This window comes from Oncorhynchus mykiss, unplaced genomic scaffold, assembly GCF_013265735.2.
Source record: "Oncorhynchus mykiss isolate Arlee unplaced genomic scaffold, USDA_OmykA_1.1 un_scaffold_258, whole genome shotgun sequence".
Taxonomy (NCBI): Eukaryota; Metazoa; Chordata; class Actinopteri; order Salmoniformes; family Salmonidae; genus Oncorhynchus; species Oncorhynchus mykiss.
The window spans coordinates 156,267-298,241 of record NW_023493714.1 but is presented as its reverse complement, the minus strand read 5'-3'; the positions used below and the strand labels follow the sequence as shown (position 1 = coordinate 298,241).

General features: G+C 46.5%; 3 protein-coding genes and 1 long non-coding RNA gene across 9 annotated transcripts; 2 read left to right on the top strand and 2 right to left on the bottom strand.

Annotated features, from left to right (window-relative positions):
- The first annotated feature begins 41,258 nt into the window (after positions 1–41,258).
- On the top strand, positions 41,259–79,401 carry LOC118936639. Its single transcript, XM_036973482.1, has 8 exons — positions 41,259–41,659; positions 42,880–43,020; positions 44,842–44,945; positions 48,533–48,681; positions 67,325–67,553; positions 67,849–67,946; positions 68,292–68,414; positions 79,145–79,401. The coding sequence occupies exons 2-8, from the start codon at positions 42,893–42,895 to the stop codon at positions 79,310–79,312; spliced, it is 999 nt and encodes a 332-aa protein (XP_036829377.1). The 5' UTR covers positions 41,259–41,659; positions 42,880–42,892; the 3' UTR covers positions 79,313–79,401.
- A 185-nt stretch (positions 79,402–79,586) lies between these two features.
- On the top strand, positions 79,587–81,513 carry LOC118948733 (extensin-like). Of its 3 annotated transcripts, none has more exons than XR_005042207.1 (4): positions 79,587–79,899; positions 80,005–80,354; positions 80,622–81,111; positions 81,276–81,513. XR_005042207.1 is itself a non-coding variant. In XM_036973484.1 (4 exons), exons 1-3 carry the CDS (start codon positions 79,727–79,729, stop codon positions 81,002–81,004), a joined length of 906 nt encoding a protein of 301 aa, XP_036829379.1. In that variant the 5' UTR covers positions 79,587–79,726; the 3' UTR covers positions 81,005–81,041; positions 81,241–81,513. The 3 variants fall into 3 exon arrangements, 1 of the variants encoding a protein (XP_036829379.1); XR_005042206.1 differs by having other exon boundaries at positions 81,241–81,513; XM_036973484.1 differs by having other exon boundaries at positions 80,622–81,041; positions 81,241–81,513.
- A 50,926-nt stretch (positions 81,514–132,439) lies between these two features.
- LOC118948735 lies at positions 132,440–134,073 on the bottom strand. Of its 3 annotated transcripts, none has more exons than XR_005042209.1 (3): positions 133,107–133,545; positions 132,617–133,060; positions 132,440–132,470 (listed from the first exon to the last, which is right to left on the bottom strand). It is a non-coding gene; the product is annotated as an uncharacterized LOC118948735 (long non-coding RNA). The 3 variants fall into 3 exon arrangements; XR_005042210.1 differs by lacking the exon at positions 132,440–132,470 and adding an exon at positions 133,682–134,073 and having other exon boundaries at positions 132,868–133,060; positions 133,107–133,490; XR_005042211.1 differs by lacking the exon at positions 132,440–132,470 and adding an exon at positions 133,682–134,072 and having other exon boundaries at positions 132,868–133,060; positions 133,107–133,445.
- Positions 134,074–135,342: 1,269 nt separating this feature from the next.
- LOC118948734 (mitotic checkpoint protein BUB3) lies at positions 135,343–141,557 on the bottom strand. 2 transcript variants are annotated; one of them, XR_005042208.1, is made up of 8 exons: positions 141,351–141,557; positions 140,517–140,711; positions 139,976–140,045; positions 139,729–139,880; positions 139,334–139,492; positions 137,208–137,385; positions 135,470–136,401; positions 135,364–135,429 (listed from the first exon to the last, which is right to left on the bottom strand). XR_005042208.1 is itself a non-coding variant. In XM_036973485.1 (7 exons), the coding sequence occupies exons 2-7, from the start codon at positions 140,709–140,711 to the stop codon at positions 136,181–136,183; spliced, it is 975 nt and encodes a 324-aa protein (XP_036829380.1). In that variant the 5' UTR covers positions 141,351–141,557; the 3' UTR covers positions 135,343–136,180. The 2 variants fall into 2 exon arrangements, 1 of the variants encoding a protein (XP_036829380.1); XM_036973485.1 differs by having other exon boundaries at positions 135,343–136,401.
- Between the last annotated feature and the right edge of the window lie 418 nt (positions 141,558–141,975).

Below are 141,975 nucleotides of genomic sequence, written 5' to 3'. Positions count from 1 at the left end.
GTAGACCATCAGACAGTTAACCCACTGTACCCTGTTCCCTGGTAGGCCTTCAGGTAGTTAACCCACTGTTCCCTGGTTGGCTGTCAGGCAGTTAACCCACTGTTCCCTGGTAGGCCGTCAGACAGTTAACCCACTGTTCCCTGGTAGGCCGTCAGGTAGTTAACCCACTGTACCCTGTTCCCTGGTAGGCCGTCAGACAGTTAACCCACTGTTCCCTGGTAGGCCGTCAGACAGTTAACCCCCTGTTCCCTGGTAGGCCGTCAGACAGTTAACCCCCTGTTCCCTGTTCCCTGGTAGGCCGTCAGACAGTTAACCCACTGTTCCCTGGTAGACCATCAGACAGTTAACCCACTGTTCCCTGGTAGACCATCAGACAGTTAACCCACTGTACCCTGTTCCCTGGTAGGCCTTCAGGTAGTTAACCCACTGTTCCCTGGTTGGCTGTCAGGCAGTTAACCCACTGTTCCCTGGTAGGCCGTCAGACAGTTAACCCACTGTTCCCTGGTAGGCCGTCAGGTAGTTAACCCACTGTACCCTGTTCCCTGGTAGGCCGTCAGACAGTTAACCCACTGTTCCCTGGTAGGCCGTCAGACAGTTAACCCCCTGTTCCCTGGTAGGCCGTCAGACAGTTAACCCCCTGTTCCCTGTTCCCTGGTAGGCCGTCAGACAGTTAACCCACTGTTCCCTGGTAGGCCGTCAGACAGTTAACCCCCTGTTCCCTGATAGGCCGTCAGACAGTTAACCCACTGTTCCCTGGTAGGCCGTCAGACAGTTAACCCACTGTTCCCTGGTAGGCCGTCAGACAGTTAACCCACTGTTCCCTGGTTGGCCGTCAGGCAGTTATCCCACTGTTCCCTGGTTGGCCGTCAGACAGTTAACCCACTGTACCCTGTTCCCTGGTAGGCCATCAGACAGCTAACCCACTGTTCCCTGGTTGGCCGTCAGACAGTTAACCCACTGTTCCCTGTTAGGCCGTCAGGTAGTTAAACACTGTTCCCTGTTCCCTGGTTGGCCGTCAGACAGTTAATTCACTGTTCCCTGTTCCCTGGTTGGCCGTCAGACAGTTAACCCACTGTTCCCTGGTAGCCCTTCTGGTAGTTAACCCACTGTTCCCTGGTAGGCCTTCAGGTAGTTAACCCCTGTTCCCTGGTAGGCCGTCAGACAGTTAACCCACTGTTCCCTGGTTGGCCGTCAGGTAGTTAACCCACTGTTCCCTGGTAGGCCGTCAGGTAGTTAACCCACTGTTCCCTGGTTGGCCGTCAGACAGTTAACCCACTGTTCCCTGGTAGGCCGTCAGACAGTTAACCCACTGTTCCCTGGTTGGTCGTCAGGCAGTTAACCCACTTTTCCCTGGTAGGCCGTCAGACAGTTAACCCACTTTTCCCTGGTAGACCATCAGACAGTTAACCCACTGTTCCCTGGTAGGCCGTCAGACAGTTAACCCCCTGTTCCTTGATAGGCCGTCAGACAGTTAACCCACTGTTCCCTGTTCCCTGGTTGGCCGTCAGACAGTTTATTCAATGTTCCCTGTTCCCTGGTTGGCCGTCAGACAGTTAACCCACTGTTCCCTGGTAGCCCTTCTGGTAGTTAACCCACTGTTCCCTGGTAGGCCTTCAGGTAGTTAACCCCTGTTCCCTGGTAGGCCGTCAGACAGTTAACCCACTGTTCCCTGGTTGGCCGTCAGATAGTTAACCCACTGTTCCCTGGTAGGCCGTCAGGTAGTTAACCCACTGTTCCCTGGTTGGCCGTCAGACAGTTAACCCACTGTTCCCTGGTAGGCCGTCAGACAGTTAACCCACTGTTCCCTGGTTGGTCGTCAGGCAGTTAACCCACTTTTCCCTGGTAGGCCGTCAGACAGTTAACCCACTGTTCCCTGGTAGACCATCAGACAGTTAACCCACTGTTCCCTGGTAGGCCGTCAGACAGTTAACCCCCTGTTCCTTGATAGGCCGTCAGACAGTTAACCCACTGTTCCCTGTTCCCTGGTTGGCCGTCAGACAGTTAACCCACTGTACCCTGTTCCCTGTTAGACCATCAGACAGTTAACCCACTGTTCCCTGGTAGTCCTTCAGGCAGTTAACCCACTGTTCCCTGGTAGGCCTTCAGACAGTTAACCCACTGTTCCCTGGTAGGCCGTCAGACAGTTAACCCACTGTTCCCTGGTAGGCCATCAGACAGTTAACCCACTGTTCCCTGGTAGGCCGTCAGACAGTTAACCCACTGTTCCCTGGTAGGCCGTCAGACAGTTAACTCACTGTTCACTGTTCCCTGGTAGACCCTCAGACAGTTAACCCACTGTTCTCTGTTCCCTGGTTGGCCGTCAGGCAGTTCACCCACTGTTCCCTGGTTGGCCGTCAGACAGTTAACCCACTGTTCCCTGGTAGGCCGTCAGACAGTTAACCCACTGTTCCCTGGTAGACCATCAGACAGTTAACCCACTGTTCCCTGTTCCCTGGTTGGCCGTCAGACAGTTAACCCCCTGTTCCCTGGTTGGCCGTCAGACAGTTAACCTACTGTTCCCTGTTCCCTGGTTGGCCGTCAGGCAGTTAACCCACTGTTCCCTGTTCCCTGGTTGGCCGTCAGGCAGCTAACCCACTGTTCCCTGGTAGGCCTTCAGACAGTTAACCCACTGTTCCCTGGTAGGCCATCAGACAGTTAACCCACTGTTCCCTGGTAGGCCATCAGACAGTTAACCCCCAGTTCCCTGGTTGGCCGTCAGACAGTTAACCCACTGTTCCCTGGTTGGCCGTCAGGCAGTTAACCCCCTGTTCCCTGGTAGGCCATCAGACAGTTAACCCACTGTTCCCTGTTCCCTGGTTGGCCGTCAGGCAGTTAACCCACTGTTCTCTGTTCCCTGGTTGGCCGTCAGCTAGTTAACCCACTGTTCCCTGGTTGGCCGTCAGAGAGTTAACCCCCTGTTCCCTGGTTGGCCGTCAAACAGTTAACCCACTGTTCCCTGTTCCCTGGTAGGCCATCAGACATTTAACCCACTGTTCCCTGTTCCCTGGTAGACCATCAGACAGTTAACCCACTGTTCCCTGGTTGGCCTTCAGACAGTTAACCCACTGTTCCCTGGTAGGCCATCAGACAGTTAACCCCCAGTTCCCTGGTTGGCCGTCAGACAGTTAACCCACTGTTCCCTGGTTGGCCGTCAGACAGTTAACCCACTGATCCCTTGTAGGCCATCAGACAGTTAACCCCCTGTTCCCTGGTTGGTCGTCAGGCAGTTAACCCACTGGTCCCTAGTTGGCCGTCAGGCAGTTAACCCACTGTTCCCTGGTTGGCCATCAGACAGTTAACCCACTGTTCCCTGGTAGACCATCAGAAAGTTAACCCACTGTTCCCTGGTAGACCATAAGACAGTTAACCCACTGTTCCCTGGTAGACCGTCAGGTAGTTAACCCACTGTACCCTGTTCCCTGGTAGACCATCAGACAGTTAACCCGCTGTTCCCTGTTCCCTGGTTGGCCGTCAGACAGTTAACCCCCTGTTCCCTGGTTGGCCTTCAGACAGTTAACCCACTGTTCCCTGGTAGACAGTCAGACAGTTAACCCCCTGTTCCCTGGTAGGCCGTCAGACAGTTAACTCACTGTTCACTGTTCCCTGGTTGGCCGTCAGACAGTTAACCCCCTGTTCCCTGGTTGGCCGTCAGACAGTTAACCCACTGTTCCCTGGTAGACCATCAGACAGTTAACCCACTGTTCCCTGGTAGACCATCAGACAGTTAACCCACTGTACCCTGTTCCCTGGTAGGCCTTCAGGTAGTTAACCCACTGTTCCCTGGTTGGCTGTCAGGCAGTTAACCCACTGTTCCCTGGTAGGCCGTCAGACAGTTAACCCACTGTTCCCTGTTAGACCATCAGAAAGTTAACCCACTGTTCCCTGGTAGACCATAAGACAGTTAACCCACTGTTCCCTGGTAGACCGTCAGGTAGTTAACCCACTGTACCCTGTTCCCTGGTAGACCATCAGACAGTTAACCCGCTGTTCCCTGTTCCCTGGTTGGCCGTCAGACAGTTAACCCCCTGTTCCCTGGTTGGCCTTCAGACAATTAACCCACTGTTCCCTGGTAGACAGTCAGACAGTTAACCCCCAGTTCCCTGGTTGGCCGTCAGACAGTTAACCCACTGTTCCCTGGTTGGCCGTCAGACAGTTAACCCACTGATCCCTGGTAGGCCATCAGACAGTTAACCCCCTGTTCCCTGGTTGGCCGTCAGGCAGTTAACCCACTGGTCCCTAGTTGGCCGTCAGGCAGTTAACCCACTGTTCCCTGGTTGGCCATCAGACAGTTAACCCACTGTTCAATCCGAACAATCCGAAATTCCTTTTTGATACTGTCGCAAAGCTAACTAAAAAGCAGCATTCCCCAAGAGAGGATGACTTTCACTTTAGCAGTGATAAATTCATGAACTTCTTTGAGGAAAAGATTATGATTATTAGAAAGCAAATTACGGACTCTTCCTTAAATCTGCGTATTCCTTCAAAGCTCAGTTGTCCTGAGTCTGCACAACTCTGCCAGGACCTAGGATCAAGAGAGACACTCAAGTGTTTTAGTACTATATCTCTTGACACAATGATGAAAATAATCATGGCCTCTAAACCTTCAAGCTGCATACTGGACCCTATTCCAACTAAACTACTGAAAGAGCTGCTTCCTGTGCTTGGCCCTACTATGTTGAACATAATAAACGGCTCTCTATCCACCGGATGTGTACCAAACTCATTAAAAGTGGCAGTAATAAAGCCTCTCTTGAAAAAGCCAAACCTTGACCCAGAAAATATAAAAAACTATCGGCCTATATCGAATCTTCCATTCCTCTCAAAAATTTTAGAAAAGGCTGTTGCGCAACAACTCACTGCCTTCCTGAAGACAAACAATGTATACGAAATGCTTCAGTCTGGTTTTAGACCCCATCATAGCACTGAGACGGCACTTGTGAAGGTGGTAAATGACATTTTAATGGCATCGGACCGAGGCTCTGCATCTGTCCTCGTGCTCCTAGACCTTAGTGCTGCTTTTGATACCATCGATCACCACATTCTTTTGGAGAGATTGGAAACCCAAATTGGTCTACACGGACAAGTTCTGGCCTGGTTTAGATCTTATCTGTCGGAAAGATATCAGTTTGTCTCTGTGAATGGTCTGTCCTCTGACAAATCAACTGTAAATTTCGGTGTTCCTCAAGGTTCCGTTTTAGGACCACTATTGTTTTCACTATATATTTTACCTCTTGGGGATGTTATTCGAAAACATAATGTTAACTTTCACTGCTATGCAGATGACACACAGCTGTACATTTCAATTAAACATGGTGAAGCCCCAAAATTGCCCTTGCTAGAAGAATGTGTTTCAGACATAAGGAAGTGGATGGCTGCAAACTTTCTACTTTTAAACTCGGACAAAACAGAGATGCTTGTTCTAGGTCCCAAGAAACAAAGAGATCTTCTGTTGAATCTGACAATTAATCTTAATGGTTGTACAGTCGTCTCAAATAAAACTGTGAAGGACCTCGGCGTTACTCTGGACCCTGATCTCTCTTTTGAAGAACATATCAAGACCATTTCAAGGACAGCTTTTTTCCATCTACGAAACATTGCAAAAATCAGGAACTTTCTGTCCAAAAATGATGCAGAAAAATTAATCCATGCTTTTGTCACTTCCAGGTTAGACTACTGCAATGCTCTACTTTCCGGCTACCCGGATAAAGCACTAAATAAACTTCAGTTAGTGCTAAATACGGCTGCTAGAATCCTGACTAGAACCAAAAAATTTGATCATATTACTCCAGTGCTAGCCTCTCTACACTGGCTTCCTGTCAAAGCAAGGGCTGATTTCAAGGTTTTACTGCTAACCTACAAAGCATTACATGGGCTTGCTCCTATCTATCTCTCTGATTTGGTCCTGCCGTACATACCTACACGTACGCTACGGTCACAAGACGCAGGCCTCCTAATTGTCCCTAGAATTTTTAAGCAAACAGCTGGAGGCAGGGCTTTCTCCTATAGAGCTCCATTTTTATGGAACGGTCTGCCTACCCATGTCAGAGACGCAAACTCGGTCTCAACCTTTAAGTCTCTACTGAAGACTCATCTCTTCAGTGGGTCATATGATTGAGTGTAGTCTGGCCCAGGAGTGGGAGGGTGAACGGAAAGGCTCTGGAGCAACGAACCACCCTTGCTGTCTCTGCCTGGCCGGTTCCCCTCTTTCCACTGGGATTCTCTGCCTCTAACCCTATTACAGGGGCTGAGTCACTGGCTTTACTGGGGCTCTCTCATGCCGTCCCTGGAGGAGGTGCGTCACCTGAGTGGGTTGAGTCACTGATGTGGTCATCCTGTCTGGGTTGGCGCCCCCCCCCCCCCCCCCCCCCCTTAAGTTGTGCCGTGGCGGAGGTCTTTGTGGGCTATACTCAGCCTTGTCTCAGGATGGTAAGTTGGTGGTTGAAGATATCCCTCTAGTGGTGTGGGGGCTGTGCTTTGGCAAAGTGGGTGGGGTTATATCCTTCCTGTTTGGCCCTGTCCGGGGGTGTCCTCGGAGTGGGCCACAGTGTCTCCTGACCCCTCCTGTCTCAGCCTCCAGTATTTATGCTGCAGTAGTTTATGTGTCGGGGGGCTAGGGTCAGTTTGTTATATCTGGAGTACTTCTCCTGTCCTATTCGGTGTCCTGTGTGAATCTAAGTGTGCGTTCTCTAATTCTCTCCTTCTCTCTTTCTCTCTCTCGGAGGACCTGAGCCCTAGGACCATGCCCCAGGACTACCTGACATGATGACTCCTTGCTGTCCCCAGTCCACCTGGCTGTGCTGCTGCTCCAGTTTCAACTGTTCTGCCTTATTATTATTCGACCATGCTGATCATTTATGAACATTTGAACATCTTGGCCATGTTCTGTTATAATCTCCACCCGGCACAGCCAGAAGAGGACTGGCCATCCCACATATGCTCTCTCTAATTCTCTCTTTCTTTCTCTCTCTCGGAGGACCTGAGCCCTAGGACCATGCCCCAGGAATACCTGACATGATGACTCCTTGCTGTCCCCAGTCCACCTGACTGTGCTGCTGCTCCAGTTTCAACTATTCTGCCTTATTATTATTCGACCATGCTGGTCATTTATGAACATTTGAACATCTTGACCATGTTTTGTTATAATCTCCACCCGGCACAGCCAGAAGAGGACTGGCCACCCCACATAGCCTGGTTCCTCTCTAGGTTTCTTCCTAGGTTTTGGCCTTTCTAGGGAGTTTTTCCTAGCCACCGTGCTTCTTCACCTGCATTGCTTGCTGTTTGGGGTTTTAGGCTGGGTTTCTGTACAGCACTTTGAGATATCAGCTGATGTACGAAGGGCTATATAAAATAAATTTGATTTGATTCCCTGGTAGACCATCAGAAAGTTAACCCACTGTTCCCTGGTAGGCCATCAGACAGTTAACCCACTGTTCCCTGGTAGGCCGTCAGACAGTTAACCCACTGTTCCCTGGTAGGCCGTCAGACAGTTAACTCACTGTTCACTGTTCCCTGGTAGACCGTCAGACAGTTAACCCACTGTTCCCTGTTCCCTGGTTGGCCGTCAGGCAGTTAACCCACTGTTCCCTGGTTGGCCGTCAGACAGTTAACCCACTGTTCCCTGGTAGGCCGTCAGACAGTTAACCCACTGTTCCCTGGTAGACCATCAGACAGTTAACCCACTGTTCCCTGTTCCCTGGTTGGCCGTCAGACAGTTAACCCCCTGTTCCCTGGTTGGCCGTCAGACAGTTAACCTACTGTTCCCTGTTCCCTGGTTGGCCGTCAGGCAGTTAACCCACTGTTCCCTGTTCCCTGGTTGGCCGTCAGACAGTTAACCTACTGTTCCCTGTTCCCTGGTTGGCCGTCAGGCAGCTAACCCACTGTTCCCTGGTAGGCCTTCAGACAGTTAACCCACTGTTCCCTGGTAGGCCATCAGACAGTTAACCCACTGTTCCCTGGTAGGCCATCAGACAGTTAACCCCCAGTTCCCTGGTTGGCCGTCAGGCAGTTAACCCCCTGTTCCCTGGTAGGCCATCAGACAGTTAACCCACTGTTCCCTGTTCCCTGGTAGGCCATCAGACATTTAACCCACTGTTCCCTGTTCCCTGGTAGACCATCAGACAGTTAACCCACTGTTCCCTGGTTGGCCTTCAGACAGTTAACCCACTGTTCCCTGGTAGGCCATCAGACAGTTAACCCCCAGTTCCCTGGTTGGCCGTCAGACAGTTAACCCACTGTTCCCTGGTTGGCCGTCAGACAGTTAACCCACTGATCCCTGGTAGGCCATCAGACAGTTAACCCCCTGTTCCCTGGTTGGCCGTCAGGCAGTTAACCCACTGGTCCCTAGTTGGCCGTTAGGCAGTTAACCCACTGTTCCCTGGTTGGCCATCAGACAGTTAACCCACTGTTCCCTGGTAGACCATCAGAAAGTTAACCCACTGTTCCCTGGTAGACCATAAGACAGTTAACCCACTGTTCCCTGGTAGACCGTCAGGTAGTTAACCCACTGTACCCTGTTCCCTGGTAGACCATCAGACAGTTAACCCGCTGTTCCCTGGTTGGCCGTCAGACAGTTAACCCCCTGTTCCCTGGTTGGCCTTCAGACAGTTAACCCACTGTTCCCTGGTAGACAGTCAGACAGTTAACCCCCTGTTCCCTGGTAGGCCGTCAGACAGTTAACTCACTGTTCACTGTTCCCTGGTTGGCCGTCAGACAGTTAACCCCCTGTTCCCTGGTTGGCCGTCAGACAGTTAACCCACTGTTCCCTGGTAGACCATCAGACAGTTAACCCACTGAACCCTGGTAGACCATCAGACAGTTAACCCACTGTACCCTGTTCCCTGGTAGGCCTTCAGGTAGTTAACCCACTGTTCCCTGGTTGGCTGTCAGGCAGTTAACCCACTGTTCCCTGGTAGGCCGTCAGACAGTTAACCCACTGTTCCCTGTTAGACCATCAGAAAGTTAACCCACTGTTCCCTGGTAGACCATAAGACAGTTAACCCACTGTTCCCTGGTAGACCGTCAGGTAGTTAACCCACTGTACCCTGTTCCCTGGTAGACCATCAGACAGTTAACCTGCTGTTCCCTGTTCCCTGGTTGGCCGTCAGACAGTTAACCCCCTGTTCCCTGGTTGGCCTTCAGACAATTAACCCACTGTTCCCTGGTAGACAGTCAGACAGTTAACCCCCAGTTCCCTGGTTGGCCGTCAGACAGTTAACCCACTGTTCCCTGGTTGGCCGTCAGACAGTTAACCCACTGATCCCTGGTAGGCCATCAGACAGTTAACCCCCTGTTCCCTGGTTGGTCGTCAGGCAGTTAACCCACTGGTCCCTAGTTGGCCGTCAGGCAGTTAACCCACTGTTCCCTGGTTGGCCATCAGACAGTTAACCCACTGTTCCCTGGTAGACCATCAGAAAGTTAACACACTGTTCCCTGGTAGACCATAAGACAGTTAACCCACTGTTCCCTGGTAGACCGTCAGGTAGTTAACCCACTGTACCCTGTTCCCTGGTAGACCATCAGACAGTTAACCCGCTGTTCCCTGTTCCCTGGTTGGCCGTCAGACAGTTAACCCCCTGTTCCCTGGTTGGCCTTCAGACAGTTAACCCACTGTTCCCTGGTAAACAGTCAGACAGTTAACCCCCTGTTCCCTGGTAGGCCGTCAGACAGTTAACTCACTGTTCACTGTTCCCTGGTTGGCCGTCAGACAGTTAACCCACTGTTCCCTGGTAGACCGTCAGGTAGTTAACCCACTGTTCCCTGGTAGGCCGTCAGGTAGTTAACCCACTGTTCCCTGGTTGGCCGTCAGACAGTTAACCCACTGTTCCCTGGTAGGCCGTCAGACAGTTAACCCACTGTTCCCTGGTAGGCCATCAGACAGTTAACCCACTGTTCCCTGGTTGGCCGTCAGACAGTTAACCCACTGTTCCCTGGTAGGCCATCAGACAGTTAACCCACTGTTCCCTGTTCCCTGGTTGGCCGTCAGACAGTTAACCCAGTGTTCCCTGTTCCCTGGTTGGCCGTCAGACAGTTAACCCACTGTTCCCTGGTAGGCCTTCAGGTAGTTAACCCACTGTTCCCTGGTAAGCCGTCAGACAGTTAACCTACTGTTCCCTGGTAGGCCGTCAGACATTTAACCCACTGTTCCTTGGTTGGCCGTCAGACATTTAACCCACTGTTCCCTGGTAGGCCGTGAGGTAGTTAACCCACTGTTCCCTGTTCCCTGGTTGGCCGTCAGGCAGTTAACCCACTGTTCCCTGGTAGGCCTTCTGGTAGTTAACCCACTGTTCCCTGGTAGGCCTTCTGGTAGTTAACCCACTGTTCCCTGGTAGGCCTTCAGGTAGTTAACCCACTGTTCCCTGGTAGGCTGTCAGACAGTTAACCCACTGTTCCCTGGTTGGCCTTCAGGTAGTTAACCCACTGTTCCCTGGTAGGACATCAGACAGTTAACCCACTGTTCCCTGGTAGGCCGTCAGGTAGTTAACCCACTGTTCCCTGGTTGGCCGTCAGACAGTTAACCCACTGTTCCCTGGTTGGCCTTCAGGTAGTTAACCCACTGTTCCCTGGTTGGCTGTCAGGCAGTTAACCCACTGTTCCCTGGTAGGCCGTCAGACAGTTAACCCACTGTTCCCTGGTAGGCCGTCAGGTAGTTAACCCACTGTACCCTGTTCCCTGGTAGGCCGTCAGACAGTTAACCCACTGTTCCCTGGTTGGTCGTCAGACAGTTAACCCACTGTTCCCTGGTAGGCCTTCAGACAGTTAACCCACTGTTCCCTGGTAGGCAATCAGACAGTTAACCCACTGTTCCCTGGTTGGCCGTCAGACAGTTAACCCACTGTTCCCTGGTAGGCCGTCAGACAGTTAACCCACTGTTCCCTGTTCCGTGGTTGGCCGTCAGACAGTTAACCCAGTGTTCCCTGTTCCCTGGTTGGCCGTCAGACAGTTAACCCACTGTTCCGTGGTAGGCCGTCAGGCAGTTAACCAACTGTTCCCTGGTAGGCCGTCAGACAGTTAACCCCCTGTTCCCTGTTCCCTGGTTGGCCATCCCTTTACAGAACTACAATCCCTTTACAGAACTACAATCCCTTTACAGAACTACAACTTAGAATCCCTTTACAGAACTACAGCATAGAATCCCTTTACAGAACTACAATCCCTTTACAGAACTACAGCTTAGAATTCCTTTACAGAACTACAGCTTAGAATCCCTTTACAGAACTACAATTTAGAATCCTTTTACAGAACTACAACTTAGAATCCCTTTACAGAACTACAATTTAGAATCCCTTTACAGAACTACAATCCCTTTACAGAACTACAGCTTAGAATCTCTTTACAGAACTACAATCCCTTTACAGAACTACAATCCCTTTACAGAACTACAGCTTAGAATCCCTTTACAGTACTACAATCCCTTTACAGAACTACAATCCCTTTACAGAACTACAGCATAGAATCCCTTTACAGAACTACAGCTTAGAATCCCTTTACAAAACTACAATCCCTTTACAGATCTACATCTTAGAATCCCTTTACAGAACTACAACTTAGAATCCCTTTACAGAACTACAATCCATTTACAGAACTACAGCTTAGAATCCCTTTACAGACCTACAATCCCTTTACAAAACTACAGCATCGAAACCCTTTACAGAACTACAATCCCTTTACAGAACTACAGCTTAGAATCCCTTTACAGAACTACAGTTTAGAATCCATTTACAGAACTACAGTTTAGAATCCCTTTACAGAACTACAGTTTAGAATCCCTTTACAGACCTACAATCCCTTTACAGAACTACAATCCCTTTACAAAACTACAGCATCGAATCCCTTTACAGAACTACAATCCCTTTACAGAACTACAGCTTAGAATCCCTTTACAGAACTACAGTTTAGAATCCCTTTACAGAACTACAGCTTAGAATCCCTTTACAGAACTACAGCATAGAATCCCTTTACAGAACTACAGCTTAGAATCCCTTTACAGAACTACAGCTTAGAATCCCTTTACAGAACTACAGCATAGAATCCCTTTACAGAACTACAGCTTAGAATCCCTTTACAGAACTACAGTTTAGAATCCCTTTACAGAACTACAGCTTAGAATCCCTTTACAGAACTACAGCTTAGAATCCCTTTACAGAACTACAGTTTAGAATCCCTTTACAGAACTACAATCCCTTTACAGAACTACAGCATAGAATCCCTTTACAGAACTACAGCTTAGAATCCCTTTACAGAACTACAGTTTAGAATCCCTTTACAGAACTACAGCTTAGAATCCCTTTACAGAACTACAGCATAGAATCCCTTTACAGAACTACAGCTTAGAATCCCTTTACAGAACTACAGCTTAGAATCCCTTTACAGAACTACAGCATAGAATCCCTTTACAGAACTACAGCTTAGAATCCCTTTACAGAACTACAGCTTAGAATCCCTTTACAGAACTACAGCTTAGAATCCCTTTACAGAACTACAGCTTAGAATCCCTTTACAGAACTACAGTTTAGAATCCCTTTACAGAACTACAATCCCTTTACAGAACTACAGCATAGAATCCCTTTACAGAACTACAGCTTAGAATCCCTTTACAGAACTACAGTTTAGAATCCCTTTACAGAACTACAGCTTAGAATCCCTTTACAGAACTACAGTTTAGAATCCCTTTACAGAACTACAATTTAATATCCCTTTACAGAACTACAGTTTATAATCCCTTTACAGAACTACAGCTTAGAATCCCTTTACAGAACTACAGCATAGAATCCCTTTACAGAACTACAATTTAGAATCCCTTTACAGACCTACAGCTTAGAATCCCTTTACAGAACTACAATCCCTTTACAGAACTACAGCTTAGAATCCCTTTACAGAACTACAGCTTAGAATCCCTTTACAGAACTACAATTTAGAATCCTTTTACAGAACTACAACTTAGAATCCCTTTACAGAACTACAATTTAGAATCCCTTTACAGAACTACAATCCCTTTACAGAACTACAGCTTAGAATCCATTTACAGAACTACAATCCCTTTACAGAACTACAATCCCTTTACAGAACTACAGCTTAGAATCCCTTTACAGTACTACAATCCCTTTACAGAACTACAATCCCTTTACAGAACTACAGCATAGAATCCCTTTACAGAACTACAGCTTAGAATCCCTTTACAAAACTACAATCCCTTTACAGATCTACATCTTAGAATCCCTTTACAGAACTACAACTTAGAATCCCTTTACAGAACTACAATCCATTTACAGAACTACAGCTTAGAATCCCTTTACAGACCTACAATCCCTTTACAAAACTACAGCATCGAAACCCTTTACAGAACTACAATCCCTTTACAGAACTACAGCTTAGAATCCCTTTACAGAACAACAGTTTAGAATCCCTTTACAGAACTACAGTTTAGAATCCCTTTACAGAACTACAGTTTAGAATCCCTTTACAGACCTACAATCCCTTTACAGAACTACAATCCCTTTACAAAACTACAGCATCGAATCCCTTTACAGAACTACAATCCCTTTACAGAACTACAGCTTAGAATCCCTTTACAGAACTACAGTTTAGAATCCCTTTACAGAACTACAGCTTAGAATCCCTTTACAGAACTACAGCATAGAATCCCTTTACAGAACTACAGCTTAGAATCCCTTTACAGAACTACAGCTTAGAATCCCTTTACAGAACTACAGCATAGAATCCCTTTAAAGAACTACAGCTTAGAATCCCTTTACAGAACTACAGTTTAGAATCCCTTTACAGAACTACAGCTTAGAATCCCTTTACAGAACTACAGCTTAGAATCCCTTTACAGAACTACAGTTTAGAATCCCTTTACAGAACTACAATCCCTTTACAGAACTACAGCATAGAATCCCTTTACAGAACTACAGCTTAGAATCCCTTTACAGAACTACAGCTTAGAATCCCTTTACAGAACTACAGTTTAGAATCCCTTTACAGAACTACAATCCCTTTACAGAACTACAGCATAGAATCCCTTTACAGAACTACAGCTTAGAATCCCTTTACAGAACTACAGTTTAGAATCCCTTTACAGAACTACAGCTTAGAATCCCTTTACAGAACTACAGTTTAGAATCCCTTTACAGAACTACAATTTAATATCCCTTTACAGAACTACAGTTTATAATCCCTTTACAGAACTACAGCTTAGAATCCCTTTACAGAACTACAGCATAGAATCCCTTTACAGAACTACAATTTAGAATCCCTTTACAGACCTACAGCTTAGAATCCCTTTACAGAACTACAATCCCTTTACAGAACTACAGCTTAGAATCCCTTTACAGAACTACAGCTTAGAATCCCTTTACAGAACTACAATTTAGAATCCTTTTACAGAACTACAACTTAGAATCCCTTTACAGAACTACAATTTAGAATCCCTTTACAGAACTACAATCCCTTTACAGAACTACAGCTTAGAATCCCTTTACAGAACTACAATCCCTTTACAGAACTACAATCCCTTTACAGAACTACAGCTTAGAATCCCTTTACAGTACTACAATCCCTTTACAGAACTACAATCCCTTTACAGAACTACAGCATAGAATCCCTTTACAGAACTACAGCTTAGAATCCCTTTACAAAACTACAATCCCTTTACAGATCTACATCTTAGAATCCCTTTACAGAACTACAACTTAGAATCCCTTTACAGAACTACAATCCATTTACAGAACTACAGCTTAGAATCCCTTTACAGACCTACAATCCCTTTACAAAACTACAGCATCGAAACCCTTTACAGAACTACAATCCCTTTACAGAACTACAGCTTAGAATCCCTTTACAGAACAACAGTTTAGAATCCCTTTACAGAACTACAGTTTAGAATCCCTTTACAGAACTACAGTTTAGAATCCCTTTACAGACCTACAATCCCTTTACAGAACTACAATCCCTTTACAAAACTACAGCATCGAATCCCTTTACAGAACTACAATCCCTTTACAGAACTACAGCTTAGAATCCCTTTACAGAACTACAGTTTAGAATCCCTTTACAGAACTACAGCTTAGAATCCCTTTACAGAACTACAGCATAGAATCCCTTTACAGAACTACATCTTAGAATCCCTTTACAGAACTACAGCTTAGAATCCCTTTACAGAACTACAGCATAGAATCCCTTTACAGAACTACAGCTTAGAATCCCTTTACAGAACTACAGCATAGAATCCCTTTACAGAACTACAGCTTAGAATCCCTTTACAGAACTACAGCTTAGAATCCCTTTACAGAACTACAGCTTAGAATCCCTTTACAGAACTACAGCTTAGAATCCCTTTACAGAACTACAGTTTAGAATCCCTTTACAGAACTACAATCCCTTTACAGAACTACAGCATAGAATCCCTTTACAGAACTACAGCTTAGAATCCCTTTACAGAACTACAGTTTAGAATCCCTTTACAGAACTACAGCTTAGAATCCCTTTACAGAACTACAGTTTAGAATCCCTTTACAGAACTACAATTTAATATCCCTTTACAGAACTACAGTTTATAATCCCTTTACAGAACTACAGCTTAGAATCCCTTTACAGAACTACAGCATAGAATCCCTTTACAGAACTACAATTTAGAATCCCTTTACAGACCTACAGCTTAGAATCCCTTTACAGAACTACAATCCCTTTACAGAACTACAGCTTAGAATCCCTTTACAGAACTACAGCTTAGAATCCCTTTACAGAACTACAATTTAGAATCCTTTTACAGAACTACAACTTAGAATCCCTTTACAGAACTACAATTTAGAATCCCTTTACAGAACTACAATCCCTTTACAGAACTACAGCTTAGAATCCCTTTACAGAACTACAATCCCTTTACAGAACTACAATCCCTTTACAGAACTACAGCTTAGAATCCCTTTACAGTACTACAATCCCTTTACAGAACTACAATCCCTTTACAGAACTACAGCATAGAATCCCTTTACAGAACTACAGCTTAGAATCCCTTTACAAAACTACAATCCCTTTACAGATCTACATCTTAGAATCCCTTTACAGAACTACAACTTAGAATCCCTTTACAGAACTACAATCCATTTACAGAACTACAGCTTAGAATCCCTTTACAGACCTACAATCCCTTTACAAAACTACAGCATCGAAACCCTTTACAGAACTACAATCCCTTTACAGAACTACAGCTTAGAATCCCTTTACAGAACAACAGTTTAGAATCCCTTTACAGAACTACAGTTTAGAATCCCTTTACAGAACTACAGTTTAGAATCCCTTTACAGACCTACAATCCCTTTACAGAACTACAATCCCTTTACAAAACTACAGCATCGAATCCCTTTACAGAACTACAATCCCTTTACAGAACTACAGCTTAGAATCCCTTTACAGAACTACAGTTTAGAATCCCTTTACAGAACTACAGCTTAGAATCCCTTTACAGAACTACAGCATAGAATCCCTTTACAGAACTACAGCTTAGAATCCCTTTACAGAACTACAGCTTAGAATCCCTTTACAGAACTACAGCATAGAATCCCTTTAAAGAACTACAGCTTAGAATCCCTTTACAGAACTACAGTTTAGAATCCCTTTACAGAACTACAGCTTAGAATCCCTTTACAGAACTACAGCTTAGAATCCCTTTACAGAACTACAGTTTAGAATCCCTTTACAGAACTACAATCCCTTTACAGAACTACAGCATAGAATCCCTTTACAGAACTACAGCTTAGAATCCCTTTACAGAACTACAGCTTAGAATCCCTTTACAGAACTACAGTTTAGAATCCCTTTACAGAACTACAATCCCTTTACAGAACTACAGCATAGAATCCCTTTACAGAACTACAGCTTAGAATCCCTTTACAGAACTACAGTTTAGAATCCCTTTACAGAACTACAGCTTAGAATCCCTTTACAGAACTACAGTTTAGAATCCCTTTACAGAACTACAATTTAATATCCCTTTACAGAACTACAGTTTATAATCCCTTTACAGAACTACAGCTTAGAATCCCTTTACAGAACTACAGCATAGAATCCCTTTACAGAACTACAATTTAGAATCCCTTTACAGACCTACAGCTTAGAATCCCTTTACAGAACTACAATCCCTTTACAGAACTACAGCTTAGAATCCCTTTACAGAACTACAGCTTAGAATCCCTTTACAGAACTACAATTTAGAATCCTTTTACAGAACTACAACTTAGAATCCCTTTACAGAACTACAATTTAGAATCCCTTTACAGAACTACAATCCCTTTACAGAACTACAGCTTAGAATCCCTTTACAGAACTACAATCCCTTTACAGAACTACAATCCCTTTACAGAACTACAGCTTAGAATCCCTTTACAGTACTACAATCCCTTTACAGAACTACAATCCCTTTACAGAACTACAGCATAGAATCCCTTTACAGAACTACAGCTTAGAATCCCTTTACAAAACTACAATCCCTTTACAGATCTACATCTTAGAATCCCTTTACAGAACTACAACTTAGAATCCCTTTACAGAACTACAATCCATTTACAGAACTACAGCTTAGAATCCCTTTACAGACCTACAATCCCTTTACAAAACTACAGCATCGAAACCCTTTACAGAACTACAATCCCTTTACAGAACTACAGCTTAGAATCCCTTTACAGAACAACAGTTTAGAATCCCTTTACAGAACTACAGTTTAGAATCCCTTTACAGAACTACAGTTTAGAATCCCTTTACAGACCTACAATCCCTTTACAGAACTACAATCCCTTTACAAAACTACAGCATCGAATCCCTTTACAGAACTACAATCCCTTTACAGAACTACAGCTTAGAATCCCTTTACAGAACTACAGTTTAGAATCCCTTTACAGAACTACAGCTTAGAATCCCTTTACAGAACTACAGCATAGAATCCCTTTACAGAACTACATCTTAGAATCCCTTTACAGAACTACAGCTTAGAATCCCTTTACAGAACTACAGCATAGAATCCCTTTAAAGAACTACAGCTTAGAATCCCTTTACAGAACTACAGTTTAGAATCCCTTTACAGAACTACAGCTTAGAATCCCTTTACAGAACTACAGCTTAGAATCCCTTTACAGAACTACAGTTTAGAATCCCTTTACAGAACTACAATCCCTTTACAGAACTACAGCATAGAATCCCTTTACAGAACTACAGCTTAGAATCCCTTTACAGAACTACAGCTTAGAATCCCTTTACAGAACTACAGTTTAGAATCCCTTTACAGAACTACAATCCCTTTACAGAACTACAGCATAGAATCCCTTTACAGAACTACAGCTTAGAATCCCTTTACAGAACTACAGTTTAGAATCCCTTTACAGAACTACATTTTAGAATCCCTTTACAGAACTACAGTTTAGAATCCCTTTACAGAACTACAATTTAATATCCCTTTACAGAACTACAGTTTATAATCCCTTTACAGAACTACAGCTTAGAATCCCTTTACAGAACTACAGCATAGAATCCCTTTACAGAACTACAATTTAGAATCCCTTTACAGACCTACAGCTTAGAATCCCTTTACAGAACTACAATCCCTTTACAGAACTACAGCTTAGAATCCCTTTACAGAACTACAGCTTAGAATCCCTTTACAGAACTACAATTTAGAATCCTTTTACAGAACTACAACTTAGAATCCCTTTACAGAACTACAATTTAGAATCCCTTTACAGAACTACAATCCCTTTACAGAACTACAGCTTAGAATCCCTTTACAGAACTACAATCCCTTTACAGAACTACAATCCCTTTACAGAACTACAGCTTAGAATCCCTTTACAGTACTACAATCCCTTTACAGAACTACAATCCCTTTACAGAACTACAGCATAGAATCCCTTTACAGAACTACAGCTTAGAATCCCTTTACAAAACTACAATCCCTTTACAGATCTACATCTTAGAATCCCTTTACAGAACTACAACTTAGAATCCCTTTACAGAACTACAATCCATTTACAGAACTACAGCTTAGAATCCCTTTACAGACCTACAATCCCTTTACAAAACTACAGCATCGAAACCCTTTACAGAACTACAATCCCTTTACAGAACTACAGCTTAGAATCCCTTTACAGAACTACAGTTTAGAATCCCTTTACAGAACTACAGTTTAGAATCCCTTTACAGAACTACAGTTTAGAATCCCTTTACAGACCTACAATCCCTTTACAGAACTACAATCCCTTTACAAAACTACAGCATCGAATCCCTTTACAGAACTACAATCCCTTTACAGAACTACAGCTTAGAATCCCTTTACAGAACTACAGTTTAGAATCCCTTTACAGAACTACAGCTTAGAATCCCTTTACAGAACTACAGCATAGAATCCCTTTACAGAACTACAGCTTAGAATCCCTTTACAGAACTACAGCTTAGAATCCCTTTACAGAACTACAGCTTAGAATCCCTTTACAGAACTACAGTTTAGAATCCCTTTACAGAACTACAATCCCTTTACAGAACTACAGCATAGAATCCCTTTACAGAACTACAGCTTAGAATCCCTTTACAGAACTACAGCTTAGAATCCCTTTACAGAACTACAGTTTAGAATCCCTTTACAGAACTACAGCTTAGAATCCCTTTACAGAACTACAATCCCTTTACAGAACTACAGCTTAGAATCCCTTTACAGAACTACAATCCCTTTACAGAACTACACTTTACAATCCCTTTACAGAACTACAGCTTAGAATCCCTTTACAGAACTACAATCCCTTTACAGAACTACAGCTTAGAATCCCTTTACAGAACTACAATCCCTTTACAGAACTACACCCTACAATCCCTTTACAGAACTACACTTTACAATCCCTTTACAGAACTACATTGAGGAATATACTTTAAATTCAACTCAGTGAACATGGACTCCCTTTCTCTGTCTCTCACTCTCTCTCGCTCACTTACTTTGTCTCTGTCTGTCTGTCTGTCTGTCTGTCTGTCTGTCTGTCTGTCTGTCTGTCTGTCTGTCTGTCTGTCTGTCTGTCCTCTCATAGTCCTTTTCTCATTGGGCCATTAGCACAGAGAATGACACTGTGTGTTCCTGGTTATCTTCTTGCTCCTACTTGAGACGCAGATGTCTCAAGTAGACACCTGGAAATGCAAATGCGCTACGCTAAATGCTAAATGTACTCGTTAAAACTCAAACGTTCATCAAAATTCACATGCAGGGTATTGAATTAAAGCTACACTCGTTGTGAACCTAGCCAATAAGTCAGATTTTTAAAATGCTTTTCGGCGAAAGCATGAGAAGCTATTATCTGATAGCATGCAACACCCCAAAATGCCTGAATGCGATGTAAACAAAGATTTAGCTTAGCCGGCACTACACAAAACGCAGAAATACAATATAAAACATTCATTACCTTTGACGAGCTTCTTTCTTGGCACTCCTATATGCCCCATAAACATCACTATTGGGTCTTTTTTTCGTTTAAATCGGTCCATATATACCCAAAATAGCTTTCTATGGAACCTGTGTCATTCAGAAAAAAACATTGTTTTTAAACGCTGCGTCATTTTTTTAAATTAAAAAAGTCAACGATAAACTTCCACAAAACACTTCGAAATCCTTTTGTAATCCAACTTTAGGTATTAGTAATCGTTTATAATCTATCAAAATGATTACAGGGCGATGTATATTCAATAGCTCCTCGTCTTCATATCAATGGCTGCCAATGTGCACATTCAAAACATCCTGGTGGAGACCGGAAGAAATTGAATCCAGTTAGTTGGATTTACCAAGAAAAAAGTCCCTGGAAAATGACGACAATGGCGACATCGTGTGGAATCTGTAGGAATTGCATGCAGATCCATAATTAATTTTGTGCCCTTTTAACAACCCATGAAAGTGACTTATGGAAATTATTTTTAGCTTTCAGAGAGCAGTTTTTCTTGCGTTTTTCGATGAAACACACAATCTGTTATAGTCACAGCCGTGATTTAACCAGTTTTAGAAACTTCAGAGTGTTTTCTATCCACACATACTAATCATATGCATATACTATATTCCTGGCATGAGTAGCAGGACGCTGAAAAGTTGCGCGATTTTTAACAGAATGTTCGAAAAAGGAGGGGGTAGAAGTAAGAGGATTTATTACTGTCTCCATCCCAGCTGGCTTTTCACGCTGCCCCTGCGCCTGGGGGAATGAAAAGACCCTTGACTTTGTCTGACCCTTCCTCTGCTGTTCAAGATGAGATGGAACACTGGTTCTAACCTTTAACTATTAGTCTGCCATTATGTGTTGTTTTAACCCCTCCGGCAATTAGCACAGACGAGATCACTTTCTTCTCTCTCTCTTTGCTAGACAGACCATTTCACCTAACGTTTAGCTTGGCCAATGACTGGCCCCTGAATGCAGAAGGCGAAGAGAACCTGAAACCATTTGACATGTAAAGTCCTCATGTAACCACCAGGGGGAGCTCACTCCCTGTGCTAGATTTGTTGTTCTGACTGGGTCGTGGCCTTGTCGTTCACCATACAGGTACAGCATATGGCAGGCTGCGATAGAGAGGTCTACAGACTGCCCAGGATGTAGACTGACAGTCATATCATAGAGAGGTCTACAGACTGCCCAGGATGTAGACTGACAATCATATTATAGAGAGGTCTACAGACTGCCCAGGATGTAGACTGACAGTCATCCTGTAGAGAGGTCTACAGACCGTCCAAGATGTAGACTGACAGTCATATTATAGAGAGGTCTACAGACTGCCCAGGATGTAGACTGACAGTCATATTATAGAGGTCTACAGACACTGTCCAAGATGTAGACTGACAGTCATATTATAGAGAGGTCTACAGACTGCCCAGGATGTAGACTGACAGTCATCCTGTAGAGAGGTCTATAGACACTGTCCAAGATGTAGACTGACAGTCCTACTGTAGAGAGGTCTACAGACACTGTCCAAGATGAAGACTGACAGTCATCCTATAGAGAGGTCTACAGACTGCCCAGGATGTAGACTGACAGTCATATTACAGAGAGGTCTATAGACACTGTCCAAGCTGTAGACTGACAGTCCTACTGTAGAGAGGTCTACATACTGTCCCGGATGTAGACTGGCAGTTATATTATAGAGAGGTCTACATACATAAAATTTGATTTGATTTGATTTGATTTGTTCAGGATGTAGACTGACAGTCATATTATAGAGAGGTCTACAGACTGCCCAGGATGTAGACTGACAGTCCCCCTGTAGAGAGGTCTATAGACACTGTCCCGGATGTAGACTGACAGTCCTACTGTAGAGAGGTCTACATACTGTCCCGGATGTAGACTGACAGTCATATTATAGAGAGGTCTACAGACTGCCCAGGATGTAGACTGACAGTCATATTATAGAGAGGTCTACAGACTGCCCAGGATGTAGACTGACAGTCCTACTGTAGAGAGGTCTACAGAATGCCCAGGATGTAGACTGACAGTCATATTATAGAGAGATCTACAGACTGTCCAATATGTAGACTGACAGTCATATTATAGAGAGGTCTACAGACTTCCCAGGATGTAGACTGATAGTCATCCTGTAGAGAGGTCTACAGACTGCCCAGGATGTAGACTGATAGTCATCATGTAGAGAGGTCTACAGACTGCCCAGGATGTAGACTGATAGTCATCATGTAGAGAGGTCTACAGACTGTCCATGATGTAGACTGACAGTCATACTATAGAGAGGTCTACAGACTGCCCAGGATGTAGACTGACAGTCATATTTTCGGTGTTCCTCAAGGTTCCGTTTTAGGACCACTATTGTTTTCACTATATATTTTACCTCTTGGGGATGTTATTCGAAAACATAATGTTAACTTTCACTGCTATGCGGATGACACACAGCTGTACATTTCAATTAAACATGGTGAAGCCCCAAAATTGCCCTTGCTAGAAGAATGTGTTTCAGACATAAGGAAGTGGATGGCTGCAAACTTTCTACTTTTAAACTCGGACAAAACAGAGATGCTTGTTCTAGGTCCCAAGAAACAAAGAGATCTTCTGTTGAATCTGACAATTAATCTTAATGGTTGTACAGTCGTCTCAAATAAAACTGTGAAGGACCTCGGCGTTACTCTGGACCCTGATCTCTCTTTTGAAGAACATATCAAGACCATTTCAAGGACAGCTTTTTTCCATCTACGTAACATTGCAAAAATCAGGAACTTTCTGTCCAAAAATGATGCAGAAAAATTAATCCATGCTTTTGTCACTTCCAGGTTAGACTACTGCAATGCTCTACTTTCCGGCTACCCGGATAAAGCACTAAATAAACTTCAGTTAGTGCTAAATACGGCTGCTAGAATCCTGACTAGAACCAAAAAATTTGATCATATTACTCCAGTGCTAGCCTCTCTACACTGGCTTCCTGTCAAAGCAAGGGCTGATTTCAAGGTTTTACTGCTAACCTACAAAGCATTACATGGGCTTGCTCCTATCTATCTCTCTGATTTGGTCCTGCCGTACATACCTACACGTACGCTACGGTCACAAGACGCAGGCCTCCTAATTGTCCCTAGAATTTTTAAGCAAACAGCTGGAGGCAGGGCTTTCTCCTATAGAGCTCCATTTTTATGGAACGGTCTGCCTACCCATGTCAGAGACGCAAACTCGGTCTCAACCTTTAAGTCTCTACTGAAGACTCATCTCTTCAGTGGGTCATATGATTGAGTGTAGTCTGGCCCAGGAGTGGGAGGGTGAACGGAAAGGCTCTGGAGCAACGAACCACCCTTGCTGTCTCTGCCTGGCCGGTTCCCCTCTTTCCACTGGGATTCTCTGCCTCTAACCCTATTACAGGGGCTGAGTCACTGGCTTTACTGGGGCTCTCTCATGCCGTCCCTGGAGGAGGTGCGTCACCTGAGTGGGTTGAGTCACTGATGTGGTCATCCTGTCTGGGTTGGCGCCCCCCCCCCCCCTTAAGTTGTGCCGTGGCGGAGGTCTTTGTGGGCTATACTCAGCCTTGTCTCAGGATGGTAAGTTGGTGGTTGAAGATATCCCTCTAGTGGTGTGGGGGCTGTGCTTTGGCAAAGTGGGTGGGGTTATATCCTTCCTGTTTGGCCCTGTCCGGGGGTGTCCTCGGAGTGGGCCACAGTGTCTCCTGACCCCTCCTGTCTCAGCCTCCAGTGTTTATGCTGCAGTAGTTTATGTGTCGGGGGGCTAGGGTCAGTTTGTTATATCTGGAGTACTTCTCCTGTCCTATTCGGTGTCCTGTGTGAATCTAAGTGTGCGTTCTCTAATTCTCTCCTTCTCTCTTTCTCTCTCTCGGAGGACCTGAGCCCTAGGACCATGCCCCAGGACTACCTGACATGATGACTCCTTGCTGTCCCCAGTCCACCTGGCTGTGCTGCTGCTCCAGTTTCAACTGTTCTGCCTTATTATTATTCGACCATGCTGATCATTTATGAACATTTGAACATCTTGGCCATGTTCTGTTATAATCTCCACCCGGCACAGCCAGAAGAGGACTGGCCATCCCACATATGCTCTCTCTAATTCTCTCTTTCTTTCTCTCTCTCGGAGGACCTGAGCCCTAGGACCATGGCCCAGGAATACCTGACATGATGACTCCTTGCTGTCCCCAGTCCACCTGGCTGTGCTGCTGCTCCAGTTTCAACTGTTCTGCCTTATTATTATTCGACCATGCTGATCATTTATGAACATTTGAACATCTTGGCCATGTTCTGTTATAATCTCCACCCGGCACAGCCAGAAGAGGACTGGCCATCCCACATATGCTCTCTCTAATTCTCTCTTTCTTTCTCTCTCTCGGAGGACCTGAGCCCTAGGACCATGGCCCAGGAATACCTGACATGATGACTCCTTGCTGTCCCCAGTCCACCTGACTGTGCTGCTGCTCCAGTTTCAACTATTCTGCCTTATTATTATTCGACCATGCTGGTCATTTATGAACATTTGAACATCTTGACCATGTTTTGTTATAATCTCCACCCGGCACAGCCAGAAGAGGACTGGCCACCCCACATAGCCTGGTTCCTCTCTAGGTTTCTTCCTAGGTTTTGGCCTTTCTAGGGAGTTTTTCCTAGCCACCGTGCTTCTTCACCTGCATTGCTTGCTGTTTGGGGTTTTAGGCTGGGTTTCTGTACAGCACTTTGAGATATCGGCTGATGTACGAAGGGCTATATAAAATAAATTTGATTGATAAAATAAATTTGATTGATATTATAGAGAGGTCTACAGACTTGCCAGGATGTAGACTGACAGTCATATCATAGAGAGGTATGTGTGTACCTCGGCACCAGTTGTTTTCGACACCATGTGACCAACATCATTTAATTTGATGTCTTTTTCAGCTGTAATGAACATCATATTGGGATTAGCCTGTTTGAGGTGCTGTACACTTTAAAGAACAGAAGGTTCAATGGATGTACAGTACTTGGCTTGGTTATTGCACACCGAAATATTCTACATAGAACCCCAACGAACCCTTTTTCTAGCAGTACATTTACAATGGGGTGGTTAGCTAGTTGTTTAGTAAATGGTTGTTTCCTTTTGTCTGGTGGTCATCTGATCTGGCCCGAGGAGGGACTCTCTCTGTCTGTCTGTCTGTCTGTCTCATTCCCTCTCTCTCTTTCTCTCTCTCTCTCTCTCTCTCTCTCTCTCTCTCTACAGGCTGGGTGTCTGTAAAGCTCTTTGGGGTTTTAGGCTGGGTGTCTGTAAAGCTGTTTGGGGTTTAAGGCTGGGTTTCTGTAAAGCTCTTTGGGGTTTTAGGCTGGGTGTCTGTAAAGCACATTGGGGTTTTAGGCTGGGTGTCTGTAAAGCTCTTTGGGGTTTTAGGCTGGGTGTCTGTAAAGCTCTTTGGGGTTTTAGGCTGGGTGTCTGTAAAGCTCTTTGGGGTTTTAGGCTGGGTGTCTGTAAAGCTCTTTGGGGTTTTAGGCTGGGTGTCTGTAAAGCTCTTTGGGGTTTTAGGCTGGGTGTCTGTAAAGCTCTTTGGGTTTTTAGGCTGGGTTTCTGTAAAGCTCTTTGGGGTTTTAGGCTGGGTGTCTGTAAAGCTCTTTGGGGTTTTAGGCTGGGTGTCTGTAAAGCTCTTTGGGGTTTTAGGCTGGGTGTCTGTAAAGCTCTTTGGGGTTTTAGGCTGGGTGTCTGTAAAGCTCTTTGGAGTTTTAGGCTGGGTGTCTGTAAAGCACTTTGGGGTTTTAGGCTGGGTGTCTGTAAAGCTCTTTGGGGTTTTAGGTTGGGTGTCTGTAAAGCTCTTTGGGGTTTTAGGCTGGGTGTCTGTAAAGCTCTTTGGGGTTTTAGGCTGGGTGTCTGTAAAGCTCTTTGGGGTTTTAGGCTGGGTGTCTGTAAAGCTCTTTGGAGTTTTAGGCTGGGTGTCTGTAAAGCTATTTGGGGTTTTAGGCTGGGTTTCTGTAAAGCTCTTTGGGGTTTTAGGCTGGGTGTCTGTAAAGCTCTTTGGGGTTTTAGGCTGGGTGTCTGTAAAGCACATTGGGGTTTTAGGCTGGGTGTCTGTAAAGCTCTTTGGGGTTTTAGGCTGGGTGTCTGTAAAGCACTTTGGGGTTTTAGGCTGGGTGTCTGTAAAGCTCTTTGGGACAACTAGTGATGTAAAAAGGTCTTTATAAATACATTCGATTGATTAATTTGATTGATTGATTGACTGATCTATCCTGCAGGTGGCAGAAGGGAGAACAGAAAACTAAATTAAACACATTTAAAAACACATTTCATTTTTAAACTAACATTGGAAACCATTCTGGATCTATGACAGACAGCGTCCCGTGATAAAAAGTTAACATATTATCATGAGTAATTAATTATTATTATATTAATATATATTTTTAGGCTTCGTGCTTTCTGGATATCAGTGACCCTGCGATGTTACTGATTCCGTGCATCGGATGATGCCTGAGGAGTAGCTCAGGTCTTGACGTGAACGTCAAACGTGGTCTGAATATATTTTTTGTCATTTGTATTCTGACAGACACAGGAAAGATCCACAGTTTCCTCGTCGATGAGAAGAAAACAAACAACAACCAAAGAATTGTGAGCTGTATCTTTGTTTGTGATGGACCCCTATGATGAGATCTCCTTGTGTCTTCTTCACACTCTGAAGAGCTCATCTCATAGTCGGTGCAGCGTATATCATAGTATCATTGGACTAATGCAAGCCCCGGGGGCGTAACCTGTAGAGGACAGCAGAGGCCCTCTGTCCTCTGAACCTCCCTCCCTTTCAGCCCAGATCAAACCCAAGAGGCCCTCTGTCCTCTGACCCTCCCTCCCTCTCAGCCCAGCTCAAACCCAAGAGGCCCTCTGTCCACTGAACCTCCCTCCCTCTCAGCCCAGCTCCTCCCTCCCTCTCAGCCCAGCTCCTCCCTCCCTCTCAGCCCAGCTCCTCCCTCCCTCTCAGCCCAGCTCAAAGACTCCCCTCTTAAAGAGAGTCAATCAGAAATCTTCCATTTAATTACAACACACAGGAAATGAGCTGGTGAATGGCCTAGGTGCTGATAAGGAGGGCTGAGCTCGGGGGGGGGGGGACAGACAGCTCCAGTCAGAAACCCCAGAGTACCCTCTAGAACCCCTATGAGAGAGAGAGAGAGAGAGATAAATAGATTGAGAGGGAGTGAGAGACAGAGAGAGATCAAGGGAGAGAGAGAGAGACAGAGAGAGAGAGAGAGAGATAAATAGATTGAGAGGGAGCAAGAGACAGAGAGAAACTGAGAGAGAGACTGAGAGAAATAGATTGAGAGGGAGCGAGAGACTGAGAGAGACTGAGAGAAATAGATTGAGAGGGAGCAAGAGACAGAGAGAGACAGAGAGAGAGACTGAGAGAAATAGATTGAGAGGGAGCGAGAGACTGAGAGAGAGACAGAGAGAGACTGAGAGAAATAGATTGAGAGGGAGCAAGAGACAGAGAGAGACAGAGAGAGACTGAGAGAAATAGATTGAGAGGGAGCGAGAGACTGAGAGAGAGACAGAGAGACTGAGAGAAATAGATTGAGAGGGAGCAAGAGACAGAGAGAGACAGAGAGAGACTGAGAGAAATAGATTGAGAGGGAGCGAGAGACTGAGAGAGAGACAGAGAGAGACTGAGAGAAATAGATTGAGGGAGCGAGAGACAGAGAGAGATCAAGGGAGAGAGAGACTCCATTGACCCGATCAAGAGAGAGCGAGAGAGAGAGAGAGAGAGAGAGAGAGAGAGAGAGAACCAGCATTACAATATGATTGTACTGTCAACTTTGATTCATAATTAATGTATTTATCAAATTAATCACAGAAAAAAAATATCCCTTTTGCGGCTGAGGGCTTTTGCGAACAGTGGCTAAAATTCCTACATCCGTTGGCTCCCCTTACGGCTAATAACGTTGCCCTCAGTGTAAAGGCCCCGGAGCGGCCCGCTACTCACAGGTCTCATGACAGACAAATTGCTCCTTTGTGTAGAAATGATATGGGGAATTTAGAGCGGGGGGGGGGGGGACTCTGTCATTGCTTAGGGATAACAACAATTCCCCCTTGTCTCCACAAACTGTCAATGTCCCTAATGGCACCACTGATCTAAAGTAGTGCACTACTACCCTATGGGCCCTGGTCTAAAGTAGTGCACTACTACCCTATGGGCCCTGGTCTAAAGTAGTGCACTACTACCCTATGGGCCCTGGTCTAAAGTAGTGCACTCTGGTCTAAAGTAGGGCCTCTTGGTATTGAGTTGGACAAACATGAACAGATCCTGTTTTGTCAAGAGCAGCAGGAGGAGAGGGGCAGGCTGATCCTGTGTTGTCAGGAGGAGCAGCAGAAGGAGGGGGGCAGGCTGATCCTGTGTTGTCAGGAGGAGCAGCAGGAGGGGGGGCAGGCTGATCCTGTGTTGTCAGCAGCAGCAGGAGGAGGGGGGGCAGGCTGATCCTGTGTTGTCAGCAGCAGGAGGAGGAGGAGGAGGGGGGCAGGCTGATCCTGTGTTGTCAGGAGGAGCAGCAGAAGGAGGGGGGCAGGCTGATCCTGTGTTGTCAGGAGGAGCAGCAGAAGGAGGGGGGCAGGCTGATCCTGTGTTGTCAGGAGGAGCAGCAGGAGGGGGGGCAGGCTGATCCTGTGTTGTCAGCAGCAGCAGGAGGAGGGGGGGCAGGCTGATCCTGTGTTGTCAGCAGCAGGAGGAGGAGGAGGGGGGGCAGGCTGATCCTGTGTTGTCAGCAGCAGCAGGAGGAGGGGGGGCAGGCTGATCCTGTGTTGTCAGCAGCAGGAGGAGGAGGAGGGGGGGCAGGCTGATCCTGTGTTGTCAGGAGCAGCAGCAGGAGGAGGGGGGGCAGGCTGATCCTGTGTTGTCAGCAGGCAGCAGGAGGAAGAGGGGGGGCAGGCTGATCCTGTGTTGTCAGCAGCAGGGGGGGGGGGGGCAGGCTGATCCTGTGATGTCAGCAGCAGGAGGAGGAAGTGGGGGGGCAGGCTGATCCTGTGTTGTCAGCAGCAGCAGGAGGAGGGGGGGGAGGCAGGCTGATCCTGTTTTTTCAGCAGCAGCAGGAGGAGGGGGGGCAGGCTGATCCTGTGTTGTCAGCAGCAGGAGGAGGAGGAGGAGGGCCAGGCTGATCCTGTGTTGTCAGCAGCAGCAGTAGGAGGAGGAGGAGGGCCAGGCTGATCCTGTGTTGTCAGCAGCAGCAGCAGCAGGAGGAGGAGGGCCAGGCTGATCCTGTGTTGTCAGCAGCAGCAGCAGCAGGAGGAGGAGGGCCAGGCTGATCCTGTGTTGTCAGCAGCAGCAGCAGCAGGAGGAGGAGGGCCAGGCTGATCCTGTGTTGTCAGCAGCAGCAGGAGGGGGGGGGGGGCAGGCTGATCCTGTGTTGTCAGCAGCAGCAGCAGCAGGAGGAGGAGGGCCAGGCTGATCCTGTGTTGTCAGCAGCAGCAGGAGGGGGGGGGGGGGGCAGGCTGATCCTGTGTTGTCAGCAGCAGCAGCAGCAGGAGGAGGAGGGCCAGGCTGATCCTGTGTTGTCAGCAGCAGCAGTAGGAGGAGGAGGAGGGCCAGGCTGATCCTGTGTTGTCAGCAGCAGCAGGAGGAGGAGGGGGGGCAGGCTGATCCTGTGTTGTCAGCAGCAGGAGGAGGGGGGGGCAGGCTGATCCTGTGTTGTCAGCAGCAGGAGGAGGGGGGGGGCAGGCTGATCCTGTGTTGTCAGCAGCAGGAGGAGGGGGGCAGGCTGATCCTGTGTTGTCAGCAGCAGGAGGGGGGGCAGGCTGATCCTGTGTTGTCAGCAGCAGGAGGAGGGGAGCAGGCTGATCCTGTGTTGTCAGCAGCAGGAGGAGGGGGGCAGGCTGATCCTGTGTTGTCAGCAGCAGGAGGAGGGGAGCAGGCTGATCCTGTGTTGTCAGCAGCAGGAGGAGGGGAGCAGGCTGATCCTGTGTTGTCAGCAGCAGGAGGAGGGGGGCAGGCTGATCCTGTGTTGTCAGCAGCAGGAGGAGGGGGGCAGGCTGATCCTGTGTTGTCAGCAGCAGGAGGAGGGGAGCAGGCTGATCCTGTGTTGTCAGCAACAGGAGGAGGGGGGCAGGCTACTTGTTGATCATTCTCTCAGGCGTTTCTACAAGTCTGTCATTAAAAGTTTTTTTTTTGTCATTGAGGAGTCCTCTTCCTCTTGTCATTCTGAACTATCAGTCTGGCCTCATTGAGGAGTCCTCTTCCTCTTGTCATTCTGAACTATCAGTCTGGCCTCATTGAGGAGTCCTCTTCCTCTTGTCATTCTGAACTATCAGTCTGGCCTCATTGAGGAGTCCTCTTCCTCTTGTCATTCTGAACTATCAGTCTGGCCTCATTGAGGAGTCCTCTTCCTCTTGTCATTCTGAACTATCAGTCTGGCCTCATTGAGGAGTCCTCTTCCTCTTGTCATTCTGAACTATCAGTCTGGCCTCATTGAGGAGTCCTCTTCCTCTTGTCATTCTGAACTATCAGTCTGGCCTCATTGAGGAGTCCTCTTCCTCTTGTCATTCTGAACTATCAGTCTGGCCTCATTGAGGAGTCCTCTTCCTCTTGTCATTCTGAACTATCAGTCTGGCCTCATTGAGGAGTCCTCTTCCTCTTGTCATTCTGAACTATCAGTCTGGCCTCATTGAGGAGTCCTCTTCCTCTTGTCATTCTGAACTATCAGTCTGGCCTCATTGAGGAGTCCTCTTCCTCTTGTCATTCTGAACTATCAGTCTGGCCTCATTGAGGAGTCCTCTTCCTCTTGTCATTCTGAACTATCAGTCTGGCCTCATTGAGGAGTCCTCTTCCTCTTGTCATTCTGAACTATCAGTCTGGCTTGCTTAACAAATGATCCTAAACATCTACATAACATATCGCTCTTTAAACATTTGCTTACCTGGACGTGGAAACCTGGCCAAAACGCAAAAGAGAATGAAGACATGCAATCCCACAGCCACAGGCTTCTGGAGAAGAAAGGGGAGGGGTGACCCTTCCTCCTGCTAGCCCTCTGACAACAGCCCCAGTCATTCATGGCTTCTCCCTGCAGCTGACACCGAGCTGTCCTTCCCTGTTCTTACCTGTTCGTACCTGTCCTTACCTGTCCTTCCCTGTTCTTACCTGTTCTTACCTGTCCTTACCTGTTCGTACCTGTCCTTACCTGTCCTTCCCTGTTCTTACCTGTTCTTACCTGTCCTTACCTGTTCTTACCTGTCCTTACCTGTCCTTACCTGTCCTTCCCTGTTCTTACCTGTTCTTACCTGTCCTTACCTGTCCTTACCTGTCCTTCCCTGTCCTTCCCTGTCCTTATCTGTTCTTACTTGTTCTTACCTGGGACAGAACAGAACCACAGACCTTTCATCTGACCTCATGTCCAACAAGGTTTCTGAGCTACTGAACCGTCCACTGCCATTATAAGAACATGGAGTCTAACATTACTGAGAGACGGTACGTTGCACATGGCACCCTATTCCCTATGTAGTGCACTACTTTATACTACAGCCCTATTCCCTATATAGTGCACTACTTTATACTACAGCCCTATTCCCTATATAGTGCACTACTTTATACTACAGCCCTATTCCCTATATAGTACACTACTCTATACTACTATTCCCTATATAGTACACTACTCTATACTACAGCCCTATTCCCTATATAGTGCACTACTTTATACTATAGCCCTATTCCCAATATAGTGCACTACTTTATACTACAGCCCTATTCCCTATATAGTGCACTACTCTATACTACAGCCCTATTCCCTATATAGTGCACTACTTTATACTACAGCCCTATTCCCAATATAGTGCACTACTTTATGTGAACTATCCTAACCCAGGGTAGTGCACTACTTTATGTGAACTATCCTAACCCAGGGTAGTGCACTACTTTATGTGAACTATCCTAACCCAGGGTAGTGCACTACTTTATGTGAAATATCCTAACCCAGGGTAGTGCACTACTTTATGTGATCTATCCTAACCCAGGGTAGTGCACTACTTTATGTGAACTATCCTAACCCAGGGTAGTGCACTACTTTATGTGATCTATCCTAACCCAGGGTAGTGCACTACTTTATGTGATCTATCCTAACCCAGGGTAGTGCACTACTTTATGTGATCTATCCTAACCCAGGGTAGTGCACTACTTTATGTGAACTATCCTAACCCAGGGTAGTGCACTACTTTATGTGATCTATCCTAACCCAGGGTAGAGCACTACGTGCTGCTTCTAATGGTTGTTCAGGACGAAGAGATTCAGTGTAGAGACCAGCTGGTGGACAGGCTCCTACTGTAACACCTGTGGTATAAACATCAGGGTAGAGACCAGCTGGTGAACAGGCTCCTACTGTAACACCTGTGGTATAAACATCAGGGTAGAGACCAGCTGGTGAACAGGCTCCTACTGTAACACCTGTGGTATAAACATCAGGGTAGAGACCAGCTGGTGAACAGGCTCCTACTGTAACACCTGTGGTATAAACATCAGGGTAGAGACCAGCTGGTGGACAGGCTCCTACTGTAACACCTGTGGTATAAACATCAGGGTAGAGACCAGCTGGTGAACAGGCTCCTACTGTAACACCTGTGGTATAAACATCAGGGTAGAGACCAGCTGGTGAACAGACTCCTACTGTAACACCTGTGGTATAAACATCAGGGTAGAGACCAGCTGGTGAACAGGCTCCTACTGTAACACCTGTGGTATAAACATCAGGGTAGAGACCAGCTGGTGAACAGGCTCCTACTGTAACACCTGTGGTATAAACATCAGGGTAGAGACCAGCTGGTGAACAGGCTCCTACTGTAACACCTGTGGTATAAACATCAGGGTAGAGACCAGCTGGTGAACAGGCTCCTACTGTAACACCTGTGGTATAAACATCAGGGTAGAGACCAGCTGGTGAACAGGCTCCTACTGTAACACCTGTGGTATAAACATCAGGGTAGAGACCAGCTAGTGAACAGGCTCCTACTGTAACACCTGTGGTATAAACATCAGGGTAGAGACCAGCTGGTGAACAGGCTCCTACTGTAACACCTGTGGTATAAACATCAGGGTAGACACCAGCTGGTGAACAGGCTCCTACTGTAACACCTGTGGTATAAACATCAGGGTAGAGACCAGCTGGTGAACAGGCTCCTACTGTAACACCTGTGGTATAAACATCAGGGTAGAGACCAGTTGGTGAACAGGCTCCTACTGTAACACCTGTGGTATAAACATCAGGGTAGAGACCAGCTGGTGAACAGGGTCCTACTGTAACACCTGTGGTATAAACATCAGGGTAGAGACCAGCTGGTTTAGGGGGAGTTTGTGACCCCACCTTGACCTGCTTGTTTAGGGGGAGTTTGTGACCCCACCTTGACCTGCTGGTTTAGAGGGAGTTTGTGACCCCACCTTGACCTGCAGGTTTAGGGGGAGTTTGTGACCCCACCATGACCTGCAGGTTTAGGGTGAGTTTGTGACCCCACCTTGACCTGCAGGTTTAGAGGGAGTTTGTGACCCCACCTTGACCTGCAGGTTTATGTGAAGTCAGTCAGTGGTGAGAGAGGGAGGTGGATAACCAGACATCAGCTACAGCCCAGCAGCCCTCCGTGTTGTATTCTAGATGGTATTGTAGCCTAGGTCATATAAAACACTGAGATGTGGCTGGACCTGAGAGCTGGAACACAGTAGCTGGAACACAGTAGCTGGAACACAGTAGCTGGAATCCATTGACACAAATGATGGGATTCTAATTGTATGGCTGAAAGCCCATCTCAACAGTTTGAAAGCTCACTAGCCTTCTTCTAATCCGTGGCCAGTGTGTTTCCATGTGTGTGCCAACTACACAGGGGTTTTGGTGGCCCAATGTTCTCTTGCCAAAAATAGACCATCGGTCTCTGGAAACGTACGGTTTAATATAGGACAGTAATGAGCATAGTGAAGGGGACTGAGGGATGTTCCCTTTGTGCCTGGGAACGAACCCCACCTGGGTCATTGTAAGGAGTGAAACAGACCATTATCATTTATCAGCCATCAAGCCGGGGTCGTCACAAACTGATCCTGGAGCTGTAATTACATGATAAATGTCTGTATAAAATGTCTGTACAACACTGTCTCCACAGCACCCGGGAGAGAGGGGGAGAGGGAGGGAGGGAGGGATAGAGAGGGGGAGAGGGAGGGGGAGAGGGAGAGGGAGGGGGAGAGAGGGGGGTAGAGGGAGAGGGAGAGAGAGGGGAGAGGGAGAGGGAGAGGGGGGGAGAGGGAGGAGAGGGAGAGTGGGGGAGAGGGAAAGGGAGAAGGAGGCTGAGAGGGAGGGGGAGAGGGAGGGAGGGAGGGAGACAAAACCCCCCGAGGTCCCAGTGTCTCTATAATGTCCCTCCATGACAGAACTGACCGAGGTCCCAGTGTCTCTATAATGTCCCTCCATGACAGAACCCCCTGAGGTCCCAGTGTCTCTATAATGTCCCTCCATGACAGAACCCCCTGAGGTCCCAGTGTCTCTATAATGTCCCTCCATGACAGAATCCCCTGAGGTCCCAGTGTCTCTATAATGTCCCTCCATGACAGAACCCCCTGAGGTCCCAGTGTCTCTATAATGTCCCTCCATGACAGAACCCCCTGAGGTCCCATTGTCTCTATAATGTCTCTATAACTCTATAACATTAACTCCGTTCCAGCCGTTATTATGACTCCATCCTCCCATCAGCAGCCTCCACACACACACACACACACACACACACACACACACTAAGCCGCCCTGCACCAGACCAGGAACAGCTTAGTGTGAGGGCCCTCTCTCTAATTGCGGACCATTGCACATAATGCCTGTGTGGCAGGCCGGAACAGGAGAGGTTCAACATTGTTTTCCAACACTGTGAAACGGCATCGAGGCCTCCTCTCACACGCCCAATGATAATTGAACAATTCAACTTTAGCATGCTAATGAGCACTTCAGCGTTGCATACTGGATAACTAATAACCGTGGCAGGCCTCTCCAATGAAACAGCGTCCACACAGGCTCAACACTGTCCAATGACACAGCGTCCACACAGGCTCAACACTGTCCAATGACACAGCGTCCACACAGGCTCAACACTGTCCAATGAAACAGCGTCCACACAGGCTCAACACTGTCCAATGAAACAGCGTTTCTACTTTTCTAAAGCTTGTCTTAGCAAACTCTGCGTACTGTAATCGTGTGTAAATCAGATGAAAGGATGCTATTCCATTTAGCCTGGAACAGGAGAGGACAAAGCATTTAGTCTGGAACAGGAGAGGACAAAGCATTTAGTCTGGAACAGGAGAGGACAATGCATTTAGTCTGGAACCAGAGAGGACAAAGCATTTAGTCTGGAACAGGAGAGGACAAAGCATTTAGTCTGGAACAGGAGAGGACAAAGCATTTAGTCTGGAACAGGAGAGGACAAAGCATTTAGTCTGGAACAGGAGAGGACAAAGCATTTAGTCTGGAACCAGAGAGGACAAAGCATTTAGTCTGGAACCAGAGAGGACAAAGCATTTAGTCTGGAACCAGAGAGGACAAAGCATTTAGTCTGAAACAGGAGAGGACAAAGCATTTAGTCTGGAACAGGAGAGGACAAAGCATTTAGTCTGGAACAGGAGAGGACAAAGCATTTAGTCTGGAACAGGAGAGGACAACGCATTTAGTCTGGAACAGGAGAGGACAACGCATTTAGTCTGGAACCAGAGAGGACAAAGCATTTAGTCTGGAACAGGAGAGGACAACGCATTTAGTCTGGAACAGGAGAGGACAATGCATTTAGTCTGGAACAGGAGAGGACAATGCATTTAGTCTGGAACCAGAGAGGACAAAGCATTTAGTCTGGAACAGGAGAGGACAACGCATTTAGTCTGGAACCAGAGAGGACAAAGCATTTAGTCTGGAACAGGAGAGGACAAAGCATTTAGTCTGGAACAGGAGAGGACAAAGCATTTAGTCTGGAACAGGAGAGGACGAAGCATTTAGCCACCACTTAATGATGTCATCTGTTGACAGGAAGTGGGATTACTTGCATGACATCTTTTAATTCAGTTAATTGAATAACACCTTCACATTAGGTGTATTGATTAAGGTTAGGTCTAATGGTGTGATTGATTAAGGTTAGGTGTAATGGTATTGATCATCTCTAGGTGTCATGGTATGATTGATTAAGGTTAGGTGTAATGGTATGATTGATTAAGGTTAGGTGTAATGGTATGATTGATTAAGGTTAGGTCTAAGGGTGTGATTGATTAAGGTTAGGTGTAATGGTATTGATCATCTCTAGGTGTAATGGTATGATTGATTAAGGTTAGGTCTAAGGGTGTGATTGATTAAGGTTAGGTGTAATGGTATTGATCATCTCTAGGTGTAATGGTATGATTGATTAAGGTTAGGAATAATGGTATGATTGATTAAGGTTAGGTCTAAGGGTGTGATTGATTAAGGTTAGGTGTAATTGTATTGATCATCTCTAGGTGTAATGGTATGATTGATTATGGTTAGGAATCATGGTATGATTGATTAAGGTTAGGAATAATGGTATTAATGATTAAGGTTAGGTGTAATGGTATGATTGATTCAGGTTAGGTCTGATGGTATTGATCATCTCTAGGTTGCAGTAAAGAGAGGTGATGTTTCAGTGGACCAGGGAACTACAACAGCCTCCACCTACACAGCAGCTTCTTCATATCCTCAAGTCATAACTGATTGTAATGAAGCACGAGGAACCACATTGGAAAGGCATGAAAGATGGTCACACGTGATTCAGAATCCAACTGAAAATGAAAGGCCGAAGCATATTTTTTTGTTAAATGAATGTGGCTCTTCAAAACGCCGAGTCATTTCATTTGCAAGTTGTAATACAAAAGGGGCCTGATAAGCGTGAGCGAGAGATGACGGATATGATCGGATACGTATTATGAGGTGATTGGAGACAATATTAAACGACACAAAGAAAGCTTTTGTTGGAGAATTCCTGTTGCAGTTCAGCCAATATCGCCTCTCTGCTTTAATTACATTTTTTATTTATTTGTTACCTCCCATTGTTGGGCTTTTTTTATTTTATTTTATTGAGGTTGTGCCTGGCTACGTTTAGTTATCAGGCCCATCTCTACTCCAAGTGAAGGTCACCAGAGACCACGACGGGCAGAGTGCCTCAGTTTATTGGCTTTTCATTGAGTCCCTTTTATATGAAGCTGATTTGACTATCTGGCGTTAAGATACGGAGCTCTGTTCGTGGCGTTTGGTGGCGTCGCCATCCGGATATTGTTCACCGCTGTTTTCAGATATTCCAGGGTGTATTTACACTTGTGTTTGAATTAAATATTACTCATCACTTTTGTAATATCCTCTTTTATATGTGTGGTCTCTCTCTCTCTCTGTGTGTATGTGTGTGTGTGTGTGTGTGTGTGTATCAATGTGTGTATCAGTGTGTGTCAGTGTGCAGCTGTAGCTCTTTGTGTATCTTACGTCCCCCCTCGAAAAAGCATTGCCCCCGAAAAAGCATTGCCCCCGAAAAAGCATTGCTCCCAAAAAAGCATTGCCCCCCCCCCTCAAAAAAAGCATTGCCCCCCCAAAAAAGCATTGCCCCCCCCCCCCCCCAAAAAAGCATTGCCCCCCCCCCAAAAAAAAAAACATTGAGTCGTCTTGTATCTGATAGCTTGCGGATCATTTAGTGATCTAGGGTACTTTAAAGAACCCTAGAAATGCCCATAACATTATGTAATAACATGATACATTAAATACCACACAGGGGGGGGGGGGGTTATCCACAGGGGGGGGGGGGGGGGGTTATCCACAGGGGGGGGTGGGGGGTTATCCACAGGGGGGGGGGGGGTATCCACAGGGGGGTGGGGGGGGTTATCCACTTGGAACTGGGCAGCTCATTAAACCACACAATGCTGAGCCATTTGTACAAAAGGCCCTCTTCCCTCACCTTCTCTCTACTTTAGGTGAAATTACCCTCGGCTATCCTTCCTCCTGCTCCACAAGGACCACTTCAGACATTCTGCCTCGCTGACAAAGGCAGAGGCTGAACATCCTAACGTTTATAGAGAAAATACAGGCTTTCTGATCTTCATTTCACTGTTGTGCTTCTATACGACAGTCTTCTGTATGGCAGTCTTCTATATGACAGTCTTCTCTATGACAGTCTTCCATATGACAGTCTTCTCTATGACAGTCTTCTCTGACAGTCTTCTATATGACAGTCTTCTGTGTGACAGTCTTCTCTATGACAGTCTTCTCTATGACAGTCTTCTCTATGACAGTCTTCTGTGTGACAGTCTTCTCTGTGACAGTCTTCTCTATGACAGTCTTCTCTATGACAGTCTTCTCTATGACAGTCTTCTCTATGACAGTCTTCTGTACGACAGTCTTCTCTATGACAGTCTTCTCTATGACAGTCTTCTCTGACAGTCTTCTCTATGACAGTCTTCTCTATGACAGTCTTCTGTACGACAGTCTTCTCTATGACAGTCTTCTCTATGACAGTCTTCTCTATGACAGTCTTCTCTATGACAGTCTTCTGTATGACAGTCTTCTGTATGACAGTCTTCTGTATGACAGTCTTCTGTATGACAGTCTTCTTTGACAGTCTTCTCTGACAGTCTTCTCTATGACAGTCTTCTGTATGACAGTCTTCTGTATGAGAGTCTTCTGTATGACAGTCTTCTCTATGACAGTCTTCTGCATGAGAGTCTTCTGTATGACAGTCTTCTCTATGACAGTCTTCTCTATGACAGTCTTCTGTATGGCAGTCTTCTCTATGACAGTCTTCTGTACGACAGTCTTCTCTATGACAGTCTTCTCTATGACAGTCTTCTCTATGACAGTCTTCTCTATTACAGTCTTCTCTATGACAGTCTTCTCTATTACAGTCTTCTCTATGACAGTCTTCTCTATGACAGTCTTCTCTATGACAGTCTTCTCTATGACAGTCTTCTGTATGACAGTCTTCTCTGACAGTCTTCTCTATGACAGTCTTCTGTATGACAGTCTTCTGTATGAGAGTCTTCTGTATGACAGTCTTCTCTATGACAGTCTTCTGTATGAGAGTCTTCTGTATGACAGTCTTCTCTATGACAGTCTTCTGTACGACAGTCTTCTCTATGACAGTCTTCTCTATGACAGTCTTCTCTATTACAGTCTTCTCTATGACAGTCTTCTCTATGACAGTCTTCTCTATGACAGTCTTCTCTATGACAGTCTTCTCTATGACAGTCTTCTGTATGAGAGTCTTCTGTATGACAGTCTTCTCTATGACAGTCTTCTGTATGAGAGTCTTCTGTATGACATATGTGGCAGGGTAGCCTAGTGGTTAGAGCGTTGGACTAGTAACCGGAAGGTTGCAAGTTCAAACCCCCGAGCTGACAAGGTACAAATCTGTCGTTCTGCACCTGAACAGGCACTGTTCCTAGACCAGTTAACCCACTGTTCCTAGGCCAAGTTCTTAACTGACTTGCCCAGATAAAAAAAATGACACTTACAATTACAGCATTGTCTTTGACTCTGCGTTTCAATGTTAACCTGTCCACTACTTTTCAATAACAAGAAATTCAAAAATAGCAAGCAGTGGGCATGGGACAAGACCTCTCTAACGTCTAACCTCTCCATAATTAGAGAGATCTTGTCCTGTGCCCCCAGGTTAGAGAGGTGGCTCCATAATTAGAGAGGTCTTGTCCTTTGCCCCCAGGTTAGAGAGGTGGCTCCATAATTAGAGAGATCTTGTCCTGTGCCCCCTGTTTAGAGAGGTGGCTCCATAATTAGAGAGATCTTGTCCTGTGCCCCCTGTTTAGAGAGGTGGCTCCATAATTAGAGAGGTCTTGTCCTGTGCCCCCTGGTTAGAGAGGTGGCTCCATAATTAGAGAGATCTTGTCCTGTGCCCCCTGGTTAGAGAGGTGGCTCCATAATTAGAGAGATATTGTCCTGTGCCCCCTGGTTAGAGAGGTGGCTCCATAATTAGAGAGATCTTGTCCTGTGCCCCCTGTTTAGAGAGGTGGCTCCATAATTAGAGAGATCTTGTCCTGTGCCCCCTGTTTAGAGAGGTGGCTCCATAATTAGAGAGGTCTTATCCTGTACCCCCTGGTTAGAGAGGTGGCTCCATAATTAGAGAGATCTTGTCCTGTGCCCCCTGTTTAGAGAGGTGGCTCCATAATTAGAGAGATCTTGTCCTGTGCCCCCTGTTTAGAGAGGTGGCTCCATAATTAGAGAGATCTTGTCCTGTGCCCCCTGTTTAGAGAGGTGGCTCCATAATTAGAGAGATCTTGTCCTGTGCCCCCTGTTTAGAGAGGTGGCTCCATAATTAGAGAGGTCTTATCCTGTACCCCCTGGTTAGAGAGGTGGCTCCATAATTAGAGAGATCTTGTCCTGTGCCCCCTGTTTAGAGAGGTGGCTCCATAATTAGAGAGGTCTTATCCTGTACCCCCTGGTTAGAGAGGTGGCTCCATAATTAGAGAGATCTTGTCCTGTGCCCCCTGGTTAGAGAGGTGGCTCCATAATTAGAGGTCTTGTCCTGTGCCCCCTGGTTAGAGAGGTGGCTCCATAATTAGAGAGGTCTTATCCTGTACCCCCTGGTTAGAGAGGTGGCTCCATAATTAGAGAGGTCTTATCCTGTGCCCCCTGTGCCCCCTAGAGAGGTGGCTCCATAATAAGAGGAGAAGGATGTGGAGGGGGAGACACCATGTTCCTCCTGTAATTTACTTAAGCACACACACACACACACATAATATCATATGACTTGTTTGTGCTCGCCATATGTCTATGTTCTACTGGTACAGACGTAGTGCATCTCCCCACAGTCAATGACCACGGCAATGTGAACTGAATCCACTCTGTGAGAGATTGATTTCCATAGCCTACTGCGCTCTCATAACCCGACGCTCCATACGTTTTATTTTATTTTTTAAATTGAATGACTTGTTAGTTTGTGTTTTCTCCAGTTGAATGTGAAGACGAAAATGTCCCAAATATATGTATTGTTTTGCTCCCAGATAGCGTGTATACTGCGGTGAGGTTTTCCTGGTGGAAACCCGACCTCCACGTGGTTGGTTGTTTACGTCTTCCAGGAACTGGCCGCAGCGGAACAGCGCTGATTGGGAAACATCATTCCCGGATACAATTTCATTACAGCAAGTTTGGACGGCTGGAAAATATATCGGCTGCCTCATCCACAAAGAGGTGCTGGAAGAAAAAAAACACTGACTCCTGTTTTCAACTTTCTCTGGCTTTATTAACGTAAGAGCTCGACGTATGTCTCGGTCTTTTGTTCTAACGCTAGTATTAGTCTCCGTCTTTTGTTCTATTAGTCTCGTCTTTGTTTTCACTTCTAAGCCACGTTCATTTTCGAGTGTTTTTGTCGTGAACAAACACGTTTGTTGACATTGGCAATATAGAAGTTGTAGCTAAATGCAGCGAGAAAAATGTAACGTAAATGATGTGTTGTCCAAATATAGTTTAATTATCTAGGACATGCTGTGCCTGCTCCCCTCCAAGTCGCACAGTCAAAAACGGCTGGGAATAATGTGGAACAGGAATCTATCTATTCAATAACAAGGTTTCCAACATACAACAGAGTTGTTTATCGGCAGAATAAGATACCAGGTAGGGGAGTGGGCTACGTGGAGAGTTGATGCCTATTCGACAGCTAGTTAACTAGGTGAATTGATCATACTACTTTGTATACGTTGTTTTTTCGGCATCCTTGTTATTTACGACATTCTTTGGAAACAGATTCCGGTTGGAACGTAAACACAAATTATACCCAGCCGTCAAAAACACGTTTTTGTTACTTAGCTATATAGTCTTGTTGTTTTAAGATGTTGCTGTCTAAATGAGCTTTTACTTTCCTGTAGTGTGATGCGGTTTGATGTCAACATATAAGCTACACCTCTCCGCTTCTATAGTTACATACACAAACCATTAGCAACACCTTCCTGATATTGAGTCGCTGTTTTGCCCTCAGAACAGACTCGATTCGTCAGGTCATGGACTCTACAAGGTGTTGAAAGCTTTCCACAGGGATGCTGGTCCATGTTGACTCTAATGCTTCCCACAGTTGTGTCAAATTGGCTGGATGTCCTTTGGGTGGTGGACCGTTCTTGATTCACACATGGGAAACTGTTGAGTGTGGAAAAACACTGCAGCGTTGCAGTTCTTGACACACACAAACCGGTGCGATTGGCACCTAATTACTACTATACCCCTTTCAAAGGCACTTAAATCTTTTGTCCTTCCCCATTCACCTTCTGAATGAGACACATACACAATACACGTCTCGAGGCTTATAAATCCTTAATTAACCCGTCTCCTCCCCTTCATTTACACTGATTGAAGTGGATTGAACAGGTGACATCAATTAGGGATCATAGCTTTCACCTGGCCAGTCCTGTGTTCCTAATGTTTGATACACTCAGTGTTGTTCCACTTATTATCACGTTTGGTTCTGGTTGTTTCAGATCCACAAGGAGAATGTTTCAGCTTGGAAGCCAGCTGGCCCAGTTTCACTTCTCCACAGGACCCAGTACTGCTATTGCAGGTGCCACAGGAGACAGTACACAGCCTACCCTAACAGTGCAGGACTTTATCCAACGTGTCAGGTAGGCCTAAAGGATTGATTTAACACGGCAGGGACTTATACAAGTGTGTTCTGTACGTATGGTGAGGTTGTTGGCTTGATGTTCTTGTTTATCCTCGACAGTGATAGCTAGCTAGACTACATTGTGGGGACAGGGGGGGGTCAGGTTGTGTTATGGGGACAGGGGGTCAGGTTGTATGTAGCTAGCTAGAATACATTATGGAGATGGGGGGGGCAGGTTGTACCTAGCTAGCTAGACTACATTATGGGGATGGGGGGTCAGGTTGTATCTAGCTAGCTAGACTACATTATGGGGATGGGGGGTCAGGTTGTATCTAGCTAGCTAGACTACATTATGGGGATGGGGGGTCAGGTTGTATCTAGCTAGCCAGACTACATTATGGGGATGGGGGGTCAGGTTGTATCTAGCTAGCCAGACTACATTATGGGGATGGGGGGTCAGGTTGTATCTAGCTAGCTAGACTACATTATGGGGACGGGGGTCAGGTTGTATCTAGCTAGCTAGACTACATTATGGGGATGGGGGGTCAGGTTGTATCTAGCTAGCTAGACTACATTATGGGGACGGGGGTCAGGTTGTATCTAGCTAGCTAGACTACATTATGGGGATGGGGGGTCAGGTTGTATCTAGCTAGCTAGACTACATTATGGGGATGGGGGGTCAGGTTGTATCTAGCTAGCTAGACTACATTATGGGGATGGGGGGTCAGGTTGTATCTAGCTAGCTAGACTACATTATGGGGACGGGGGTCAGGTTGTATCTAGCTAGCTAGACTACATTATGGGGACGGGGGTCAGGTTGTATCTAGCTAGCTAGACTACATTATGGGGACGGGGGTCAGGTTGTATCTAGCTAGCTAGACTACATTATGGGGATGGGGGGTCAGGTTGTATCTAGCTAGCTAGACTACATTATGGGGATGGGGGGTCAGGTTGTATCTAGCTAGCTAGACTACATTATGGGGATGGGGGGTCAGGTTGTATCTAGCTAGCTAGACTACATTATGGGGATGGGGGGGTCAGGTTGTATCTAGCTAGCTAGACTACATTATGGGGATGGGGGGGTCAGGTTGTATCTAGCTAGCTAGACTACATTATGGGGATGGGGGGTCAGGTTGTATCTAGTTAGCTAGACTACATTATGGGGATGGGGGGTCAGGTTGTATCTAGCTAGCTAGACTACATTATGGGGATGGGGGGTCAGGTTGTATCTAGCTAGCTAGACTACATTATGGGGACGGGGGTCAGGTTGTATCTAGCTAGCTAGACTACATTATGGGGACGGGGGTCAGGTTGTATCTAGCTAGCTAGACTACATTATGGGGATGGGGGGGTCAGGTTGTATCTAGCTAGCTAGACTACATTATGGGGATGGGGGGGTCAGGTTGTATCTAGCTAGCTAGACTACATTATGGGGATGGGGGGGTCAGGTTGTATCTAGCTAGCTAGACTACATTATGGGGACGGGGGTCAGGTTGTATCTAGCTAGCTAGACTACATTATGGGGAAGGGGGGTCAGGTTGTATCTAGCTAGCTAGACTACATTATGGGGATGGGGGGTCAGGTTGTATCTAGCTAGCTAGACTACATTATGGGGACGGGGGGGTCAGGTTGTATATAGCTAGCTAGACTACATTATGGGGACGGGGGGGTCAGGTTGTATCTAGCTAGCTAGACTACATTATGGGGATGGGGGGTCAGGTTGTATCTAGCTAGCTAGACTACATTATAGGGACGGGGGGGTCAGGCTGTATCTAGGTCAGGTTGTACGTAGTAAAAAGCATAAGGACCTTGGATTATAATCCCTCTTTATTGTTTTTAGGAAACTTGGCGGACTGAAAAAAGAGAACATTTTCTGCGATCTACGAGTTCCTACCCAGTTTCAAACCACCAAGGCAGATGACATCGACCTCGTCATCCTCACAGGTGCTCAGTCGAATATTAAAATAACTAGGCCTATGTACTGTCCAGTATTAAACTAACTAGGCCTATGTACTGCCCAGTATTAAACTAACTAGGCCTATGTACTGCCCAGTATTAAACTAACTAGGCCTATGGTCTGTCCAGTATTAAACTGACTAGGCCTATGTACTGTCCAGTATTAAACTGACTAGGCCTATGTACTGTCCAGTATTAAACTAACTAGGCCTATGGTCTGTCCAGTATTAAACTAACTAGGCCTATGTACTGTCCAGTATTAAACTGACTAGGCCTATGGTCTGTCCAGTATTAAACTAACTAGGCCTATGTACTGTCCAGTATTAAACTAACTAGGCCTATGGTCTGTCCAGTATTAAACTAACTAGGCCTATGTACTGTCCAGTATTAAACTAACTAGGCCTATGTACTGTCCAGTATTAAACTGACTAGACCTATGTACTGTCCAGTATTAAACTGACTAGGCCTATGTACTGTGTGGTATTAAACTAACTAGGCCTATGTACTGTCCAGTATTAAACTGACTAGGCCTATGTACTGTCCGGTATTAAACTAACTAGGCCTATGTACTGTCCAGTATTAAACTAACTAGGCCTATGTACTGTCCAGTATTAAACTAACTAGGCCTATGTACTGTCCAGTATTAAACTAACTAGGCCTATGTACTGTCCAGTATTAAACTAACTAGGCCTATGTACTGTCCAGTATTAAACTAACTAGGCCTATGTACTGTCCAGTATTAAACTGACTAGGCCTATGTACTGTCCAGTATTAAACTAACTAGGCCTATGTACTGTCCGGTATTAAACTAACTAGGCCTATGTACTGTCCAGTATTAAACTGACTAGGCCTATGGTCTGTCCAGTATTAAACTAACTAGGCCTATGTACTGTCCAGTATTAAACTAACTAGGCCTATGTACTGTCCAGTATTAAACTAACTAGGCCTATGTACTGTCCAGTATTAAACTAACTAGGCCTATGGTCTGTCCAGCATTAAACTAACTAGGCCTATGTACTGTCCAGTATTAAACTGACTAGGCCTATGTACTGTCCAGTATTAAACTAACTAGGCCTATGTACTGTCCAGTATTAAACTGACTAGGCCTATGTACTGTCCAGTATTAAACTAACTAGACCTATGTACTGTCCAGTATTAAACTAACTAGGCCTATGTACTGTCCAGTATTAAACTAACTAGGCCTATGTACTGTCCAGTATTAAACTGACTAGGCCTATGTACTGTCCAGTATTAAACTGACTAGGCCTATGTACTGTCCAGTATTAAACTGACTAGGCCTATGTACTGTCCAGTATTAAACTGACTAGGCCTATGTACTGTCCAGTATTAAACTGACTAGGCCTATGTACTGTCCAGTATTAAACTGACTAGGCCTATGTACTGTCCAGTATTAAACTGACTAGGCCTATGTACTGTCCGGTATTAAACTAACTAGGCCTATGTACTGTCCGGTATTAAACTGACTAGGCCTATGTACTGTCCGGTATTAAACTGACTAGGCCTATGTACTGTCCAGTATTAAACTGACTAGGCCTATGTACTGTCCAGTATTAAACTGACTAGGCCTATGTACTGTCCAGTATTAAACTAACTAGGCCTATGTACTGTCCAGTATTAAACTAACTAGGCCTATGTACTGTCCAGTATTAAACTGACTAGGCCTATGTACTGTCCAGTATTAAACTGACTAGGCCTATGTACTGTCCAGTATTAAACTAACTAGGCCTATGGTCTGTCCAGTATTAAACTGACTAGGCCTATGTACTGTCCAGTATTAAACTGACTAGGCCTATGTACTGTCCAGTATTAAACTGACTAGGCCTATGTACTGTCCAGTATTAAACTGACTAGACCTATGTACTGTCCAGTATTAAACTAACTAGGCCTATGTACTGTCCAATATTAAACTAACTAGGCCTATGTACTGTCCAGTATTAAACTAACTAGGCCTATGTACTGTCCAATATTAAACTAACTAGGCCTATGTACTGTCCAGTATTAAACTAACTAGGCCTATGTACTGTCCAGTATTAAACTGACTAGGCCTATGTACTGTCCAATATTAAACTAACTAGGCCTATGTACTGTCCAGTATTAAACTAACTAGGCCTATGTACTGTCCAGTATTAAACTAACTAGGCCTATGTACTGTCCAGTATTAAACTAACTAGGCCTATGTACTGTCCAGTATTAAACTAACTAGGCCTATGTACTGTCCAGTATTAAACTAACTAGGCCTATGTACTGTCCAATATTAAACTAACTAGGCCTATGTACTGTCCAGTATTAAACTAACTAGGCCTATGTACTGTCCAGTATTAAACTGACTAGGCCTATGTACTGTCCAATATTAAACTAACTAGGCCTATGTACTGTCCAATATTAAACTAACTAGGCCTGTGTACTGTCCAGTATTAAACTGACTAGGCCTATGTACTGTCCAGTATTAAACTAACTAGGCCTATGTACTGTGTGGTTGACTTGACTCCTAACCAATGTTCCTTCTCTTTTTTTCTGAGCACTGGGCAAATTTCACTTCTGCTGAGCGCAAACTTGAAAATTCTGTGCAGCTTCCAGCTCTCGTTTACTGTGAACACTGAGGCTGTACCCGCTTTAAGTTACAGTTTTACTGTGAACACTGAGGCTGTACCTGCTTTAAGTTACAGTTTTACTGTGAACACTGAGGCTGTACCCGCTTCAAGTTAGTTTTAATAGTGGCCAAGTAGGCTACTGTGGCTATGTGATCATAATGTAGGTCTACCAGAGTGGCCTGCCATCAAAAACAATGGAGAAAAACCTCTAGGTGTTAAATCCAACCCTGTTCCTGGAGAGCTACCGTCCTCTAGGTGTTCACTCCAACCCTGTTCCTGGAGAGCTACCGTCCGCTAGGTGTTCACTCCAACCCTGTTCCTGGAGAGCTACCGTCCTCTAGGTGTTCACTCCAACCCTGTTCCTGGAGAGCTACCGTCCTCTAGGTGTTCACTCCAACCCTGTTCCTGGAGAGCTACCGTCCTCTAGGTGTTCACTCCAACCCTGTTCCTGGAGAGCTACCGTCCTCTAGGTGTTCACTCCAACCCTGTCCCTGGAGAGCTACTGTCCTCTAGGTGTTCACTCCAACCCTGTTCCTGGAGAGCTACTGTCCTCTAGGTGTTCACTCCAACCCTGTTCCTGGAGAGCTACCGTCCTCTAGGTGTTCACTCCAACCCTGTCCCTGGAGAGCTACCGTCCTCTAGGTGTTCACTCCAACCCTGTTCCTGGAGAGCTACTGTCCTCTAGGTGTTCACTCCAACCCTGTTTCTGGAGAGCTACTGTCCTCTAGGTGTTCACTCCAACCCTGTTCCTGGAGAGCTACCGTCCTCTAGGTGTTCACTCCAACCCTGTTCCTGGAGAGCTACTGTCCTCTAGGTGTTCACTCCAACCCTGTTCCTGGAGAGCTACTGTCCTCTAGGTGTTCACTCCAACCCTAGTTCTCAAACCTCTTCTCACAACTCAAACCTCTTCTCACAACTCAAACCTCTTCTCACAACTCAAACCTCTTCTATCTGTCTTCTAAGGTCACGGGGTGTTCTGCATCGACGTGAAGCCCTGGAGAGGAACGGTGTCTTCCCAGCGGCAGCAATGGCACGTCCAGCTCAAAGAACAGCACCACAACTTTACCAACACCTCCATAGAACAGGTGGCTGACCCCCTTGAGGCCGTCATGGTAATAACATCTTTTAGTTAATAAAATAAATCCATATCAAATGTAGCCAAGTCTTTCACGTAGACTAGTGGTCCAAAAGACTACAGTATGACGTCTAGATCAGGGGGTTATCACTTAATGGGGGGGGGGGCCCCAATAACTTGATTGAGATAAAAAATGCCCTATAGTTTTACTATGACTGTGGCAGGGCATGGCCGGACAAGTCTCAGGCCCTGGGAAGGAAGCAATGTTATTTAATGGGGGGCAAAGCAATGTTATTTAATGGGGGGATAGTTATTTAATGGGGGGGAAAAGCAATGTTATTTAATGGGGGGGAAAAGCAATGTTATTTAATGGGGGGGTAAAGCAATGTTATTTAATGGGGGGGACAAAGCAATGTTATTTAATTGGGGGGGAAATGTTATTTAATTGGGGGGGGAAATGTTATTTAATTGGGGGGGAAATGTTATTTAATGGGGGGGCAAAGCAATGTTATTTAATGGGGGGCAAAGCAATGTTATTTAATGGGGGGGGCAAAGCAATGTTATTTAATGGTGGAACAAAGCAATTTCGTTACATCTTTAAAGCTAATATCCTGTAACTCTACACATTTTGCCATGAGACTGAGACTTTTGCAGTTTAAAATCTTAAATTGCAGTGCATTTTATGTAAAAATTAGAATTAATTATAATTTAAGTATTTGCCCCAAGGTTTAAGAACATACATTGTGTATTAATATTATAACATCGTATTACTTATTCCAGAGATCCTTTGAAATTAGTTAAATCTGTTAAATTAGTTGTTTTTTATTTAAAAGGGTATATACTTATTTAAATTTTTTATGTCTGGCCACGGACCCCACTGAGAACCCCTCGCCTAGATGGCATCAGTTCCTGTCAGTTTGGCCTACGTGTAGCCTAGTTGTCAGTCTAGGCTAAGTGTAGCCTAGTTGTCAGTCTAGGCTAAGTGTAGCCTAGTTGTCAGTCTAGGCTAAGTGTAGCCTAGTTGTCAGTCTAGGCTAAGTGTAGCCTAGTTGTCAGTCTAGGCTAAGTGTAGCCTAGTTGTCAGTCTAGGCTAAGTGTAGCCTAGTTGTCAGTCTAGGCTAAGTGTAGCCTAGTTGTCAGTCTAGGCTAAGTGTAGCCTAGTTGTCAGTCTAGGCTAAGTGTAGCCTAGTTGTCAGTCTAGGCTAAGTGTAGCCTAGTTGTCAGTCTAGGCTAAGTGTAGCCTAGTTGTCAGTCTAGGCTAAGTGTAGCCTAGTTGTCAGTCTAGGCTAAGTGTAGCCTAGTTGTCAGTCTAGGCTAAGTGTAGCCTAGTTGTCAGTCTAGGCTAAGTGTAGCCTAGTTGTCAGTCTAGGCTAAGTGTAGCCTAGTTGTCAGTCTAGGCTAAGTGTAGCCTAGTTGTCAGTCTAGGCTAAGTGTAGCCTAGTTGTCAGTCTAGGCTAAGTGTAGCCTAGTTGTCAGTCTAGGCTAAGTGTAGCCTAGTTGTCAGTCTAGGCTAAGTGTAGCCTAGTTGTCAGTTTGGCCTAAGTGTAGCCTAGTTGTCAGTTTGGCCTAAGTGTAGCCTAGTTGTCAGTTTGGCCTAAGTGTAGCCTAGTTGTCAGTTTGGCCTAAGTGTAGCCTAGTTGTCAGTTTGGCCTAAGTGTAGCCTAGTTGTCAGTTTGGCCTAAGTGTAGCCTAGTTGTCAGTTTGGCCTAAGTGTAGCCTAGTTGTCAGTTTGGCCTAAGTGTAGCCTAGTTGTCAGTTTGGCCTAAGTGTAGCCTAGTTGTCAGTTTGGCCTAAGTGTAGCCTAGTTGTCAGTTTGGCCTAAGTGTAGCCTAGTTGTCAGTTTGGCCTAAGTGTAGCCTAGTTGTCAGTTTGGCCTAAGTGTAGCCTAGTTGTCAGTTTGGCCTAAGTGTAGCCTAGTTGTCAGTTTGGCCTAAGTGTAGCCTAGTTGTCAGTTTGGCCTAAGTGTAGCCTAGTTGTCAGTTTGGCCTAAGTGTAGCCTAGTTGTCAGTTTGGCCTAAGTGTAGCCTAGTTGTCAGTTTGGCCTAAGTGTAGCCTAGTTGTCAGTTTGGCCTAAGTGTAGCCTAGTTGTCAGTTTGGCCTAAGTGTAGCCTAGTTGTCAGTTTGGCCTAAGTGTAGCCTAGTTGTCAGTTTGGCCTAAGTGTAGCCTAGTTGTCAGTTTGGCCTAAGTGTAGCCTAGTTGTCAGTTTGGCCTAAGTGTAGCCTAGTTGTCAGTTTGGCCTAAGTGTAGCCTAGTTGTCAGTTTGGCCTAAGTGTAGCCTAGTTGTCAGTTTGGCCTAAGTGTAGCCTAGTTGTCAGTTTGGCCTAAGTGTAGCCTAGTTGTCAGTTTGGCCTAAGTGTAGCCTAGTTGTCAGTTTGGCCTAAGTGTAGCCTAGTTGTCAGTTTGGCCTAAGTGTAGCCTAGTTGTCAGTTTGGCCTAAGTGTAGCCTAGTTGTCAGTTTGGCCTAAGTGTAGCCTAGTTGTCAGTTTGGCCTAAGTGTAGCCTAGTTGTCAGTTTGGCCTAAGTGTAGCCTAGTTGTCAGTTTGGCCTAAGTGTAGCCTAGTTGTCAGTTTGGCCTAAGTGTAGCCTAGTTGTCAGTTTGGCCTAAGTGTAGCCTAGTTGTCAGTTTGGCCTAAGTGTAGCCTAGTTGTCAGTTTGGCCTAAGTGTAGCCTAGTTGTCAGTTTGGCCTAAGTGTAGCCTAGTTGTCAGTTTGGCCTAAGTGTAGCCTAGTTGTCAGTTTGGCCTAAGTGTAGCCTAGTTGTCAGTTTGGCCTAAGTGTAGCCTAGTTGTCAGTTTGGCCTAAGTGTAGCCTAGTTGTCAGTTTGGCCTAAGTGTAGCCTAGTTGTCAGTTTGGCCTAAGTGTAGCCTAGTTGTCAGTTTGGCCTAAGTGTAGCCTAGTTGTCAGTTTGGCCTAAGTGTAGCCTAGTTGTCAGTTTGGCCTAAGTGTAGCCTAGTTGTCAGTTTGGCCTAAGTGTAGCCTAGTTGTCAGTTTGGCCTAAGTGTAGCCTAGTTGTCAGTTTGGCCTAAGTGTAGCCTAGTTGTCAGTTTGGCCTAAGTGTAGCCTAGTTGTCAGTTTGGCCTAAGTGTAGCCTAGTTGTCAGTTTGGCCTAAGTGTAGCCTAGTTGTCAGTTTGGCCTAAGTGTAGCCTAGTTGTCAGTTTGGCCTAAGTGTAGCCTAGTTGTCAGTTTGGCCTAAGTGTAGCCTAGTTGTCAGTTTGGCCTAAGTGTAGCCTAGTTGTCAGTTTGGCCTAAGTGTAGCCTAGTTGTCAGTTTGGCCTAAGTGTAGCCTAGTTGTCAGTTTGGCCTAAGTGTAGCCTAGTTGTCAGTTTGGCCTAAGTGTAGCCTAGTTGTCAGTTTGGCCTAAGTGTAGCCTAGTTGTCAGTTTGGCCTAAGTGTAGCCTAGTTGTCAGTTTGGCCTAAGTGTAGCCTAGTTGTCAGTTTGGCCTAAGTGTAGCCTAGTTGTCAGTTTGGCCTAAGTGTAGCCTAGTTGTCAGTTTGGCCTAAGTGTAGCCTAGTTGTCAGTTTGGCCTAAGTGTAGCCTAGTTGTCAGTTTGGCCTAAGTGTAGCCTAGTTGTCAGTTTGGCCTAAGTGTAGCCTAGTTGTCAGTTTGGCCTAAGTGTAGCCTAGTTGTCAGTTTGGCCTAAGTGTAGCCTAGTTGTCAGTTTGGCCTAAGTGTAGCCTAGTTGTCAGTTTGGCCTAAGTGTAGCCTAGTTGTCAGTTTGGCCTAAGTGTAGCCTAGTTGTCAGTTTGGCCTAAGTGTAGCCTAGTTGTCAGTTTGGCCTAAGTGTAGCCTAGTTGTCAGTTTGGCCTAAGTGTAGCCTAGTTGTCAGTTTGGCCTAAGTGTAGCCTAGTTGTCAGTTTGGCCTAAGTGTAGCCTAGTTGTCAGTTTGGCCTAAGTGTAGCCTAGTTGTCAGTTTGGCCTAAGTGTAGCCTAGTTGTCAGTTTGGCCTAAGTGTAGCCTAGTTGTCAGTTTGGCCTAAGTGTAGCCTAGTTGTCAGTTTGGCCTAAGTGTAGCCTAGTTGTCAGTTTGGCCTAAGTGTAGCCTAGTTGTCAGTTTGGCCTAAGTGTAGCCTAGTTGTCAGTTTGGCCTAAGTGTAGCCTAGTTGTCAGTTTGGCCTAAGTGTAGCCTAGTTGTCAGTTTGGCCTAAGTGTAGCCTAGTTGTCAGTTTGGCCTAAGTGTAGCCTAGTTGTCAGTTTGGCCTAAGTGTAGCCTAGTTGTCAGTTTGGCCTAAGTGTAGCCTAGTTGTCAGTTTGGCCTAAGTGTAGCCTAGTTGTCAGTTTGGCCTAAGTGTAGCCTAGTTGTCAGTTTGGCCTAAGTGTAGCCTAGTTGTCAGTTTGGCCTAAGTGTAGCCTAGTTGTCAGTTTGGCCTAAGTGTAGCCTAGTTGTCAGTTTGGCCTAAGTGTAGCCTAGTTGTCAGTTTGGCCTAAGTGTAGCCTAGTTGTCAGTTTGGCCTAAGTGTAGCCTAGTTGTCAGTTTGGCCTAAGTGTAGCCTAGTTGTCAGTTTGGCCTAAGTGTAGCCTAGTTGTCAGTTTGGCCTAAGTGTAGCCTAGTTGTCAGTTTGGCCTAAGTGTAGCCTAGTTGTCAGTTTGGCCTAAGTGTAGCCTAGTTGTCAGTTTGGCCTAAGTGTAGCCTAGTTGTCAGTTTGGCCTAAGTGTAGCCTAGTTGTCAGTTTGGCCTAAGTGTAGCCTAGTTGTCAGTTTGGCCTAAGTGTAGCCTAGTTGTCAGTTTGGCCTAAGTGTAGCCTAGTTGTCAGTTTGGCCTAAGTGTAGCCTAGTTGTCAGTTTGGCCTAAGTGTAGCCTAGTTGTCAGTTTGGCCTAAGTGTAGCCTAGTTGTCAGTTTGGCCTAAGTGTAGCCTAGTTGTCAGTTTGGCCTAAGTGTAGCCTAGTTGTCAGTTTGGCCTAAGTGTAGCCTAGTTGTCAGTTTGGCCTAAGTGTAGCCTAGTTGTCAGTTTGGCCTAAGTGTAGCCTAGTTGTCAGTTTGGCCTAAGTGTAGCCTAGTTGTCAGTTTGGCCTAAGTGTAGCCTAGTTGTCAGTTTGGCCTAAGTGTAGCCTAGTTGTCAGTTTGGCCTAAGTGTAGCCTAGTTGTCAGTTTGGCCTAAGTGTAGCCTAGTTGTCAGTTTGGCCTAAGTGTAGCCTAGTTGTCAGTTTGGCCTAAGTGTAGCCTAGTTGTCAGTTTGGCCTAAGTGTAGCCTAGTTGTCAGTTTGGCCTAAGTGTAGCCTAGTTGTCAGTTTGGCCTAAGTGTAGCCTAGTTGTCAGTTTGGCCTAAGTGTAGCCTAGTTGTCAGTTTGGCCTAAGTGTAGCCTAGTTGTCAGTTTGGCCTAAGTGTAGCCTAGTTGTCAGTTTGGCCTAAGTGTAGCCTAGTTGTCAGTTTGGCCTAAGTGTAGCCTAGTTGTCAGTTTGGCCTAAGTGTAGCCTAGTTGTCAGTTTGGCCTAAGTGTAGCCTAGTTGTCAGTTTGGCCTAAGTGTAGCCTAGTTGTCAGTTTGGCCTAAGTGTAGCCTAGTTGTCAGTTTGGCCTAAGTGTAGCCTAGTTGTCAGTTTGGCCTAAGTGTAGCCTAGTTGTCAGTTTGGCCTAAGTGTAGCCTAGTTGTCAGTTTGGCCTAAGTGTAGCCTAGTTGTCAGTTTGGCCTAAGTGTAGCCTAGTTGTCAGTTTGGCCTAAGTGTAGCCTAGTTGTCAGTTTGGCCTAAGTGTAGCCTAGTTGTCAGTTTGGCCTAAGTGTAGCCTAGTTGTCAGTTTGGCCTAAGTGTAGCCTAGTTGTCAGTTTGGCCTAAGTGTAGCCTAGTTGTCAGTTTGGCCTAAGTGTAGCCTAGTTGTCAGTTTGGCCTAAGTGTAGCCTAGTTGTCAGTTTGGCCTAAGTGTAGCCTAGTTGTCAGTTTGGCCTAAGTGTAGCCTAGTTGTCAGTTTGGCCTAAGTGTAGCCTAGTTGTCAGTTTGGCCTAAGTGTAGCCTAGTTGTCAGTTTGGCCTAAGTGTAGCCTAGTTGTCAGTTTGGCCTAAGTGTAGCCTAGTTGTCAGTTTGGCCTAAGTGTAGCCTAGTTGTCAGTTTGGCCTAAGTGTAGCCTAGTTGTCAGTTTGGCCTAAGTGTAGCCTAGTTGTCAGTTTGGCCTAAGTGTAGCCTAGTTGTCAGTTTGGCCTAAGTGTAGCCTAGTTGTCAGTTTGGCCTAAGTGTAGCCTAGTTGTCAGTTTGGCCTAAGTGTAGCCTAGTTGTCAGTTTGGCCTAAGTGTAGCCTAGTTGTCAGTTTGGCCTAAGTGTAGCCTAGTTGTCAGTTTGGCCTAAGTGTAGCCTAGTTGTCAGTTTGGCCTAAGTGTAGCCTAGTTGTCAGTTTGGCCTAAGTGTAGCCTAGTTGTCAGTTTGGCCTAAGTGTAGCCTAGTTGTCAGTTTGGCCTAAGTGTAGCCTAGTTGTCAGTTTGGCCTAAGTGTAGCCTAGTTGTCAGTTTGGCCTAAGTGTAGCCTAGTTGTCAGTTTGGCCTAAGTGTAGCCTAGTTGTCAGTTTGGCCTAAGTGTAGCCTAGTTGTCAGTTTGGCCTAAGTGTAGCCTAGTTGTCAGTTTGGCCTAAGTGTAGCCTAGTTGTCAGTTTGGCCTAAGTGTAGCCTAGTTGTCAGTTTGGCCTAAGTGTAGCCTAGTTGTCAGTTTGGCCTAAGTGTAGCCTAGTTGTCAGTTTGGCCTAAGTGTAGCCTAGTTGTCAGTTTGGCCTAAGTGTAGCCTAGTTGTCAGTTTGGCCTAAGTGTAGCCTAGTTGTCAGTTTGGCCTAAGTGTAGCCTAGTTGTCAGTTTGGCCTAAGTGTAGCCTAGTTGTCAGTTTGGCCTAAGTGTAGCCTAGTTGTCAGTTTGGCCTAAGTGTAGCCTAGTTGTCAGTTTGGCCTAAGTGTAGCCTAGTTGTCAGTTTGGCCTAAGTGTAGCCTAGTTGTCAGTTTGGCCTAAGTGTAGCCTAGTTGTCAGTTTGGCCTAAGTGTAGCCTAGTTGTCAGTTTGGCCTAAGTGTAGCCTAGTTGTCAGTTTGGCCTAAGTGTAGCCTAGTTGTCAGTTTGGCCTAAGTGTAGCCTAGTTGTCAGTTTGGCCTAAGTGTAGCCTAGTTGTCAGTTTGGCCTAAGTGTAGCCTAGTTGTCAGTTTGGCCTAAGTGTAGCCTAGTTGTCAGTTTGGCCTAAGTGTAGCCTAGTTGTCAGTTTGGCCTAAGTGTAGCCTAGTTGTCAGTTTGGCCTAAGTGTAGCCTAGTTGTCAGTTTGGCCTAAGTGTAGCCTAGTTGTCAGTTTGGCCTAAGTGTAGCCTAGTTGTCAGTTTGGCCTAAGTGTAGCCTAGTTGTCAGTTTGGCCTAAGTGTAGCCTAGTTGTCAGTTTGGCCTAAGTGTAGCCTAGTTGTCAGTTTGGCCTAAGTGTAGCCTAGTTGTCAGTTTGGCCTAAGTGTAGCCTAGTTGTCAGTTTGGCCTAAGTGTAGCCTAGTTGTCAGTTTGGCCTAAGTGTAGCCTAGTTGTCAGTTTGGCCTAAGTGTAGCCTAGTTGTCAGTTTGGCCTAAGTGTAGCCTAGTTGTCAGTTTGGCCTAAGTGTAGCCTAGTTGTCAGTTTGGCCTAAGTGTAGCCTAGTTGTCAGTTTGGCCTAAGTGTAGCCTAGTTGTCAGTTTGGCCTAAGTGTAGCCTAGTTGTCAGTTTGGCCTAAGTGTAGCCTAGTTGTCAGTTTGGCCTAAGTGTAGCCTAGTTGTCAGTTTGGCCTAAGTGTAGCCTAGTTGTCAGTTTGGCCTAAGTGTAGCCTAGTTGTCAGTTTGGCCTAAGTGTAGCCTAGTTGTCAGTTTGGCCTAAGTGTAGCCTAGTTGTCAGTTTGGCCTAAGTGTAGCCTAGTTGTCAGTTTGGCCTAAGTGTAGCCTAGTTGTCAGTTTGGCCTAAGTGTAGCCTAGTTGTCAGTTTGGCCTAAGTGTAGCCTAGTTGTCAGTTTGGCCTAAGTGTAGCCTAGTTGTCAGTTTGGCCTAAGTGTAGCCTAGTTGTCAGTTTGGCCTAAGTGTAGCCTAGTTGTCAGTTTGGCCTAAGTGTAGCCTAGTTGTCAGTTTGGCCTAAGTGTAGCCTAGTTGTCAGTTTGGCCTAAGTGTAGCCTAGTTGTCAGTTTGGCCTAAGTGTAGCCTAGTTGTCAGTTTGGCCTAAGTGTAGCCTAGTTGTCAGTTTGGCCTAAGTGTAGCCTAGTTGTCAGTTTGGCCTAAGTGTAGCCTAGTTGTCAGTTTGGCCTAAGTGTAGCCTAGTTGTCAGTTTGGCCTAAGTGTAGCCTAGTTGTCAGTTTGGCCTAAGTGTAGCCTAGTTGTCAGTTTGGCCTAAGTGTAGCCTAGTTGTCAGTTTGGCCTAAGTGTAGCCTAGTTGTCAGTTTGGCCTAAGTGTAGCCTAGTTGTCAGTTTGGCCTAAGTGTAGCCTAGTTGTCAGTTTGGCCTAAGTGTAGCCTAGTTGTCAGTTTGGCCTAAGTGTAGCCTAGTTGTCAGTTTGGCCTAAGTGTAGCCTAGTTGTCAGTTTGGCCTAAGTGTAGCCTAGTTGTCAGTTTGGCCTAAGTGTAGCCTAGTTGTCAGTTTGGCCTAAGTGTAGCCTAGTTGTCAGTTTGGCCTAAGTGTAGCCTAGTTGTCAGTTTGGCCTAAGTGTAGCCTAGTTGTCAGTTTGGCCTAAGTGTAGCCTAGTTGTCAGTTTGGCCTAAGTGTAGCCTAGTTGTCAGTTTGGCCTAAGTGTAGCCTAGTTGTCAGTTTGGCCTAAGTGTAGCCTAGTTGTCAGTTTGGCCTAAGTGTAGCCTAGTTGTCAGTTTGGCCTAAGTGTAGCCTAGTTGTCAGTTTGGCCTAAGTGTAGCCTAGTTGTCAGTTTGGCCTAAGTGTAGCCTAGTTGTCAGTTTGGCCTAAGTGTAGCCTAGTTGTCAGTTTGGCCTAAGTGTAGCCTAGTTGTCAGTTTGGCCTAAGTGTAGCCTAGTTGTCAGTTTGGCCTAAGTGTAGCCTAGTTGTCAGTTTGGCCTAAGTGTAGCCTAGTTGTCAGTTTGGCCTAAGTGTAGCCTAGTTGTCAGTTTGGCCTAAGTGTAGCCTAGTTGTCAGTTTGGCCTAAGTGTAGCCTAGTTGTCAGTTTGGCCTAAGTGTAGCCTAGTTGTCAGTTTGGCCTAAGTGTAGCCTAGTTGTCAGTTTGGCCTAAGTGTAGCCTAGTTGTCAGTTTGGCCTAAGTGTAGCCTAGTTGTCAGTTTGGCCTAAGTGTAGCCTAGTTGTCAGTTTGGCCTAAGTGTAGCCTAGTTGTCAGTTTGGCCTAAGTGTAGCCTAGTTGTCAGTTTGGCCTAAGTGTAGCCTAGTTGTCAGTTTGGCCTAAGTGTAGCCTAGTTGTCAGTTTGGCCTAAGTGTAGCCTAGTTGTCAGTTTGGCCTAAGTGTAGCCTAGTTGTCAGTTTGGCCTAAGTGTAGCCTAGTTGTCAGTTTGGCCTAAGTGTAGCCTAGTTGTCAGTTTGGCCTAAGTGTAGCCTAGTTGTCAGTTTGGCCTAAGTGTAGCCTAGTTGTCAGTTTGGCCTAAGTGTAGCCTAGTTGTCAGTTTGGCCTAAGTGTAGCCTAGTTGTCAGTTTGGCCTAAGTGTAGCCTAGTTGTCAGTTTGGCCTAAGTGTAGCCTAGTTGTCAGTTTGGCCTAAGTGTAGCCTAGTTGTCAGTTTGGCCTAAGTGTAGCCTAGTTGTCAGTTTGGCCTAAGTGTAGCCTAGTTGTCAGTTTGGCCTAAGTGTAGCCTAGTTGTCAGTTTGGCCTAAGTGTAGCCTAGTTGTCAGTTTGGCCTAAGTGTAGCCTAGTTGTCAGTTTGGCCTAAGTGTAGCCTAGTTGTCAGTTTGGCCTAAGTGTAGCCTAGTTGTCAGTTTGGCCTAAGTGTAGCCTAGTTGTCAGTTTGGCCTAAGTGTAGCCTAGTTGTCAGTTTGGCCTAAGTGTAGCCTAGTTGTCAGTTTGGCCTAAGTGTAGCCTAGTTGTCAGTTTGGCCTAAGTGTAGCCTAGTTGTCAGTTTGGCCTAAGTGTAGCCTAGTTGTCAGTTTGGCCTAAGTGTAGCCTAGTTGTCAGTTTGGCCTAAGTGTAGCCTAGTTGTCAGTTTGGCCTAAGTGTAGCCTAGTTGTCAGTTTGGCCTAAGTGTAGCCTAGTTGTCAGTTTGGCCTAAGTGTAGCCTAGTTGTCAGTTTGGCCTAAGTGTAGCCTAGTTGTCAGTTTGGCCTAAGTGTAGCCTAGTTGTCAGTTTGGCCTAAGTGTAGCCTAGTTGTCAGTTTGGCCTAAGTGTAGCCTAGTTGTCAGTTTGGCCTAAGTGTAGCCTAGTTGTCAGTTTGGCCTAAGTGTAGCCTAGTTGTCAGTTTGGCCTAAGTGTAGCCTAGTTGTCAGTTTGGCCTAAGTGTAGCCTAGTTGTCAGTTTGGCCTAAGTGTAGCCTAGTTGTCAGTTTGGCCTAAGTGTAGCCTAGTTGTCAGTTTGGCCTAAGTGTAGCCTAGTTGTCAGTTTGGCCTAAGTGTAGCCTAGTTGTCAGTTTGGCCTAAGTGTAGCCTAGTTGTCAGTTTGGCCTAAGTGTAGCCTAGTTGTCAGTTTGGCCTAAGTGTAGCCTAGTTGTCAGTTTGGCCTAAGTGTAGCCTAGTTGTCAGTTTGGCCTAAGTGTAGCCTAGTTGTCAGTTTGGCCTAAGTGTAGCCTAGTTGTCAGTTTGGCCTAAGTGTAGCCTAGTTGTCAGTTTGGCCTAAGTGTAGCCTAGTTGTCAGTTTGGCCTAAGTGTAGCCTAGTTGTCAGTTTGGCCTAAGTGTAGCCTAGTTGTCAGTTTGGCCTAAGTGTAGCCTAGTTGTCAGTTTGGCCTAAGTGTAGCCTAGTTGTCAGTTTGGCCTAAGTGTAGCCTAGTTGTCAGTTTGGCCTAAGTGTAGCCTAGTTGTCAGTTTGGCCTAAGTGTAGCCTAGTTGTCAGTTTGGCCTAAGTGTAGCCTAGTTGTCAGTTTGGCCTAAGTGTAGCCTAGTTGTCAGTTTGGCCTAAGTGTAGCCTAGTTGTCAGTTTGGCCTAAGTGTAGCCTAGTTGTCAGTTTGGCCTAAGTGTAGCCTAGTTGTCAGTTTGGCCTAAGTGTAGCCTAGTTGTCAGTTTGGCCTAAGTGTAGCCTAGTTGTCAGTTTGGCCTAAGTGTAGCCTAGTTGTCAGTTTGGCCTAAGTGTAGCCTAGTTGTCAGTTTGGCCTAAGTGTAGCCTAGTTGTCAGTTTGGCCTAAGTGTAGCCTAGTTGTCAGTTTGGCCTAAGTGTAGCCTAGTTGTCAGTTTGGCCTAAGTGTAGCCTAGTTGTCAGTTTGGCCTAAGTGTAGCCTAGTTGTCAGTTTGGCCTAAGTGTAGCCTAGTTGTCAGTTTGGCCTAAGTGTAGCCTAGTTGTCAGTTTGGCCTAAGTGTAGCCTAGTTGTCAGTTTGGCCTAAGTGTAGCCTAGTTGTCAGTTTGGCCTAAGTGTAGCCTAGTTGTCAGTTTGGCCTAAGTGTAGCCTAGTTGTCAGTTTGGCCTAAGTGTAGCCTAGTTGTCAGTTTGGCCTAAGTGTAGCCTAGTTGTCAGTTTGGCCTAAGTGTAGCCTAGTTGTCAGTTTGGCCTAAGTGTAGCCTAGTTGTCAGTTTGGCCTAAGTGTAGCCTAGTTGTCAGTTTGGCCTAAGTGTAGCCTAGTTGTCAGTTTGGCCTAAGTGTAGCCTAGTTGTCAGTTTGGCCTAAGTGTAGCCTAGTTGTCAGTTTGGCCTAAGTGTAGCCTAGTTGTCAGTTTGGCCTAAGTGTAGCCTAGTTGTCAGTTTGGCCTAAGTGTAGCCTAGTTGTCAGTTTGGCCTAAGTGTAGCCTAGTTGTCAGTTTGGCCTAAGTGTAGCCTAGTTGTCAGTTTGGCCTAAGTGTAGCCTAGTTGTCAGTTTGGCCTAAGTGTAGCCTAGTTGTCAGTTTGGCCTAAGTGTAGCCTAGTTGTCAGTTTGGCCTAAGTGTAGCCTAGTTGTCAGTTTGGCCTAAGTGTAGCCTAGTTGTCAGTTTGGCCTAAGTGTAGCCTAGTTGTCAGTTTGGCCTAAGTGTAGCCTAGTTGTCAGTTTGGCCTAAGTGTAGCCTAGTTGTCAGTTTGGCCTAAGTGTAGCCTAGTTGTCAGTTTGGCCTAAGTGTAGCCTAGTTGTCAGTTTGGCCTAAGTGTAGCCTAGTTGTCAGTTTGGCCTAAGTGTAGCCTAGTTGTCAGTTTGGCCTAAGTGTAGCCTAGTTGTCAGTTTGGCCTAAGTGTAGCCTAGTTGTCAGTTTGGCCTAAGTGTAGCCTAGTTGTCAGTTTGGCCTAAGTGTAGCCTAGTTGTCAGTTTGGCCTAAGTGTAGCCTAGTTGTCAGTTTGGCCTAAGTGTAGCCTAGTTGTCAGTTTGGCCTAAGTGTAGCCTAGTTGTCAGTTTGGCCTAAGTGTAGCCTAGTTGTCAGTTTGGCCTAAGTGTAGCCTAGTTGTCAGTTTGGCCTAAGTGTAGCCTAGTTGTCAGTTTGGCCTAAGTGTAGCCTAGTTGTCAGTTTGGCCTAAGTGTAGCCTAGTTGTCAGTTTGGCCTAAGTGTAGCCTAGTTGTCAGTTTGGCCTAAGTGTAGCCTAGTTGTCAGTTTGGCCTAAGTGTAGCCTAGTTGTCAGTTTGGCCTAAGTGTAGCCTAGTTGTCAGTTTGGCCTAAGTGTAGCCTAGTTGTCAGTTTGGCCTAAGTGTAGCCTAGTTGTCAGTTTGGCCTAAGTGTAGCCTAGTTGTCAGTTTGGCCTAAGTGTAGCCTAGTTGTCAGTTTGGCCTAAGTGTAGCCTAGTTGTCAGTTTGGCCTAAGTGTAGCCTAGTTGTCAGTTTGGCCTAAGTGTAGCCTAGTTGTCAGTTTGGCCTAAGTGTAGCCTAGTTGTCAGTTTGGCCTAAGTGTAGCCTAGTTGTCAGTTTGGCCTAAGTGTAGCCTAGTTGTCAGTTTGGCCTAAGTGTAGCCTAGTTGTCAGTTTGGCCTAAGTGTAGCCTAGTTGTCAGTTTGGCCTAAGTGTAGCCTAGTTGTCAGTTTGGCCTAAGTGTAGCCTAGTTGTCAGTTTGGCCTAAGTGTAGCCTAGTTGTCAGTTTGGCCTAAGTGTAGCCTAGTTGTCAGTTTGGCCTAAGTGTAGCCTAGTTGTCAGTTTGGCCTAAGTGTAGCCTAGTTGTCAGTTTGGCCTAAGTGTAGCCTAGTTGTCAGTTTGGCCTAAGTGTAGCCTAGTTGTCAGTTTGGCCTAAGTGTAGCCTAGTTGTCAGTTTGGCCTAAGTGTAGCCTAGTTGTCAGTTTGGCCTAAGTGTAGCCTAGTTGTCAGTTTGGCCTAAGTGTAGCCTAGTTGTCAGTTTGGCCTAAGTGTAGCCTAGTTGTCAGTTTGGCCTAAGTGTAGCCTAGTTGTCAGTTTGGCCTAAGTGTAGCCTAGTTGTCAGTTTGGCCTAAGTGTAGCCTAGTTGTCAGTTTGGCCTAAGTGTAGCCTAGTTGTCAGTTTGGCCTAAGTGTAGCCTAGTTGTCAGTTTGGCCTAAGTGTAGCCTAGTTGTCAGTTTGGCCTAAGTGTAGCCTAGTTGTCAGTTTGGCCTAAGTGTAGCCTAGTTGTCAGTTTGGCCTAAGTGTAGCCTAGTTGTCAGTTTGGCCTAAGTGTAGCCTAGTTGTCAGTTTGGCCTAAGTGTAGCCTAGTTGTCAGTTTGGCCTAAGTGTAGCCTAGTTGTCAGTTTGGCCTAAGTGTAGCCTAGTTGTCAGTTTGGCCTAAGTGTAGCCTAGTTGTCAGTTTGGCCTAAGTGTAGCCTAGTTGTCAGTTTGGCCTAAGTGTAGCCTAGTTGTCAGTTTGGCCTAAGTGTAGCCTAGTTGTCAGTTTGGCCTAAGTGTAGCCTAGTTGTCAGTTTGGCCTAAGTGTAGCCTAGTTGTCAGTTTGGCCTAAGTGTAGCCTAGTTGTCAGTTTGGCCTAAGTGTAGCCTAGTTGTCAGTTTGGCCTAAGTGTAGCCTAGTTGTCAGTTTGGCCTAAGTGTAGCCTAGTTGTCAGTTTGGCCTAAGTGTAGCCTAGTTGTCAGTTTGGCCTAAGTGTAGCCTAGTTGTCAGTTTGGCCTAAGTGTAGCCTAGTTGTCAGTTTGGCCTAAGTGTAGCCTAGTTGTCAGTTTGGCCTAAGTGTAGCCTAGTTGTCAGTTTGGCCTAAGTGTAGCCTAGTTGTCAGTTTGGCCTAAGTGTAGCCTAGTTGTCAGTTTGGCCTAAGTGTAGCCTAGTTGTCAGTTTGGCCTAAGTGTAGCCTAGTTGTCAGTTTGGCCTAAGTGTAGCCTAGTTGTCAGTTTGGCCTAAGTGTAGCCTAGTTGTCAGTTTGGCCTAAGTGTAGCCTAGTTGTCAGTTTGGCCTAAGTGTAGCCTAGTTGTCAGTTTGGCCTAAGTGTAGCCTAGTTGTCAGTTTGGCCTAAGTGTAGCCTAGTTGTCAGTTTGGCCTAAGTGTAGCCTAGTTGTCAGTTTGGCCTAAGTGTAGCCTAGTTGTCAGTTTGGCCTAAGTGTAGCCTAGTTGTCAGTTTGGCCTAAGTGTAGCCTAGTTGTCAGTTTGGCCTAAGTGTAGCCTAGTTGTCAGTTTGGCCTAAGTGTAGCCTAGTTGTCAGTTTGGCCTAAGTGTAGCCTAGTTGTCAGTTTGGCCTAAGTGTAGCCTAGTTGTCAGTTTGGCCTAAGTGTAGCCTAGTTGTCAGTTTGGCCTAAGTGTAGCCTAGTTGTCAGTTTGGCCTAAGTGTAGCCTAGTTGTCAGTTTGGCCTAAGTGTAGCCTAGTTGTCAGTTTGGCCTAAGTGTAGCCTAGTTGTCAGTTTGGCCTAAGTGTAGCCTAGTTGTCAGTTTGGCCTAAGTGTAGCCTAGTTGTCAGTTTGGCCTAAGTGTAGCCTAGTTGTCAGTTTGGCCTAAGTGTAGCCTAGTTGTCAGTTTGGCCTAAGTGTAGCCTAGTTGTCAGTTTGGCCTAAGTGTAGCCTAGTTGTCAGTTTGGCCTAAGTGTAGCCTAGTTGTCAGTTTGGCCTACGTGTAGCCTAGTTGTTGTAAGCCTTTGCAGTCTGGTACTTCATTCTGCCAGCCAAGCTCCCTCTTATCCAACCTCTGCCCCAACATAGCATCTACAGCAGGGTTGTTCATTTTGCCCCCGCGGCCTGCCTACGGTCTTCACCGAGGTCCGGAGGGCCACTTTTAAAATGGATTATTATTTACTCTATCCATAGCTTCTGGAATTGGCCAAGCTCCCTGACTGTCTCGCTTTTGTTTAGCTTTTGTTAGTTAGCTGGACAGTGAAGACTTTTTTATTTTACCTTCATTTAACCAGGCAAGTCAGTTAAGAACAAATTCTTATTTTCAATGACGGCCTACAGGGGAACAGTGGGTTAACTGCCTGTTCAGGGGCAGAACGACAGATTTGTACCTTGTCAGCTCAGGGGTTTGAACTTGCAACCTTCCGGTTACTAGTCCAACGCTCTAACCACTAGGCTACCCTGCCGCCTCTACACTCTAACCACTAGGCTACCCTGACGCCCCACTATAAATGTAGGTCCGTTATTTCTACAGAGATTCAGTTTTATTTTGTTAATCTCAATGTTGATTGTTTCCCCCCCCCCCCCCCCCCCCCCCCCCCTGATTGAAGAGGTTCGCAGGCCAGATTTGGACCATATGTTTAACATCCCTGAGGCTCTTGCTCTATACAGTGAATGTAAATGAGTGACTCCTGTCCTGCCCTGGTAGACAGGGTGACAGCTGTGTTTGAGGCACCTGTTTTTTCCTCCTCTATAAACATAATTACAGCCGTTAAAAAAAATCAAGAGGCCCTACTTTGTGGAAGGGAATTTACCGAACCCTGCTCCCGCTGTAGTGTTAATCAACTCATCTCCATATCAATGTACTACTCTGACTCAGGCAAGATCCAGGACGAAGCAGACCGTTTTGGATTAGAATCCAGAACTACAGATTGGTTTAGAAGGATATTTTATCATCAAATCCTTCCAATGGTGATTTTTTTTTTTGGGGGGGGGGTAACACAATTTTTCCTAAACTGTGCTTTTCATTTCCATGGTGTGTCAGAAGAACAGAACCCACCAAAAACAAACATTATGAGTTATTATTTGTGGTTGTTAAAATGCTGCTTGGTGGATAATGATATACTATACTTGACAGACCTGCTAATGATTAGGTCTCTGATTATTAGCTAATGATTTATATCTATACACTTAGATTTTACATTCACTTTTTAGTTATTTGGGGGGGGGGGAATAGTTGAGTGTCATCCGCATAGCAACAATAGGAGAGACCATGTGAGGACACGACGGAGCTGTGTGACTTGGTGTAATGAGAGCAGAGGGCCTAGAACCGAGCCCTGGGGGACACCAGTAGTGAGAGTACGTGGTGCAGATACAGATTATCTCCATGTGACCTGGTAAGAGCGGCCAGCCGGGTAGAATGCAACCAAGAGTGTGCAGAGCCTGAGACTCCCAGCCCTGAGAGGGTGGAGAGGAGGATCTGATAGAGCCTGAGACGCCCAGCCCTGAGAGGGTGGAGAGGAGGATCTGATAGAGCCTGAGACGCCCAGCCCTGAGAGGGTGGAGAGGAGGATCTGATAGAGCCTGAGACGCCCAGCCCTGAGAGGGTGGAGAGGAGGATCTGATAGAGCCTGAGACGCCCAGCCCTGAGAGGGTGGAGAGGAGGATCTGATAGAGCCTGAGACGCCCAGCCCTGAGAGGGTGGAGAGGAGGATCTGATAGAGCCTGAGACGCCCAGCCCTGAGAGGGTGGAGAGGAGGATCTGATAGAGTCTGAGACTCCCAGCCCTGAGAGGGTGGAGAGGAGGATCTGATAGAGCCTGAGATGCCCAGCCCTGAGAGGGTGGAGAGGAGGATCTGATAGAGCCTGAGACGCCCAGCCCTGAGAGGGTGGAGAGGAGGATCTGATAGAGCCTGAGACGCCCAGCCCTGAGAGGGTGGAGAGGAGGATCTGATAGAGCCTGAGACGCCCAGCCCTGAGAGGGTGGAGAGGAGGATCTGAAGGTTCACGGTGTTGAAAGCAGAAGATAGATCTAGGAGGATGAGAACAGAAGAGAGTCAGCTTTGGCAGTGTGACGAGCCTCTGACACAGAGAGAGGAGCAGTCTTAGTTGAGTAACCAGTCTTGAAGCCTGACTGGTTAGGGTCCAGAAAATGATTCCTAGAGAGTTGGTCAGAGACGGCACGCTCAAGTATTTTTGGAAAGAAAAAGCGGAGATACAGGTCTGTAGTTTCTGACGTCAGAGCGTTTCAGGACGAGGGGTGCAACTCTGGACATTTTGAGGTTAGAGGGTCAGCCAAGGGACAGGTATGAGTTGCTGGGGGAAGTGAAGGTCTGGGGAGAAGGGGATGGGGTCGGGCAGGCAGGTTGTCGGGGCGGCCAGACCTCACTAGTTGCTGGATGTCATCTGGAGAGAGGGAGGGGAGAAAGAGGTCAAGGCGACGTTCTGGGTGAGTGAGACCAGTGGACTCAATAGGTTGAGTGGATGTGGTCAAACTTCTTGGAGGGGAAGGTTTAAAAATGTTTCCTAGGTTTAGAGGCAGAACCTTGACATTATAGATTGATAAAGTGTACCTATACTAGCATACTGTCTACTCATTGTCGCGTACTATTTAACATGTCCCATTTAGTAAAAATTATGCAGTATACCTCGGCCTCAATGCAAGAGTGGATCCTGAGTGGGTGGGGTGGGGTGGGGGTTGAGTGGGGGTGCATTTTTTTTCTCTCTCCCAAATTCAACAGACGTGCATCACATCAGCCAGCCTGATAATAGCTCATTTCCAATACGATCAATTTGTCTAAACTCTGAATATAAAATGAATCGGGTTATAGGCCTACTCAGGCTGGTGCATACTCAAACGGACCACTATTTAGGACGCTGGGTATTTGGTCTTTGGCTTTAACAGCAGATACAGAGGAAGGTAGAGAGGAGGGAGTGGAAGGATGATAGAACGTGAATTTAACAGCAGATACAGAGGAAGGTAGAGGAGGGAGTGGAAGGATGATAGAACGTGACTTTAACAGCAGATACAGAGGAAGAGAAGGTAGAGAGGGAGTGGAAGGATGATAGAACGTGACTTTAACAGCAGATACAGAGGAAGAGAAGGTAGAGAGGAGGGAGTGGAAGGATGATAGAACGTGACTTTAACAGCGGATACAGAGGAAGGTAGAGAGGAGGGAGTGGAAGGATGATAGAACATGACTTTAACAGCAGATGCAGAGGAAGAGAAGGAAGAGAGGAGGGAGTGGAAGGATGATAGAACGTGACTTTAACAGCGGATAGAGGAAGGTAGAGGGGAGGGAGTGGAAGGATGATAGAATGTGACTTTAACAGCAGATGCAGAGGAAGAGAAGGAAGAGAGGAGGGAGTGGAAGGATGATAGAACGTGACTTTAACAGCGGATACAGAGGAAGGTAGAGAGGAGGGAGTGGAAGGATGATAGAACGTGACTTTAACAGCAGATACAGAGGAAGAGAAGGTAGAGAGGAGGGAGTGGAAGGATGATCGGTCCTCCGGAAGTTTGGTTTTCCTCCATTTTCACTCAGCTGCCCACCGCCCTGTTCTGTAAGCTATACCCCCTCTAGACCAAGACAGGTAACCTGTGATCTCTATATATCCTGTAGACCAAGACAACTAACCTGTGATATCTATATATATCCTTCAGACCAAGACAGGTAACCTGTGATCTCTCTCTATATATATATATATCCTCCAGACCAAGACAGGTAACCTGTGATCTCTATATATATCCTCCAGACCAAGACAACTAACCTGTGGCAGTACCTGAGGAGGAGCGGCCTGTCGGTGCGTCAGGAGCTCTTCCTTCCCAGGCTAGTCTTCCTCGCCCCAGACTGCCAGCTGGATGAAGAGTTGAGGAAGAGGAGGGAGCTGGTCTCCCACAGTCAAATAGATGAGTTCCTCCACTCCTTCAGAGAGGGCTATGTAGCCTGGATATCAGACGCCCTGACTCCTGCCTGGCTGTCTGGTGAGTGGAGGAGGCGTTGTGGGTCACAGATACTTTTTTTTATTTTATTTTTTTTAAACAAAAATGGATGTCTTGGATGAGAAAAGACTTTAAACTGTCATATTTCCCAAAAATATAGTGAAATAAGGGAGCTTTTCAATATTTCTAAGCTAATCTATAGTTACCACTGTTAGCCTAGTCTGCCCTTCATTGCTAGCTGTACTGCTGAAGGTAGACAGAGATGCTCATTTGCATGTGTTTTAAGCGTTTTGTAAATCCTGTGTTTTTTTTTTGTTGTTTCCTCCGTGTCCTGCAGGTCACCTGTCGTACCGTCAGATAGGGGAGCTGAAACAAGTGGTGAGGAAAATGGGGACCTGGGACCTGGTCAGACTACAGGGAGGAGAGCAGCTCAAGGTGGCTTTTACAACTTAATGGATATTAATATCTGCCATTTTGCAGATGCTTTTATCTTAAACCACTTAACAGTCGTGTGTGTGTGTGTGTGTGTACATTATAAATATGGGTGGCCCCGGGAATCGAACCCACAATCCGCGAGGTACCCGCGCCGTGCCCTACCAACGGAGTCCCTCAGGACTCCCATAGCCTTGTATTTGTCTATTTTATTCATAATGATGCTTCTACTTCTTCAAGTGTTGTTCTGAAACCAAAAGACCTCTTTACCTCTTTAAAAAAAAAATGTTTTACTGTGAAGTGTGTGTCATGAATTTAAATTAAAGTTTTTCTGTACTTGGTTTGAAGGGAGACTTCCGGAGCTGTCCTTACATCGCTCTGAACCGCCAGGAGACTGACACCATGGAGTTCTTCAAGATCAAAACGCTGTCTGCTAATTCGCTGTGGGCTCTGCTGGGACACGCCCCTCAGGTTAGTGCACCCCGCCCCGCCGCCGTCGTCGTGACAACCATTGAGCTGTGACTGGTTGATGCTGTTGTGATTCTGCTCACTGACTGAAAGACCCAACACAAGGGCTTAGAAAGAGGAGTGGCTTGCCTCTACAACTCCTTGGCCAGACTAGGATGTGAAATCGGGGACAGAGAAGAGTGAAAAGCGTTAGGGATTGGGGTTTTAGGGTTCCCGAGTGACTCAGCGGTCTAAGGCACTGCATCTCAGCGCTAGAGGCTTCACCACAGACCCTAGTTCGATCCCGGGTTGTATCACAACCGGCCATGATCGGGAATCCCATAGGGCGGCGCACAATTGGCTCAGCGTCGTCCGTGTATTTTCGGCTGCTCCAGTTGGCCTTTTGTCCAAACCTGATAGTCACTCTGACCGAGTGCTTAGGAACCCTTACTGCTGTACTGAGATGGAACAGGAATTCAGTTACACTTCGACTATGGAATTCAGTTACACTTCGACTATGGAATTCAGTTACACTTCAACTATGGAATTCAGTTACATTTCAACTATGGAATTCAGTTACATTTCAACTATGGAATTCAGTTACATTTCAACTATGGAATTCAGTTACACTTCAACTATGGAATTCAGTTACATTTCAACTATGGAATTCAGTTACATTTCAACTATGGAATTCAGTTACATTTCTACTATGGAATTCAGTTACACTTCAACTATGGAATTCAGTTACATTTCAACTATGGAATTCAGTTACACTTCGACTGTGGAATTCAGTTACACTTCGACTGTGGAATTCAGTTACACTTCGACTGTGGAATTCAGTTACATTTCAACTATGGAATTCAGTTACACTTCAACTATGGAATTCAGTTACATTTCAACTATGGAATTTAGTTACGTTTCAACTATGGAATTCAGTTACACTTCGACTGTGGAATTCAGTTACACTTCGACTGTGGAATTCAGTTACACTTCGACTGTGGAATTCAGTTACACTTCGACTGTGGAATTCACACAACATCTTACAGTGGTTACTTCATTATTTTATTTTAAATTATATTTGCTCAGTTGGTAATATTATGTTGAAGATTTCTGCTTCTTGATTCAGATTTCCGACTTATACAATACAAACCAACTTTATCTCAGGTCCTGGAGATTACAGCTGTCCTCGCTGTGGCCGTTACCTCACTGTGGCCGTTACCTCGCTGTGGCCGTTACCTCGCTGTGGCCGTTACCTCGCTGTGGCCGTTACCTCAGGTCCTGGAGATTACAGCTGTCCTGTGGCCGTTACCTCGCTGTGGCCGTTACCTCGCTGTGGCCGTTACCTCGCTGTGGCCGTTACCTCAGGTCCTGGAGAATACAGCTGTCCTGTGGCCGTTATCTCACTGTGGCCGTTACCTCACTGTGGCCGTTATCTCAGGTCCTGGAGATTACAGCTGTCCTCACTGTGGCCGTTACCTCAGGTCCTGGAGATTACAGCTGTCCTGTGGCCGTTATCTCACTGTGGCCGTTACCTCACTGTGGCCGTTATCTCAGGTCCTGGAGATTACAGCTGTCCTCACTGTGGCCGTTACCTCAGGTCCTGGAGATTACAGCTGACCTGTGGCCGTTATCTCACTGTGGCCGTTACCTCAGGTCCTGGAGATTACAGCTGACCTGTGGCCGTTACCTCGCTGTGGCCGTTACCTCAGGTCCTGGAGATTACAGCTGTCCTCACTGTGGCCGTTATCTCACTGTGGCCGTTACCTCAGGTCCTGGAGATTACAGCTGTCCTCACTGTGGCCGTTATCTCACTGTGGCCGTTACCTCAGGTCCTGGAGATTACAGCTGTCCTCACTGTGGCCGTTATCTCACTGTGGCCGTTACCTCAGGTCCTGGAGATTACAGCTGTCCTCACTGTGGCCGTTATCTCAGGTCCTGGAGATTACAGCTGTCCTCACTGTGGCCGTTACCTCAGGTCCTGGAGATTACAGCTGTCCTCACTGTGGCCGTTATCTCAGGTCCTGGAGATTACAGCTGTCCTGTGGCCGTTACCTCAGGTCCTGGAGATTACAGCTGTCCTCACTGTGGCCGTTATCTCACTGTGGCCGTTACCTCAGGTCCTGGAGATTACAGCTGTCCTCACTGTGGCCGTTACCTCAGGTCCTGGAGATTACAGCTGTCCTGTGGCCGTTACCTCAGGTCCTGGAGATTACAGCTGTCCTGTGGCCGTTACCTCAGGTCCTGGAGATTACAGCTGTCCTCACTGTGGCCGTTATCTCACTGTGGCCGTTACCTCAGGTCCTGGAGATTACAGCTGTCCTCACTGTGGCCGTTACCTCAGGTCCTGGAGATTACAGCTGTCCTGTGGCCGTTACCTCAGGTCCTGGAGATTACAGCTGTCCTGTGGCCGTTACCTCAGGTCCTGGAGATTACAGCTGTCCTCACTGTGGCCGTTACCTCAGGTCCTGGAGATTACAGCTGTGCTGTGGCCGTTACCTCAGGTCCTGGAGATTACAGCTGTCCTCACTGTGGCCGTTATCTCACTGTGGCCGTTACCTCAGGTCCTGGAGATTACAGCTGTCCTCACTGTGGCCGTTATCTCACTGTGGCCGTTACCTCAGGTCCTGGAGATTACAGCTGTCCTCACTGTGGCCGTTACCTCAGGTCCTGGAGATTACAGCTGTCCTCACTGTGGCCGTTACCTCAGGTCCTGGAGATTACAGCTGTCCTGTGGCCGTTATCTCACTGTGGCCGTTACCTCACTGTGGCCGTTACCTCAGGTCCTGGAGATTACAGCTGTCCTGTGGCCGTTACCTCACTGTGGCCGTTACCTCAGGTCCTGGAGATTACAGCTGTCCTGTGGCCGTTACCTCACTGTGGCCGTTACCTCAGGTCCTGGAGATTACAGCTGTCCTGTGGCCGTTACCTCACTGTGGCCGTTACCTCAGGTCCTGGAGATTACAGCTGTCCTGTGGCCGTTACCTCACTGTGGCCGTTACCTCAGGTTGTCTTCTGTATTAAGTTTGATAGCAGCCCATTTTTTGTTGCACTTTCCTCATTTGGGAAAGTTTTCTGAAGAATGTGTTTGGTCCAGTAATAAAACACAAAGCATATTTTTTTTTTTTTTTCAACAGATGAACATTGTGGTGGAAATTACCATCGGGGTTTCAGATTTATTTTCTCCATAATTGGAGAAAAGCTCTTCAAAGAAAAGCCAGTGATTTTTAAAAAAATAATTATCTCCAGTGTGTATAGAAACCCCTTGCCGCAGAGTGTGTAGGAGTCCTCTGAGCTTGGGCAATTACACAAAGACAAGTGCTGCAGAGTCCCAGGTGTCTGTTCTTCGCTGTAGCAGTGTAGCACAGCGGCACTGTGCCCACTCACAGAGCACCAGACCGGTGATGAACGCTACCCTTTTTAATGTAACGGTGGCTAATTAAACTCTGTCGTTCTATTATCTCTGTCGTTCTATTATCTCTGCTGAGCGCCGAGCCACGGTGAAGAGTACGGCGGAGAGATCCCATGTGCGTCTCTGTATTGAAGATAACTCAATAGGCCTGGTGGATGTTAGTCATCTGTCTACTGTGTATTCAGTCCATCCACCCCCTCCTCCTTGTAGGACGATGCCATCATTCTCAAGCCCTCTTTTTGTTCATTGGGTGAAACATTAACATGTGGAAATCCATGTTTTAGATTTAACACAATGGTTAGAAGATGAGAATTGACTATTAATACATTTGAATACGTTTTTTAAAATTTGCCCTCAATTATTTTTTTTAACCTTTTTATTCAACTAGGCAAGTCTGTTAAGAACAAATTCTTATTTACAATGACGGCCTACCGGGGAACAGTGGGTTAACTGCCTTGTTCAGGTGCAGAAACCACTAGGCTACCTCCTACCCACTGTCCAGGGGCCACAGGTCTGTATCGTATCCTACCCACTGTCTAGGGTTCACAGGCCTGTATCATATCCTACCCACTGTCCAGGGGACACAGGTCTGTATCATATCATATCCTACCCACTGTCTGGGGGACACAGGTCTGTATCATATCATATCCTACCCACTGTCTGGGGGACACAGGTCTGTATCATATCATATCCTACCCACTGTCTGGGGGACACAGGTCTGTATCATATCATATCCTACCCACTGTCTAGGGGACACAGGTCTGTATCGTATCCTACCCACTGTCTAGGGGACACAGGTCTGTAGCGTATCCTACCCACTGTCTAGGGGCCACAGGTCTGTATCATAGCGTGTCCTACCCACTGTCTAGGGGCCACAGGTCTGTATCATATCCTACCCACTGTCCAGGGGCCACAGGTCTGTATCATATCATATCCTACCCACTGTCTAGGGGTCACAGGCCTGTATCATATCCTACCCACTGTCCAGGGGACACAGGTCTGTATCATATCATATCATATCCTACCCACTGTCTGGGGGACACAGGTCTGTATCATATCCTACCCACTGTCTGGGGGACACAGGTCTGTATCATATCATATCCTACCCACTGTCTAGGGGACACAGGTCTGTATCGTATCCTACCCACTGTCTAGGGGACACAGGTCTGTAGCGTATCCTACCCACTGTCTAGGGGCCACAGGTCTGTATCATAGCGTGTCCTACCCACTGTCTAGGGGCCACAGGTCTGTATCATATCATATCCTACCCACTGTCCAGGGGACACAGGTCTGTATCATATCCTACCCACTGTCTGGGGGACACAGGTCTGTATCATATCATATCCTACCCACTGTCTAGGGGACACAGGTCTGTATCATATCATATCCTACCCACTGTCTAGGGGACACAGGTCTGTAGCGTATCCTACCCACTGTCTAGGGGCCACAGGTCTGTATCATATCCTACCCACTGTCTAGGGGCCACAGGTCTGTATCATATCCTACCCACTGTCCAGGGGCCACAGGTCTGTATCATATCATATCCTACCCACTGTCTAGGGGTCACAGGTCTGTATCATATCCTACCCACTGTCTAGGGGTCACAGGTCTGTATCATATCCTACCCACTGTCCAGGGGCCCCAGGTCTGTATCATATCCTGTCCAGGGGCCCCAGTCACATGCATACTAAAACACTCGGTGTATTGTAACGTTCTGTCATTGCTCTGAGTTGATGATGTCATCCCGGCAGTTGATTCTCCATTGTCTGTCTATGCGATCTAGTAGTCCTAGGTTACTACTGGCTCCCAAAATGCCACCCTATTACCTATGGGTCCTGGTCAGAAGTAGTGCACTGAATAGGGTGTGGTGTGGGACACACGGCGTAGATTCTAATTCAGAACCCTGTTCCCATCTGTTATGTTGAATCCCACATAAACCAGTTAACAGACACTTTGGCCCATTTTTTTTTGGTTTTGTGTGTCTTGTCTTGATAATCAGCCTTTTTATAATGCTCAGCATCAATATGCTCTTTTTAAACCCCATTTTGCTTTAGTTAATGGAGTCACAGAGAGGCGGTCGGTGAATGCTCTGGGGGTTAATGACATTAAGACATGTTTGTAAAGGGCTAAATTAAATCAGTCGTAGATTGTAGCTCCGCCAAGTCATGCCAGACAACCAGACAACCCCATTGAAGAAAGAGAGCGGGAGAGAGAGGGGAAAAAAGGGGGGGAGATTCCTACTCTAACCTCCTCGCAGCAAATGCACTTATGTTGTAGGGACGTAAAGTAAGTGGATCTGGGATGTGAATGAAGCTAAATGGTTATTGGTGCTAGCTGGGTCTCTACTGGCTTCCGGCTGGTCCTGTTATCCCTGTTGCTTCATCGGTTTACACTGCTGCTGCTGCTACTCTATCGTATATCCTGATGCCTAGTCACCTTACATATCCATCCCTACAGTATCCCTGTCTCCTTCCCCCTATACATATCATCACTACAGTATCCCTGTCTCCTTCCCCCTATACACATCATCACTACAGTATCCCTGTCTCCTTCCCCCTATACATATCATCACTACAGTATCCCTGTCACCTTCCTCCTATACACATCATCACTACAGTATCCCTGTCTCCTTCCCCCTATACATATCATCACTACAGTATCCCTGTCTCCTTCCCCCTATACATATCATCACTACAGTATCCCTGTCACCTTCCTCCTATACATATCATCACTACAGTATCCCTGTCACCTTCCCCCTATACATATCTACCTCCATCACTCCCGTATCCCTGTCTCCTTCCCCCTATACATATCTACCTCCATCACTACAGTATCCCTGTCACCTTCCCCCTATACATATCATCACTACAGTATCCCTTTCACCTTCCCCCTATACATATCTACCTCCATCACTCCCGTATCCCTGTCTCCTTCCCCCTATACATATCCATCACTACAGTATCCCTGTCACCTTCCCCCTATACATATCTACCTCCATCACTCCAGTATCCCTGTCTCCTTCACCCTATACAGTGCCTTGCGAAAGTATTCGGCCCCCTTGAACTTTGCAACCTTTTTCCACATTTCAGGCTTCAAACATAAAGATATAAAACTGTATTTTTTTGTGAATAATCAACAAGTGGGACACAATCATGAAGTGGAACGACATTTATTGGATATTTCAAACTTTTTTTAACAAATCAAAAACTGAAAAATTGGGCGTGCAAAATTATTCAGCTAATTATTTCAGCTAAAAGTTAATACTTTGTAGCGCCACCTTTTGCTGCGATCAGACGAAGCATGATTGGGGGAGTTTTGAAGAAGTGTATTAAGTCCAATGAATGCAGGGACTAAAACCTAAAGACATGACAGTTAGATAATAGCTAGCCCTAGATTAGTAACACATCAATATATAGGGGTACCACTAGGAGACATGATAAATGACAGGTAGATAATAGCTAGCCCACTAGGAGACATGATAAATGACAGGTAGATAATAGCTAGCCCACTAGGAGACATGATAAATGACAGGGAGATAATAGCTAGCCCACTAGGAGACATGATAAAAGACAGGTAGATGATAACTAGCCCACTAGGAGACATGATAAATGACAGGTAGATAATAGCTAGCCCACTAGGGGACATGATAAATGACAGGTAGATGATAACTAGCCCACTAGGAGACATGATAAATGACAGGTAGATAATAGCTAGCCCACTAGGGGACATGATAAATGACAGGTAGATAATAGCTAGCCCACTAGGAGACATGATAAATGACAGGTAGATAATAGCTAGCCCACTAGGAGACATGATAAATGACAGGTAGATAATAGCTAGCCCACTAGGAGACATGATAAATGACAGGGAGATAATAGCTAGCCCACTAGGAGACATGATAAAAGACAGGTAGATGATAACTAGCCCACTAGGAGACATGATAAATGACAGGTAGATAATAGCTAGCCCACTAGGGGACATGATAAATGACAGGTAGATGATAACTAGCCCACTAGGAGACATGATAAATGACAGGTAGATAATAGCTAGCCCACTAGGGGACATGATAAATGACAGGTAGATGATAACTAGCCCACTAGGAGACATGATAAATGACAGGTAGATAATAGCTAGCTAGCCCACTAGGAGACATGATAAATGACAGGTAGATAATAGCTAACCCACTAGGAGACATGATGATAGCTAACCCACTAGGAGACATGATAAATGACAGGTAGATAATAGCTAGCCCACTAGGAGACATGATAAATGACAGGTAGATAATAGCTAGCCCACTAGGAGACATGATAAATGACAGGTAGATAATAGCTAGCCCACTGGGAGACATGATAAATGACAGGTAGATAATAGCTAGCCCACTAGGGGACATGATAAATGACCGGTAGATAATAGCTAACCCACTAGGAGACATGATAAATGACAGGTAGATGATAGCTAGCCCACTAGGAGACATGATAAATGACAGGTAGATAATAGCTAGCCCACTAGGAGACATGATAAATGACAGGTAGATAATAGCTAGCCCACTAGGAGACATGATAAATGACAGGTAGATAATAGCTAGCCCACTAGGAGACATGATAAATGACAGGTAGATAATAGCTAGCCCACTAGGAGACATGATAAATGACAGGTAGATGATAGCTAGCCCACTAGGAGACATGATAAATGACAGGTAGATAATAGCTAGCCCACTAGGAGACATGATAAATTACAGGTAGATAATAGCTAGCCCACTAGGAGACATGATAAATGACAGGTAGATAATAGCTAGCCCACTAGGAGACATGATAAATGACAGGTAGATGATAGCTAGCCCACTAGGAGACATGATAAATGACAGGTAGATGATAGCTAGCCCACTAGGAGACATGATAAATGACAGGTAGATAATAGCTAGCCCACTAGGAGACATGATAAATGACAGGTAGATAATAGCTAGCCCACTAGGAGACATGATAAATGACAGGTAGATAATAGCTAGCCCACTAGGAGACATGATAAATGACAGGTAGATGATAGCTAGCCCACTAGGAGACATGATAAATGACAGGTAGATAATAGCTAGCCCACTAGGAGACATGATAAATGACAGGTAGATAATAGCTAGCCCACTAGGAGACATGATAAATGACAGGTAGATGATAGCTAGCCCACTAGGAGACATGATAAATGACAGGTAGATAATAGCTAGCCCACTAGGAGACATGATAAATGACAGGTAGATAATAGCTAGCCCACTAGGATACATGATAAATGACAGGTAGATAATAGCTAGCCCACTAGGAGACATGATAAATGACAGGTAGATAATAGCTAGCCCACTAGGATACATGATAAATGACAGGTAGATAATAGCTAGCCCACTAGGAGACATGATAAATGACGGGTAGATAATAGCTAGCCCACTAGGAGACATGATAAATGACAGGTAGATGATAGCTAGCCCACTAGGAGACATGATAAATGACAGGTAGATAATAGCTAACCCACTAGGAGACATGATAAATGACAGGTAGATAATAGCTAGCCCACTAGGAGACATGATAAATGACAGGTAGATAATAGCTAGCCCACTAGGAGACATGATAAATGGCAGGTAGATAATAGCTAGCCCACTAGGAGACATGATAAATGACATATATTTTTTCAGAACCCTCAGTGGTTCTGTGAGCTTTTGTGGCCTACCACTTTGTGGCTGAGCTGTTGTTGCTCCTAGACGTTTCCACTTCACAATAACAGCGTTGACCGGGGCAGCTTTGGCAGTGCAGGAAAAAATGTGTGTGTATATATGTATAGTTCCCAACTACATATCGGCTGATGGCTACACTGTTCCCCAGCTACATATAGGCTGATGGCTACGCTGTTCCCCCACTACATATCGGCTGATGGCTACACTGTTCCCCAGCTACATATAGGCTGATGGCTACACTGTTCCCCAGCTACATATAGGCTGATGGCTACACTGATCCCCAGCTACATATAGGCTGATGGCTACACTGTTCCCCCAACTACATATAGGCTGATGGCTACACTGTTCCCCCGCTACATATAGGCTGATGGCTACACTGTTACCCAGCTACAAATAGGCTGATGGCTACACTGTTCCCCCGCTACAAATAGGCTGATGGCTACACTGTTCCCCCGCTACAAATAGGCTGATGGCTACACTGTTCCCCCGCTACATATAGGCTGATGGCTACACTGTTCCCTCGCTACATATAGGCTGATGGCTACACTGTTCCCTCGCTACAAATAGGCTGATGGCTACACTGTTCCTCCGCTACATATCGGCTGATGGCTACACTGTTACCCAGCTACAAATAGGCTGATGGCTATACTGTTCCCCCAGCTACATATAGGCTGATGGCTACACTGTTCCCCCGCTACATATCGGCTGATGGCTACACTGTTCCCCCGCTACATATAGGCTGATGGCTACACTGTTCCCCCGCTACATATCGGCTGATGGCTACACTGTTACCCCGCTACATATAGGCTGATGGCTACACTGTTCCCCCGCTACATATAGGCTGATGGCTACACTGTTCCCCCGCTACATATAGGCTGATGGCTACACTGTTCCCCCGCTACATATAGGCTGATAGAGAAATGTAGCTTTCTTCACTGACGAAAGAGGGAGTCCGTCACATTGGCAGCATGGCGTTCTATTATTCAACAGAATTAGGTCGCCTACTTCTGGTTGGAAACCTGTCTCTTTGGAAGCTGTTCTCTCCCTGGCAGCTCCACCTGATCTACTGGGGCCAGAGTGAACGGACTGCTGTGCAACAGGGCTTTGATTCAATCTGATAGCGGGATATAGGCCTTGGGTCGTTTTCTGATTGAGCCGATATATGCAGCGTTTAGCGTGAATGGGATCTCCACCACGAAGGCCTTTTGAAGCCACAGTGTCTGTAATCTACCATCTGAGTCCCGGACCAGTGATTTTTGTTTCATCCTCCTTTTCTCTGCTTCCTGCCCCCCCCCCCCCCCTTCAGACAGGAAGCAACAGCTTGTCAGTATAGCTAGAGGTCAGAGGTGTCTGTAGAGGTATAGACCTGAGGTCACAGTCCCCACTGACCCCTGACAGAGAGGTTACAGACAGTCAGAGCCAGACTGACCACCATAAAAAAACAAACAATACTTTTTTTTTTTTTTTTTTTTTTTTTTAATTTAGAAAAATATTTTAGTTTGAAATTTGATGGGAGCTTTACACGTGGAGGACCACTGTTTTTGTATGTAAATAAAAAAAATGCAACATAAGATTTCTCTCCTAAACGAACGGTGACTACTTATCTCACATCTCCTCTGTCCTCCCCTGTAGGTGACGGTGAAGATGTATAAACGTGGAGCTCCAGGCTGGCTGGGGAAGCCCCTGACGTCCACCAGCACCATCCCCCACAACACACAGGTCATCTTCCGGATCAACGGAGAGGAAACGGACGCCGGGATCCCCGCTAACACCATCCACAGCATCACACTCAGCATATGACTTCTTTTTTTTTTGCCCTTGGTTACGGCCCAAATGTCACCCTATATAGTACACTACTTTTAGTGTCACCCTATATAGTACACTACTTTTAGTGCGCTGGTTTATGGACTAGGGTGCCATTTTGGGATCCATCACAGACAGCGGATCTGTATGAGAAACTAGCCTGTTCTCCACAGTCTGCAGGTTTTAGGTGTGTGTGTGTGCAGTTTTCTAAACTACCAGGTTAGGTATCTGTTGAATCAGACTCTATATTTAAACTAATTTACCAAACTAGATTTTTGGTAAAGGTGAAAGGGGTTGTTGGTAACTGAAGGACCCTGTAGTCAGGCTTCAGGAACCTCCTTCTATACTAGTTATCACACAACAATATATACCTGCTGTTTTTAATTATGTATAAGAGTACCTTTTTATCACATGGATCACTTAGTTGTGGCCCACGGCCTCCTGCAGGCCACCAAACATCCCTTACCACAGCCTCCTGCAGGCCACCAAACATCCCTTACCACAGCCTCCTGCAGGCCACCAAACATCCCTTACCACAGCCTCCTGCAGGCCACCAAACATCCCTTACCCACAGCCTCCTGCAGGCCACCAAACATCCCTCGACCACAGCCTCATGCAGGCCACCAAACATCCCTCAACCACAGCCTCCTGCAGGCCACCAAACATCCCTCAACCACAGCCTCCTGCAGGCCACCAAACATCCCTTACCCACAGCCTCCTGCAGGCCACCAAACATCCCTCAACCACAACCTCCTGCAGGCCACCAAACATCCCTCAACCACAACCTCCTGCAGGCCACCAAACATCCCTCAACCACAACCTCCTGCTGGCCAGCAAACATCCCTTACCAACAGCCTCCTGCAGGCCACCAAACATCCCTCAACCACAGCCTCCTGCTGGCCAGCAAACATCCCTTACCCACAGCCTCCTGATGGCCAGCAAACATCCCTTACCCACAGCCTCCTGCAGGCCACCAAACATCCCTCAACCACAGCCTCCTGCTGGCCAGCAAACATCCCTTACCCACAGCCTCCTGCAGGCCACCAAACATCCCTCAACCACAGCTACACAGCATCCTGCAGGCCACCAAACATCCCTTAACCACAGCTACACAGCATCCTGCAGGCCACCAAACATCCCTTAACCACAGTTACACAGCCTCCTGCAGGCCACCAAACATCCCTCAACCACAGCCTCCTGCAGGCCACCAAACATCCCTCAACCACAGCCTCCTGCAGGCCACCAAACATCCCTTACCACAGCCTCCTGCAGGCCACCAAACATCCCTTACCACAGCCTCCTGCAGGCCACCAAACATCCCTTACCCACAGCCTCCTGCAGGCCACCAAACATCCCTCGACCACAGCCTCATGCAGGCCACCAAACATCCCTCAACCACAGCCTCCTGCAGGCCACCAAACATCCCTCAACCACAGCCTCCTGCAGGCCACCAAACATCCCTTACCCACAGCCTCCTGCAGGCCACCAAACATCCCTCAACCACAACCTCCTGCAGGCCACCAAACATCCCTCAACCACAACCTCCTGCAGGCCACCAAACATCCCTCAACCACAACCTCCTGCTGGCCAGCAAACATCCCTTACCAACAGCCTCCTGCAGGCCACCAAACATCCCTCAACCACAGCCTCCTGCTGGCCAGCAAACATCCCTTACCCACAGCCTCCTGATGGCCAGCAAACATCCCTTACCCACAGCCTCCTGCAGGCCACCAAACATCCCTCAACCACAGCCTCCTGCTGGCCAGCAAACATCCCTTACCCACAGCCTCCTGCAGGCCACCAAACATCCCTCAACCACAGCTACACAGCATCCTGCAGGCCACCAAACATCCCTTAACCACAGCTACACAGCATCCTGCAGGCCACCAAACATCCCTTAACCACAGTTACACAGCCTCCTGCAGGCCACCAAACATCCCTCAACCACAGCCTCCTGCAGGCCACCAAACATCCCTTACCCACAGCCTCCTGCAGGCCACCAAACATCCCTTACCCACAGCCTCCTGCAGGCCACCAAACATCCCTCAACCACAGCCTCCTGCAGGCCACCAAACATCCCTCAACCACCGCCTCCTGCAGGCCACCAAACATCCCTCAACCACAGCATCCTGCAGGCCACCAAACATCCCTTACCCACAGCTACACAGCCTCCTGCAGGCCTCCAAACATCCCTTACCCACAGCATCCTGCAGGCCACCAAATATCCCTCGACCACAGCCTCCTGCAGGCCACCAAACATCCCTCAACCACAGCCTCATGCAGGCCACCAAACATCCCTCAACCACAGCCTCCTGCAGGCCACCAAACATCCCTCAACCACAGCCTCCTGCAGGCCACCAAACATCCCTCAACCACAGCCTCCTGCAGGCCACCAAACATCCCTCAACCACAGCCTCCTGCAGGCCACCAAACATCCCTCAACCACAGCTACACAGCATCCTGCAGGCCACCAAACATCCCTCAACCACAGCTACACAGCATCCTGCAGGCCACCAAACATCCCTCAACCACAGCCTCCTGCAGGCCAACCACAGCCTCCTGCAGGCCAACCACAGCCTCCTGCAGGCCACCAAACATCCCTCAACCACAGCATCCTGCAGGCCACCAAACATCCCTCAACCACAGCCTCCTGCAGGCCAACCACAGCCTCCTGCAGGCCACCAAACATCCCTCAACCACAGCCTCCTGCAGACCACCCACAGCCTCCTGCAGACCACCCACAGCCTCCTGCAGGCCAACCACAGCCTCCTGCAGGCCACCAAACATCCCTCAACCACAGCCTCCTGCAGGCCAACCACAGCCTCCTGCAGGCCAACCACAGCCTCCTGCAGGCCACCAAACATCCCTCAAGCACAGCTCCACTTGTCACCCTGTAGTCAAACCATTGTTATGCTGACAGTCTGTTTCATAATCAGCACTTGGCCTAATGTAAACTCCCCCCGTTCACACACCGACTCGCCTTGTTCCATCCGCGGTGGCCTGTCATACTCAACGACAATATTATGTTAATGGAGTTGGTTCAGAACAATTAGCCTGATTATAAACTTACTCTTGTTTTGAATGATAATTCTAGTGTCTGGCCCCTGCCGCTAACGTAGACGTTAACTAGCCGTTATGTCAGTTGGTTTGATGTGTCACCCACTACATGGTTCAGCTGCGGAGTGTGTACCTGACGTGCTAATTGTTACAGTTTAAAAACCGCTGTCCCTTTAGTGTTAATGAGGGCTGGGGAAGGTACCTGTATTACTGACTGGCCCTTTAGTGTTAATGAGGCCTGGGGAAGGTACCCGTATTACTGACTGGCCCCTTAGTGTTACCTGTATTACTGACTGGCCCTTTAGTGTTGAGGGCTGGGGAAGGTACCTGTATTACTGACTGGCCCCTTAGTGTTAATGAGGGCTGGGGAAGGTACCTGTATTACTGACTGGCCCCTTAGTGTGAATGAGGGCTGGGGAAGGTACCTCTATTACTGACTGGCCCCTTAGTGTTACCTGTATTACTGACTGGCCCTTTAGTGTTGAGGGCTGGGGAAGGTACCTGTATTACTGACTGGCCCCTTAGTGTTAATGAGGGCTGGGGAATGTACCTGTATTACTGACTGGCCCCTTAGTGTTACCTGTATTACTGACTGGCCCCTTAGTGTTATTGAGGGCTGGGGAAGGTACCTGTATTACTGGCGGTTTTTGTTTGATGGCGAGTGGTCAAGTCTGTTTTTCCTGAGTATCTGTAAGTTTTTTTGGGGGGGAGGGGGGGGTGCTAATATGCTCTTCTCTCAAGAGGATCTTCAAGAGCTCACGTGTTCAGACCCAAGCCTAGCGTCGCCTGGGTTAGGGAGGGCTTGGTCGGTAGGGGTGTCCTTGTCTCATCGCGCACCAGCGACTCCTGTGGCGTGCTGGGCGCAGTGTACGCTAACCAAGGTGGCCAGGTGCACGGTGTTTCCTCTGGCGCATTGGTGTGGCTGACTTCCGGGTTGGATGTGCGCTGTGTTAAGAAGCAGTGCGGCTTGGTTGGGTTGTGTATCGGAGGACGCATGACTTTCAACCTTCGTCTCTCCCGAGCCCGTACGGGAGTTGTAGCGATGAGACAAGATAGTAGCTACTACAACAATTGGATACTACGAAATTGGGGAGAAAAAGGGGTAAAAATACAACAAAAAAATAAAAAAAATAAAAGTCCCAAAAGTACAACCCTGGCACCCCAGGCAGGCTTAAGCAAACGCTTGAAGTATTTGAAAGATTTGTAAATAGTATTTGAACCCAGGTCTGGCTCAACCAGGCTTGCCCAGTACCATTTTAATTCCTAGCTTTTAGTGGCACGACCTGTCACTCCCCTGCTTTGCTAACAGCTAGCAATTGTATTTACTGTGTCTGGTGTTGGGCCTAAATAATGTTATTTCTACCAGGATATCAGTGCCTTGAGCTAATTCAGGAGGGAAATCTCTGTGGCATCTCGCTGACTAGCATCTCTCTCTACCTGAAACGGCACCATGCTCAACTCCAGCTCCTCCACTTTCCCAAAGGTCTGTTTTTCTACATGTGCCTGGGGGTTAGGATGTTTGTTGGGTGTGGGAGCACTGAGCAGCACTACCCCCATATATATAATAGCTACTCTCTATTCTCAGAGTGAAACCGTGGTTGCCTTGGGGGAGCCATTTTTCCAAGACATTGTTCATGGTGTGTGTTTTTGTTTTATACCTATTGGGTGTGCATTCAGAATGGATGTGTTTTAATATGTACCTATACCTACGTCTTACTTTCTGAATGTGTCGTTGGACATTGATATATGTTCTCCTACTCGGCCGACTCAATGGCGCGTTCTCAGGAAAATGTATATTTTTGAGACCCTATGCTCCAACTAGATTTACAAAGACAGTAGACCTGCTGTGGTACTCTAAAAGGAGATCTACAGTAGACCTGCTGTGGGACTCTAAAAGGAGATCTACAGTAGATCTGCTGTGGGACTCTAAAAGGAGATCTACAGTAGACCTGCTGTGGGACTCTAAAAGGAGATCTACAGTAGACCTGCTGTGGGACTCTAAAAGGAGATCTACAGTAGATCTGCTGTGGGACTCTAAAAGGAGATCTACAGTAGACCTGCTGTGGGACTCTAAAAGGAGATCTACAGTAGACCTGCTGTGGGACTCTAAAAGGAGATCTACAGTAGACCTGCTGTGGGACTCTAAAAGGAGATCTACAGTAGACCTGCTGTGGGACTCTAAAAGGAGATCTACAGTAGACCTGCTGTGGGACTCTAAAAGGAGATCTACAGTAGACCTGCTGTGGGACTCTAAAAGGAGATCTACAGTAGACCTGCTGTGGGACTCTAAAAGGAGATCTACAGTAGGTTTGAAGATTATACTGAACATTTTTAAAAACAGTCTTGACAATACTACAAGCACCTATACCATTTTGTATTCAAAGGCATAATTAAAACTCTGCATGCTTATTTTACCTTTTATTTTATTTTATTTTTTAGAGAAATCTTTAGTGATTGTATTAAATTATCTATTCAAATGTTTGTACTACTTTGCTGTTTTAAAAATAAAATGGTGTGTGAAAAATCTACTCTTGGTGGTGTATCCTGAAGTCTCTCTCTCGGTACATGCACATCTCTGCACTCATCACAACTCCACTGAACAAACATATAAAATGCCACATGTGAAGTGTTGGTCCTGTGTTTCAGCAACATGTGAAGTGTTGGTCCCATGTTTCAGCAACATGTGAAGTGTTGGTCCCGTGTTTCAGCAACATGTGAAGTGTTGGTCCCGTGTTTCAGCAACATGTGAAGTGTTGGTCCCGTGTTTCAGCAACATGTGAAGTGTTGGTCCTGTGTTTCAGCAACATGTGAAGTGTTGGTCCCGTGTTTCAGCAACATGTGAAGTGTTGGTCCCGTGTTTCAGCAACATGTGAAGTGTTGGTCCCGTGTTTCAGCAACATGTGAAGTGTTGGTCCCATGTTTCAGCAACATGTGAAGTGTTGGTCCCGTGTTTCAGCAACATGAAGTGTTGGTCCCATGTTTCAGCAACATGAAGTGTTGGTCCCATGTTTCAGCAACATGAAGTGTTGGTCCCGTGTTTCAGCAACATGAAGTGTTGGTCCCGTGTTTCAGCAACATGAAGTGTTGGTCCCGTGTTTCAGCAACATGAAGTGTTGGTCCCGTGTTTCAGCAACATGTGAAGTGTTGGTCCCGTGTTTCAGCAACATGTGAAGTGTTGGTCCCGTGTTTCAGCAACATGTGAAGTGTTGGTCCCGTGTTTCAGCAACATGTGAAGTGTTGGTCCCGTGTTTCAGCAACATGTGAAGTGTTGGTCCCGTGTTTCAGCAACATGTGAAGTGTTGGTCCCGTGTTTCAGCAACATGTGAAGTGTTGGTCCCGTGTTTCAGCAACATGTGAAGTGTTGGTCCCGTGTTTCATGCGCTGAAATAAAAAAAGATCGCAGAAATGTTCCAGACGCACAAAAAAAGCTTATTTCTCTCAAATGTTGTGTACAAATTTTGTTTACCATCCCTGTTTGAGAATTTCTCCTTTGCCAAGATAATCCATCCACCTGACAGGTGTGGCGTATCAAGAAGCTGATTAAACAGCAGGATTATTACACAGGTGCACCTTGTGCTGGGGACAAAAGGCCACTCTAAAATGTGCAGTTCTGTCACACAACGCCACAGACCCAAGGTGAGGGAGCTTACAACTGGCATGCTGACTGCAGAAATGTCCAGAGTTGTTGCCAGAGAATTGAATGTTAATTTCTCTACTACAAGCTGCCTCCAATGTCATTTTAGAGAATTTGGCCTCACAACCACAGATCACGTCAGCCCAAGATCTCCACCAGCCCAGGGATCTCCACCAGCCCAGGGATCTCCACCAGCCCAGGGACCTCAACCAGCCCAGGGACCTCAACCAGCCCGGGGACCTCCACCAGCCCGGGGACCTCCACCAGCCCGGGGACCTCCACCAGCCCGGGGACGTCCACCAGCCCGGGGACGTCCACCAGCCCGGGGACGTCCACCAGCCCGGGGACGTCCACCAGCCCGGGGACGTCCACCAGCCCGGGGACCTCCACCAGCCCGGGGACGTCCACCAGCCCGGGGACCTCCACCAGCCCAGGGACGTCCACCAGCCCAGGACGTCCACATCCGGCATCTTCACCTCCGAGATCGTCTGAGACCAGCTACCCGGACAACTGGTGAAACTGTGGGTTCGCAGAACCGAGGAATTTCTGCACAAACTATCAGAAACCATCTCAGGGAAGCTCGTGTGATACTCGTCTTCCCTCACCAGGGTCTTGAACTGACTGCAGTCTGGCGCCGTAACCAACGTTTTTGTGGGTAAATGCTGGAGAAGTGTGCTCTTCATGGATGAATCCCGTTTTCAGCTGGACCGGGCAGATGGCAGTCGTGTGGGCGAGCGGTTTGCTGATGTCAACGTTGTGAACACAGTGCCCTATGGTGGCAGTGGGGTTATGATGTGGGCAGGCATAAGCTACGGACAACGAACACAATTGCATTTTATTGATGGCAATTTGAATGCACAGAGATACTGTGGCGAGATCCTGAGGCCCATCGCTACTTTCCATGACATCTATCGCTACTTTCCATGACATCTATCGCTACTTTCCATGACATCTATCGCTACTTTCCATGACATCATCTATCGCTACTTTCCATGACATCATCTATCGCTACTTTCCATGACATCATCTATCACCACGTTCCATGACATCATCTATCACTATTGAAGCCTGCGTGATGTCTGAACCATGGTGGATCCTAGCCTTCAACAGCCTGCGTGATGTCTGAACCATGGTGGATCCTAGCCTTCAACAGCCTGCGTGATGTCTGAACCATGGTGGATCCTAGCCTTCAACAGCCTGCGTGATGTCTGAACCATGGTGGATCCTAGCCTTCAACAGCCTGCGTGATGTCTGAATCATGGTGGATCCTAGCCTTCAACAGCCTGCATGATGTCTGAATCATGGTGGACCCTAGCCTTCAACAGCCTGCGTGATGTCTGAACCATGGTGGATCCTAGCCTTCAACAACCAGCGTGATGTCTGAACCATGGTGGATCCTAGCCTTCAACAGCCTGCGTGATGTCTGAACCATGGCGGATGGGCAGGGATTAGGATCGGATGAATGGAAGGCTGGCCACAGGTAGACAATGGGGGCTCTGTCGGGCACTAGTAGTGTGGTAGCCCGTTGGGAGGGGACGGTGTGACGTTCCACACACACAGTTGGGAGGGGAAAGGGGATGTGGTGCAGAACTCTAGGTGGAGACCAGAACACGGTGCAACCTACAAGGTAACAAGGTAACCTGATCCAGGCTGGAATTCCATAGGAACGGCAGCAGATCAATGAGGGTTCTGTTTAAAGGGGAAATCACACGGGATATTGAGCTGAGTGCAGTGAACCCAACAAATTATACATGCGTCCTGTTGTGACTGTCTCTTTGTAATGGATGTTTAAATGAGCTGAAGATTTAACCGGATTTACAACTATACCTATCCCTGTTTCATTGTATTTATTTAACCAGGATAGTCGACTCAGTAACTATGTATTTAACCAGGATAGTCGACTCAGTAACTATGTATGTATTTAACCAGGGTAGTCGACTCAGTAACTATGTATGTATTTAACCAGGGTAGTCGACTCAGTAACTATGTATTTAACCAGGATAGTCGACTCAGTAACTATGTATTTAACCAGGATAGTCGACTCGGTAACTATGGATTTAACCAGGATAGTCGACTCGGTAACTATGGATTTAACCAGGATAGTCGACTCGGTAACTATGGATTTAACCAGGATAGTCGACTCGGTAACTATGTATTTAACCAGGATAGTCGACTCGGTAACTATGTATTTAACCAGGATAGTCGACTCGGTAACTATGTATTTAACCAGGATAGTCGACTCGGTAACTATGTATTTAACCAGGATAGTCGACTCAGTGACTATGTATTTAACCAGGATAGTCGACTCAGTGACTATGTATTTAACCAGGATAGTCGACTCAGTGACTATGTATTTAACCAGGATAGTCGACTCAGTGACTGTGTATTTAACCAGGATAGTCGACTCAGTGACTGTGTATTTAACCAGGATAGTCGACTCAGTAACTGTGTATTTAACCAGGATAGTCGACTCAGTAACTGTGTATTTAACCAGGATAGTCGACTCAGTAACTGTGTATTTAACCAGGATAGTCGACTCAGTAACTGTGTATTTAACCAGGATAGTCGACTCAGTAACTATGTATTTAACCAGGATAGTCGACTCATTAACTGTGTATTTAACCAGGATAGTCGACTCAGTAACTATGTATTTAACCAGGATAGTCGACTCAGTAACTGTGTATGTATTTAACCAGGATAGTCGACTCAGTAACTATGTATTTAACCAGGATAGTCGACTCAGTAACTATTGCCACTGCTGTCCAGGGAGTCATGGGAATTTGTGTTCTTTGCTTTACTGAGCTAAAAAGGGAGATTTTAACAATAAAGACTATTTTATTTAATTCCATTTTCCTCCAAGAGTTGCTGAACTTCCCTCTCTGAATTTCCCGCTCTCTACCCATTGATAGACCCAGCCCAGCTATAAGAGGCTAGCTCAGTCACCTGTGACTAATAGCACAACAAGTGGAAAGTTAAAGGTCACAACCTCAACGGTGACACCAGGCCTCTGACCCTGACCAGGCCTCTGACCCTGACCTGTAAGGCTGTGACTATGGAGACCGTTCGCTGGGCTGCACAGCCAGGTGACTGCTTTGACCTGACCGTCTAAGGTGGACACCTGACCGTCTAAGGTGGACAACTGCCCTGAGGAGATCTGGACAGACGGGACAAGGGACAGACCATATAAATATATTGACAATAAAAAGTAATTCTATGGGACAGAGCCTTGTTAGAGCTGCCGTGTGTGAAAGAGAGAGAGCGAGATACAGAGGGAGTGAGAGCAGGCTGGACTGCCAGGCTGACTTACTGAATGGAGCAGGCTGGACTGCCAGGCTGACCTACTGAATGGAGCAGGCTTGACTGCCAGGCTGACCTACTGAATGGAGCAGGCTTGACTGCCAGGCTGACCTACTGAATGGAGCAGGCTGGACTGCCAGGCTGACCTACTGAATGGAGCAGGCTGGACTGCCAGGTTGACCTACTGAATGGAGCAGGCTGGACTGCCAGGCTGACCTACTAAATGTTCTACCAGGCTGGAAACCTATGATGTCTGGAGACCGGAATCCAGGCTGGAAACCTATGATGTCTGGAGACTGGAATCCAGGCTGGAAACCTATGATGTCTGGAGGCTGGAATCCAGGGTGGAAACCTATGAAACCTATTACAGTGTAATGATATATGACTCATGACCGTTACACAGTGTAATGATGTATGACCCCTGACCGTTACGCAGTGTAATGATGTATGACCCCTGACCGTTACGCAGTGTAATGATGTATGACCCCTGACTCATGACTGTTACACAGTGTAATGATGTATGACCCCTGACCCCTGACCGTTACACAGTGTAATGATGTATGACCCCTGACTCATGACCGTTACACAGTGTAATGATGTATGACCCCTGACTCATGACCGTTACACAGTGTAATGATGTATGACCCCTGACCGTTACGCAGTGTAATGATGTATGACCCCGGACCCCTGACCGTTACGCAGTGTAATGATGTATGACCCCGGACCGTTACGCAGTGTAATGATGTATGACCCCTGACCCCTGACCGTTACACAGTGTAATGATGTATGACCCCTGACTCATGACTGTTACACAGTGTAATGATGTATGACCCCTGACTCATGACCGTTACACAGTGTAATGATGTATGACCCCTGACCGTTACAGTGTAATGATGTATGACCCCGGACCCCTGACCGTTACGCAGTGTAATGATGTATGACCCCTGACCGTTACGCAGTGTAATGATGTATGACCCCTGACTCATGACCGTTACACAGTGTAATGATGTATGACCCCTGACTCATGACCGTTACACAGTGTAATGATGTATGACCCCGGACCCCTGACCGTTACACAGTGTAATGATGTATGACCCCTGACCCCTGACCGTTACACAGTGTAATGATGTATGACCCCTGACTCATGACCGTTACACAGTGTAATGATGTATGACCCCTGACCCCTGACACAGTGTAATGATGTATGACCCCTGACCGTTACACAGTGTAATGATGTATGACCCCTGATTCATGACTGTTACACAGTGTAATGATGTATGACCCCTGACCCCTGACCGTTACAGTGTAATGATGTAGGACCCCGGACCCCTGACCGTTACAGTGTAATGATGTATGACCCCTGACCGTTACAGTGTAATGATGTATGACCCCTGACTCATGACCGTTACACAGTGTAATGATGTATGACCCCTGACTCATGACCGTTACACAGTGTAATGATGTATGACCCCTGACCGTTACAGTGTAATGATGTATGACTCCTGACCGTTACAGTGTAATGATGTATGACTCCTGACCGTTACAGTGTAATGATGTATGGTGCCAGAGAGGTTGGCTGATGTTTTACTTGCTCCTAACCAACTGCTATTTTGTTCGGTTTTTTGCGTTGTTTGTAACTTATTTTTGTACTTAATGTTGCTTTCTCTTATGACCGAAAATAACTTCTGAACATCAGAACAGCGACGACTCACCTCACACTGGAAGAAGCTCTTTCCTTTCACGAGTCCGACACAAAGGATTTACTGCTTTCTCGGGAACAGGCCCAAATCCCCGTCATTTGCGTGAAGAATTCGTAGGCGAGCGAGTAATCCCCCACTGCCATCCTTTCTATTGGCCAACGTGCAATCATTGGAAAATAAAATTGATGACCTACGATCAAGAATACCCTACCAACGGGACATTTAAAAACTGTAATATCTTATGTTTCACCGAGTCGTTGCTGAACGACGACACGGATAATATAAAGCTGTTGGGATTTTCAATGCACCGGCAGGACAGAGAAGCTATGTCTGGTAAGACGAGGGGTGGGGGTGTGTGTTTATTTGTCAATAACAGCTGGTACGCGATGTCTAATATTAAAGAAGTCTCGAGGTATTACTCGCCTGAGGTAGAGTACCTTATGATATTATGAAAAGCTGTAGACCACACTATCTACACAGAGATTTCTCATCTATATTCTTCGTATCTGTCTATTTACCACCACAACCCGATGCTGGCACTAAGACCGCACTCAACCAGCTGTATAAGGCCACTCAACCAGCTGTGTAAGGCCACTCAACCAGCTGTATAAGGCCACTCAACCAGCTGTATAAGGCCACTCAACCAGCTGTATAAGGCCACTCAACCAGGCCACTCAACCAGCTGTGTAAGGCCACTCAACCAGCTGTATAAGGCCACTCAACCAGCTGTATAAGGCCACTCAACCAGCTGTATAAGGCCACTCAACCAGGCCACTCAACCAGCTGTATAAGGCCACTCAACCAGCTGTATAAGGTCACTCAACCAGGCCACTCAACCAGCTGTATAAGGCCACTCAACCAGGCAACTCAACCAGCTGTATAAGGCCACTCAACCAGCTGTATAAGGCCACTAAACCAGCTGTATAAGGCCACTCAACCAGCTGTATAAGGCCACTCAACCAGCTTTATAAGGCCACTCAACCAGCTTTATAAGGCCACTCAACCAGCTGTATAAGGCCACTCAACCAGCTGCATAAGGCCACTCAACCAGGCCACTCAACCAGCTGTATAAGGCCACTCAACCAGCTGTATAAGGCCACTCAACCAGCTGTATAAGGCCATAAGCAAACAAGAAAATGCTCATCCAGAAGTGGCGCTCCTAGTGGCCGGGGACTTTAATGCAGGCGAACTTAAATCCATTTGACCTAATTTCTACCAGCATGTCACATGTGCAACCAGAGCAAAAAAACTCTAGACCACCTTTACTCCACACACAGAGATGCGTACCAAGCTGACCATAATTATATCCTCCTGATTCCTGCTTACAAGTGAAAAATATAGGAGGAAGTACCAGTGACTCGCTCAATACGGAAGTAGTCAGATGATGCGGATTCAGGACAGTTTTGCTAGCACAGACTGGAATATGTTCCGGGATTCATCCAATGGCATTGAGGAGTATACCACCACAGTCATCGGCTTTATCAATAAATGCATCGACGACGTCGTCCCCACAGTGACCATACGTACATATCCCAACCAGAAGCCATGGATTACAGGCAACATCCGCATCAAGCTAAAGGCTAGAGCTGCCGCTTTCAAGGAGCGGGACACTAATCTGGACGCTTATAAGAAATCCTGCTATGCCCTCAGACAAAACATCAAACAAGCAAAGCGTCAATACAGGATTAAGATTGAATCCTACTACACCGGCTCTGACACTCGTCAGATGTGGCAGGGCTTGAAAACTGTTACGGATTACAAAGGGAAACCCAGACGGAATACCAGAGCTACCCAAGTGACGCGAGCCTACCAGATGAGCTAAATGCCTTTTATGCTCGCTTCAAGGCAAGCAACACTGAAGCATGCACGAGAGCACCAGCTGGTTCTGGACGACTGTGTGATAACGCTCTCGGTAGCCGATGTGAATGCGAACGCAGAAACATTGCCTTTAAAAGGTGCATAGCCGAAAAGAGGCAATGAGATTGAATCTAGCCCTTAGTTTGGACAATATGATTCGGTAATGCTGAGTTTTGCTGCTGTCTGAATTCAATTGTTACAAAAGTAATCTAGACAGGAAGAGTGGTTTGGCCTTTGACCCCATCCAGCTCAGCCAGCTCCTGTAGATGTACCGCTGTAGTTATGACAGGGTAACACCAGAGAGAGGTCAACACACTCTTTTAACTAGAATATTTTCTGAGCAGCAGGCCTGTTTGGCCCGGTAAGAGCCCTAGACAGTGAATTGTGTTGTTTCTGAGAGTCTAACCTCACAGTGAACCTTCTGTTTACTCTAACTGGTGAAGCAGACAGAGCTTCAGGAAGAGCCTCGGAAGGACTTCTACTGTGATTACTGAGCATGTGTACACACACACACGCCATTACGGGGCACTGAAGTTGTCAGTACATTTATTTCTGGTATTTGACACTACTGGAAAGTGTGGAAATAGCTGTGACTCATTAGGACAGTAGTGGTGTAGCTGTGACTCATTACGACTGTAGTGAAATAGCTGTGACTCATTAGGACTGTAGTGAAATAACTGTGACTCATTATGACAGTAGTGAAATAGCTGTGACTCATTACAACAGTAGTGAAATAGCTGTGACTCATTAGGACTGTAGTGAAATAGCTGTGACTCATTACGACTGTAGTGAAATAGCTGTGACTCATTAGGACAGTAGTGAGATAGCTGTGACTCATTAGGACTGTAGTGAAATAGCTGTGACTCATTAGGACTGTAGTGAAATAGCTGTGACTCATTAGGACTGTAGTGAAATAGCTGTGACTCATTAGGACTGTAGTGAAATAGCTGTGACTCATTAGGACAGTAGTGAGATAGCTGTGACTCATTAGGACAGTAGTGAAATAGCTGTGACTCATTAGGACTGTAGTGAGATAGCTGTGACTCATTAGGACTTTAGTGAAATAGCTGTGACTCATTAGGACTGTAGTGAAATAGCTGTGACTCATTAGGACTGTAGTGAATTAGCTGTGACTCATTAGGACAGTAGTGAAATAGCTGTGACTCATTAGGACAGTAGTGAAATAGCTGTGACCCATTAGGACTGTAGTGAAATAGCTGTGACTCATTAGGACTGTAGTGAAATAGCTGTGACTCATTAGGACAGTAGTAAATAGCTGTGACTCATTAGGACTGTAGTGAAATACCTGTGACTCATTAGGACTGTAGTGAATTAGCTGTGACTCATTAGGACAGTAGTGAAATAGCTGTGACTCATTAGGACAGTAGGGAAATGGCTGTGACCCATTAGGACTGTAGTGAAATAGCTGTGACTCATTAGGACAGTAGTGAAATAGCTGTGACCCATTAGGACTGTAGTGAAATAGCTGTGATCCATTAGGACTGTAGTGAAATAGCTGTGACTCATTAGGACAGTAGTGAAATAGCTGTGACTCATTAGGACTGTAGGTTTTTGCGGATGCCAGGAGAACGCTACTTGCCCCCAATGCAATATTTTACAATCCAGATGGACAAAGCTCTTAGACACTTACCTAGAAAGACACAGCTGTAATTGCTGCCAAAGGTGATTCTAACATGTATTGAGTCAGGGTGTGAATACAAATATGAATTAGATATTTCTGTATTTCATTTTCAATAAATGTGCAAACATTTCTAAAAACATGTTTTTACTTTTCCATTATGAGGTATTGTGTGTAGATGGGTGAGGGGGAAAAACACATTTAATCTATTTTGAATTCAGGCTGTAACACAACAACATGTTGTCCAAGGGGTATGAATACTTTCTGAAGGCACGGACTGATTGTTTGAAATGATTAGATAATTAAAAGGAGTAAACCGCAGCATCTGGAGAAAACATTACATTAAAATGCAACATGTGAAGTGTTGGTCCCGTGTTTCAGCAATATGTGAAGTGTTGGTCCCGTGTTTCAGCAACATGTGAAGTGTTGGTCCCGTGTTTCAGCAACATGTGAAGTGTTGGTCCCGTGTTTCAGCAACATGTGAAGTGTTGGTCCCGTGTTTCAGCAACATGTGAAGTGTTGGTCCCGTGTTTCAGCAACATGTGAAGTGTTGGTCCCGTGTTTCAGCAACATGTGAAGTGTTGGTCCCGTCTTTCAGCAACATGTGAAGTGTTGGTCCCGTGTTTCAGCAACATGTGAAGTGTTGGTCCCGTGTTTCAGCAACATGTGAAGTGTTGGTCCCGTGTTTCAGCAACATGTGAAGTGTTGGTCCCGTGTTTCAGCAACATGTGAAGTGTTGGTCCCGTGTTTCAGCAACATGTGAAGTGTTGGTCCCGTGTTTCAGCAACATGTGAAGTGTTGGTCCCGTGTTTCAGCAACATGTGAAGTGTTGGTCCCGTGTTTCAGCAACATGTGAAGTGTTGGTCCCGTGTTTCAGCAACATGTGAAGTGTTGGTCCCGTGTTTCAGCAACATGTGAAGTGTTGGTACCTTGTTTCAGCAACATGTGAAGTGTTGGTCCCTTGTTTCAGCAACATGTGAAGTGTTGGTCCCGTGTTTCAGCAACATGTGAAGTGTTGGTCCCGTGTTTCAGCAACATGTGAAGTGTTGGTCCCGTGTTTCAGCAACATGTGAAGTGTTGGTCCCGTGTTTCAGCAACATGTGAAGTGTTGGTCCCGTGTTTCAGCAACATGTGAAGTGTTGGTCCCGTGTTTCAGCAACATGTGAAGTGTTGGTCCCGTGTTTCAGCAACATGTGAAGTGTTGGTCCCTTGTTTCAGCAACATGTGAAGTGTTGGTCCCGTGTTTCAGCAACATGTGAAGTGTTGGTCCCGTGTTTCAGCAACATGTGAAGTGTTGGTCCCGTGTTTCAGCAACATGTGAAGTGTTGGTCCCGTGTTTCAGCAACATGTGAAGTGTTGGTCCCGTGTTTCAGCAACATGTGAAGTGTTGGTCCCGTGTTTCAGCAACATGTGAAGTGTTGGTCCCGTGTTTCAGCAACATGAAGTGTTGGTCCCGTGTTTCAGCAACATGTGAAGTGTTGGTCCCGTGTTTCAGCAACATGAAGTGTTGGTCCCGTGTTTCAGCAACATGTGAAGTGTTGGTCCCGTGTTTCAGCAACATGTGAAGTGTTGGTCCCGTGTTTCAGCAACATGTGAAGTGTTGGTCCCGTGTTTCAGCAACATGTGAAGTGTTGGTCCCGTGTTTCAGCAACATGTGAAGTGTTGGTCCCGTGTTTCAGCAACATGTGAAGTGTTGGTCCCGTGTTTCAGCAACATGAAGTGTTGGTCCCGTGTTTCAGCAACATGTGAAGTGTTGGTCCCGTGTTTCAGCAACATGTGAAGTGTTGGTCCCGTGTTTCAGCAACATGTGAAGTGTTGGTCCCGTGTTTCAGCAACATGTGAAGTGTTGGTCCCGTGTTTCAGCAACATGTGAAGTGTTGGTCCCGTGTTTCAGCAACATGTGAAGTGTTGGTCCCGTGTTTCAGCAACATGTGAAGTGTTGGTCCCGTGTTTCAGCAACATGTGAAGTGTTGGTCCCGTGTTTCAGCAACATGTGAAGTGTTGGTCCCGTGTTTCAGCAACATGTGAAGTGTTGGTCCCGTCTTTCAGCAACATGTGAAGTGTTGGTCCCGTGTTTCAGCAACATGTGAAGTGTTGGTCCCGTGTTTCAGCAACATGTGAAGTGTTGGTCCCGTGTTTCAGCAACATGTGAAGTGTTGGTCCCGTGTTTCAGCAACATGTGAAGTGTTGGTCCCGTGTTTCAGCAACATGTGAAGTGTTGGTCCCGTGTTTCAGCAACATGTGAAGTGTTGGTCCCGTGTTTCAGCAACATGTGAAGTGTTGGTCCCGTGTTTCAGCAACATGTGAAGTGTTGGTCCCGTGTTTCAGCAACATGTGAAGTGTTGGTCCCGTGTTTCAGCAACATGTGAAGTGTTGGTCCCGTGTTTCAGCAACATGTGAAGTGTTGGTCCCGTGTTTCAGCAACATGTGAAGTGTTGGTCCCGTGTTTCAGCAACATGTGAAGTGTTGGTCCCGTCTTTCAGCAACATGTGAAGTGTTGGTCCCGTGTTTCAGCAACATGTGAAGTGTTGGTCCCGTGTTTCAGCAACATGTGAAGTGTTGGTCCCGTGTTTCAGCAACATGTGAAGTGTTGGTCCCGTGTTTCAGCAACATGTGAAGTGTTGGTCCCGTGTTTCAGCAACATGTGAAGTGTTGGTCCCGTGTTTCAGCAACATGTGAAGTGTTGGTCCCGTGTTTCAGCAACATGTGAAGTGTTGGTCCCGTGTTTCAGCAACATGTGAAGTGTTGGTCCCGTGTTTCAGCAACATGTGAAGTGTTGGTCCCGTGTTTCAGCAACATGTGAAGTGTTGGTCCCGTGTTTCAGCAACATGTGAAGTGTTGGTCCCGTGTTTCAGCAACATGTGAAGTGTTGGTCCCGTGTTTCAGCAACATGTGAAGTGTTGGTCCCGTGTTTCAGCAACATGTGAAGTGTTGGTCCCGTGTTTCAGCAACATGTGAAGTGTTGGTCCCGTGTTTCAGCAACATGTGAAGTGTTGGTCCCGTGTTTCAGCAACATGTGAAGTGTTGGTCCCGTGTTTCAGCAACATGTGAAGTGTTGGTCCCGTGTTTCAGCAACATGTGAAGTGTTGGTCCCGTGTTTCAGCAACATGTGAAGTGTTGGTCCCGTGTTTCAGCAACATGTGAAGTGTTGGTCCCGTGTTTCAGCAACATGTGAAGTGTTGGTCCCGTGTTTCAGCAACATGTGAAGTGTTGGTCCCGTGTTTCAGCAACATGTGAAGTGTTGGTCCCGTGTTTCAGCAACATGAAGTGTTGGTCCCGTGTTTCAGCAACATGTGAAGTGTTGGTCCCGTGTTTCAGCAACATGTGAAGTGTTGGTCCCGTGTTTCAGCAACATGTGAAGTGTTGGTCCCGTGTTTCAGCAACATGTGAAGTGTTGGTCCCGTGTTTCAGCAACATGTGAAGTGTTGGTCCCGTGTTTCAGCAACATGTGAAGTGTTGGTCCCGTGTTTCAGCAACATGTGAAGTGTTGGTCCCGTGTTTCAGCAACATGTGAAGTGTTGGTCCCGTGTTTCAGCAACATGTGAAGTGTTGGTCCCGTGTTTCAGCAACATGTGAAGTGTTGGTCCCGTCTTTCAGCAACATGTGAAGTGTTGGTCCCGTGTTTCAGCAACATGTGAAGTGTTGGTCCCGTGTTTCAGCAACATGTGAAGTGTTGGTCCCGTGTTTCAGCAACATGTGAAGTGTTGGTCCCGTGTTTCAGCAACATGTGAAGTGTTGGTCCCGTGTTTCAGCAACATGAAGTGTTGGTCCCGTGTTTCAGCAACATGTGAAGTGTTGGTCCCGTGTTTCAGCAACATGTGAAGTGTTGGTCCCGTGTTTCAGCAACATGTGAAGTGTTGGTCCCGTGTTTCAGCAACATGTGAAGTGTTGGTCCCGTCTTTCAGCAACATGTGAAGTGTTGGTCCCGTGTTTCAGCAACATGTGAAGTGTTGGTCCCGTGTTTCAGCAACATGTGAAGTGTTGGTCCCGTGTTTCAGCAACATGTGAAGTGTTGGTCCCGTGTTTCAGCAACATGTGAAGTGTTGGTCCCGTGTTTCAGCAACATGTGAAGTGTTGGTCCCGTGTTTCAGCAACATGTGAAGTGTTGGTCCCGTGTTTCAGCAACATGTGAAGTGTTGGTCCCGTGTTTCAGCAACATGTGAAGTGTTGGTCCCTTGTTTCAGCAACATGTGAAGTGTTGGTCCCTTGTTTCAGCAACATGTGAAGTGTTGGTCCCGTGTTTCAGCAACATGTGAAGTGTTGGTCCCGTGTTTCAGCAACATGAAGTGTTGGTCCCGTGTTTCAGCAACATGAAGTGTTGGTCCCGTGTTTCAGCAACATGTGAAGTGTTGGTCCCGTGTTTCAGTAACATGTGAAGTGTTGGTCCCGTGTTTCAGCAACATGTGAAGTGTTGGTCCCGTGTTTCAGCAACATGTGAAGTGTTGGTCCCGTGTTTCAGCAACATGTGAAGTGTTGGTCCCGTGTTTCAGCAACATGTGAAGTGTTGGTCCCGTGTTTCAGCAACATGTGAAGTGTTGGTCCCGTGTTTCAGCAACATGTGAAGTGTTGGTCCCGTGTTTCAGCAACATGTGAAGTGTTGGTCCCGTGTTTCAGCAACATGTGAAGTGTTGGTCCCGTGTTTCAGCAACATGTGAAGTGTTGGTCCCGTGTTTCAGCAACATGTGAAGTGTTGGTCCCGTGTTTCAGCAACATGTGAAGTGTTGGTCCCGTGTTTCAGCAACATGTGAAGTGTTGGTCCCGTGTTTCAGCAACATGTGAAGTGTTGGTCCCGTGTTTCAGCAACATGTGAAGTGTTGGTCCCGTGTTTCAGCAACATGTGAAGTGTTGGTCCCGTGTTTCAGCAACATGTGAAGTGTTGGTCCCGTGTTTCAGCAACATGTGAAGTGTTGGTCCCGTGTTTCAGCAACATGTGAAGTGTTGGTCCCGTGTTTCAGCAACATGTGAAGTGTTGGTCCCGTGTTTCAGCAACATGTGAAGTGTTGGTCCCGTGTTTCAGCAACATGTGAAGTGTTGGTCCCGTGTTTCAGCAACATGTGAAGTGTTGGTCCCGTGTTTCAGCAACATGTGAAGTGTTGGTCCCGTGTTTCATCAACATGTGAAGTGTTGGTCCCGTGTTTCAGCAACATGTGAAGTGTTGGTCCCGTGTTTCAGCAACATGTGAAGTGTTGGTCCCGTGTTTCAGCAACATGTGAAGTGTTGGTCCCGTGTTTCAGCAACATGTGAAGTGTTGGTCCCGTGTTTCAGCAACATGTGAAGTGTTGGTCCCGTGTTTCAGCAACATGTGAAGTGTTGGTCCCGTGTTTCAGCAACATGTGAAGTGTTGGTCCCGTGTTTCAGCAACATGTGAAGTGTTGGTCCCGTGTTTCAGCAACATGTGAAGTGTTGGTCCCGTGTTTCAGCAACATGTGAAGTGTTGGTCCCGTGTTTCAGCAACATGTGAAGTGTTGGTCCCGTGTTTCAGCAACATGTGAAGTGTTGGTCCCGCGTTTCAGCAACATGTGAAGTGTTGGTCCCGCGTTTCAGCAACATGTGAAGTGTTGGTCCCGCGTTTCAGCAACATGTGAAATGTTGGTCCCGCGTTTCAGCAACATGTGAAGTGTTGGTCCCGCGTTTCAGCAACATGTGAAGTGTTTGTCCCGTGTTTCAGCAACATGTGAAGTGTTGGTCCCGTGTTTCAGCAACATGTGAAGTGTTGGTCCCGTGTTTCAGCAACATGTGAAGTGTTGGTCCCGTGTTTCAGCAACATGTGAAGTGTTGGTCCCGTGTTTCAGCAACATGTGAAGTGTTGGTCCCGTGTTTCAGCAACATGTGAAGTGTTGGTCCCGTGTTTCAGCAACATGTGAAGTGTTGGTCCCGTGTTTCAGCAACATGTGAAGTGTTGGTCCCGTGTTTCAGCAACATGTGAAGTGTTGGTCCCGCGTTTCAGCAACATGTGAAGTGTTGGTCCCGCGTTTCAGCAACATGTGAAGTGTTGGTCCCGCGTTTCAGCAACATGTGAAATGTTGGTCCCGCGTTTCAGCAACATGTGAAGTGTTGGTCCCGTGTTTCAGCAACATGTGAAGTGTTGGTCCCGTGTTTCAGCAACATGTGAAGTGTTGGTCCCGTGTTTCAGCAACATGTGAAGTGTTGGTCCCGTGTTTCAGCAACATGTGAAGTGTTGGTCCCGTGTTTCAGCAACATGTGAAGTGTTGGTCCCGTGTTTCAGCAACATGTGAAGTGTTGGTCCCGTGTTTCAGCAACATGTGAAGTGTTGGTCCCGTGTTTCAGCAACATGTGAAGTGTTGGTCCCGTGTTTCAGCAACATGTGAAGTGTTGGTCCCGTGTTTCAGCAACATGTGAAGTGTTGGTCCCGTGTTTCAGCAACATGTGAAGTGTTGGTCCCGTGTTTCAGCAACATGTGAAGTGTTGGTCCCGTGTTTCAGCAACATGTGAAGTGTTGGTCCCGTGTTTCAGCAACATGTGAAGTGTTGGTCCCGTGTTTCAGCAACATGTGAAGTGTTGGTCCCGTGTTTCAGCAACATGAAGTGTTGGTCCCATGTTTCAGCAACATGTGAAGTGTTGGTCCCGTGTTTCAGCAACATGAAGTGTTGGTCCCATGTTTCAGCAACATGTGAAGTGTTGGTCCCGTGTTTCAGCAACATGTGAAGTGTTGGTCCCGTGTTTCAGCAACATGTGAAGTGTTGGTCCCGTGTTTCAGCAACATGTGAAGTGTTGGTCCCGTGTTTCAGCAACATGTGAAGTGTTGGTCCCGTGTTTCAGCAACATGTGAAGTGTTGGTCCCGTGTTTCAGCAACATGAAGTGTTGGTCCCATGTTTCAGCAACATGTGAAGTGTTGGTCCCGTGTTTCAGCAACATGTGAAGTGTTGGTCCCGTGTTTCAGCAACATGTGAAGTGTTGGTCCCGTGTTTCAGCAACATGTGAAGTGTTGGTCCCGTGTTTCAGCAACATGTGAAGTGTTGGTCCCGTGTTTCAGCAACATGTGAAGTGTTGGTCCCGTGTTTCAGCAACATGTGAAGTGTTGGTCCCGTGTTTCAGCAACATGTGAAGTGTTGGTCCCGTGTTTCAGCAACATGTGAAGTGTTGGTCCCGTCTTTCAGCAACATGTGAAGTGTTGGTCCCGTGTTTCAGCAACATGTGAAGTGTTGGTCCCGTGTTTCAGCAACATGTGAAGTGTTGGTCCCGTGTTTCAGCAACATGTGAAGTGTTGGTCCCGTGTTTCAGCAACATGTGAAGTGTTGGTCCCGTGTTTCAGCAACATGTGAAGTGTTGGTCCCGTGTTTCAGCAACATGTGAAGTGTTGGTCCCGTGTTTCAGCAACATGTGAAGTGTTGGTCCCGTGTTTCAGCAACATGTGAAGTGTTGGTCCCGTGTTTCAGCAACATGTGAAGTGTTGGTCCCTTGTTTCAGCAACATGTGAAGTGTTGGTCCCTTGTTTCAGCAACATGTGAAGTGTTGGTCCCGTGTTTCAGCAACATGTGAAGTGTTGGTCCCGTGTTTCAGCAACATGAAGTGTTGGTCCCGTGTTTCAGCAACATGAAGTGTTGGTCCCGTGTTTCAGCAACATGTGAAGTGTTGGTCCCGTGTTTCAGCAACATGTGAAGTGTTGGTCCCGTGTTTCAGCAACATGTGAAGTGTTGGTCCCGTGTTTCAGCAACATGTGAAGTGTTGGTCCCGTGTTTCAGCAACATGTGAAGTGTTGGTCCCGTGTTTCAGCAACATGTGAAGTGTTGGTCCCGTGTTTCAGCAACATGTGAAGTGTTGGTCCCGTTTTTCAGCAACATGTGAAGTGTTGGTCCCGTGTTTCAGCAACATGTGAAGTGTTGGTCCCGTGTTTCAGCAACATGTGAAGTGTTGGTCCCGTGTTTCAGCAACATGTGAAGTGTTGGTCCCGTGTTTCAGCAACATGTGAAGTGTTGGTCCCGTGTTTCAGCAACATGTGAAGTGTTGGTCCCGTGTTTCAGCAACATGTGAAGTGTTGGTCCCGTGTTTCAGCAACATGTGAAGTGTTGGTCCCGTGTTTCAGCAACATGTGAAGTGTTGGTCCCGTGTTTCAGCAACATGTGAAGTGTTGGTCCCGTGTTTCAGCAACATGTGAAGTGTTGGTCCCGTGTTTCAGCAACATGTGAAGTGTTGGTCCCGTGTTTCAGCAACATGTGAAGTGTTGGTCCCGTGTTTCAGCAACATGTGAAGTGTTGGTCCCGTGTTTCAGCAACATGTGAAGTGTTGGTCCCGTGTTTCAGCAACATGTGAAGTGTTGGTCCCGTGTTTCAGCAACATGTGAAGTGTTGGTCCCGTGTTTCAGCAACATGTGAAGTGTTGGTCCCGTGTTTCAGCAACATGTGAAGTGTTGGTCCCGTGTTTCAGCAACATGAAGTGTTGGTCCCGTGTTTCAGCAACATGTGAAGTGTTGGTCCCGTGTTTCAGCAACATGTGAAGTGTTGGTCCCGTGTTTCAGCAACATGTGAAGTGTTTGTCCCGTGTTTCAGCAACATGTGAAGTGTTGGTCCCGTGTTTCAGCAACATGTGAAGTGTTGGTCCCGTGTTTCAGCAACATGTGAAGTGTTGGTCCCGTGTTTCAGCAACATGTGAAGTGTTGGTCCCGTGTTTCAGCAACATGTGAAGTGTTGGTCCCGTGTTTCAGCAACATGTGAAGTGTTGGTCCCGTGTTTCAGCAACATGTGAAGTGTTGGTCCCGTGTTTCAGCAACATGTGAAGTGTTGGTCCCGTGTTTCAGCAACATGTGAAGTGTTGGTCCCGTGTTTCAGCAACATGTGAAGTGTTGGTCCCGTGTTTCAGCAACATGTGAAGTGTTGGTCCCGTGTTTCAGCAACATGTGAAGTGTTGGTCCCGTGTTTCATCAACATGTGAAGTGTTGGTCCCGTGTTTCAGCAACATGTGAAGTGTTGGTCCCGTGTTTCAGCAACATGTGAAGTGTTGGTCCCGTGTTTCAGCAACATGTGAAGTGTTGGTCCCGTGTTTCAGCAACATGTGAAGTGTTGGTCCCGTGTTTCAGCAACATGTGAAGTGTTGGTCCCGTGTTTCAGCAACATGTGAAGTGTTGGTCCCGTGTTTCAGCAACATGTGAAGTGTTGGTCCCGTGTTTCAGCAACATGTGAAGTGTTGGTCCCGTGTTTCAGCAACATGTGAAGTGTTGGTCCCGTGTTTCAGCAACATGTGAAGTGTTGGTCCCGTGTTTCAGCAACATGTGAAGTGTTGGTCCCGTGTTTCAGCAACATGTGAAGTGTTGGTCCCGTGTTTCAGCAACATGTGAAGTGTTGGTCCCGTGTTTCAGCAACATGTGAAGTGTTGGTCCCGTGTTTCAGCAACATGTGAAGTGTTGGTCCCGTGTTTCAGCAACATGTGAAGTGTTGGTCCCGTGTATCAGCAACATGTGAAGTGTTGGTCCCGCGTTTCAGCAACATGTGAAGTGTTGGTCCCGCGTTTCAGCAACATGTGAAGTGTTGGTCCCGCGTTTCAGCAACATGTGAAGTGTTGGTCCCGCGTTTCAGCAACATGTGAAATGTTGGTCCCGCGTTTCAGCAACATGTGAAGTGTTGGTCCCGCGTTTCAGCAACATGTGAAGTGTTGGTCCCGCGTTTCAGCAACATGTGAAGTGTTGGTCCCGTGTTTCAGCAACATGTGAAGTGTTGGTCCCGTGTTTCAGCAACATGTGAAGTGTTGGTCCCGTGTTTCAGCAACATGTGAAGTGTTGGTCCCGTGTTTCAGCAACATGTGAAGTGTTGGTCCCGTGTTTCAGCAACATGTGAAGTGTTGGTCCCGTGTTTCAGCAACATGTGAAGTGTTGGTCCCGTGTTTCAGCAACATGTGAAGTGTTGGTCCCGTGTTTCAGCAACATGTGAAGTGTTGGTCCCGCGTTTCAGCAACATGTGAAGTGTTGGTCCCGCGTTTCAGCAACATGTGAAGTGTTGGTCCCGCGTTTCAGCAACATGTGAAGTGTTGGTCCCGCGTTTCAGCAACATGTGAAGTGTTGGTCCCGTGTTTCAGCAACATGTGAAGTGTTGGTCCCGTGTTTCAGCAACATGTGAAGTGTTGGTCCCGTGTTTCAGCAACATGTGAAGTGTTGGTCCCGTGTTTCAGCAACATGTGAAGTGTTGGTCCCGTGTTTCAGCAACATGTGAAGTGTTGGTCCCGTGTTTCAGCAACATGTGAAGTGTTGGTCCCGTGTTTCAGCAACATGTGAAGTGTTGGTCCCGTGTTTCAGCAACATGTGAAGTGTTGGTCCCGTGTTTCAGCAACATGTGAAGTGTTGGTCCCGTGTTTCAGCAACATGTGAAGTGTTGGTCCCGTGTTTCAGCAACATGTGAAGTGTTGGTCCCGTGTTTCAGCAACATGTGAAGTGTTGGTCCCGTGTTTCAGCAACATGTGAAGTGTTGGTCCCGTGTTTCAGCAACATGTGAAGTGTTGGTCCCTTGTTTCAGCAACATGTGAAGTGTTGGTCCCTTGTTTCAGCAACATGTGAAGTGTTGGTCCCGTGTTTCAGCAACATGTGAAGTGTTGGTCCCGTGTTTCAGCAACATGAAGTGTTGGTCCCATGTTTCAGCAACATGAAGTGTTGGTCCCGTGTTTCAGCAACATGAAGTGTTGGTCCCATGTTTCAGCAACATGAAGTGTTGGTCCCGTGTTTCAGCAACATGTGAAGTGTTGGTCCCGTGTTTCAGCAACATGAAGTGTTGGTCCCGTGTTTCAGCAACATGTGAAGTGTTGGTCCCGTGTTTCAGCAACATGTGAAGTGTTGGTCCCGTGTTTCAGCAACGTATGAAGTGTTGGTCCCGTGTTTCAGCAACATGAAGTGTTGGTCCCGTGTTTCAGCAACATGTGAAGTGTTGGTCCCGTGTTTCAGCAACATGTGAAGTGTTGGTCCCGTGTTTCATGCGCTGAAATAAAAAAAGATTGCAGAAATGTTCCAGACGCACAAAAAAAGCTTATTTCTCTCAAATGTTGTGTACAAATTTTGTTTACCATCCCTGTTTGTGAGAATTTCTCCTTTGCCAAGATAATCCATCCACCTGACAGGTGTGGCGTATCAAGAAGCTGATTAAACAGCAGGATTATTACACAGGTGCACCTTGTGCTGGGGACAATAAAAGGCCACTCTAAAATGTGCAGTTCTGTCACACAACGCCACAGACCCAAGGTGAGGGAGCGTACAACTGGCATGCTGACTGCAGAAACTCTCCACTACAATGAGCTGAAGGCTCTGTGTTAAAACATGGAACTCTCCACTACAATGAGCTGAAGGCTCCGTGTTCCGTGTTAGAACATGGAACTCTCCACTACAATGAGCTGAAGGCTCCGTGTTCCGTGTTAGAACATGGAACTCTCCACTACAATGAGCTGAAGGCTCCGTGTTCCGTGTTAGAACATAGAACTCTCCACTACAATGAGCTGAAGGCTCCGTGTTCCATTTTAGAACATGGAACTCTCCACTACAATGAGCTGAAGGCTCTGTGTTCCGTGTTAGAACATAGAACTCTCCACTACAATGAGCTGAAGGCTCTGTGTTCATTGTTAGAACATAGAACTCTCCACTACAATGACCCTCGCTTTTCTTACCTGCACTGTTCTGTTCATCCAAAATGGGGGTTTTCAAGAGGTTGAGAGTACTTATGGGCAAAGCAGTAATGCATTACTGTAATGCTTTCTTTGTCAAAGCCAAGCATCTTTTGATATATTTTTCAATGGTGGTGATAAAGGAGTCATTATAGTTGGAAAAATGTAATAATGTGCAGTCCCATTTCACAGGCTTTTACACGATGCCTGCCTTCCTTAGATGATAAAAGGCCACGCACGGTCCAATTTCACAGGCTTTTACACGATGCCTGCCCCTTCCCTTTTCTCAGACACCCAGAGCTCTCTCTGGTCCATGACTGTGGCATTATAAGGCAACAAAGCATTTCAAGGTTGTTGTTTTGATCCAAAAGCCACCATATATTTTTCTCACTTCTTATGTTGTGTATATATATTGTTTATCGAGTCATTGAATGTGTGGAATAGATTGGATAGTGGACTACTCTGAGACCTTATCTAGAAGATATTTAATGGGTACTTTGTATAGAGATTAGTGTGTAGATGACAAAAAGACAGTCTCTTTCTGAAATGGCACCCTATTCCCTACATAGTGCACTACTTTTGACCAGAGAAAAACATATCCATAATGTTGCATTAAGGGGTTAACAAGGACAAGAGCTGGGAGGACTGACTCAGAGACAATGACCAGTACCCCGACCTCTAGTAAAAGCATGTTAACAAGGACAAGAGCTGGGAGGACTGACTCAGCGACTCAGACAATGACCAGTACCCCAACCTCTAGTAAAAGCATCAGGGACAAGAGCTGGGAGGACTGACTCAGCGACTCAGACAATGACCAGTACCCCAACTTCTAGTAAAAGCATCATACTACCTGCAGACTAATACAAGAGAGTGGATGAAATTAATATTCCCTGCCAATTACTGAGGAGAATGGTGATCTGGGCTGATTGGATGTATCTGAGGGGACCAGGAGAAGGGTGCTCTGTCCTGACTAGATGTCTTTGAGGGGACCATGAGAAGGGTGCTCTGTCCTGACTAGATGTCTTTGAGGGGACCATGAGAAGGGTGCTCTGTCCTGACTAGATGTCTTTGAGGGGACCATGAGAAGGGTGCTCTGTCCTGACTAGATGTCTCTGAGGAGACCAGGAGAAGGGTGCTCTGTCCTGACTAGATGTCTCTGAGGGGACCATGAGAAGGGTGCTCTGTCCTGACTAGATGTCTTTGAGGGGACCATGAGAAGGGTGCTCTGTCCTGACTAGATGTCTCTGAGGAGACCAGGAGAAGGGTGCTCTGTCCTGACTAGATGTCTTTGAGGGGACCATGAGAAGGGTAATCTGTCCTGACTAGATGTCTCTGAGGGGACCATGAGAAGGGTGCTCTGTCCTGACTAGATGTCTCTGAGGGGACCATGAGAAGGGTGCTCTGTCCTGACTAGATGTCTCTGAGGGGACCATGAGAAGGGTGCTCTGTCCTGACTAGATGTCTTTGAGGGGACCAGGAGAAGGGTGCTCTGTCCTGACTAGATGTCTTTGAGGGGACCAGGAGAAGGGTGCTCTGTCCTGACTAGATGTCTCTGAGGGGACCATGAGAAGGGTGCTCTGTCCTGACTAGATGTCTTTGAGGGGACCAGGAGAAGGGTGCTCTGTCCTGACTAGATGTCTCTGAGGGGACCATGAGAAGGGTGCTCTGTCCTGACTAGATGTCTTTGAGGGGACCAGGAGAAGGGTGCTCTGTCCTGACTAGATGTCTCTGAGGGGACCATGAGAAGGGTGCTCTGTCCTGACTAGATGTCTCTGAGGAGACCAGGAGAAGGGTGCTCTGTCCTGACTAGATGTCTCTGAGGGGACCATGAGAAGGGTGCTCTGTCCTGACTAGATGTCTCTGAGGAGACCAGGAGAAGGGTGCTCTGTCCTGACTAGATGTCTCTGAGGGGACCATGAGAAGGGTGCTCTGTCCTGACTAGATGTCTTTGAGGGGACCAGGAGAAGGGTGCTCTGTCCTGACTAGATGTCTCTGAGGGGACCATGAGAAGGGTGCTCTGTCCTGACTAGATGTCTTTGAGGGGACCAGGAGAAGGGTGCTCTGTCCTGACTAGATGTCTCTGAGGGGACCATGAGAAGGGTGCTCTGTCCTGACTAGATGTCTCTGAGGAGACCAGGAGAAGGGTGCTCTGTCCTGACTAGATGTCTCTGAGGGGACCATGAGAAGGGTGCTCTGTCCTGACTAGATGTCTCTGAGGAGACCAGGAGAAGGGTGCTCTGTCCTGACTAGATGTCTCTGAGGGGACCATGAGAAGGGTGCTCTGTCCTGACTAGATGTCTTTGAGGGGACCATGAGAAGGGTGCTCTGTCCTGACTAGATGTCTCTGAGGAGACCAGGAGAAGGGTGCTCTGTCCTGACTAGATGTCTCTGAGGAGACCAGGAGAAGGGTGCTCTGTCCTGACTAGATGTCTCTGAGGAGACCAGGAGAAGGGTGCTCTGTCCTGACTAGATGTCTTTGAGGGGACCAGGAGAAGGGTGCTCTGTCCTGACTAGATGTCTCTGAGGGGACCATGAGAAGGGTGCTCTGTCCTGACTAGATGTCTCTGAGGAGACCAGGAGAAGGGTGCTCTGTCCTGACTAGATGTCTCTGAGTAGACCAGGAGAAGGGTGCTCTGTCCTGACTAGATGTCTCTGAGGGGACCATGAGAAGGGTGCTCTGTCCTGACTAGATGTCTCTGAGGAGACCAGGAGAAGGGTGCTCTGTCCTGACTAGATGTCTCTGAGGGGACCAGAAGAAGGGTGCTCTGTCCTGACTAGATGTCTCTGAGGGGACCAGAAGAAGGGTGCTCTGTCCTGACTAGATGTCTCTGAGGGGACCATGAGAAGGGTGCTCTGTCCTGACTAGATGTCTCTGAGGGGACCAGGAGAAGGGTGCTCTGTCCTGACTAGATGTCTCTGAGGGGACCATGAGAAGGGTGCTCTGTCCTGACTAGATGTCTCTGAGGGGACCATGAGAAGGGTGCTCTGTCCTGACTAGATGTCTCTGAGGGGACCATGAGAAGGGTGCTCTGTCCTGACTAGATGTCTCTGAGGGGACCATGAGAAGGGTGCTCTGTCCTGACTAGATGTCTCTGAGGAGACCAGGAGAAGGGTGCTCTGTCCTGACTAGATGTCTCTGAGGAGACCAGGAGAAGGGTGCTCTGTCCTGACTAGATGTCTCTGAGGGGACCAGGAGAAGGGTGCTCTGTCCTGATTGGATGTCTCTGATGGGACCAGGAGAAGGGTGCTCTGTCCTGACTAGATGTCTCTGAGGGGACTAGGAGAAGGGTGCTCTGTCCTGATTGGATGTCTCTGAGGAGACCAGGAGAAGGGTGCTCTGTCCTGACTAGATGTCTCTGAGGGGACCAGGAGAAGGGTGCTCTGTCCTGATTGGATGTCTCTGATGGGACCAGGAGAAGGGTGCTCTGTCCTGACTAGATGTCTCTGAGGAGACCAGGAGAAGGGTGCTCTGGCCTGGTATTTTTTATACCGGGACTCCAGTTCACCATCTGCTGTAGCGTGACATCCTTTATACCAGGACTCCAGGTCACCATCTGCTGCAGCGTGACATCCTTTATACCAGGACTCCAGGTCACCATCTGCTGCAGAGTGACGTCCTTTATACCAGGACTCCAGAAAACCATCTGCTGCAGCGTGACGTCCTTTATACCAGGACTCCAGGTCACCATCTGCTGCAGAGTGACGTCCTTTATACCAGGACTCCAGAAAACCATCTGCTGCAGCGTGACGTCCTTTATACCAGGACTCCAGGTCACCATCTGCTGCAGCGTGACATCCTTTATACCAGGACTCCATCTGCTGCAGAGTGACGTTCTTTATACCAGGACTCCAGGTCACCATCTGCTGCAGCGTGACGTCCTTTATACCAGGACTCCAGGTCACCATCTGCTGCAGCGTGACGTCCTTTATACCAGGACTCCAGGACACCATCTGCTGCAGCGTGACATCCTTTATACCAGGACTTCAGGTCACCATCTGCTGCAGCGTGACATCCTTTATACCAGGACACCATCTGCTGCAGCGTGACGTCCTTTATAACAGGACTCCAGGTCACCATCTGCTGCAGCGTGACATCCTTTATACCAGGACTCCATCTGCTGCAGAGTGACATCCTTTATACCAGGACTCCAGGTCACCATCTGCTGCAGCGTGACGTCCTTTATACCAGGACTCCAGGTCACCATCTGCTGCAGCGTGACATCCTTTATACCAGGACTCCATCTGCTGCAGAGTGACGTCCTTTATACCAGGACTCCAGGTCACCATCTGCTGCAGCGTGACATCCTTTATACCAGGACTCCAGGTCACCATCTGCTGCATCGTGTCATCCTTTATACCAGGACTCCAGGTCACCATCTGCTGCAGAGTGACGTCCTTTATACCAGGACTCCAGGACTCCATCTGCTGCAGAGTGACGTCCTTTATACCAGGACTCCAGGTCACCATCTGCTGCAGCGTGAGGTCCTTTATACCAGGTCACCATCTGCTGCAGAGTGACATCCTTTATTCCAGGACAGATGATCAATAGTAACACCATTATACATAGGCCTGTATGTATAGACAGCATTATCTTTTCTAAAGGTCCCTCTCTGCACTGAACCGTGCGTCAGGCTCCAAGTTGCTCCAGTCTTCGTGAACCGTGCTTCAGGCTCCAAGTTGCTCCAGTCATCGTGAACCATGCGTCAGGCTACAAGTTGCTCCAGTCATCGTGAACCGTGCGTCTGGCTCCAAGTTGCTCCATTCTTCGTGAACCGTGCTTCAGGCTCCAAGTTGCTCCATTCGTTGTGAACCATGCTTCAGGTTTCAGAGTTAAACTGCTACATATGGTCTGCGTTCCATAATGATTCCAATAGGCTACATGTTCCAAATTATTTCACAACCTGTGATACGTTAGCCTAATATGGTCCACTGTTGCTAGCGTCCCTTAGGAACAACCACACTAACGTGACAGATGAAACAAAGGTACACTATGTAATGGAAAGATACAAAATGTAAGGAAACTAACAGTAAAGTGACAGTTATTAATGTCTGTGGGTATAACTGACAGTAAAGAGACAGTTATTAATGTATGTGGGTATAACTGACAGTTATTAATGTATGTGGGTATAACTGACAGTTATTAATGTATGTGGGTATAACTGACAGTAAAATGACAGTTATTAATGTATGTGGGTATAACTGACAGTTATTAATGTATGTGGGTATAACTGACAGTAAAATGACAGTTATTAATGTATGTGGGTATAACTGACAGTAAAGAGACAGTCATTAATGTATGTGGGTATAACTGACAGTAAAGTGACAGTTATTAATGTATGTGGGTATAACTGACAGTTATTCATGTATGTGGGTATAACTGACAGTAAAGAGACAGTTATTAATGTATGTGGGTTTAACTGAAAGTAAAGTGACAGTTATTAATGTATGTGGGTATAACTGACAGTAAAGAGACAGTTATTAATGTATGTGGGTATAACTGACAGTAAAGTGACAGTTATTAATGTATGTGGGTATAACTGACAGTTATTAATGTATGTGGGTATAACTGACAGTTATTAATGTATGTGGGTATAACTGACAGTAAAGAGACAGTTATTAATGTATATGGGTATAACTGACAGTAAAGTGACAGTTATTAATGTATGTGGGTATAACTGACAGTAAAGTGACAGTTATTAATGCATGTGGGTATAACTGACAGTAATGTGACTATTATTAATGTATGTGGGTATAACTGACAGTAAAGTGACAGTTATTAATGTATGTGGGTATAAATGACAGATATTAATGTATGTGGGTATAACTGACAGTTATTAATGTATGTGGGTATAACTGACAGTAAAATGACAGTTATTAATGTATGTGGGTATAACTGACAGATATTAATGTATGTGGGTATAACTGACAGTAAAGTGGCAGTTATTAATGTATGTGGGTATAACTGACAGTAAAGAGACAGTTATAAATGTGGGTATAACTGACAGTTATTAATGTATGTGGGTATAACTGACAGTAAAGTGACTATTATCAATGTATGTGGGTATAACTGACAGTAAAGTGACAGTTATTAATTTATGTGGGTATAACTGACAGTAAAGTGACAGTTATTAATGTATGTGGGTATAACTGACCGTTATTAATGTATGTGGGTATAACTGACGGTTATTAATGTCTGTGGGTATAACTGACAGTAAAGTGACAGTTATTAATGTATGTGGGTATAACTGACGGTTATTAATGTATGTGGGTATAACTGACAGTAAAGAGACAGTTATTAATGTATGTGGGTATAACTGACAGATATTAATGTATGTGGGTATAACTGACAGTAAAGTGACAGATATTAATGTATGTGGGTATAACTGACAGTTATTAATGTATGTGGGTATTACTGACAGTAAAGTGACAGTTATTAATGTATGTGGGTATAACTGACAGTTATTAATGTATGTGGGTATAACTGACAGTAAAGTGACAGATATTAATGTATGTGGGTATAACTGACAGTAAAGTGACAGTTATTAATGTCTGTGGGTATAACTGACAGTAAAGTGACAGTTATTAATATATGTGGGTATAACTGACAGTAAAGTGACAGTTATTAATGTATGTGGGTATAACTGACAGATATTAATGTATGTGGGTATAACTGACAGATATTAATGTCTGTGGGTATAACTGACAGTAAAGTGACAGTTATTAATGTATGTGGGTATAACTGACAGTTATTAATGTATGTGGGTATAACTGACAGTAAAGCGACAGTTATTAATGTATGTGGGTATAACTGACGGTAAAATGACAGTTATTAATGTATGTGGGTATAACTGACAGATATTAATGTATGTGGGTATAACTGACAGTAAAGAGACATATATTAATGTATGTGGGTATAACTGACAGTTATTAATGTATGTGGGTATAACTGACAGTTATTAATGTATGTGGGTATAACTGACAGTCAAGTGACAGTTATTAATGTATGTGGGTATAACTGACAGTAAAGCGACAGTTATTAATGTATGTGGGTATAACTGACAGTAAAGTGACAGTTATTAATATATGTGGGTATAACTGACAGATATTAATGTATGTGGGTATAACTGACAGATATTAATGTATGTGGGTATAACTGACAGATATTAATGTCTGTGGGTATAACTGACAGTAAAGTGACAGTTATTAATGTATGTGGGTATAACTGACAGTTATTAATGTATGTGGGTATAACTGACAGTAAAGCGACAGTTATTAATGTATGTGGGTATAACTGACGGTAAAATGACAGTTATTAATGTATGTGGGTATAACTGACAGATATTAATGTATGTGGGTATAACTGACAGTAAATCTTTATACTCTCTTTGGATAATTCATTCCAATCATTTAAAAGTTAACAGCAGGTATTCTGCATGTAAGTTTAAGTATTTTGATATGTTCACAAATCTACAAAACAGCCAATTTATACCCATATGTGGGTATAACTGACAGTTATTAATGTATGTGGGTATAACTGACAGTTATTAATGTATGTGGGTATAACTGACAGTCAAGTGACAGTTATTAATGTATGTGGGTATAACTGACAGTAAAGTGACAGTTATTAATGTATGTGGGTATAACTGACAGTAAAGCGACAGTTATTAATGTATGTGGGTATAACTGACAGTAAAGTGACAGTTATTAATATATGTGGGTATAACTGACAGATATTAATGTATGTGGGTATAACTGACAGTAAAGCGACAGTTATTAATGTATGTGGGTATAACTGACGGTAAAATGACAGTTATTAATGTATGTGGGTATAACTGACAGATATTAATGTATGTGGGTATAACTGACAGTAAAGAGACAGTTATAAATGTGGGTATAACTGACAGTTATTAATGTATGTGGGCATAACTGACAGTAAAGTGACAGTTATTAATGTATGTGGGTATAACTGACAGTTATAAATGTGGGTATAACTGACAGTAAAGTGACAGTTATTAATGTATGTGGGTATAACTGACAGTAAAGTGACAGTTATTCATGTATGTGGGTATAACTGACAGTAAAGTGACAGTTATTCATGTATGTGGGTATAACTGACAGTAAAGTGACAGTTATTCATGTATGTGGGTATAACTGACAGTTATTAATGTATGTGGGTATAACTGACAGTTATTAATGTATGTGGGTATTACTGACAGTGGCTACCGATAGTGGATAACATTTAACACGATATAAATTATACTAAAATACAGTGAAAAGTCTGGACATATAATGAGAACATTCTAGAAATAACAAATCAACTCGGTAGGTTTGGTGCTGTACTGTCATTTGGGCATGGCTACAGAAGCCTACAGCTTGGCTCTCCACATTTCATCCTTACAGGTTACACTGAGTGTACAAAATATTAAGAACACCTTCCCAATATTGAGTTACTCCCCCCCTTTTGCACTCAGAACAGCCTCAATTCATCAGGGCATTGACTCTAAATGTGTCAAAAGCATTCCACAGGGGATGCTGACCCATGTTGACTCCAATGCTTCCCACACTTGTGTCATGTTGGCTGGATGTCCTGGTTGTTGATTGTTGATACACACGGGAAAACTGTTGAGAGTGAAAAACCCAGCAGCTTTGCAGTTCTTGACACAAACCGGTGAGCCTGGCATCTACTACCATACCTCGTTCAAAAGCACTTAAATCCTTTGTCTTGCCCATTCACCCCACTACCCGCAATCCATTTCTCAATTGTTTTAAGGCTTAAAAATCCTTATTTAACCTGTCTCCTACCCCTTCATCTACACTGATTGAAGTGGATTTAACAAGTGACATCAATAAGGGATCATATCTTTCACCTGGATTCACCTGGTCAGTCTATGTCATTGAAAGAGCAGGTGTTCCTAATATTTTGTCCACTCGGTATAGAATTGATGGAACTAGAACGCTGCTGGCGTGGTTCTAGAATGTCAAACCAACCTTCCATCCATTCCACTATGCTGCTGTGGTCTGGTCTGTCATCACACATCAGCTAATAAATGGACTGGCTAGACTGGCCCAAGGCCAGGCTCCATCAATAACACACTAATAACATAACAACGTGTGGATAATGATGAATTAGGTCCTGGCGAAAGCTTTTAAATGGACCAGAATGCATTGCCGCTCTAAAACACCAAGCCACTGTGACTAGGATAAACACACTACCACTGTAGTTCACATTAGTTTAATACATCTGCATCTAGATCGATGGGACAACCTTTTTAATGAACGGATCACTACTGCTATATGTCTGTCTGGGTTCCTGTGCGACCTCTAAACAGGCTGTTACTGCTATATGTCTGTCTGGGTTCCTGTGTGACCTCTAAACAGGCTGTTACTGCTATATGTCTGTCTGGGTTCCTGTGTGACCTCTAAACAGGCTGTTACTACTATATGTCTGTCTGGGTTCCTGTGTGACCTCTAAACAGGCTGTTACTACTATATGTCTGTTTCCTGTGTGTCTCTAAACAGGCTGTTACTACTATATGTCTGTTTCCTGTGTGACCTCTAAACAGGCTGTTACTACTATATGTCTGTTTCCTGTGTGACCTCTAAACAGGCTGTTACTACTATATGTCTGTCTGGGATCCTGTGTGACCTCTAAACAGGCTGTTACTACTATCGGTCTGTTTCCGGTGTGACCTCTAAACAGGCTGTTACTACTATATGTCTGTTTCCTGTGTGACCTCTAAACAGGCTGTTACTACTATATGTCTGTCTGGGATCCTGTGTGACCTCTAAACAGGCTGTTACTGCTATATGTCTGTCTGGGTTCCTGTGCGACCTGTAAACAGGCTGTTACTGCTATATGTCTGTTTCCTGTGCGACCTCTAAACAGGCTGTTACTACTATATGTCTGTCTGGGATCCTGTGTGACCTCTAAACAGGCTGTTACTACTATCGGTCTGTTTCCGGTGTGACCTCTAAACAGGCTGTTACTACTATATGTCTGTTTCCTGTGTGACCTCTAAACAGGCTGTTACTACTATATGTCTGTCTGGGATCCTGTGTGACCTCTAAACAGGCTGTTACTGCTATATGTCTGTCTGGGTTCCTGTGCGACCTGTAAACAGGCTGTTACTGCTATATGTCTGTTTCCTGTGCGACCTCTAAACAGGCTGTTACTGCTATATGTCTGTCTGGGTTCCTGTGTGACCTCTAAACAGGCTGTTACTGCTATATGTCTGTTTCCTGTGTGACCTCTAAACAGGCTGTTACTGCTATATGTCTGTCTGGGTTCCTGTGTGACCTCTAAACAGGCTGTTACTACTATATGTCTGTTTCCTGTGTGACCTCTAAACAGGCTGTTACTGCTATATGTCTGTTTCCTGTGTGACCTCTAAACAGGCTGTTACTACTATATGTCTGTTTCCTGTGTGACCTCTAAACAGGCTGTTACTACTATATGTCTGTCTGGGTTCCTGTGTGACCTCTAAACAGGCTGTTACTACTATATGTCTGTTTCCTGTGTGACCTCTAAACAGGCTGTTACTACTATATGTCTGTTTCCTGTGTGACCTCTAAACAGGCTGTTACTACTATATGTCTGTTTCCTGTGTGACCTCTAAACATGCTGTTACTGCTATATGTCTGTTTCCTGTGTGTCTCTAAACAGGCTGTTACTACTATATGTCTGTTTCCTGTGTGACCTCTAAACAGGCTGTTACTACTATATGTCTGTCTGGGTTCCTGTGTGACCTCTAAACAGGCTGTTACTACTATATGTCTGTTACTGACAGAGGAAAGAGGTAGATGACATCTGTTCCGCTTCGTTGTCTTGGTACGTTAATGTTAATCATGTCCAATAAATCGAACGTACTGTTTATGAAGTACCTCTTGCATCTGTCATTGGTTTGTATCTCTAAACCCAGCCATAGTAATACACTCAACAGTTTGAGTAATTATTCAGGACAAAATGCACTTTGTCAACAACCCAAAAAAAACCTACCCTGGATTTCATGAGACAGTAATTCATATTTCCAACCTATAGTGTTGCTCAACAGCTCGTGTTGATTAAAGGTAGTTGTCGAGTTAAAAAAAACAAACAGTATGGAAGTAAGCATCAAAACCTTATAGGTCTGAGTTACAGAACAGAACGCCTTCAACCTTAGATCAGTGAGGACAACGAACACACGACAAATGACACTCTCTTCCAAATAGGTACAGCTCTGAAGTGGTAGGTATTAGTGGTCCTGTAGGTATTAGTGATCCTGTCCTGTAGGTATTAGTGGTCCTGTCCTGTAGGTATTAGTGGTCCTGTAGTTATTAGTGATCCTGTCCTGTAGGTATTAGTGGTCCTGTAGGTATTAGTGGTCCTGTCCTGTAGGTATTAGTGGTCCTGTCCTGTAGGTATTAGTGGTCCTGTAGGTATTAGTGATCCTGTCCTGTAGGTATTAGTGATCCTGTCCTGTAGGTATTAGTGATCCTGTAGGTATTAGTGATCCTGTCCTGTAGGTATTAGTGATCCTGTCCTGTAGGTATTAGTGGTCCTGTCCTGTAGGTATTAGTGATCCTGTAGGTATTAGTGATCCTGTCCTGTAGGTATTAGTGATCCTGTAGGTATTAGTGGTCCTGTCCTGTAGGTATTAGTGGTCCTGTCCTGTAGGTATTAGTGATCCTGTCCTGTAGGTATTAGTGATCCTGTCCTGTAGGTATTAGTGGTCCTGTCCTGTAGGTATTAGTGGTCCTGTCCTGTAGGTATTAGTGGTCCTGTAGGTATTTGTGATCCTGTAGGTATTAGTTATCCTGTCCTGTAGGTAATAGTGATCCTGTCCTGTAGGTATTAGTGGTCCTGTCCTGTAGGTATTAGTGATCCTGTCCTGTAGGTATTAGTGATCCTGTCCTTTAGGTATTAGTGGTCCTGTCCTGTTGGTATTAGTGATCCTGTCCTGTAGGTATTAGTGGTCCTGTCCTGTAGGTATTAGTGATCCTGTCCTGTAGGTATTAGTGATCCTGTCCTGTAGGTATTAGTGGTCCTGTCCTGTTGGTATTAGTGATCCTGTCCTGTAGGTATTAGTGATCCTGTCCTGTAGGTATTAGTGGTCCTGTCCGGTAGGTATTAGTGATCCTGTCCTGTAGGTATTAGTGATCCTGTAGGTATTAGTGATCCTGTCCTGTAGGTATTAGTGATCCTGTCCTGTAGGTATTAGTGATCCTGTCCGGTAGGTATTAGTGGTCCTGTCCTGTAGGTATTAGTGGTCCTGTAGGTATTAGTGATCCTGTCCTGTAGGTATTAGTGATCCTGTCCTGTAGGTATTAGTGGTCCTGTCCGGTAGGTATTAGTGATCCTGTCCTGTAGGTATTAGTGATCCTGTAGGTATTAGTGATCCTGTCCTGTAGGTATTAGTGATCCTGTCCTGTAGGTATTAGTGGTCCTGTCCTGTAGGTATTAGTGATCCTGTCCTGTAGGTATTAGTGATCCTGTAGGTATTAGTGATCCTGTCCTGTAGGTATTAGTGATCCTGTCCTGTAGGTATTAGTGGTCCTGTCCGGTAGGTATTAGTGGTCCTGTCCGGTAGGTATTAGTGGTCCTGTCCTGTAGGTATTAGTGGTCCGGTAGGTATTAGTGGTCCTGTCCTGTAGGTATTAGTGGTCCTGTCCTGTAGGTATTAGTGGTCCTGTAGGTATTAGTGGTCCTGTAGGTATTAGTGGTCCTGTACTGTAGGTATTAGTGGTCCTGTCCTGTAGGTATTGTTCTGTAGGTATTAGTGGTCCTGTACTGTAGGTATTAGTGGTCCTGTAGTTATTAGTGATCCTGTCCTGTAGGTATTAGTGGTCCTGTCCTGTAGGTATTAGTGGTCCTGTAGTTATTAGTGATCCTGTCCTGTAGGTATTAGTGGTCCTGTCCTGTAGGTATTAGTGGTCCTGTCCTGTAGGTATTAGTGGTCCTGTAGGTATTAGTGATCCTGTTCTGTAGGTATTAGTGGTCCTGTAGGTATTAGTGATCTTGTCCTGTAGGTATTAGTGATCCTGTCCTGTAGGTATTAGTTTTCCTGACCTGTAGGTATTAGTGATCCTGTAGGTATTAGTGATCCTGTCCTGTAGGTATTAGTGGTCCTGTCCTGTAGGTATTAGTGGTCCTGTCCTGTAGGTATTAGTGATCCTGTCCTGTAGGTACTAGTGGTCCTGTCCTGTTGGTATTAGTGATCCTGTCCTGTAGGTATTAGTGATCCTGTCCTGTAGGTATTAGTGGTCCTGTCCGGTAGGTATTAGTGGTCCTGTCCTGTAGGTATTAGTGGTCCTGTCCTGTAGGTATTAGTGATCCTGTCCTGTAGGTATTAGTGGTCCTGTCCGGTAGGTATTAGTGATCCTGTCCTGTAGGTATTAGTGATCCTGTAGGTATTAGTGATCCTGTCCTGTAGGTATTAGTGATCCTGTCCTGTAGGTATTAGTGATCCTGTCCTGTAGGTATTAGTGATCCTGTCCTGTAGGTATTAGTGATCCTGTCCTGTAGGTATTAGTGGTCCTGTCCTGTAGGTATTAGTGATCCTGTCCTGTAGGTATTAGTGATCCTGTAGGTATTAGTGATCCTGTCCTGTAGGTATTAGTGATCCTGTCCTGTAGGTATTAGTGATCCTGTCCTGTAGGTATTAGTGGTCCTGTCCGGTAGGTATTAGTGGTCCTGTCCAGTAGGTATTAGTGATCCTGTAGGCATTAGTGATCCTGTCCTGTAGGTATTAGTGGTGCTGTCCTGTAGGTATTAGTGGTCCTGTCCTGTAGGTATTAGTGGTCCTGTACTGTAGGTATTAGTGGTCCTGTCCTGTAGGTATTGTTCTGTAGGTATTAGTGGTCCTGTACTGTAGGTATTAGTGGTCCTGTCCTGTAGGTATTAGTGGTCCTGTCCTGTAGGTATTAGTGATCCTGTAGGTATTAGTGGTCCTGTCCGGTAGGTATTAGTGGTCCTGTCCTGTAGGTGTTAGTGATCCTGTCCTGTAGGTGTTAGTGATCCTGTCCTGTAGGTATTAGTGGTCCTGTCTTGTAGGTATTAGTGGTCCTGTCCTGTAGGTATTGTTCTGTAGGTATTAGTGGTCCTGTACTGTAGGTATTAGTGGTCCTGTCCTGTAGGTATTAGTGGTCCTGTCCTGTAGGTATTAGTGATCCTGTAGGTATTAGTAGTCCTGTCCGGTAGGTATTAGTGGTCCTGTCCTGTAGGTATTAGTGGTCCTGTCCTGTAGGTATTAGTGATCCTGTCCTGTAGGTATTAGTGATCCTGTCCTGAAGGTATTAGTGATCCTGTCCTGTAGGTATTAGTGATCCTGTCCTGTAGGTATTAGTGGTCCTGTCCTGTAGGTATTAGTGGTCCTGTCCTGTAGGTATTAGTGATCCTGTCCTGTAGGTATTAGTGGTCCTGTCCGGTCGGTATTAGTGATCCTGTCCTGTAGGTATTAGTGGTCCTGTAGTTATTAGTGATCCTGTCCTGTAGGTATTAGTGGTCCTGTCCGGTAGGTATTAGTGGTCCTGTCCTGTAGGTATTAGTGGTCCGGTAGGTATTAGTGGTCCGGTAGGTATTAGTGGTCCTGTCCGGTAGGTATTAGTGGTCCTGCCCTGTAGGTATTAGTGGTCCTGTACTGTAGGTATTAGTGGTCCTGTCCTGTAGTTATTAGTGGTTCTGTAGGTATTAGTGGTCCTGTACTGTAGGTATTAGTGGTCCTGTCCTGTAGGTATTAGTGGTCCTGTCCTGTAGGTATTAGTGGTCCTGTCCTGTAGGTATTAGTGGTCCTGTCCTGTAGGTATTAGTGGTCCTGTCCTGTAGGTATTAGTGGTCCTGTCCTGTAGGTATTAGTGATCCTGTCCTGTAAGTATTAGTGATCCTGTCCTGTAAGTATTAGTGATCCTGTCCTGTAGGTAATAGTGGTCCTGTCCTGTAGGTATTAGTGATCCTGTCCTGTAGGTATTAGTGGTTCTGTAGGTATTAGTGGTCCTGTCCTGTAGGTATTAGTGGTCCTGTCCTGTAGTTATTAGTGGTTCTGTAGGTATTAGTGGTCCTGTACTGTAGGTATTAGTGGTCCTGTCCTGTAGGTATTAGTGGTCCTGTCCTGTAGGTATTAGTGGTCCTGTCCTGTAGGTATTAGTGGTCCTGTCCTGTAGGTATTAGTGGTCCTGTCCTGTAGGTATTAGTGATCCTGTCCTGTAAGTATTAGTGATCCTGTCCTGTAAGTATTAGTGATCCTGTCCTGTAGGTAATAGTGGTCCTGTCCTGTAGGTATTAGTGATCCTGTCCTGTAGGTATTAGTGGTTCTGTAGGTATTAGTGGTCCTGTCCTGTAGGTATTAGTGGTCCTGTCCTGTAGGTATTAGTGATCCTGTCCTGTAGGTATTAGTGATCCTGTCCTGTAGGTATTAGTGGTCCTGTCCTGTAGGTATTAGTGGTCCTGTAGGTATTAGTGATCCTGTCCTGTAGGTATTAGTGGTCCTGTCCTGTAGGTATTAGTGGTCCTGTCCTGTAGGTATTAGTGGTCCTGTCCTGTAGGTATTAGTGATCCTGTCCTGTAAGTATTAGTGATCCTGTCCTGTAAGTATTAGTGATCCTGTCCTGTAGGTAATAGTGGTCCTGTCCTGTAGGTATTAGTGATCCTGTCCTGTAGGTATTAGTGGTTCTGTAGGTATTAGTGGTCCTGTCCTGTAGGTATTAGTGGTCCTGTCCTGTAGGTATTAGTGGTCCTGTCCTGTAGGTATTAGTGATCCTGTCCTGTAGGTATTAGTGGTCCTGTCCTGTAGGTATTAGTGGTCCTGTAGGTATTAGTGATCCTGTCCTGTAGGTATTAGTGGTCCTGTCCTGTAGGTATTAGTGATCCTGTAGGTATTAGTGATCCTGTCCTGTAGGTATTAGTGGTCCTGTCCTGTAGGTATTAGTGGTCCTGTCCTGTAGGTATTAGTGTCCAGCTCTGAGGTGGTTTTGGAAACACGTCATGTAACATAATGAATCAAACACATCATTGTAAGGAAGACATTACAGCTCCCTCATAATGAATCATATTCCAGTCAGAAGTTTGGACACACCTACTCATTCAAGAGTTTTTCTTTATTTTTTACTATTTTCTACATTGTAGAATAATAGTGAAGACGTCAAAACTATGAAATGACACATATGGAATCATGTAGTAACCAAAAAAAAAGTGTTAAACAAATCAAAATATATTTTATATTTGAGATTCTTCAAAGGAGCCACCATGACAGCTTGACTGTGGTTGTTGCTACAGTAACTGCCATGTGTTGGCTCAATAGACTCTACAGACGACGCAACAGTGTGAGGACTGCTCCGAGACAGTACTTCAGGTGACGGTACTGTCCCTGAAGACCGATGAGATCAACCGGACGACGCCGGGCCAATTGTGCTCCGGTCTCCCGGGTTCGGGCCGGCTGCGTCACAGCCCGGGGATCGAACCCGGGTCTGTAGTGCGACGCAGTGCCTTAGACCGCTGCGTCACTCGGGAGGCTGCTCTCTGAAAGACACCATGATGTCATACTGCCTTGACCCAAACGCCACAAGAATGCGCTGGAGACGAGATTCACAGAAATAAAAACTCCCCAAAAAATAAAAAATAAACTCTTTGAGAAAAAGCAGAACCCATTTTCCATTAACTCCTTTATGTAACAGCATTTAGGGGAATGAATGAAAAGCACACTGACGTTGCCTGAAAGATGGACGGAAACGGCCGTCGTATTCACATTGATCTGTGGTTTTAGTAGTAATGTAATGGTGGGCAGTGCCACGGGGTATATGTTGTAGGGACTGATGCCATTCGTTGACTGTTCATTCTCATGTGCCAATATTTGAGAGACCTCAAACTCAACTCTGGACCTCGAAGCCAGTTCCACTGCTTTTTTCCCCCGTTGTTCCCCTCTGATCAGGGCCTGATTTAGACCTGGGACACCAGGTGGGGTGATATTAAGGATCAGGGCCTGATTTAGACCTGGGACACCAGGTGGGTGATATTAATGATCAGGGCCTGATTTAGACCTGGGACACCAGGTGGGTGATATTAAGGATCAGGGCCTGATTTAGACCTGGGACACCAGATGGGTGATATTAAGGATCAGGGCCTGATTTAGACCTGGGACACCAGGTGGGTGATATTAAGGATCAGGGCCTGATTTAGACCTGGGACACCAGGTGGGGTGATATTAATGATCAGGGCCTGATTTAGACCTGGGACACCAGGTGGGCTGATATTAATGATCATGTAAAACATAGGGAACCAGAAGTAGCCCAGACCTTGTAGGGTCAGAGTTCAATACCTCTTTTTGTAGCACTTCCATCATCCCTCTCTTGTGGACATATTTAGTATTACCTCAAGTACCAGCCTCAGGTTAGGCCGTTTCCCATGTCATGTGGATATATTTAGAGTTACCTCAAGTACCAGCCTCAGGTTAGGCCGTTGTTTCTCCCCTTCTTACAACAGCCACAATGTGACACCGACTGACACGTCACAGAGTTAATACCAGTGAACGGATGACTGTTAAATGGTATATTCTGAAGGGGATTTGGCCTAAAAGCTGTTTCTAAAGTCAAGCTGTAACAGATAGGTTTAGGTGTGTAATCTGGCCTGTAGCTGCAGTCACTCAGAGAGGTGCTGTGGAGGTGGAATCTGAGCCTCCAAGTTGTGGTCCGTTAGTTCAGCTAAGCTTACCGTGAACGCTAATAGCAGCGAGGACAAGCAGTAGCCCTTGCCCTGTGGTCATGAACCCATTAAATAAACACTGAACTGGAGTTTCGTAGTGTCATCGCCATAGACCACAATGCAAAAGGGGGTTTTTGCCCTGAAAGACTCCGACCTGGAATCTGATTTGGGTTTAAAAATGTGGATAACAAGCAGCTGATTTACACAGAAAGTCCCTGTGGTGGTGGAGTGGTCTCCCCTCCCCACCTGTGGGGCCTCCCGGGTGGCGCTGTGCCACCAGAGACTCTGGGTTCGCGCCCAGGCTCTGTCGTAACCGGGAGGTCCGTGGGGGCGACACACAATTGGCCTAGCGTCGTCCGGGTTAGGGAGGGGTTGGCCGGTAGGGATGTCCTTGTCTCATCGCGCACCAGCGACTCCTGTGGCGGGCCGGGCGCAGTGCGCGCTAGCCAAGGTTTCCAGGTACACAGTGTTTCCTCCGACACATTGGTGCGGCTGGCTTCCGGGTTGGATGCACGCTGTGTTAAGAAGCAGTGCGGCTTGGTTGTGTTGTGTATCGGAGGACGCGTGACTTTCAACCTTCGTCTCTCCCGAGCCCGTACGGGAGTTGTAGCGATGAGACAAGCTAGTAGCTACTAAAAACAATTGGACACCACGAAATTGGGGAGAAAACGTGGTAAAATAAATAAATAATTAAAATAAGAAAGTCCCCTGTGGTGGTGGAGCGGTCTCCCCTCCCCCCTCCCCTCCCCCCGTCTTTGGATGACATAGGAAGACAGTATATAGAAAACGGCCCGTCACTCAAAAGCCTACCGCAAATCATCGACACCTTGCAACTGGCTCCATTGTTTTGTCAAGCGCAAGAGCGTAGCAGGAATCGCGCCTCTGGTTCCCATGAACCCTACCTGACAGGTGGCTATGGGTGGAAAATGTCTGATAGAGAGACCGGCAGGGCTTACATGACAAGTGGTTTCGCCCCTGTAGGAAGTTTAGTGAGCCCCTCGCTGTACGGAGCCGTCTTGGGATTCATGAGAAGGGACAACCTTTTTTGGATTCCTCCAAAGCTGATTGTCAAAGTCGAAAGTGATTTGATTTCAACATTGTCACTCAAAAGTTCACAGATATCACCAGATCTATAATGTCTCACCAGTCAAAAAATTAATATATATTTCCTTCCATAGATACTTTGTAGTCGCATTACGCTTTGTCACGATCACAGTCGGGCAGAAATGAAGTTACTTCAGGTTATTATCAGTCATTAGAGTGGTTTATTTCCTGAAGTTAGTGAGCTAACAGTTTGTCTACGCTCTTTCACCTTAAGGCCTCTATAGCCTCTACTTCCCCCGGGCAACAAACACATTACACTGTAATTCACCGTAGTCAACTCTACACTACGACCTTCGCCGTAGTCAACTCTACAACCCTTCGCCGTAGTCACCTCTACTACAGCCCTTCGCCGTAGTCACCTCTACTACAGCCCTTCACCGTAGTCACCTCTACTACAGCCCTTCGCCGTAGTCACCTCTACTACAGCCCTTCCCCGTAGTCACCTCTACAGCCCTTCACCGTAGTCACCTCTACAGCCCTTCACCGTAGTCACCTCTACAGCCCTTCGCCGTAGTCACCTCTACAGCCCTTCGCCGTAGTCACCTCTACAGCCCTTCGCCGTAGTCACCTCTACAGCCCTTCGCCGTAGTCACCTCTACAGCCCTTCGCCGTAGTCACCTCTACAGCCCTTCACCGTAGTCACCTCTACAGCCCTTCACCGTAGTCACCTCTACAGCCCTTCACCTCTACAGCCCTTCCCCGTAGTCACCTCTACAGCCCTTCGCCGTAGTCACCTCTACAGCCCTTCACCGTAGTCACCTCTACAGCCCTTCACCGTAGTCACCTCTACAGCCCTTCACCGTAGTCACCTCTACAGCCCTTCACCTCTACAGCCCTTCCCCGTAGTCAACTCTACAGCCCTTTGCCGTAGTCACCTCTACAGCCCTTCGCCGTAGTCACCTCTACAACCCTTCACCGTAGTCAACTCTACTACAGCCCTTCGCCGTAGTCAACTCTACTACAGCCCTTCGCCGTAGTCAACTCTACTACAGCCCTTCGCCGTAGTCACCTCTACTACAGCCCTTCACCATATTCACCTCTACAGCCCTTCGCCGTAGTCACCTCTACAGCCCTTCACCGTAGTCACCTCTACAGCCCTTCACCGTAGTCACCTCTACAGCCCTTCACCGTAGTCACCTCTACAGCCCTTCACCGTAGTCACCTCTACAGCCCTTCACCGTAGTCACCTCTACAGCCCTTCACCGTAGTCACCTCTACAGCCCTTCACCGTAGTCACCTCTACAGCCCTTCACAGTAGTCAACTCTACAGCCCTTCACCGTAGTCAACTCTACAGCCCTTCACCGTAGTCAACTCTACAGCCCTTCACCGTAGTCAACTCTACAGCCCTTCACAGTAGTCAACTCTACAGCCCTTCACCGTAGTCAACTCTACAGCCCTTCACCGTAGTCAACTCTACAGCCCTTCACCTCAGTCCCCTCTACAGCCCTTCGCTGTAGTCACCTCTACAGCCCTTCACCGTAGTCACCTCTACACCCTGACCCTGCAGCTCCAGCCCTTCACCGTAGTCACCTCTACAGCCCTTCACCGTAGTCACCTCTACAGCCCTTCACCGTAGTCACCTCTACAGCCCTTCACCGTAGTCACCTCTACACCACGACCCTGCAGCTCCAGCCTTTCACTTCTATGCCCATCTTCTGAATGGGTGATTATTCCTATCCCTGAAATGGAATGCCATTTCACATTAAACTGAAGTCTGGAACAAAAAAAGACTGAGTCATTATAAGCAATCATAGGAATTAGTAACATCATTTAACCAAGCCAACAAAATCATTTCCAGGATATTGAAGCAGCAGCCGGGGAAAATTAGAAAAATTGTAGCTCTTAAATAGAATAATTGCCATCTTTATCTTCCGTCTCTCTCTGCTCCTCCTCGTTCTGAAGGGTTTCACAAATCACATTAACTTTCTGTAGAAAATCTGCACCGAACAGAGTAATCAAGGACTGAACGAGGGGGGGGGGGGGGATCCATCGAGTCCTCAGTACTCAGACAGGAAAAGAAATGGGATTTATTTAATTCCAATGCAGATTATGTGCAGGAACAAGGTGTTCAGTGATTCTCAGGCTTGTCTCCATCACAACGCTAACAGAAAACAACTCCATAACATGGGATTATATATTAGGATTACTGTAATAAAATAACATTTAAAAGCAGTTTCTAATCTCATAAAGATTCCTCTGGCAATGTGTCTCATTAGAGTGGCGGGTAGCCTAGTGGTTAGAGGGGGAGGCAGGTAGCCTAGTGGTTATAGGGGGGAGGCAGGTAGCCTAGTGGTTAGAGGGGGGGGGGGGGGGGGGGGGGGGGGGGGGGGGACAGGTAGCCTAGTGGTTAGAGGGGGAGGCAGGTAGCCTAGTGGTTAGAGGGGGGGGGGGGGGACAGGTAGCCTATTGGTTAGAGGGGGGGGGGGGGGGGACAGGTAGCCTATTGGTTAGAGGGGGGGGGGGGACAGGTAGCCTATTGGTTAGAGGGGGGAGGCAGGTAGCCTAGTGGTTAGAGGGGGAAGGCATGTAGCCTAGTGGTTAGCGCAGGTAGCCTAGTGGATAGAGGGGGGAGGCAGGTAGCCTAGTGGTTAGCGCAGGTAGCCTAGTGGATAGAGGGGGGAGGCAGGTAGCCTAGTGGTTAGCGCAGGTAGCCTAGTGGATAGAGGGGGTGAGGCAGGTAGCCTAGTGGTTAGCGCAGGTAGCCTAGTGGATAGAGGGGGTGAGGCAGGTAGCCTAGTGGTTAGGGGGAGGCAGGTAGCCTAGTGGTTAGAGGGGGGAGGCAGGTAGCCTAGAGGTTAGAGGGGGGAGGCAGGTAGCCTAGAGGTTAGAGGGGGGAGGCAGGTAGCCTAGCGGTTAGAGGGGGGAGGCAGGTAGCCTAGCGGTTAGAGGGGGTGAGGCAGGTAGCCTAGCGGTTAGAGGGGGTGAGGCAGGTAGCCTAGCGGTTAGAGGTGGGGAGGCAGGTAGCCTAGCGGTTAGAGGTGGGGAGGCAGGTAGCCTAGCGGTTAGAGGTGGGGAGGCAGGTAGCCTAGCGGTTAGAGGTGGGGAGGCAGGTAGCCTAGCGGTTAGAGGTGGGGAGGCAGGTAGCCTAGCGGTTAGAGGTGGGGAGGCAGGTAGCCTAGCGGTTAGAGGGGGGACGACAGGTAGCCTAGCGGTTAGAGGGGGGGGGGGACAGGTAGCCTAGAGGTTAGAGGGGGGGGACAGGTAGCCTAGCGGTTAGAGGGGGGGGCAGGTAGCCTAGCGGTTAGAGGTGGGGAGGCAGGTAGCCTAGCGGTTAGAGGTGGGGAGGCAGGTAGCCTAGCGGTTAGAGGTGGGGAGGCAGGTAGCCTAGCGGTTAGAGGTGGGGAGGCAGGTAGCCTAGTGGTTAGAGGGGGGAGGCAGGTAGCCTAGCGGTTAGAGGTGGGGAGGCAGGTAGCCTAGCGGTTAGAGGTGGGGAGGCAGGTAGACTAGCGGTTAGAGGTGGGGAGGCAGGTAGCCTAGCGGTTAGAGGTGGGGAGGCAGGTAGCCTAGCGGTTAGAGGTGGGGAGGCAGGTAGCCTAGCGGTTAGAGGTGGGGAGGCAGGTAGCCTAGCGGTTAGAGGGGGGACGACAGGGGGGGGAGGCACCTTCATTTCTACAGTAAAATTACATTTTAGTCAATTAGCAGACACTTTTCCTGAGTAAAATACAACTGCATCTCAGTTCTAGTAAACAAATTGGTTGGTTGAAAGCAGGTCCTTGGGTACAGTCGCTCTTCTTGGGACCATAGTAGGACGGGCGCTCCATGACAGCTCCTGAGGTCTCTGACCTGTGAGGATAGACGAGGGTCCAAGTGGAGCCCAGGTCAGAGACGAGGGGCCAGGTGGAGCCCAGGTCAGAGACGAGGGGCCAGGTGGAGCCCAGGCCAGAGACGAGGGGCCAGGTGGAGCCCAGGTCAGAGACGAGGGGCCAGGTGGAGCCCAGGTCAGAGACGAGGGGCCAGGTAGAGCCCAGGCCAGAGACGAGGGGCCAGGTGGAGCCCAGGTCAGAGACGAGGGGCCAGGTGGAGCCCAGGTCAGAGACGAGGGGCCAGGTGGAGCCCAGGTCAGAGACGAGGGGCCAGGTGGAGCCCAGGTCAGAGATGAGGGGCCAGGTGGAGCCCAGGCCAGAGACGAGGGGCCAGGTGGAGCCCAGGTCAGAGACGAGGGGCCAAGTGGAGCCCAGGCCAGAGACGAGGGGCCAAGTGGAGCCCAGGTCAGAGACGAGGGGCCAGGTGGAGCCCAGGTCAGAGACGAGGGGCCAGGTGGAGCCCAGGTCAGAGACGAGGGGCCAGGTGGAGCCCAGGTCAGAGACGAGGGGCCAAGTGGAGCCCAGGCCAGAGACGAGGGGACAGGTGGAGCCCAGGTCAGAGACGAGGGGCCAGGTGGAGACCAGGTCAGAGACGAGGAGCTAAGGCCAGAGACGAGGGGCCAGGTGGAGCCCAGGGCTCCAATACCTAGTGGATCATCCTTTTTGTTTTCTCCCTCAACACCACGGTTACCAGTCTGTTTGGCTAACATACCACTCCTTGTACTGAGGAAAACCCATCTCACTTACCTTTAAACACACCTTACCCTGGTCTTGAAGAACTCCCCCCCTAAACACACCGTACCCTGGTCTTGAAGAACTCCCCCCCCTAAACACACCTTACCCTGGTCTTGAAGAACTCCCCCCCCCTAAACACACCTTACCCTGGTCTTGAATAACTCCTAAACACACCTTACCCTGGTCTTGAAGAACTCCCCCCCTAAACACACCTTACCCTGGTCTTGAAGAACTCCCCCCCCCTAAACACACCTTACCCTGGTCTTGAAGAACTCCCCCCCCTAAACACACCTTACCCTGGTCTTGAAGAACTCCCCCCCTAAACACACCTTACCCTGGTCTTGAAGAACTCCCCCCCCTAAACACACCTTACCCTGGTCTTGAAGAACTCCCCCCCTAAACACACCTTACCCTGGTCTTGAAGAACTCCCCCCCCTAAACACACCTTACCCTGGTCTTGAAGAACTCCCCCCCCTAAACACACCTTACCCTGGTCTTGAAGAACTCCCCCCCCTAAACACACCTTACCCTGGTCTTGAAGAACTCCCCCCCTAAACACACCTTACCCTGGTCTTGAAGAACTCCCCCCCCCCCTAAACACACCTTACCCTGGTCTTGAATAACTCCTAAACACACCTTACCCTGGTCTTGAAGAACTCCCCCCCTAAACACACCGTACCCTGGTCTTGAAGAACTCCCCCCCTAAACACACCCTACCCTGGTCTTGAAGAACTCCCCCCCCCTAAACACACCTTACCCTGGTCTTGAATAACTCCTAAACACACCTTACCCTGGTCTTGAAGAACTCCCCCCCTAAACACACCTTACCCTGGTCTTGAAGAACTCCCCCCCCTAAACACACCTTACCCTGGTCTTGAAGAACTCCCCCCCTAAACACACCTTACCCTGGTCTTGAAGAACTCCCCCCCTAAACACACCTTACCCTGGTCTTGAAGAACTCCCCCCCCTAAACACACCTTACCCTGGTCTTGAAGAACTCCCCCCCCTAAACACACCTTACCCTGGTCTTGAAGAACTCCCCCCCCTAAACACACCTTACCCTGGTCTTGAAGAACTCCCCCCCTAAACACACTTTACCCTGGTCTTTAAGAACTCCCCCCCTAAACACACCTTACCCTGGTCTTGAAGAACTCCCCCCCCTAAACACACCTTACCCTGGTCTTGAAGAACTCCCCCCCTAAACACACCTTACCCTGGTCTTGAAGAACTCCCCCCCCTAAACACACCTTACCCTGGTCTTTAAGAACTCCCCCCCCTAAACACACCTTACCCTGGTCTTGAAGAACTCCCCCCCCTAAACACACCTTACCCTGGTCTTGAAGAACTCCCCCCCCCTAAACACACCTTACCCTGGTCTTGAAGAACTCCCCCCCTAAACACACCTTACCCTGGTCTTGAAGAACTCCCCCCCTAAACACACCTTACCCTGGTCTTGAAGAACTCCCCCCCCTAAACACACCTTACCCTGGTCTTTAAGAACTCCCCCCCCTAAACACACCTTACCCTGGTCTTGAAGAACTCGCCCCCCTAAACACACCTTACCCTGGTCTTGAAGAACTCCCCCCCCTAAACACACCTTACCCTGGTCTTGAAGAACTCCCCCCCTAAACACACCTTACCCTGGTCTTGAAGAACTCCCCCCCTAAACACACCTTACTCTGGTCTTGAAGAACTCCCCCCCCCCCCCCTAAACACACCTTACCCTGGTCTTGAAGAACTCCCCCCCCCTAAACACACCTTACCCTGGTCTTGAAGAACTCGCCCCCCTAAACACACCTTACCCTGGTCTTGAAGAACTCCCCCCCTAAACACACCTTACCCTGGTCTTGAAGAACTCCCCCCCTAAACACACCTTACCCTGGTCTTGAAGAACTCCCCCCCTAAACACACCTTACTCTGGTCTTGAAGAACTCCCCCCCCCCCCCTAAACACACCTTACCCTGGTCTTGAAGAACTCCCCCCCTAAACACACCTTACCCTGGTCTTGAAGAACTCCCCCCCCTAAACACACCTTACCCTGGTCTTTAAGAACTCCCCCCCCTAAACCCACCTTACCCTGGTCTTGAAGAACTCGCCCCCCTAAACACACCGTACCCTGGTCTTGAAGAACTCCCCCCCCTAAACACACCTTACCCTGGTCTTTAAGAACTCCCCCCCCTAAACACACCTTACCCTGGTCTTGAAGAACCCCCCCCCCCTAAACACACCTTACCCTGGTCTTGAAGAACCCCCCCCCCCCTAAACACACCTTACCCTGGTCTTGAAGAACTCCCCCCCTAAACACACCTTACCCTGGTCTTGAAGAACTCCCCCCCTAAACACACCTTACCCTGGTCTTGAAGAACTCCCCCCCTAAACACACCTTACCCTGGTCTTGAAGAACTCCCCCCCCCTAAACACACCTTACCCTGGTCTTGAAGAACTCCCCCCCTAAACACACCTTACCCTGGTCTTGAAGAACTCCCCCCCCTCAGAGGGAAACATTTTCAATTACAGCAGGAGAACAACATTTTCTATTTTTATTATTTTATTTCAAAACTGTTTTTTTTTGCTTCAATGCAACGGCAGCTGAGTTCCACAGAATGATAAATACCACCATTATAATGTTTTCCATCTACATCTGGTAAATGGTTAATGACTTTATGGGAAGAAAAGAGAAACCTCAAACAGTTGGCTTGAATAAAACACAAGAAGAAGACCTAGAAAAAGGAGACAGAATAACAACACGCTGTAAAAGAATGAAGACAAATAGATTTAAAAGGAAATCAGGAGAAAACAGACAGTAAAACCAGGACAGCATGTAAAATGAGGGATCCATTGAGATATTCTGTCCAGAATATCATCTTCAGAAGTTAAACTTCAGAGAGACGTGGAGACTTTAGGAGGGGGGGGGGCAGAAGTTAAACAGACTTCAGAGAGACGTGGAGACTTTAGGGGGGGGGGGGGGGGGGGGGAACAGACCCAGAATAATATCTTCCAACGTTAGTGTGTTGTTAAAAAAGTGAAGCGTGTCATTCCCCGTCTTAGAATCAAATCAATTAAAGACCTGGGTATAAACACACAGCCCCGTCTTAGAATCAAATCAATAAAAGACCTGGGTATAAACACACAGCCCCGTCTTAGAATCAAATCAATAGAAGACCTGGGTATGAACACACAGCCCCTCTTCTTAGAATCAAATCAATAGAAGACCTGGGTATAAACACACAGCCCCGTCTTAGAATCAAATCAATAGAAGACCTGGGTATAAACACACAGCCCCGTCTTAGAATCAAATCAATAGAAGACCTGGGTATGAACACACAGCCCCTCTTCTTAGAATCAAATCAATAGAAGACCTGGGTATGAACACACAGCCCCTCTTCTTAGAATCAAATCAATAGAAGACCTGGGTATAAACACACAGCCCCGTCTTAGAATCAAATCAATAGAAGACCTGGGTATAAACACACAGCCCCTCTTCTTAGAATCAAATCAATAGAAGACCTGGGTATAAACACACAGCCCCTCTTCTTAGAATCAAATCAATTAAAGACCTGGGTATAAACACACAGCCCCTCTTCTTAGAATCAAATCAATAGAAGACCTGGGTATAAACACACAGCCCCTCTTCTTAGAATCAAATCAATAGAAGACCTGGGTATAAACACAGCCCCGTCTTAGAATCATATCAATAAAAGACCTGGGTATAAACACACAGCCCCTCTTCTTAGAATCAAATCAATAGAAGACCTGGGTATAAACACACAGCCCCTCTTCTTAGAATCAAATCAATTAAAGACCTGGGTATAAACACACAGCCCCTTCTTAGAATCAAATCAATTAAAGACCTGGGTATAAACACACAGCCCCTCTTCTTAGAATCAAATCAATTAAAGACCTGGGTATAAACACACAGCCCCTTCTTAGAATCAAATCAATAAAAGACCTGGGTATAAACACACAGCCCCTTCTTAGAATCAAATCAATTAAAGACCTGGGTATAAACACACAGCCCCTTAGAATCAAATCAATAAAAGACCTGGGTATAAACACACAGCCCCTTAGAATCAAATCAATTAAAGACCTGGGTATAAACACACAGCCCCTTAGAATCAAATCAATTAAAGACCTGGGTATAAACACAGCCCCTCTTCTTAGAATCAAATCAATTAAAGACCTGGGTATAAACACAGCCCCTCTTCTTAGAATCAAATCAATTAAAGACCTGGGTATGAACACACAGCCCCTCTTCTTAGAATCAAATCAATAGAAGACCTGGGTATAAACACACAGCCCCTCTTCTTAGAATCAAATCAATAGAAGACCTGGGTATAAACACAGCCCCTCTTCTTAGAATCAAATCAATTAAGCAAACTGGAAGAGAATATCAAAATGGAGGAGGTTACTTGGTACTGAAGTCCCTTAAGAGATTCCCCTCAACTGCCTCCTTCACTATTGATAGAAACCAGACAACTGGGAAGAAGGAAAAAAAACAGCAGCTTCTGGCTCAATTCAGCTTTGTAATCTATGAATGAATGGTCGACCCCATCTGTTATGATACGGAGAGGGACAGGGCTGAAACCTTGTTAAGGGTTTCTGTAATTCACTTTAAGAGAGAGAGAAACAGAGAGAGAGAGAGAGAGCGAGAGAGAAACAGAGAGAGAAACAGAGAGAGAGAGAGAAACAGAGAGAGAAACAGAGAGAGAAACAGAGAGAGAGAGAGAAACAGAGAGAGAGAAACAGAGAGAGAGAGAGAAACAGAGAGAGAGAAACAGAGAGAGAGAAACAGAGAGAGAGAAACAGAGAGAGAGAGAAACAGAAAGAGAGAGAGAAACAGAAAGAGAGAGAGAAACAGAGAGAGAGAGAGAAAAACAGAAAGAGAGAGAGAAACAGAGAGAAAAACAGAGAGAGAGAAACAGGGTCCTGAGAGTTTCCTGTCTTTATGCTCTGCCAACTAACTGCTGGTGAGCGACCCATGTGAAGTAGTGGGTCCCATAGTACTGCATCTCATCACAGGAAGAGGGACGTGGAAACTGTAATTCTCCGCTCTGACATCAATTCACTTGCTGGAGCAGGATCTCTGGAGTCATTAACATGTCTTGATTGATTATTGGAAAATGCATTACCGCAACAAATTGGATTTTTGTCTTTAGTCTTTATTCGACTCTTTAGACAAATCAATAGTCATGTCATTACAGAAAAAAACCTTATTCCTTTTCAAATTGGTCTGAGAAGAGTGATGCAATAAGAGGGGCGGGGCTAGAAACAACCTAATTTCACCAGTTTATGAGAGGGGCGGGGCTAGACAACCTAATTTCACCCGTTTATTAGAGGGGCGGGGCTAGACACAACAACCTAATTTCACCAGTTTATGAGATGGGCAGGGCTAGACACAACCTAATTTCACCAGTTTATGAGAGGGGCGGGGCTAGACAACCTAATTTCACCTGTTTATGAGAGGGGCAGGGCTAGACACAACCTAATTTCACCAGTTTATTAGAGGGGCGGGGCTAGATACAACCTAATTTCACCTGTTTATGAGAGGGGCGGGGCTAGACACAACCTAATTTCACCAGTTTATGAGATGGGTGGGGCTAGACAACCTAATTTCACCAGTTTATTAGAGGGGCGGGGCTAGACAACCTAATTTCACCTGTTTATGAGAGGGGCGGGGCTAGACACAACCTAATTTCACCAGTTTATGAGATGGGTGGGGCTAGACAACCTAATTTCACCAGTTTATTAGAGGGGCGGGGCTAGACACAACCTAATTTCACCAGTTTATGAGATGGGCGGGGCTAGACAACCTAATTTCACCCATTTATTAGAGGGGCGGGGCTAGACACAACCTAATTTCACCAGTTTATGAGATGGGCAGGGCTAGACAACCTAATTTCACCAGTTTATGAGAGGGGCGGGGCTAGACAACCTAATTTCACCTGTTTATGAGAGGGGCGGGGCTAGACACAACCTAATTTCACCAGTTTATTAGAGGGGCGGGGCTAGATACAACCTAATTTCACCTGTTTATGAGAGGGGCGGGGCTAGACAACCTAATTTCACCAGTTTATTAGAGGGGCGGGGCTAGATACAACCTAATTTCACCTGTTTATGAGGGGGGCGGGGCTAGATACAACTGAAAACACATGGGTGTAGTCCTTTTACATTTGTTAATAAAGCTTCACGTTTCATTTTTAAAGTACAAATAAATGGGAACAGTAAAAAAAAAAAAAAAAAAATTTTAAATCCAACAAATATAGGCAGATGAACAAAGGTCAGCGAAGGTTGTTTTGTATAGATGGAGCCATTCAGCTGTCTTCAGGACTCTCCTGGAGCCACACATCCACATACAGATCAGGAGGCAGCCATTTTGTCAAGTCCTCATCGGTCTGTCAACTACGGGGATATTGAAAAAGTTGGAGAGAGCTAAAGAGAGCGAGAGCTAGATGGCCAGATAAATACCAGCTGCCTGCTCCCTGGTCAATGCTGCCATTCATATGTACCAAAAAAAGTGTGAGGGGCAGTGTGGCGTTGCAGTCCAGACAAGACCACCGGGATGTGGACCAGATGTTCTGCTTCACACTATAGGGCCGAACCGAGCCGAGCCGTACTGGGCTGGCCTGGATCCACCATGAAGTAAATCCTGTATCGTGGTTGCTGTAGCTAACAGTGCCGAAAGAAGACAACGTGAAAAGAAACTACCCGAGGCAGCACGGTTTCAGAATCAGACCGGGCCCCATCCGTGTGAATCAGACAGGAGGACTTGTCCCGAACTCACTTGGGCTTCGTCTCTGCGTCTGTGACCTGACGGATGAAGATGGTGTCCTCCGGGTGGCTGATGTCTCCCTGCTCTTGCATGTAAGAGGAGGCGATGGCCAGCGTGGAGCCGTCGTTACTGAAGGCCAGGGAGGCGATAGACGTGGGGTAGCGGTGAAACTGACACAGGCGCTTCTTGTTGAAAGGGTCCCAGATGTTCACAAAGCCGTCTGAGCCACCTGGTTGAAGGACGAGAGAGACAGAGAGACAGCGAGAGAGAGAGACAGAGAGACAGAGAGAGACAGAGACAGACAGAGACAGAGAGAGAAAGAGAAAGAGAGAGACAGAGAGAGAAACAGAGAGAGAAACAGAGAGAGAAACAGAGAGAGAAACAGAGAGAGAAACAGAGAGAGAAACAGAGAGAGAAACAGAGAGAGAAACAGAGAGAGAAACAGAGAGAGAGACAGAGAGAGAGAGAGAGAGAAAGAGAGAGAGACAGAGAGACAGAGAGAGAGACAGAGAGACAGAGAGAGAGACAGAGAGAGAAACAGAGAGAGAGAAAGAGACAGACAGAGAGAGACAGAGAGAGACAGAGACAGAGAGAGAGACAGAGAGAGAGAGGTTTTCAAGGTCAACCGGAGGAACGAAAATGGAAATGTATCTACAGAGGAGTTACGAGTTTTTATAAGATTATAATCTGGAGGCTAATCATTCATCAAGTGTTCTCTTGAGTGTAACCATGGCGATATGAATCCAAAAAGGTCACATGATAATAGACCATAAAACAGGAAATAAAACCAAGCTTCATGGATCATTGTTTTTATTTTATTTTTTATTCTGGATTAAATAATGTTATTTTTTTATATTCTGGATCAAAATGTTCTTTTTTTTAAATGTATTCTGGATCAATAATTGTTCTTGTTTTTGTATTTTTTTTCTGGATCAATAATTGTTCTTGTTTTTTTATTGTAGTTGAACATTTGAAAAGCAGTCTTCATGCCGAACGACTGCTGAGTTTTATTAGTGCCAATAGAAAGTATCCCACCTGTGGCGAAGGTGTTGTGGACACCGTGGAAGGAGATGGCGTTGACGGGATAGACCTGTTCTATGCCGTTCTCCTTCAGCCGGTGGCACTTGAAGGCGTACTTCTTCTTCTGCATTTCCTGGCTGGGGTCCAGGTACTCCACAGCAACACGTCCTTCTATGGAGCTCAGGACGTAGCCCTTCAAAAACAGACAATAAACACCTGGTCACATAGCCCCTTCAAAAACAAACAAACACCTGGTCACACCAGACAGACAACGATGTGTGGTCCTGTCGGGCTCAGCTGGTTAGAGTGTGACACTTAGCAATGCCAAGGTCATGGGGGGGGGGGGGGGGGGGGGGGGGGTCCCAATGAGAGGTTAGAGAAGTACTGAGCTAGTCTAGAGGTTTACCTGTTTGTTAGGGAAGGCCCTGATGGCTCCTGAGCTAGACTAGAGGTTTACCTGTTTGTTAGGGAAGGCCCTGATGGCTCCTGAGCTAGTCTAGAGGTTTACCTGAGCCCCGATGGCTAATGTCTGGTACTGAGCTAGTCTAGAGGTTTACCTGTTAGGGAAGGCCCTGATGGCTAATGTCTGGTACTGAGCTAGTCTAGAGGTTTACCTGTTAGGGAATGCCCCGATGGCTAATGTCTGGTACTGAGCTAGTCTAGAGGTTTACCTGTTAGGGAATGCCCCGATGGCTAATGTCTGGTACTGAGCTAGTCTAGAGGTTTACCTGTTAGGGAATGCCCCGATGGCTAATGTCTGGTACTGAGCTAGTCTAGAGGTTTACCTGTTAGGGAATGCCCCGATGGCTAATGTCTGGTACTGAGCTAGTCTAGAGGTTTACCTGTTAGGGAAGGCCCTGATGGCTAATGTCTGGTACTGAGCTAGTCTAGAGGTTTACCTGTTAGGGAATGCCCCGATGGCTAATGTCTGGTACTGAGCTAGTCTAGAGGTTTACCTGTTAGGGAAGGCCCCGATGGCTAATGTCTGGTACTGAGCTAGTCTAGAGGTTTACTTGTTAGGGAAGGCCCTGATGGCTAATGTCTGGTACTGAGCTAGTCTAGAGGTTTACCTGTTAGGGAAGGCCCCGATGGCTAATGTCTGGTACTGAGCTAGTCTAGAGGTTTACCTGTTAGGGAATGCCCCGATGGCTAATGTCTGGTACTGAGCTAGTCTAGAGGTTTACTTGTTAGGGAAGGCCCCAATGGCTCGTGTCTGGTTCTGAGCTAGTCTAGAGGTTTACCTGTTAGGGAATGCCCCGATGGCTAATGTCTGGTACTGAGCTAGTCTAGAGGTTTACTTGTTAGGGAAGGCCCCAATGGCTCGTGTCTGGTTCTGAGCTAGTCTAGAGGTTTACCTGTTAGGGAATGCCCCGATGGCTAATGTCTGGTACTGAGCTAGTCTAGAGGTTTACCTGTTAGGGAATGCCCCGATGGCTAATGTCTGGTACTGAGCTAGTCTAGAGGTTTACCTGTTAGGGAATGCCCCGATGGCTAATGTCTGGTACTGAGCTAGTCTAGAGGTTTACCTGAGCCCCGATGGCTAATGTCTGGTACTGAGCTAGTCTAGAGGTTTACCTGTTAGGGAATGCCCCGATGGCTAATGTCTGGTACTGAGCTAGTCTAGAGGTTTACCTGTTAGGGAAGGCCCTGATGGCTAATGTCTGGTACTGAGCTAGTCTAGAGGTTTACCTGTTAGGGAATGCCCCGATGGCTAATGTCTGGTACTGAGCTAGTCTAGAGGTTTACCTGTTAGGGAATGCCCCGATGGCTAATGTCTGGTACTGAGCTAGTCTAGAGGTTTACCTGTTAGGGAATGCCCCGATGGCTAATGTCTGGTACTGAGCTAGTCTAGAGGTTTACCTGTTAGGGAATGCCCCGATGGCTAATGTCTGGTACTGAGCTAGTCTAGAGGTTTACCTGTTAGGGAAGGCCCTGATGGCTAATGTCTGGTACTGAGCTAGTCTAGAGGTTTACCTGTTAGGGAAGGCCCCAATGGCTCGTGTCTGGTTCTGAGCTAGTCTAGAGGTTTACCTGAGCCCTGATGGCTCGTGTCTGGTACTGAGCTAGTCTAGAGGTTTACCTGTTTGTTCGGGAAGGCCCTGATGGCTCGTGTCTGGTACTGAGCTAGTCTAGAGGTTTACCTGTTTGTTAGGGAAGGCCCTGATGGCTCGTGTCTGGTATTTCAGACTGGACTCTCTCCTCTGCTGGACGTAGCCCATATTCCTCAGGTCCCAGACCAACACCCTCCTCCCTGCTGTCCCCACTATCAGCCGGTCACCAGCCACAGAGAGGGTGTACACCTTTGTTAAAAGAGACAAAAGACATGAGAACAATCTTAAAATGTGTGTATCACAATCAATTTATCTCTCAATGTCCATATGCCTGCCTGTAAGTATGTCCCATTCTCAACAAAAACAGACTATACATTTTTTTTACTTTAAAATCAGAATTGAAAATGAGGTCAATGTCTGCTTTGGTCTTTATGAACAGACATAAAATCCCAGGACTGTTTCATACAGAGTTTTGATAGCTCCACCTTTTCAGGTTGTGTGAAGGTGCCAGCGTTGCAGGGGGTCCTGGGGTCCCACAGCCTGACTGACCTATCCCAGCTACCTGTTACCATGACGTTGACCTCTGGACAGTATTCCACACAGCGAATGGGGGCGTCGTGTGTCCCAACTATTGTATCTACACACAAGGGAGATAAATATGGACCGTAAAAAAAACACTTAATTTAATAACAGGAAGCACACAATTCAGTGGTGATATATTGACAGGCACACCTTGATCTGTATTCAAGTCGTGGGTTTTCAACTGCGTGTCCAAGCCTCCGCTCCAGGCATGTGTAGGGTCCTACAAGAGAAGAGATATCCGACTCAAACGTGTTCCTTGACCGGGGGAAGGAGACACCATTTTGACTACATTGTAACTTTGTTTGTAGAAATGTACTTTTAACAATATTGTCATGTTTCTTCTTCTTGGTGTGTGTGTGTGTAACAGTATAACTTTAGTCCGTCCCCTCGCCCCGCCCTCGAACCAGGTAGCCTCTGCACACATCAACAACAGTCACCCACGAAGCGTCGTTACCCATCGCTCCACAAAAGCCGCAGCCCTTGCAGAGCAAAGGGAACCACTACTTCAAGGTCTCAGAGCGAGTGACATCACCGATTGAAATGCTAGTAGCGCGCACCACCGCTAACTAAGCTAGCCATTTCACATCAGTTATACATGTGTCTGTGTGTGTGGCAAAGTAGCCAACTCAGCATTTAAAATGGAGTAACTGATTACTATGGAAATGCTTATGACAAATAAAAACGTGTTTACATAGAAAGCACAATCCAGCACAGGTGCCAGGTGAGAATACTTGATCCTCATGGAGTTTCCTGCCACATCGTAGAGCCGGACAGTACAGTCCCAAGAGGACACTAGAAGGAACTGGCCTGTACTGGGGCTGAACTTCACAGCAGAGATACTGTCCTCTGGTCCCTGGTTCAGTTTGTACTCGTTCGAACCAGTCATCTGCAGGGAGAGAACAGATACCAAAGCTATTAGGCTATACTGGGATTCTGTAGGAGCTTTCCTGTAGAGTAGTTCACCCCTGAAGTAGATGGAGAAAGCCGGGATGGATCTCTTGAAAACCATAACATGAGCAGGTATGATGCTTATCTTGCTAGCTAAGCTGCCATAATTGTGTTGGCGAAATAAACAAACATGCCAACATGTAACGCAACATGACCTGTAAAGTTTGATACACAAGAACGTTACAGTCCTGGAAATTCAAGAACATGAATTGGGTGTGCTGAAAATATAGCAAGTTAGCAAGCTAGTTGGGAGGGTAGGTAGGCTAGCTAATGTAATTAACTAGCTAGTATACATAACTGGCTAGCTAGTTGATCCGCAGAAGCTAGCCAACTTGGTCTCAACTACTTGCACATTGGCTAACGTTAGCTAATCAGCTGTTTTCTATCGGGTAACATTGGCTAACATGAACTAATCAGCTGTTTTCTATCGGGTAACATTGGCTAACGTTAGCTACTAGCTAACTAGCAAGCGTGGATGGTGAAAGCTCTCAACGACTAGCCGTTTGCAAGCTAGCTATAGATTGATAATGCGTTAGCTAGATTATTTTGTCAATCAATTAGATTTTTTTTAACTCACCGTTCTTGGTTTACGCTGAAGTATCTCCTTGGGTATAAAATTGGAAGAAGAAAAATAACTCGTTTATCTTATAGACTAATATGTTCGCTTCCTCGTCCCTCTCCGCTGTAGACACTCCGCAGCGGCGTTGCTACACGAGTGAATTGATTGGTCAGAACGAATAACCAACTTTCCCGCCTGGCTCGTGATTCTTTGAAAGTTCTCTTCCGTTGTCGAGTACATGGGTCATGTGATATGGGACATACTTCAAATGACAGTATCTAAAAAAAACGTTTGACAACTCCGTTGTCGAGTACATGGGTCATGTGATATGGGACATACTTCAAATGACAGTATCTTAAAAACTAGTTTGACAACTCTGTTGTCGTTTTTAGAAGAATTGTTAAATAAATTGTAACTATTTGGTTGTAATATCATCACCTCTTGAAGAACATAGTCAGACCTACAAAATGTCAAATTATTCCATTGCGCAAATGTTGTTCTAATCTTTAAAGTTATACAGCAAGTAACTGCTTGCTTTTCACGACCAGTAAACATTAATAATCATGTAATTTCAGATATGTAGGATAGCCTCACGATATATCTTAATATTGGCCGCGATTAATTTGATATTTGAGAGATATAA

What these genes read in the sequence shown, in the direction of transcription:
- LOC118948733 (XM_036973484.1), top strand. Translation starts at nt 79,727, where the DNA reads ATGGATCACTTAGTTGTGGCCCACGGCCTCCTGCAGGCCACCAAACAT. An exon ending in TTACCCACAGCCTCCTGCAG is followed by an intron (nt 79,900 to 80,004) that starts GCCACCAAACAT and finishes AGCCTCCTGCAG; the next exon opens with GCCACCAAACATCCCTTACC. An exon ending in TTACCCACAGCCTCCTGCAG is followed by an intron (nt 80,355 to 80,621) that starts GCCACCAAACAT and finishes AGCCTCCTGCAG; the next exon opens with GCCACCAAACATCCCTTACC.
- LOC118948734 (XM_036973485.1), bottom strand. Translation starts at nt 140,711, where the DNA reads ATGACTGGTTCGAACGAGTACAAACTGAACCAGGGACCAGAGGACAGT. An exon ending in CGACTTGAATACAGATCAAG is followed by an intron (nt 139,881 to 139,975) that starts GTGTGCCTGTCA and finishes CCTTGTGTGTAG; the next exon opens with ATACAATAGTTGGGACACAC. An exon ending in CCACAACACCTTCGCCACAG is followed by an intron (nt 136,402 to 137,207) that starts GTGGGATACTTT and finishes TCCTTCAACCAG; the next exon opens with GTGGCTCAGACGGCTTTGTG.
- LOC118936639 (XM_036973482.1), top strand. Translation starts at nt 42,893, where the DNA reads ATGTTTCAGCTTGGAAGCCAGCTGGCCCAGTTTCACTTCTCCACAGGA. An exon ending in ACCCCCTTGAGGCCGTCATG is followed by an intron (nt 48,682 to 67,324) that starts GTAATAACATCT and finishes TATATCCTCCAG; the next exon opens with ACCAAGACAACTAACCTGTG. An exon ending in AGGGAGGAGAGCAGCTCAAG is followed by an intron (nt 67,947 to 68,291) that starts GTGGCTTTTACA and finishes CTTGGTTTGAAG; the next exon opens with GGAGACTTCCGGAGCTGTCC.